Source organism: Trichogramma pretiosum, unplaced genomic scaffold (assembly GCF_000599845.2).
Source record: "Trichogramma pretiosum strain Unisexual culture from Peru unplaced genomic scaffold, Tpre_2.0 scaffold4, whole genome shotgun sequence".
NCBI lineage: Eukaryota > Metazoa > Arthropoda > Insecta > Hymenoptera > Trichogrammatidae > Trichogramma > Trichogramma pretiosum.
In genome coordinates this window covers 144283-257027 of record NW_019641688.1, presented here as the reverse complement: position 1 = coordinate 257027, position 112745 = coordinate 144283, and the positions used below count along the sequence as shown (strand labels likewise).

The window sequence follows — 112745 nt, the reverse complement described above, 5'->3', positions numbered from 1 at the left end:
CCCCCCCCCCCCCCCCCCATCGAGAGGCAATGCCAATCGATCTCGCAATTATAGAGTCACCAAGGTAAAACTAAAATCGCCCTAGAGAGATTGTGGATTCACGTTGCACCACGTCATTGATCTAAACGTGCATATAACAACGTGCATAAGTCAGAAATAATTTTTCTAAATTTTTTTGAAAAAAAAAAAAACACGGTGAGCGAGTTACTTTTTTTTCATTCACAAATTCGTTTTCTCAATGACTCTGTATGACGTACAAGCCATACTAGAATAGGGATGCGAATGTTTCGTCAAACATAAGAAAATAATATTGAAAAAAATTTTTATTTATTATGATAAATATCTTCATTTTATCTTATTGAGTATTCATAAAAATGTATACTGTTCCACGACAAAATGATTGTATCCTAATAAGATATGTGTTTACGTCGATCACCGCGAGATGGCAACGCGAATGTATACAAACGAAATTCTTAATTACCGGTATATAAATGTTCCACTGAAGAAGTATCCCTATATTATTACCCGCCATGGTTATTTGCGGTTGTCTAGCTAAAGTTCGCAACATAAAAGCGAAAAAGACTTTATTTTTCCGATTATCAGTTTTTTCGCATGTTTATGTAAGAAAAAATCGCAGATTCAAATTCCTCGTAATGTATATCATAGGAATGGGGGCATAAGTTCACAAAACTCGCTAAAAAAAAATTCAAAATTTCCTCCGTCTCATTTCCAGAGGACGAGATCGTGGTTATTGAACACTTGCCAGGCCGACGGGTGCACCTGCAGGACTTCTTCTGGACGGGCGCCGAGGACGCACCACCCTGGCTCGATCCGGAGAACACCCTGACGCTGTATCAGACGCACACAGTCCACCACACGGCGACCGTCTACGTGCCCGAGGAGCCGTCGAAAGTCAGCGTCGGTGGTGGTGCCGGCGCTGGAGTCGATCAGCAGGGGGCCACGAGGCCCATCGACTGCGCCTCGTGCATCGACCCGACCCCGACCATATTCAACGAGGTTGATCAAAATGTCGGTGTTCTCGTCAGCGAGGATCCTGGCCAGAGGCGAGTACATATATGAACTCGATATTGTGTTGCACGCGTAAATTTGACCGATGATCGAGATCTCGTTCGCGAGTGCAGGTATTGGCTGTTAACCGTACTGGAGGAAGGCGAGGACGTGCCATCGAAAATCGAGCTGCGGCTCGCTCGACTGTACAAGGCGGCCTTTACGAGACAGCAGCAGAAACACTTGGGTCTGCTGCCCGACAGTCGTAACAGAAAGGCTAATCCCAAGCGTCACATTTTCTTCGACGAATTGCCTACGGTAAGTACATCACTCAGTTGTCAATCACACATTTCGTACGCTCGGATTTTGAGTCCTTGCATTGGCGACTTTTGCAGTTACCACCGCCTACGACGGCGTCTAATGGTGACGAAAATTCGGAAAATGAGACGAACTCGACGACGATGCCGACCACTACGACGACTACGACGACGATTGTAGCGCATCACCAGTGGAAGACTTCGCACCTGTTGCACATGCGCTCGGTGCCGATGCGCAAGAGCAAACGCACCATTCCCATAATCGAGGCGCGAGATTTCGAGGAACTGGCCCTGAATCCCGTCGTCATAATGTCCAACGAGACGGCCTCGAGGCAGATGCGCGCCTCCTCCTCGTCGGCCGTCGACGTCGGCCTCGTGCAGGTGCGCATGCAGAACACGTCGCGCCTGGAGAGCGGCGCGACCAAGCTCATCTACACGGTGCATCTGGGCGGCAAGCCGGTGCCGGCCGAGACAGCGGCCAAGGACATGGCCCTGCTGTCGCCGCAAGAGGTCGCCCTCGAGCTCGGCACTCCGGTGCTCATATCCAGCGAACGTGAGTATTTCGATATGCAAAATCTTTGGCGCAATTTTTTAACCACGATCGTCGCGCGCAGCATTTCTAAAGGAGTCGCGTCCGATGGCCCTGTCGCGTCAACGGGACGTCTGGGTGCTGATCGGGGCCGCGAGCGCCGCCTTCTTCCTGCTGGCCGTGCTCCTCGCGGGCCTGTTCATCTACACGAAGCGCAAACGGACCCAGAGCGCCGTCAACAACGGCAGCAGCCGCAGCAACGGCCGAGCGGCACTGACGCGCTCGCACAAGGACGAGGAGACTTACGCGCCCACGACGTCGGGAATCGACAATACCGCCTACACCTCGGAGACCGACGGCAGGGTAAGAGATGCGTCCTTCTTACGCGTTTGAATGCCTGTTGAATAAATTCAAAATTTTCGACTCGATCGAGAGATCTCTAATACCAGATTTCCCTTCGAGTAGTGGCTTCAAAGTAAATATTTTTCGGATACTCGAATTTTCCTGAGTCGAGTCTAGTAAAACTCATAAAATTTAGGACTCATAGACCCCTACTTATTATTATCATTTCTATCGTACGCGATGGCGTGTTGAAGTCGTTCTGATATTCGCGTGATACAGCCCGACCACGATCGTGAAGCGTGTAGATGCGACACGATAGAATTTTTTTGTCAAACAACGCCGTATTACTTCCATAGACAGACGACTTTTGATTTAAAAAGCTACTCGCGTTCAACTTTTTTTGTCTTGTCTCGACTCGTGGATAAGTGCGGCAAAGTTATTTTAGTTGCAAGTTGACTTTTTTTCATTGTACATAGCATAGCGAGCAAAAATCACCATGAATTTTTCAATAACGTCGGTCACGCATACTAGTGCAGTCGCAGGATTGTATAAAACATTCGTTTCTTGTGATATTATATATCATTTTACAACATAGAAGATGGAGATACTACTCGCGACGTTGCATGCGCGATTATGGCTAAGTCAAAAAGTCTCAGTTATCGATCCTGTCGATGCTATGGAGACGATAACAGAGTGAAATAAAAATTCCTCGCGATGAAATATTTGCAATCGCTCGTGTCGCTCCTCGAGACAAACTTATGCCCATGCACATAATGCAATATTTGCCCTTCCTTCTTTCCTCGTCGTTGTCCTCGTCGTGTACTCTTATCATGTAATATGCAAACATCGACTTGCTGCTGCAGACGGAAGTGACGAGTGTACACGTCAGACGAGCGACGCCCGGCTCGCAGGACACACTCGAGGCCGCGCGCGAGCTCTACAGCGAGAACGAGCTCGAAATCGAACGACTCAGGACGGCATCGACTGCTACCGTCGCTGCTGCTACTGCAACTAGAAGTTACGGCAACGACATCGTGGACGACGGCGGACATCGAGTCACGCACTGGGACTCGGCGAGAGATCGTCAACAAAGATCGGCTACACAGAAGGGGTAGGAGAACTGCGAGGCTTCGCAATTGATCGATTTTATTCGTTGATTTTTACTTTTATTGATTTTCGCTCGCAGTATACAAAGACAAACGAGTCAGACGAAAGAGCGAGAAGGCCCGAAGCTGCAGCAGCGTCCTTTTTCCGCGACGGATTCGATCGATTCGATCGGTGCTCCTCCCGGTCTGGAACGGGTGCAGAGCTTCGAGTCGTTGGAGGGCAAAGGCTTCGGAGAGTCGACCGCAGTGACTGCCGAGGCCACTGGATCGCCGCACTCGTATCTGTCCATGCCGGCCTGCAAACAATTTCCGAATATGCGCAGCGTCGAGCCACTTTCGAAACTCCTCGAGCCAGTTGTTTTGGTAAGTTCCGTCAAACTCCATTACGCGTTATCTTTTCTAATTGTTTTGTTTGCGATGCGAGCAGGCGAAAAATCTGGACGAGATGCATTCGCCCGAGAGGAGGGCGAGCAATTACGAGCCGAACGACGTCGAGGGTTACTTTTCGCGAGCTCAGAGTGAGACGAAAGATCCCGGAGTTCTGGGACCCATCGTTTGGGATTTGAAGAAACGAAGGGCTGCCGTGGACGGTGAGCCTTGACAAATATTTGCACAATGTTCTTTTATCGTTTCACTAGGATAAAAAAGCACAAAGTTTAACGATCCGTTCAAGAGCGAGCACCTTCGAGGTAACGATCGCGTATACAACTTCCAACGTGCTCCCTCTTGAAGCGTATCCTCGAACGCCGACGAGCGGCAAGCCGGACCCTCTTGGTTGATCAGACATTAACAATCGCTTCAAGGCAATGGCGACCACGCAGCAGTCGGGCCATCGTCGCCGCTGTCGTCCGAGGCTCGACGCCCACCTGAGGGAACGCTTGGCCGGACGCGTAGGCGCATCAACGAATTCATCGAGGACTCCATCGGTATCTTTGGCGCTCGAGACTCGAGGCAGCAGCAACAGCAGCCACAGCAACGGCCACAACAGTTTCGGCACGTCCAACAGCAACAGCACCAGCGAGCGATCGTCAACGGGGGACGAGGAGTTGTCCCTCAGTCGACGCGAACCACGACATCATCGCGTACGCATTGTCACGCCGTACAGTACACCGAGAGCCGGGGCAAGTCCGCGCACGTAAAGTGAGTTTCCGACCCATGCTATTACTGTTAAACAAAAAAGTCAAAAAGTTACAGCAACCGATATAAAATGTTATTTTTAAGATACTCTTTTACATGAAATCTTTGTTAAACATTAACGAATAAGTACTTATACTTTTTACTATACGCACTACACAAAAATTGTGGGAAAATTCGGTCACGTGAACATTCATTTTAAAGCAAAATGAACGAAAAAAATTTAATTTTATACTCAAATTAAACACTTTGATTGAAATTGATCAAAAAATACACGAAAATTCAATATCACAACTGAAGCCAACTTTCACCACTAGATGGCGAGTACCTATATTTGTAAATCTGCAAGTGGCAAAGTAAATATAGTTTTATATAAGTAAAGAACGATTGAAATAAAACCTAACCAATTAATGTTTGTTTGATATAAGAAATATTTTATGAATCTACTTTCATGTAAAAGAATTGAAGTTATTTTGATCGGAATCAAATTTACAAAAAAAAGAACTTCCTCTACTTCCACATTAACTAGCCTCCATATGGAAAATACCAAACTCCAGTTATATTTTACATACTAAAACGCCGCACCTTCGTTTCAGTCCAGCAGCTGCAGCAACAGCGGCAGCGGTCGCGAGCAGCAGTCGAGATTCGAGCCGGCCACGTACTTCTTTGCCCCGGCGAGGAGACGCTGTCGTCGTCGGGGCGGTAGGCGGCCGCCATCATCACCAGCAACACCGCAACGCGGGCGCGGGGGCCGCCGCCGCTGCTGCTACTCATCGTCAAGTGGCCGTCGTCGATATCCCGGAGACGGGCCAGCAAGTGGCGCCACACCCGCGAGGCGCCTGGGGCTCAAGACCATTGAGCGCCGGCCCGTTCCATCGGCCAAACGTGCCGGAGGTCGAGGTCGACCGGGTGCTCGCCGCCGACGCTCAGCTGAGAGCCGAGGATCCCGCGATTCCCCTCATCGCCGCCATCAAGAGGGAGCTGGGAAGGTTCTCCTGAGAATGAGGCGGGTACGTTTGGATTGACGCGATGAGATGCCTTTGAGCAGGAATTATAGAGTATACCTTGATAGATTTTATAAGTAACGCGATTCATTTTTTCGGCCATTCGACGATTGTTACTAAATATCGTTTTTCCAGATAGTCAAATTGTAACATGCACGTATAATATAACTCATGATTTTCAATCAGTTCTTCCATTTTAGAAAATACGTTTATCCATACAAAACGTGCTGCGTCGTAAAATCCATGTAAACTGTAAATATTTCATTTAAATGCAAAAGTTACTTATTCATATTCCTTTATAATGTTTTCCAGTGCAATATTCTGCCGTGTTATTTTCTAAGTTATTATAATCGTAGTAATTGTAGCTCATATTTTGCGATAAAATTTTATGAAATTGTTATCAGTTTTTCTGTAAATAATATTGAGACATGAGTTATTCATGAATCAAATTGAATGTTATGCTTAGGATCCAAAACTTTTGGTCAAGTAATTTCAGTTTTACGATTGTGCAAAAAACTTGTAGTCTTCTTGTAAATATGTAAATGTAATATCCCTTTCTCATTCGTCTAGACAGTATAAAACAATTTTTGATGTAATAAAACTAAACATAAAATTTATAGTGATATAACAAACGTCATATTATTTATTTTATTGCAATATTATAGGTAATAATTGTTGTTTTGTATATACTACTTTTTTTCAAATTCTATCAAAATCGTATGAAATTGTTTAAAAAATTACAAGATAAAGTGTTCTTGGTAGTTCGTTTTTTGTACCAATATACTATAATCTTTGAACTTAATAAAAACATGTGAATATATCAGAATGGTATAAACTCTGTTAATAATTGAACCCTTGTATATTATTTGTAATAGAGAATCAGAAATAGTAGAAAATATCATTACGAAATTGTCACCACGATGAGGCGCTTGGAGCTTTATCGAATTCACGCATGCAAAAAAACTTGTTCTCTTTATAAATTTTCTCTTCATTCTTCTGCAATCTGTCTATCTATTTTGCATAATCTCTGCAGTGTCTTCAGTGAGTTATAAGTCATAAGTTCATTCTGTTGAATCGAGAGCTGTTGATACTTTACCTGCGGAGTGAACTATTACAGTAGTTATCTTCATTGTATAGATGGCGCTGTATGGCATTTATCGCAGTAGGACTAGTGTATTGTGTGCTATAATGGCAAATTTACATTGAAAGGAAAGTATACCAGAGGCAGACGTCTGGAAGTTATAGACAAAAAATAGGGAAAATGACAAAAACTCCCTCTTTATAGTATTGTCCACATATTTATTTTGAGTTTCACCACTATCTGCTTTATCCGTGTCAGTGGCGAAGAGCTTCGTTTTATATGCATATTTACATGTTCATTTTTACACCATGCAATCTCATTATTTAATAAACATGAATTGTATATGTTATAAGCCTCAAATAAGGCCTAAACGTATTAAAAATGAATTTTTTGGAACACTTAGAAGTATAACAATATAATGTTCAAAATTTCGAAATGGTATCTTTTACTTCAAGCGAAAGAAAAAATTTTTTTTAACTTGACTCGCTCAGAAAATAGAGTAACCTTAAACATAATTATTAGAGTAACCTTAACATTAATTATTATGAAAGATTTTCTCGAATCTTCGAATTAATTAGATGTAGATAAACATTATTCCTCTCAATATTCACCATTGAAAAATGAGATATTTCCTTAATTAATGATTTCTGTACAAAAAAACTAATTCTTAGATTTATAGAATGTAACGGACAATCGACGATATATTGTTCATTCTCATCCTTTCCCTGATAAAAAAAATTCAACTTTGACATGAAAATGACAATGCGATTGTTCCAAAAAATTTGGACTAGTTTTTAATCACCTTCAATACGATAATACCTTCGCTTTCATCCTTCACCACAAGATGGCGAGCACCTGTATCTTTATAAGCTGCAAGTGGCAAAATAAAATTAATGGTATAAGTCAAAGCACCGTTTTCATCAGACACACTAATTTTCATCAGACTTAGTTGGCGATTTTTCGTGAATAAATAAACCCATAATATTATTAAGTTCAAAATTCAAAATTCATTTATTTTGATAATTGATATTTCAAATGTCTAAAATTAAAAAAAATTATTGGAAAGTGTTTATGTGGTGTTTGCATGAATTTTATACAGACAAAATATGGTCATTTAATAGAAAAAAAATTTCAAGCATAACGAGACGATAAAATGTTAAAACAAGCGTAACACTGTTAATCATGTACAATAGGATGAAGCTAAAAAACACTTATGACGCCGATCGCTTTTTAATAGTAATTACATTTATATAAACTCTTGTGCAAAACAAAACAAAACTGTTTTTTCGCTCCGCCCTACTGTCTATGTACAGCCATGAAACTAATCTATTGAAAACAACAAAATATAAAGCAAGAAAAATCTCGAAAAAATTAAAAAAAAATTTAAGTTCAAGAAAGTCAAAAATTGAGAAAAGTTGAGTGAAATTCCAGAAAAAAAATTCAACCAAGGAAAGGGACTCAGAAGTTTCACTTCCGGTGCTTGTGTATAGTTAAAGTTATGGCCATTCGTAGCGTAATGTGAAATATGAATTTTATACAAAATATCATATACTTTTCCTTTAATTCTCTCTTCTATATTTTCTCGCTCTCCGCGCGCTGCAATTGATAATAGTGTTATACTGTCATGGGTTGTGTGTTTGAATAATTGAAATAATAATTTTTTTTACGTTAAAACGTTCTTTAACATCATAAAAATATCCTGTTAAAATTTTAGAACTAAATTCATAAAGGAAAAAAAGTTATGCCCGATTACACGAAGCGTCTAGCGTGCTCGATATGTACAGAACAAAACTCCGGACGCGTTTTACTCATAACTACTTTCTTTTAGCTCTTGACAGCGATTGCGAAAAAACTACTAGTCATATCTTTACGTTTAACGTCTCGTTTTGATCGTTACAACTTTTTCTAGAAAACAAACCTTTAAAAAGCTGAAAAAATCATCCCCAATTTTTTTCATAGAGGTGAATTCACCCCCATAACCACCGAAAAGAGAATTTTTTAAAGAAAAACTCGTGCCAAAATCGTAAAAATTGAAATTTTCAATTTTTTAGAGGTTTATCTTCTAGAGAAAATTGTAACGATTAAAACGAGACGTTAAACGTAAAGATTGGACCAGTAGTTTTTTCTCAATCGCTGCCAAGAGCCGAAACACGGATTTCAGCAAATTCCGTCTACAGCCAACTAAATGGGTCTTAAGTCCCATAAAAAATTTTTTTTTGTAGTTTAATATGTAAGGAACAATACCCAAATGGTCCGGAATGAATAAAAATTATAGTTTTCAAAAAAATATATTTAAAAAGTGATTTTTTTTACAATTTGCAATGGGAATGTCCTCTTAAATCTTTTTGATAGCTCTGGATGTAAAAATTGTAGAGAAAATTGTATTGATTCGATGAATAATTTGCTACACTTATAGCAAATGTATGCGATGTCACCCATACCAAGCTCATCGAGATATTAAATATCGAATTCAATTCAAATAAATTCTTATCAAATTCATTCCTCTATTTCATGAAACTAATAATATAGTTTATACCGTAAATTGAAAATTAATACGCAGATAAGTAGTTACTGTAGCACTTAAATTTTCAAGATAATCCCTCGTCTGCGCGTCGATCTGATCCGAGCGATCGCGTTTACAAAAAAATTAAATCAGCTCTTTGAGCGACTATTCTGTTGTTTGCATACACCTCATGCGCAAGTGAGCATTCCGCTTAAAAAATCAATCTTCGCGTCAATTAGACGTCGACGAGACGAAATCAATGTCAGTATGTACGCGCGCGCACTTATGCGTATACGTACAAACTCGTTATCAGAGGTGTCAAGCGTGTGCGTGCGCGAGCAAAAATCGCTTAATACATTATAACGTGTAACGCATAAAAATGCGTCGGTCGGAGGAACGAATAAAAAAATAAAACACGTAATAAGTATATAGTGCACGCGCGATATAGATTAAAACTGCTGGAACGCGAATGCTTGTATAGTATATAACATAATATAAACTCGCCTCGCAAAAATGCGGCGACGACTAGATTTCCGCAATGACTACGCATACTTCCAGTTCTTCTTCTTTTTTTCCACTCGTCTAGGCATAAAATAGTTGTGGAATACTCGCGCGCGCGCCGCGCATATATAAATGTACGCAGTACGTACACGCATTTGGACGTATTACGCGCGCGATCCGGTCCGGGGAACGAGCCTCTACGTATGCATATAAGGATACATGCGTACCACATCGAGGCATATGCACATCGCGCGCATATAATAACTCATTGTGCGCGCCGACCATAATACAGACGATATATAGGCGAGCGAGTGAGTGAGCGAGAGAGAAAAGAACGAGGGTAATCGCGCGATCTCGCATTCATTATTATGCCATCGCACACTCACAGACACATACATACACACACACACACACGTATAGGGTCAGGGTTTACAATGTACACATAGCACGAGAGTTGCTACACATGTGTCGGAGAAACGAGAAAGTAAAAGAAAAAAAAGGAGAAGAATTAGAGAAGGGCTCTATCAAACACACGTTGCGCGCGTGCTGCTGCTCTAGCCGTATATATCCCACTCTTCGCATTATGTACATTACAACAGGTCGGCTGCTTATAAATGTGCATTTCCTCGTTCAGGTAGGAAGATTTAATTAAAAGAGAGAGAGAGAGAGAAAGAAAAAAATCTCGGCGTTGCGCAGTTGAGCATTGAAATTTAAGTAATTAGTGTTGATAAATTATATAAAATATAAATATTTAGAGATGCTTATAAAAATCGTATCCCACTTGAAAACTGCTTCCATTCGCCTGTCTTGAAAAGTTGAAGCAGCGCATACATAGCAATAATTAGCTTTGTAGATGCACTCAAAAAAGTCAATTATATGTCTTACTCCGTGTGTCGCATGCCTTGGGGATGATCGTGTTTACACTATATGGATGATTTTTTGAAAAATGACGTTTTTTGTCGTTCAAATTAGTTCGAAAATTAGAAACGGAGTAAGCAATAAGTCACAGTTGTTTTCTGGTTAATTAAAGTATTAGAATATGTACTTTTTGCTGGGATAGTTGTAAAGTCAATATGATGCGCCCAATTAAAATACGTTAAATTGGTTCGTCATTGCGTTTTGCGAGCTTTAAGATCCTGATAGAAATGCTCAATATTTGATGGCTAGTTTTTGGCTAACAAGAAACTTTCATTGGCGGGAAAGATCCATTAGAATTTGAGATCAAGTATCAAAGAATTAAGAAGGTGACGTTCACCAAAAACGTGCTTGGACTTATACAATTATATTTACTTTGCTACTTGCAGATTTATAGAAATAAAGGTCCTCGACATCTAGTGGAGAAAGTTTGAAGTTTTGCTATCGTATTTAAAGAGGTCGATACCTGATCAGAATTTATTGATGCACTTGCAATTCTTTGAAATCAAGCCATTATCAATTTTGATAATTTCTAACCAGGGAGTAAGTTATCTGACGCGCGAATCGAATATATCAGTACGATATTTTTGTGAAAAGATCCGTCATAATGACTTTATCTGTCACCACACGGAGAAAAATACCGATTGTCCAAAAATCGCCCATATACATGATACATACAAGTCTTGTACTCGTAACTGCATCCGTGCAAAAGAGTCGCTGCAGCGAAGAGTCAACTGAGCTGCGCGCCTCAGCAACCGCGCGAGTAACCGAGAGAGCGAGAGAGAGAGAGAGAGAGAGAGAGAGAGAGGAAAAGCACAGGAGAGATGGGAATGCAGGTTGCATCGGAAATTCTCTCGCTCCTTCGCGGTGAGAGAGAGTGAGAGAGTGCACATAGCTTACACAGACACACACAGGTACACTTATATACAGAGGGAACATAAGATGGTGGGAAAGTGCACAAGTGCACATTGGAGTCAGAACCATAAGGCTTTTAAGACTGCGCTCGTGCCGTGGTGGCAGTCGTCTCCGCGAGTGGCCTCGAGAGAGACGCGCTCGCGTGCATTATTTACCTGTGGCATGCCCACAGATTCGCCAATATATATCGCAAATACATGTATAGATTTGTGTGTTAGTGTGCGCGCGTGTGTAAGTGTGTTATATACCTGTGTCTGTGTATCTCTCTCTCTCTCTCTCGACGATAGACTGCACAAGTTTGCGATAATGGCGGTTGCAGTTAAATAGTTGCAATTAGGCTTGCTTTATAATATACTGTGTGACCAAAGCTTCGAATTCCTTTCGACACGACTTGCTCGGGGAGGGAGATAAAAGTGGATTACAGTGATTTTTCTTAGTGTCATCTCGTTTGATCGATCGCCAAACTGGAGTCCAGGTAACGTATTATACGCATATTGACGATTACCGATCTTAGCTTCTATACATTCTTTATATATTTTCTGCTGCCTCGTGCAGATTCGTTCGCACCCATTGTTATAATCGCGTCGACTCGAGTCGTTTCTCTCTCTCTCTCTCTTCTTTTTTTTTTCGCGAGGAATTGCGAGAAAAAAAATGCGCAGCTGCGCTACCATGCCGTTGTGCTCTCTCGTTATAACAACTAAAAGCACTGCGCGCGTTTTACGTATGGTATGACTGGCGATCGCGCCTCCGTATACCCAAGGTATCGTTGCCTACTGTAACATCCTATCGCGCGAGTACATTAGTTCAGGCCTGTGTCAGGCCTGAAAGAAAAATCAGGCGCATGCGCGATCTTCCAAGAATAGCCATAAAAGTTAAAACCTAGCGCTGCTCCGGCTGAACTGCTGAGAGTGCAATCTACCGAACACACGGACGTGTACACGAACGGACGGACACAGCAGCTGTCCTATATGCGTGTGTAGCTTCATGCTGCTCACACATGCACACTCTTTTATATTGCAATATTTTATATATATAGGTATAGGAGCTCGCGATGCCACAGGGATCGCGAGGTCAGCTCGTCTGAAATTATACGTGCATTCGTATCGTCGTACATGTGTATCCTATATAAGGTTAGTGGCATCGCTGCTGCTGCTGCTGCTGCTGCTGCTGCCTTCGCTGCACACCATGTGTATATAATGTACAGCTATACATCATGTATGCGTGTGCGTGAGTAATGCAGTACATATGCGTGAATGTGCGTATAATATATAATGCAACGTGTATAGTTTGGCTCTCGAGGTTGACGGTCTCTAATCGGTCGGTCAATTATGTAGTCGGATGCAGGCCTTATCTTCTGCTGCTCGACGAGCTACGCGATATTATTATTATATTTAGTATAGAGCCTCGACGAACTTCGCGAATACATACAAAAAAGGCCCGAGTCTTTCCCTCTCTCCGTTCCTCCTCTTTCTCGGAATAAGCGGGCTCTCGGGACATTTCGAGAATTCGTCAATAATACACGAAGAGACATTATCAACGCGCAGTCGGTGCTTGTGATTTGAAGAGCGAACGAAAAAAAGAAGTCAAGTTGACAGCTCGGACGGAGCGTTTATTTTAATGAAAGAGTATACAGTAGCATCGATATAATGTATCTTTAATTAATGGGCCACTCACTCTGGCGCGCGCACGAGTGTATTTAATTGTATGTATAATACTATACTACTGCGATTTCTTTACGATCTTTGTTTACATTAGCAATGTGCGACTGCGTATATATTCACGAACCGCAGCGCAGCGCATGGCAATGTTTATTAATATTTACGCGTGCGCAGCCGTTAATCGAGCTCGCTCGCGACTCCATACACTCGTTATTTTCGCCACTCATTTGAATATTAACGTTCGCACAAATGATCGCATGAAAATCGTGTTTATACATATGTGTGTGCGCAGTGTAATATCGATACGATGTGCAATGTGCTGCCAGCCCGCGCTGCTACCGCTGCACGTCGTGACTTGACCGGACAGATTACGGCGGTTTGGCGGACGGTCACTCGCACACACGATTCTCGGCACGTCGAGAAAGTCGGAGTCGAGTAGTCGGTATAAATGTGTGTGCGTGCGCTGTGCATGTTTGTGTGGTAATATACCTACACGGCGCACAAGGGCCATCGACACCGCTGTATATAGCGTGGTATACAAGAGGAGAGCTGCTGCTGCTGTTGCGAGCGTCCACCGGCATTATACGGCGACGAGAGTGGGGGAACACACGACGACGACGACGCGGAGAGAGACTCGCCGCTCGATCCATGTTCTGTTCACTCGACACACACACACACACATAGTACGCAAGTAAACTCTTATGCATGTGTTTGTGTGGCAGTGCCATCTCCCACTGAGCCAATCCTCCACAGGGTGTATATACGCACGCACACATTCGTACAAGCGAGTCTGAAATCTCTCGGTCTCTTTCGCTCTTGCGGTTCGTGCGCCGATTCAACTTTCCCCTCGCTCGCCTCGTCGTCGTATAGTCGTCGTCGTCGCCGTATCTTGTGTGTGTGAGTGTAAACACGACATACATTCGCAAATCTGCGTGTATATACGTGCATTGCAGGAGAAGCGTGTGTCCCGCGCGTGGGGACGCCGCTGGCCTATACGAGAGCCGACTTACACACACACACACAGACGCGACTATATTGGAAATAATATTAGGGGTCTGCGCGAAATTCAGCGGCGTCGAGAGAGACTACGGCGCGGCGACTTCTCAGTGCGTGCTCAGGCAAGATGGCAGACAGTTCGTTGTCGTCGTCGTCGTCTTCGTCGTCGTCGTCGTGTAGCGTCGCCCTCCGCCTAAATAACGATAATAACGCGAGTGCGCAGACCACTGCTGCTGCTTCTTCTTCCTCTTCTTCGTGTAATACAACTGCCGCTGCATCTGCGGCCAACAACAACCCGAGTAACGATCTGACTCGCGCCGCTGCCGTCGTCGTGGCTGGCAAGTCGATTGTTGTATCTCAAAACTTTAGTAGTGGTATTAAGATGCAGCAGCAGCTACAGCACAATCGCATCCAGGACGACGCTAAACTGAGTATCGCGAGTGCCGTGGTGCTCGTCGAGCGCACCGATCGTCAATTGATGATCAAGAATAAGGTGAAAAATATGAGTATCGCGAGTGCAGGTAGTGCAGGTAGTGCTAGTGCTGGTGCCGGTGGTGTTGCCAACAATAATTCTGTGCTTAACAGTAGTGGTGGCAAAATTAATAATGTTAAGAAAGATTTGGTGTTGCTCAAAGATAAGCTCAATTGTAGTGTAGTGATCGCCGACGATCTCAAGCGCATGACGCCGAAGAAGGCCAGCGGCAACAATAACAAGGCCAAGCAGGACGTGGTGGTTGACAACGACGACGACGATAGCGGCTTCGGCAGCAAGCCCGCTACACCTCCTCGCTCGGAAACCGACAGCAACAGTCGAAGCGGCAGCAGCAGCCCCGTCGTGGCATCGCCAGTTGGAGTAGCAGCAGCAGCGAAGAAAAAGTCCGAGCGCGACGATTGCTCCGGAAGTTCTGACAGGTTCGTTTGAAAAAGAAAGAATAAAAAAGAAAGAAAGAAATAAGAAGCGACGACTGCTCGAGGCTCGCTGCTACTTTTTTTTCTTCCTTCTCGTACTTTTTTGTATATTACTCTCTGTCTCGGACGGATATCCATGCGCACGCTGCTGCACGCACAGAGCAAAGTACTGCACACTTGCGGCTGTTGTATATGCAGTCCGAAAATTAGGAAGACCCTGGAAATCGACCATTATATCATGCGCGCCTTACCTATAACCGCACGAAACATCGGGTGATACATAATGAGTTTTTGCGTGCGAGTGTTTGTTTGCCTGTATTACAGTTGTGTACGATTTGTGCCATAGCGCATTGCAGTCGTCATTTCTTTCTCTCTCTCTCTCTCGCGAGTCATTATCATCGTTCTCTCTCGAGGTCTTCTTTTATACACAGCATAAAAAATATTATGCACTCGGGGAGAGCCAAAGCCGCGAACGATGCACATCCTTTGTCGCGCGATCCCAACGCGACTGTATACGTATCGTGCTGTGCACACCTTGTGCGCATCCGTAATATAGACGCGCTGTGTAGTGTGTGCTCTCTTCTTTTGATTATACTTTTCTGCACACATCTCTGCTCTTTTCGGGGGGAGTCAAATTACATCGTTGTCCGTAGTAATAAATAAATGTTCCCGCGAGCGATTATCGAGCCATCAAAGATAATAAATTAATCGAGTTTCAAGTAGCAAAATGTGTATAGATCGGCACACTGAGAGAGTATACACTATTATAATGTGTAAGCTCGCTCCGACGCGCGATCGAAACCTCGTGAATATTAAATAATACATAAATTATGCGCCTCGCGTGAGAGAGAGAGAGAGAAAGAGAGAAGAGTCTCGAGAGATAATAATACGACGACGAGCAGTTGAAAGCATCGATTGTCTATATAGGAAATGTAGTATAAACCGATCGAAATCTTCGCACACGACTGACAATGACTATTACGCTTATTTCTTTTCTCTAAAAATTTAACACACGTAATAACGTAATTTTTTTGAAAAATCATCTTTCACAACGAGCTCAAGGAAGCGTACACCATACAGAAAATCCTAAGGAGTCTTTTATAGCTTCAATATTATAATATTATTATTATATTATATCCGCGCATATAAGAGCAGTAAACACAGATGCCACGATCTCATCTCGCTTTTTTCCCTCTATACTACTTCGCTGTCGTGCTGTATTATGATTCCCGCGATCGACGTGCAGCTGGACGAAGGAGAGTCTATATACATAATATAATATTACACCAACTTTTTCATATAAACACAGCAGTCGCGGCTTTTTCTCATTCATGGATGTATATAATGTAAACCACATTGTGCAGTGTGTGTGTGCCTACGTGCAGTTACGTACGTATACATATAAATTAGCAACGTTACTAAATCCCGACGAAATCTCGCGCAGCGAAAAAAAAATCATGAAATTGGTCGAGAGTAAAAAAAAAGCAGAGGAGGAGAATCGCCGAATTATCGCGCCCGGCTTTATTATTTATAAACAAAATTCGCGGGTGCGCATACCACGATGTCTTATACGATACGCAAGACTTGTCATGTGTGTGAGCAGTGCGATATATATTATGTGTACAATATATACGTATGCGTCTAATTAAGCGCAAGATAAGCGATAATCGCTATCAGTCATTGCGCCTCTCTCGGGGGACTCTCTTTCGTGTTTCGCTCTTTCTCCGGCGAATTCGCGTATTCGCGTTTATCGCACTTTGGGTCGATGATGACATATAATAACATTACACTGTACGAGTTCGCGGATATGTACAATATAATTCGAACGCGATTTTTGCGCTTCTCGCGGTTTACTGTGTACAATCGAATAACAGTAGCGTTAGAGAGCTCCGAATCGCGCGACTCTTTTTTTCCTCTTTTTTTTTACACGAGGCGTACGTGACACAAACTCGCTCTCTCGCTCGTTTCCGAGTAATTATCGCTTTTTTTTTCTCTGCGTCGCGACTCTTCTTCGCCACGGATCAAGCGCGCGATTATCGAGAGAGCGACTGTTACTTATAAGTCGCCAGAATATAATACGAAGACGAAGACGGCGACAACGCGACGTCCGTTCCGGGCGTTTCGCGCGATATTAGGAGCTTGTACTTTATATGTGTGCCAAAATGAGTCCGAGAGTACATAATGTACCACAGGCCAACAACGGTGCCCCGTTTCGTACGTCCGTTTACTCGCGTCGCCTAATGGGTTATTGAACTCCCGCGCTTCGTTTTTCACGCACATAAGATAATAGCTCCTCCTCACATACTCGCATTTGCTGCTTCTTACACTCGCTACACCTCCTGCGAGAGAAGAGACGAACGAAGGAGAGCGCGCACGAGCAGCAGTGTATTCTATTTTATTTTATTTTTACTATGCGCGCGTGTATGTAACACTCGAAGCGTGAGAAACTGTACTATATATAATGTACTACTACTCATGGTAGTGGGCTTCTGTTCACGCGTTTAAAAGTACACGCTTACTCGAACCTGCTGCAGTGTTGTTATGTATACTCATACACATTCCACGAGTGTGTGTTTTTTCGTCGTCGCGGTGGCATCGATTCGTTATGACGAATTTTTCGATGCGCAGCTCCGCGGGCGTGTGTACTTAGAATTGGGAGCGAGAAAGAGATATCGTGAACAAGAACAGAAAAAAATAAACGAGAGAAAAGACAGCTTCGGTCCTTTACTCTCGAAAATCCAAGAGAGTGTGTTTCAGGGCAAAAAATTATATACTCTTCGCTGACGAAGACGCCATGGCATTACCAATTCAAACGACGACGATAAAGTTTCGAGACTCGCACATTTTATACATAGTAGGATTGAAGCAGCGAGGAAGAGCCAAAGAGGAACGAGAGAGAGAGAGAGCGAGAAACAGTGCATACGCGCACGTCGACGACAGATAAAAAAACTCGCTCTCTGTATGAGTCTGTGTGTAATATAAGTTTGCTGCCGCTGCTGCTGCGAGGGTGTCGTCCGAGGAGTACTTTTGGCTACTTGCGTACGCGCGAATCGTTCCTCTCTATGCCCTATTCTTTTTTTTTCATTTTCGTAATGTCATACACTTCGCGCATAGAAAATTGAGCTTTATACGAGTTAAAGAACAAGGGAGTCAACTCTCGTTAGCGCCTTCGTAGTGCATTACAGTCCGTCCCCTTTGATGGAGGCGGTAGTGGCGGCTCAATTTTTCTTTTCCTTCTGCTTCACTTATTACACTCCTTATAGAATCTTTCGGGATTCGCTAATGATTCGCTAAGTGTGCATTTAAATACGATGTGTATACATCAGTGCTTCTGTGTGGCGGCGAGAGTGGCTACGGATAATTGGGTTTATTCAGACGCCGCGTATAGCGCGCAATGACCCTACACACGATATACGTATAAATACATTCAGCAAAACCTCGAGATGTATTCGTCGTACACATATACCCACATAAATGTGTGTTTGTGCGTGTGTTTACAACAAAGAGCTGAAAGATTTTATACATATGCATAGAAGGCACCGATCGCTATACACGATAAGATTTTTCTCTCTTCTCCGTAGTGGTCGTCGTCTGTGTGTAGGATACCCATGTATACATACACGCGTATACATATAAACGACTACGTATGGCTCTCTTTTTTAAAAGAAGGGTGTATGGAGTTTTTTGCTCCGCAAGCGCGCGCGATTGTGTGTGTGTACGTGATGCCGAGCGACGAAGAAAAAGACCCACTCGAGGATGCACAGATTGATTTATTGGGATTGAAGTAGTTTTCTTGGCTGATACACGCACACACACGTATATGTTTTTAAAGCAGCGAATACGAAAACGAGATAAAGATAGAGGATGATACGTTAAAAGAGCGAAACCAACCAAGTTTTGCGAATCAACGTTTTATTGTATTCGATGCTCAGCTGCGAGAGCTAGACAAAACAACAATGATAAAAGGAAAACGAGAGTTAAAAATCATTGCTTCTTTCATCGCGTTCGCCATCACAAACTCACAGCTGTCCGTGTGCCATTACAAAAAGAGACGAACACAACAGAAAACAGCTTAGAGGGCCTTACGCGCGCGCGCGTGCTGTTAAATGCAAGGTGCATTTGCACATCATAAAGCTTATGCCAGGCTTAAAATGAAAACATTAGAGTGATTATATGCAGAGTCGACGCTTTCACTTTGATTCTCTCTCTCTCTCTCTCCCTCTTTCAGTGTGTACGTATGTCTATCTCTCTGCGTCTCTTTATAACGCGCGCGTCTATTCGCGCGTGTATAACGCACTCGTTCTCGTTCTTCTTTTCTTTCTTTCATTCTCTTATACATTTATTTTTTTTTTATTTTCTTTTTCGTAGGTGGATAGCCGCATCCCGAAACGAGAATGATATTCATTGTCGCACACACACGGCGTGCACTCGCCGCTTCTTTTGTATAGTCCGTCAGATGCTCGACTCACGACGATTCTTCGCTCTCTCTCTCTTTTATTCTCTCTCTCTCACTCTACGTTGCACTGTCCTCTTTTATACGTTATATTCTCTCTTTCTGCTCGCTAAACCCTTTCTGCATATTTTGTGCTACGCGAGACTCGATGCCAAATGGTATCGTCGGCAGCTCTTTTTTTTGTTGTACTACTACAACTCTGGTATTTATACGTTTAACTAGGCCTCCTATAGTGTATAGGCTTAAATGTGCGATCGCGGCGAGCTTTCTTCGTTTTCAATCGGAAATTCCACGTACAAACATCTTATCGGCAGCAGGAGTCAACAACTTTTCTCTCCCGATAAATCAGCATCATCTGGATGTTTTATTCCTTGTTTATAACGTGCTTTTTTTGTCTATCTTGACGCGATCCGCCATACGCGTATTATACATTAAATCCATCTGTGTATACGATGCGTGTATCACGATGCGCGCATTTTTCGCTTATATACACGCGATACGAAAAATGCAATGTATAGGCCTTATATGCGCCGAGACACGCTTTACAAAACAGGTTCTTCTCGTTTTTACCTATATAACGCTTATGCGCGTATCGTATGTATACACGTTTACACACTCGCACACGTACGCACTCACACACAAGCACGCATATGAGCGCACTTTTATTTTCTCGGAGCACGTTGGCTTCCAAACGGGCGACGCGCGCAAGGACAAGTAATGAGAGGGCTGTACTTCTGCTGCTGCTACCTGCTGCTCCGCAATGTACAAGCAGGAATTCGACGATGAAACATTTTTTTCCGTTCCTTAATGAGTATGCGCGCGCTCGCGAGTGCTTCGTCAAATTCGAAATGACTTTTAATCCGCGCGTTATGTACGCGTACACTAGCGAGGCGACGAGATATTATATACGGGCTTCGTATCGTACACACGAGGCGGCATGCAAGCACGTGCAGCAGCAATTAATCCATATATATTGGCTGACAATGTTCCTTGTCTCGCTTCATCTTCTTCTTCTTCTTCCTCTTCTGTTTTAAGTGAAACTGTCGCTTTGCGCGCCTGCGCAGACAGATGCGACTACACGACCGAAAGCGAAGGTTTTCTATAATTCGGAATTGGTACATATCGTAGTCTCAGTCGCACCCAAACTCAGTTGGGTGAAAGCAACCTAATGGCAACGTCATTGTAGCGTCGGATATACTCTCCCTCTCTTTTTCTCTCTCTTCCGCTCCCGCTGGCCGCTCATAGTAGTAATCACATGGCCCAGCTGTTTCGTGAGCAGCAGACAGTATACGTGACGTGGTCGCAGTGTGTAGTTCGTGTTATTTAAAATTAAAAAATATCTTCAGTTATAAACGATTGTGCGTTGTGTATTGTAAGTAGGCAAAATGAAGCGCAGATATTGTCCCGAAGAAAACAATTACTATATAAAACAGTTAATAGAGTTACGAGACAGGTTACATATTAATTGGGAAAACGAAAAAGAGCGATACAATGTTGTCGGCCCACTTTATCGCTTGATCATCAACTGGAAGAGCGAACTTCCAAATTTCCGAAGTTATTTTCTAATGGCAGAAATCGATTGGCTTCTCATCGAGTCCGTGCGATACATTAATCGTTGCCCAGAAAATAGTTCGCTGCCAAAACGATTCATCAAGTTCGTGGCTCGCAGCGGCTACAAGGACAGGCCCATTTTCGATTTCGAAAACAAGCACGTGTTAAGTCGCACCACGGCGCTGCATCACGCGCGTGAGTGTGATAATGAGGTTATTGATCAACTGTTCAGTATATACGATAGCTTCGACAAAAACTATACGGACGAGATGGGCCTTACGCATTTCCATGTGGCCTGCCAGTCTAACTGTGTATTTTACGCCAGAAAATTCCTCGAACACGGACAGGACGTCAATTGCGTCGTGCCTAAAACGGGCGATTCGCCGATGCTCTTGGCTCTGGCCCATGGCTGCGAATTAATGGCCCAGTATCTGCTGAGACGCGGCGCCAATACGAATTTAGCCAATGCGGAAGGATCGACACCTCTTCACGTTCTCTGCAGTAGTGTTCGCGACGATGAAACTATGGCGAACAATTTTTTGAAGTACACCCGGACCAAGTTTTTACCGGTTAACGTCAATGCTCAGGACAGCTTAGGCAATACACCATTGCACTTGGCTATGCGTCGCTGCAAGTCGAGGTTGGTCGAGTGGCTGCTGAATAACGGCGCGGATCCGACTTTGACCAATGCAGAGGGATTGACACCTGCTACCTATTGTGATGTCCGCGACAAGTCGGGCAACACACTATTGCTTTTGGCTCTGGAGCACAACTTTAGGAAGACGATGCAATTTCTGCTGCGAGGAGGGGCCAATCCGAATTTGGCTAACCAGGTCGGATTGACACCTCTGCACGTTATTTGCCAGAGACCCAACGATCGAATGGTGCTTACGACAGCCGTCGAAAGGCGATACAGTCCGGACGGGTATGAACTTTATGACGACTTGTTGGAGGTATTCTTCAAAATCTGCGACGACGCGAAGCAGACGGTGCAAGTCAATGCCCAGGACAAATTTGGTAACACGCCGTTGCACTTGCTTCTCCGGCATAACAAAAAGAAAATGGCCGGATTTCTGCAGAGAAGAGGCGCCGATTTGAATTTGGCCAATGAAGATGGATCGACTCCTCTACAAATTATTTGCCAGAGGTTTTACGATGACATTGCTAAGGTATTGTTCGAGATTCGTACGTTTGAGTGGTTAACCGTCCAACCTCTGACGTCACAGCAACTAGATTTTAAAAATCGCTTGCCCGGTGTGATTTGTTCACTCTTGGATCGTGGTGCTGATTTGTCTGGTTTTGTTTTGCCCGATGCGTCAAATTTGCGCTTGGATTATGATCTTGAGCTGTATGCCGCTAAATATTATTTTACGGAAAAACCTTCTCGCTTTCACTCGCCTGCCAAAATGCATAATGACATATTGAGAAAAGTATCTGGCGCTCTGGCTGTCTTTCAAGATCTCAAAGAAAAAGGGAAATGGGACCCAAGCAACGTCCTAAGAATCATGAAATTTTTCATGAACAAGCAATGCTTCCACGAGTCGACGGAGGAATTTCTTCGTTGGCACAAAGACGAGGAGTTTGTGAGAAAAGCGAAAAACATAAAGATACTTCCAAGGCTCTCGCTCTACGACAATCGTGGGGATGACAATGTTGATGATGATAGCGACGATGATGATAAAGACGAGAGTCTGTCGCTCTACGAACTGATCCAGTTGCGACCCGAACAGGCGGCGAGACAACTCGCGTACACGGACTACTTGGAGTTGGCAAACACGAAAAAATTATTTTGGCTGCCCGAGCTGTCACACGTGGCCTGTGTTATGCATCTGTTCGATAAACTATCGAGGGGATTTTTCCGACGATGGGGACTGGATTCTTTTATGAAGCTGATCCACTACAGGCTGCCGATTCTCTGCTGCGAAATGATCATAGATAATTTGTCGAACCAAGACTTGTGTAATATTTTCTTGGCAGTTAACCCAAACTTGCAAAAGTGATAAGCGTATTTGTAATTTTTTATGTCTGCTGAAATTACATTTTAATGATTTTCATGTCATGTACAAAGATTTAAAATAACTTAAATAACTAAAATATAATTTTTATGTCATTCAAATAAATAAAAAAATAAAAATGAATTTAAAAAACAATTGAGATCATTAATTTTCTTAGATTTTAATGAGTACATGCAACTCGAATCCGATTAATTCTTTGCGATGCATCCAACGTCTTAATCATGAATATAGACGGACACCTGCATATAATTATTACTTCAAAAGTCGAACATAAGATTATCGATGTATACAGATTCATCCGTACTCGATGGCATCTTCTTCGCAGTACATTGTGTATCGTAAACACACACATACATTCGAACTCGAGGTAAATTCAGCACACGACCGTGAAAGTGAAACGTCGTCGTCGTCGTCGTTCGGACGATTCCGTTACATACAACACGTTGCACCGCTGCCACGCGCACGAGTACATCGAGCAGCGGCGTAAGCATTACCTCATTTTTCTCTCTTAGGCTCGCTCGGGCGTCATCGGCTCGTTCATTATTAAATACCTTATACCTTTTTTTTCATTTTCACTTTGCGACTGGGCGCGCGAGCCAACTGACAAAAGCGCAAATTTCGCGCTGGCCTGCGCTCAGACGATCGCGAGCGTAATAATTATACACTAGCGGACTCGCGCCTTGAGCTCGTGAACTTGCTCCTTCTTTTCTTTTTTTTTGTGTATATATTACACAGATATAAACGCATACTCACGCACACACGAGGCCCGCGTGCTTATAACGGTAAATATGAAATATTTATCGCTGCATTTGCGCAATGTTTGCTGCTCGAGTTCGGAGATTCGAACCGCGGTGGAATTCACGTTGTGCCATCGTCGCCGGCGTTCGATAGGTGCGCGCGTGCCAGACGCAGACAGATGGGCCGCGGTTATTAGACACTGCGACGAGTGTCGCACGCTTAACGTCCTATCCGCTTAAACTCGAGTTATACAATGAAAATTTTTCGTTAGAAAATCTGAATTTTTTTATATCTTCGATAGTCGAGTAGAATATTTGAACGGATTTTTCGTCTATTAATGGCAATTCGAGGTAAAACTTGATTATGAGGTATGTCCTCGCTTACGCAAACGAGACAACTATTTGTGCTGCGATATCTCCTCTTTGGTAAAAAAAAGTGTTGAGTTGAATAGCGTGAGCCGATTTAACGCGTTTGAGTTTTTGGAAAAAATAATTGAGATTCAAAGGATTTTCAGTTTCTAACGAAACAAATTATTTCTCGGGCCCTGAATAATTGCCTAGCACAATACGTATATCTTCAATAGTATGAAGCGCGACCTCGACTGCTGTTGTTGCACACGCTGACTTGTACGTACATTATTAAAATCTACACTCAGCACACATACCTATAAGGTATGTTCATAGTCGAGTCGGAGCACAGAACTGCGTTACACAGCCAAGCTAGCTCTCGGTTTTATAGCGAGAGCTTTCTAATGTTACCTGCCAATTGCGAAATGTTACTATTGCAGCGTTGCTTGAGTCTCTCTCTCTCTATATAGACATTAGACGCTGTATAAGAACAAACTATATATCGCCAAGGCATTCGCTTTGCTGCCACTGCTGCTGCAGCTGGAAAGTAAAACTCGGCCGCCGCGTAGTTTCGTAAAATGATCGTGTGGCGTAGAGAGGTATATACACGAAATACACAGCGGCACACACAGCGTTTTCTCGACGTCTGTATCTAAGTGTGTGTTCCGCGCAGCGCCTTTCGGTGTACCCGAATCCCTGCGGTCGTCATCTAGCACACACTTACGCACACACACAAAAACGGAGCAGTCGTTTAGCTACTGCCTGTGTAGAGTCATGCCGCTCGCGATCCCTTTTTTTCCCACGAGGAGAGACAAACTACACGGTGCGGAGAGTCAGCTGCTTCGCGTGCTCATACACATTATTACAAATACGACGAGCTCGTGTTCGATTCGGGGGCCCCATTGTCATCGCCGGCGTCGGAACGCGCGGCGGGTCCCGCGAAGGTGTTGAGCTGCTCTTGCTACGGGCGAGCGAGACGCGTGCGAAAACGTTTGAATACAAATGCACGCATACGGGTACATCATCGGCCACGCGCTGTGTATAAACATTCACGAAAACTCCCGTCTCGAAAGATTTGGCATATTATCGGCTCTCGCGGGGTAGCAGCGCAAAGCGCGACAGCGGCAGCAGCAGCAGTAATAGCGACGACGGTGACAAACTCCGCCTACTACTCGGCGCGTATCCTTTCATTATACGCCAAGTGCAGAGCAGCTCATAAGAGTGAAAGAGAAAGAGAAAGAGAGAGAAACATTGGGCAAATGCGCGCGCGCGCGAGACTTGTTGCTCTATTGCTGCCTGCCTGACTGCCTGTGTCCTGCGCGCCGCTGCGCTGTAGAGTCTCCTTTGCTGGAATTGAAATATACATACAGCGCACTATACAGCATGAATTTACTATACACTTTCGTGCAGTCCAGCAGCAGCCGAGTTTATACATACAGATATACCAGACACACACGTGTGCTGTAAGCGTCCGTACTCTTTCTCTCTCTGCTGCTGTTATAAGGCTAAGAGGAGGCACGGCGCACGCAGCGCACAAGAGTAGAGAGAGATAGAGAGACTTTACACGCATACATGTAATGCTTTTGCGTGTGTCGGTGCACACAGACAAGCATAAAACTCCACTCTTGGCAGTAGCGTCGTCGTGTCGCGTGTATGCATGTATATGTACCGTCGGCTTTTATTGATCGACGTTTGCGCTTGCGCCGCGCGCAGGAAGACACACAGGCGCAGCGCAGAGGCACACACAGACACAAGGCCCCGGCCTTATGCACGCGCGCTATATAATATACGCGCATACACCGAGAGCATGGCAGGCATAGAGCAGAGATATATGTATAATAATATACGAAACGCACACTCGCTCGCGCGCGCGCACACACAGACTTGCGCGAATAGTATACACTACTACTACTACTACTAAGGCCGTGCGCCAAAGCGAGAAAGAGAGCGAGAGACTCGTGTATACACATGCACACGGTACACACACAGGCGAGGAGAAAATCGCGACTCCACATTGGCAGAGTAGAATGAGAGAGAGAGAGAGATGACTGCTGCTAGCGAATGTGTGTATACAGATATAGCAGGGATAGGATGTTATACTTTAACACAGACTGTACCTACTACCCATACTAGCCTGGCCGCTGCGCCGCCGCCGACGTTGCGCTGCCGCTGCTGCTCACTGCTGCACAGACCATAATATAGCAGCAGCACATAGCGCAGCAGAGCATATACTGCGCGCGCGACCGGGGCGCGTCTTCTGCGGAGCCTGCGTTCTCTCTTATATATACATATTTATATATATATTATAAAAATATATGTATTTCTCTATGTATATTTTTTACTTTAATCACAATTAATTAAAGTATTATATACGTGTGTGTTGCGTTGTCTCGCATGCTTGGCTCTTGGTTATTTTTACTTGTAAAATAATCCTTACATCGTAGCCTAGCGCAAGAAAATTGTGCCTCGACAGCAGGAGCTAACTCCGCGTATACACACACACACACGTACACACGTACACGTAGAAACTTACATTATACACTCACATTGCCACTCACACCAACGCAGATCATAACACACAGTGCAGCTATGAATCGTTCGTGCATTGTGCTTATATGGTATGTGCAAGTTTCGTCGTTGTGTGTTGTTGCTGCACTTCGTTATAATAAACGTGCTATGGAGTCGACGACGTTGACTGTCTAGTGGCTGCTCGCTTGTGTATACTGCTATATACCGCTTGCTACGCTCGCTCGCGACTCCGATCTGTGCACCGAAGTTTGTTTTCTTTGTTGTTTCTTACTGCACGATGTGTACATCTAATAATATTGTATAAGCTCTCTCTCTCGGTGTGTATCTGCCTGTGGGTCTTGTGCATGGGCTGTTGCATGCGGAGTAGTTCAGTGCAGTGTCTCCGGAGTACAACTGCCTCAGTTGTGTATGTGTATGTGCACGACCGAAGGTTATAATGGATACTACTACCTGTGCCTCGAAGTAGAGCCGAGGTCTTCTCGCGCTCACTTCCTCGGCGAGTGTAATATACCTTGCGTGAGTGTGTCTGTGCGTGAGTGAGTGTGTGGTTGAATTTCCGCGTGTGCTTGTGTGTTCTGCGAGTGTTGCTCTCATCCTCTCTTGGTGTCGCGCGACATTTTCATCGAGAGGGCCAACACAAATACAACGATACATATTTTTTTTCCTACTTAAACACACGCACTACTACGCGCACACATCCGAGTGCGCGACCAGTTTGACGCTTGCGGCTTCACCTTTAGAGGAGGACTGCGTATGGATGTCAAAAGAGTTAGCAGGTTAGTATAATAATCAAACGAAAATTTCCTGCCTCGAGACTCTGCGTGAATTTTTTTTAATAATAACGTGCGCGCGTCTGCTTGTGTGTGTGTTATGCTGTTATAAGCGAGCGGCTGTCTGTGATGTCTACTGCTGCTGCTACTCTGCCGCTCTGCCTTGTGGGGAGGGGTTACTGGCCGGGAAGGCCTTCTTTTCTATAGATATATTATATAGATTCTCTCTCTCGTACTGTACGATTCCTGCGAGTGGTTATAATATTACGTGCCTATGTGTGTGTGTGTGTGTGTGTGTGTGTGTGTGTGTGTGTGTGTATTATACACATAACTAGTCCCACATGTATGTACGTGCAATTATGCTCATGTAACGATCGGATTGTGCTTAATAATGAACCGAACGCGCAATGCGACGTTATGTAAGTTTTATTGAACGGGAATCCTTGATAAGACGCGACGACTCGTCTGATTTGTATCATAGTTACGCGTCCGTTGCATATACCCTATAATCCATCGGAATGTTTTGTCTAGCACCTTTCGGGTCACCAAGAAGTGTCGTTGTGTGTGTGTGTGTGTGTGTGTGTGTGTGTGTGTGTGTGTGTGTGTGTTTGGGTGCGCGCTACGGCACTCTCTCTCGAGCACAGATCGTGGAATAGCTCTCTTGCTGCTGCTACGGCGAGGGCAAAAAAGTGCAACACACCCACACGCAAACTTTCACGCGGCGCACATACACGCATAATAATACGGAATCTCGACAAGTATAGAGAAGAGAACGAGTTTTCGAGCCAAGACAAATTGTTAACACTGCAGTTTGGGAGGTAACAGCAGCAGCAGCAGCAGCAGCAGCGGCAAGCAGTAGAAGGCAGCAATAGCAGCAGCGAGAAAAGCTAGAATGTCACGCGCGCGCGCGCGAGGGTGGCATTCTTTGAGAATTTGGCGAATCGATCCTTTGGTGTATATATCTACGCGGCTATACAGAGGCACCGCACACACTCCTCTCTGCCTCTATGTGCGCGCCTTTCTGCCTCTCTCTCTCCTCTCTTTGCCGTCGAGTAGTCCCTCTCTCGCGCCCTATACAACGTCGGCGCGTACTTTATATCTATAATACTCGTGGCAAAAAAAAAAGGTAAAGGAAAATTTTTTTTCTCGCTGCCACTCTCGCGAACTTTGGTTCGAACTTATATTACGGCACACGACGTGCGTAGACGACGAGAAGATCGTATTGTAATTTGAAAAAAGAAAAATAATAATACCATCGAGCCGCGATTCCCATACCCCGGTAGGCGCACAGGGCGCGCTATTAAATTCGTTCGATCGAACGCGCAGCGGCTCGGCTCGATGATTTTTCTCTCTCTTCTTGTACTTCGGCGCTGGGTGCAGTTAGGTATTTTTTTGCTCGTAATTGTCGATCAATTCGTGAATTGACTGCTCTCTCCTCGGGTGGCAGGCCCAACGAGCTTCGATTTTTTCTCTTGTTCAGCTAAAATCATGTAAAGGTTCTATGGCACATACGTCGAAAATAAAAATAAAGAGCAGTACTGGATAAATCCTTAGTATTTATAAAACATTTAATAATAAACTCGCGTTAGATAATGATGACAAATCTTTTACTAAATAAATACAAAGAAATTCCTTAATATTAAGTTTTTTATTGTTAAGTTTAACATAAAGACTCGAAAACATTTTAGACTGTAAAAAATTTAAAGGGTGCAAGAGAAAATGTAAATAAACTTACTTTTTATTGTATTACCCGATTTAATTAATCCTGTCAAGCTATGTTTGCATTGAAAATTTAGTATAACTTTATACTGTGTTCGTGTATAGGGCAAGAACCTGTGTTTTGTAGATTGTCATTACCTATGCATTCATTTTCCCAGTATGTAATCACTCTCGGTAACTGATAGAAACTGAGAGGAGCTCAGATAAAATTTTCAAGAACGAACTATCAAAGTTCTCGTAAATTTGGTCAATTTTTAACTTTCTTATATTACTTTGAGCACCACCTGAATTTCTTGTACATCCTCTTTCACGTTTTATGAAAGAAAACCCATGAAAAAAGACTACCTGTGAAGAATAGTTCACTAACTGTACACTAACTTCATATTTGAAGAATCTTTTTCGTGATAAATAGATTGATTAGTTAATTGATTAGAAATACTTACAGTAAATTACCTAAAACGTGAGTGTGGCTAATGAAGGGGAAAAAGTACCCATCCTTATACTTGACATCTGCTCACCTGTACAAACTTGAAACTTTCGATATTAATTAATTACATTGCACTGGTACGACGTAATCCACAGACTAAGATTTCGTCAACTTTGTAAACGAAAAGTAATTACTATGCGCTGGTGATAAATTTGAAGCTACACAGTTCATAACTTACTCATTAGTTCACTGTGACACTGACGCCAAGTTAGAGAGAAAGTGAGAGAAAACGATATAAATATCCGTAAATATCCGTAATTCTCTTATTGTACGACGAAAGAATTTAGAATTTATAATTCTTATTAAGATATACGAGTCTGCAATTAAGGACTGTGGTATTCCGTATATCACGCAAACTAATGAAAAATAAATAGATACACTTTATATCTAAAACGTAAGAGACGAAAAAAGAGAAGATTTATCGTTGTTTCAAAGAGGCACATTTTTTTAACGCTCGTACACGTGTGCAGTTATTCCTACTCAGTTTCGACACATGAAAATCATAAAAGCTATATGAAAATCGAGCCCAAGGTGCGAGTGTGTGTGTCACGCGTTGGAAAAAAAATTGTAAAACAATGCAACGACACCGTCTGCGCGCACGAAACTCAGCCAGTGCATTTTTCCCTCTCGCTCGCGCTCTTTCAGCGCGACGATTTTTTCCTTTTTTTTTTTAGTCGTCGTTGTTTTTATTTTTTTGCGTGTATACGCACGCGTTATTGTGCGAAAAAATATCGCCATCAGCGTGCGCAAAAAGTGTTTATATGCACGGAAAGAGGAGAGGAGGGAGAGAGAGAACATACACAAAACATGCAAATTTAATATGTAGTAAACCTATTTGCCTTGGTAAAAGTTAAACCGTTTGCGTTGGGGCATTCATTCTAGCGAGCGCGTCGGCGTTATTGTCCGAGCTAACGTTTGCCGCCGCTGCGTTGCTGGTGCTCGAGAGAGAGAGAGAGAGAGAGAGCAGAGAGACTCATGCCATTTTCCGGCTTTAGATGAAATATTCAAAGGTTAAATTTTCCACGAATTCTCTGCCTCGATAAGGTGGCTTTTCTCTACCTCTATATGTGTATACGTAGTGTACGCACGTCGTACGCACACGCGTCTGAGCGAAAAAGGCCATGATTTTCAATTAAACGCAATTAGCTCTTCGTCCATCAGCGCGAGCTCGTGCGGTAGTGGTCGTCGCTGCTGCACACCGCTGCTATGCTAGCTGCCTCCGTACACCGCGAGACTATGTGCGCGTGCGAGCGCAACAAGGCTAATTAAAATACGCTTTCCACGCAGTAGTAGTCGCAGCAGCAGCAGCAGTGCAGCGTGAGCCAAGCCTCCTCTCTTGCTGCTGCCCGTCACATGCAGTCTATGTGTGTGTATACCTCGATCCATGCGTGTGCATGGTGCTGTGCGTGTGTGCATGTGCATATACGATGCACCTTGCGCAAGTTACATGGCCGCAGAGAAACACACATACACGTATATTCTTCTTCTTCTTCTTCTTCTCTCTTTCGATATACTCCGGCAGAGCTCCGAGTGCAGCCGTCTTTCTTCTCCTTCTGCTGCTGCTGCTTCTTTCCGTGCATGCACGAGCAGCGCTCGAGCTCTCTTGGCTTTTTGTCGATGGATAAATGCATCGAGGCCACAGTGTCTATACGTGCATGCGCGCTCTGCAGCAGTACGCGTTGCCACCGCCACCGTTGCTGCTGCTGCTTCTGCTTTGTTGTTAGGATTTTGCGGAGATGGGCTGCTCTTGTAGCAGTAGTAGTTTTCGCACGAGAAACAGTCACGCATAGAGCTCGGAGATAAGATTTTTTTTGCTCGGCTCGGTGATCGATTATCACTAGTCGCTCGAGGCTCGTTCTAGTATATTATATACTGTATATTGCTGCCGTGTCTGTAAAAAAAGACACCTAAAAAAAAAACCGTCGATAAGATTATCGCTTACGAAAGACAATGTTGTTGGTACAGAGAGAGAAAGAGAGATAACTCGCGCCGAGCTCGAATCGCTTATCTATCAACGTGTTTAAGGTCCACCGAAGCGCTCGCGTATACCGGGCCACACATTACTTGCATATTAGTACACACGCATACGCACGAGCCATTATATATTTGCACTGGCTCGCGAGCGTACGCACACATTTTATTACTCAACCGAGAAATGTTTAATCGTCGCGATGTAGCGTCACGAGAAGGATGTGCATATTACGCTCGCTGTGTATTTGTATGCCGCTGCTGCTGTATATGCAGCTATGCGCTATGTACAGACTTTCCATAACGTCATCGTAATCGCATATTTTCGCCGTCACTCGTGCTCAGCACCGCTCAGCGTACATACGCACACACACAAACACACACGCATAATGTATACACGCTCGAAAGCTCACTGGCAAATTAATAATATATTCTCGTGAACGCTGCTGCTGCTGCTAGTTGCTTACATTAGCCTATGAGAGTTGGCATACGCATATGCATGCACACACACACACCGAGTGAAAAATAAAAAATAAATGAACCATGCGTGAGCGTGTGTGGGTATAATACGATCCGGTTGAAATAACTCGAGTCTCTCTCTCTCTGTCTCTCTCTTTCTGCTATATGTATGTACATTTACGCGTAAGCAGAACACGTGCGTGCTGCGAGCACTACGTTCGCGTTTTGTATATTATTTTGTCTCGACTTTTCTTCTCCTTTTTTACCTCTTTTTCTTTTCTTTCGTACTTCTCGTCGCGCGCAAATTTATACACGGTATACCTATATCGCGGCTAAATATATTCGCCGACGCCGCTCGGTGCGAGTCGTTTGTTTGTGTGTATCGAGAACTGTATATCCGATAAACGTTGCAAAATTATACCAAGTCCCTCGCGTCTATGTTTCTTTTTGTTTTTACGCGTTATATATACCCTACTTCGGAGTCGCACTTTCTAAATCTATTCGCTTATACATATGCACACGGTGCACTGATTTCTCGCTCCAACGGGGGACCCTCCTTGCCCGTAATTGCGTATATATCTCGGTGCAGATATACAAACGTATAATGTAATATATACTCGCGTGCGTGGCACGTAGTATTATCGGAGTCGCGCGAGCTTTTATAATAATTTTCAGTGCCGCAGCGCTTTGAATTCGCACACCGATGCGCAGTTTTTCCGCGAGCGCGCCAGATAGATCTTAAAAACTCTCGCAAACGAGCGGATTACGTTTTCTTTTCTCTCCTTTTTTTCTCGCGAGCGAGCTGCAATGCATAATATGCAGCGCGCAGCACCGGCACCAGCACCAGCAGACTTTATTATTGCTTTGCTCGCGTGCACTGCACACATACACACTCACTTTGTATGTATAAACGCGCGAAGGAGTAAAATTTATTTTCTTTCCGAGTCAGCTAAATCGAGCGGATATGCCCGCGCGTATAATACACACGTATACGTGATTTTTTGCCAATTCTTTTTCAAGAGCGAGCGCAGGCAGTACGTATACGAATGCGCTCGCCTGCAATACCAATGTGTTGGTTTTATTATACATATTTATATACACGTCGAGTTAATAATACTTAAAACGAAAGTAAGATGAAGAAAAAGCAACTTCAATGTTTACACGAACATGTGACCACGAGTAGTATTTACTGTTTTCAGCACCGGTGCAATAATAACGTTACTTAAACTATTGAATTCAGCTACTTCGTAAATGAGCTCATTTTTTCTCCTTTTCTTTTCTTTCGTCGAGTCTTTCTTTCTCTCGTTTCGTCGAGTGCAGTAGCAGCAATAGCACTCGAGTGTTCGTAACTTAGTCTGCGTATACCGATTCATTGTTCTCTTTTTACCTTCTATATACATATATGCGCCACCTATCGATGTGGACGCCAGTGCAATATCGAGCCTGCGCAACGTTATAAGTAGGTAGACGCGCTCTCGAGTACATAATACATGTATATCGGCCTTTTATATGCCCATGTGCGATGTGGCGCACACTGCACACAGCACATGCGCTTGCCAGGCTAAACGTGCATTGTCGGAGCACGAGACGAATTGATTGCGAGCGAGAGGCAATATTTTGACGTACGACTAGATGGAATTCGAGTATTATAACCCCATACATACATTATTATATTACATTGTGCGCGCGCGCTATAGCTCCTCGAGCGCTCGTATATCAGCACAGCAGCAGCGTTTGACTCTCGAGAGAGAAAAGGATTGCGCGCGATTAGGCCTTTGCTCGAACGCGCGCCTGCGATTTCTAACGCAGAATGACGTGTGTAATAAATCAGCCATATACGATATAGTACGTGTGTATACGCGATTGATGATAAAATGAAAAAAAAGCCTCTGCGCGGCGAAGCGATCGAGCGTCAGCATGCGCCATATAATCGTATTCAACATTAAATGCATACATATTTGTGTACGTTCCATTAACCTATCTGCGCGCGCACACACATCTGCGCGTCTATCCGTGCAATTAAAGGCAATATTGACTGGATCCAGAATCTTGAGTTCATCGGAGTGTGCATATGTGCCATTCTCCCACCCATCTACGCGCGCCTGTATCATATTGCAATACTCGCAACTGTTTGAATCGAACGTACCATATTGAACGTCGTGCAATTGTTTACGTTAAGGCTCACCGTGAGAGTCATATATGAATTTTGAGATTTTTAAGCGAGAACATTTGATTCCACCTTGAATTACTCGCGATGCGATATAGCCACTCAAGTAGAGATATCAGAAGAAAGCGAAATATGTCTTATTTTACACTAATTTTGTTACAAGCTCAAATGACAGTAATATAATGTTTATTTTTTTATTTGTTCTAGGTAAGACACGAATCCAGTCTCGCATATACTATACTCATCGATCGATATAGGGATGTATCACGTATACGGATATAACAAAAGGATCATCTTGTCTCGCTCACCGTATGTATATAATGTAAATTAATGTGTATATCGAATGGTCATGCGAGATATGTACTATATCGTATACAATTTAAGCGCGCGTACACACATACACGGCGGTGTCATCGTCTTGCATATAAAGACAAGCGCAGGGCGAGAGAGGCGGACAAATTGTTCGCCATCATACATTTGCATAATTACCGACGCCTGAGTCCTCTTTCATTTCCCCTTCTGCTCGCGGGGCGCGACAATGGTATAATACACGAACGCAAAGCTCTCGGGGCAGCACGCGAGCACATATTCCGCGAGTTAAATTTCCAATAATACCCATTTCCCCGTTTATATTGTTATTAAGTGAAAAATGTGTTCATTACGCGTAACGGTACCTACTCACGCACACACGGGCACACTGTGTGATATTACTAGATGTAAAAAAAATACGAGAAATATCATTTTCGATTCGAATTTATACTTCGTGTCCTGTATCGTGTGTTTGTGTGTATGCGAAGTCAAAGGATCACGTACGCGCGCAATATGAGGAGAACCCGATGCCTGATTACTAAAATGATTAATGACACCGGGTTTAAGTATGTGGCTAATTCGTACCTCTCGTTATATACCGTGTGCCTAGGCAACATAATATAATGAAAATAGCGTCCCGTTAAGATCGAAGCTTGTATATGGATTTAATGATTTTATGAAGTAAATTCCTTATAGGTGTGCGCATGCAACACACATGTACTGTGCTTGTATTTATTACACGAACAAGTTTTTCGAGAGTTTCCGTAGGCGCTCGTAATGCGCGTATGTACGCGTTAGTATCTCCTCGTTATCTAGATTAATGAAAGTGTTGAGGCAATGAGTCATCATTATTTAACGAGTGCAAATATTAAAGCGGCATTGTAATATACTGTACGGGTTTACTTATTACGCGTAGACGAGATGCATTCATTTAACATGTCGAGAATACTATCTATTGTGCAGCAGCAGGGACAGCAGCAGGCCCCGTATATAATACAAAATCTTGCCTGCGAGCTGTGAATTTTAGGCGCAGACGCCCGTATGGGATAGAATTTGTGGAATGCCCCCTCTCTTTTTCTCGGCTCTTGTGGGCGCGCACGCGGGCACGTATACCATACATGCATATACGTACTGCTGGCCCAGGACTAAAAAACTCGTTCGGCCGGTTTTTTAATTGCCGAAGAGAGACGAGCCCAACGCGCGTACACACAGACATAGACACGGTATATATAATTCTTCGTCTGCCTGCCTGTATAAATACAGCTACTTAGAGATTGTGCCGTGCGCGCGCGTGTGTGTGTGTGTGTACAAATATAAAGCCAAAAAAGCACGTGTGCCATACAGCGAGAGAAGCGAAGAAAATTTTTGTTTTGCCGAAATTTTTGTTTACAAATGCAGTAGTCAGTCTGACATTGAGCGCGCAAAGATCGGGTTAACGACCCTATCATCGCGAGCGCGTGTATTTCGCGAAACTACTCTTCGTTATCGCGCGCTGCACGTTTTTACACAAACACTCTCTCTTCCCATTCTTCCTCTTTTCGAAAATATACTTTATTTTTAACGCGGACTCACACCGGTGTGTCTTACGCAGACGTGCATTTTATTTATTCGATGGTTCGAGAGACAAAAGATCGCCGCTGCGCCGTCCGAAAATCGTGAGTCCGCCGACGCTCCTCTCCTCCCACTCTCTCTGCAGGCAAATTTACGAAAATGCGCACACTGCAGCATGAAACGTGCGTTGTGTATTATACATACGTACACTACACCGGGTCTCGAGAGATATAATACGGGGCCGCGTCTATCTATAGCCGCGCGCGCGCATGCACCGAAAATCTCATAAATAATAACACCCTCCGTTGCTGCTGCTGCTGCAGTGTTCTGCAGACTTCTTCCGCGATATATGCTGTTTATATATAAACGTATAGCGTGTACGAAACAGCTGCCACATATGCTGCTGCTGCAAATTGCGTAACTATACTATGTGTTGGTGCCGCAGCGCGCGATGGCCTACGCGGAGTAGTGTCGTCTTCATCATCAAAAGGCGAAAAAAGAAGAAAAAGAGTCGCGATGAGTAGTGGTAGTAGTAGTAGTAGCGGTAGTAGATAGCGCATCGCTACTGCACTAGGCTAAATCGGACGTTAAAGCGCGCACAAAAGTGGCTTTAAAAATAATAAATAAACGCGCGCGCCCGCGTTGGCCTCTTCGGACGAAGCTGCATGCGCGACTGCATTTAGATGAAATATATCGTGTATACATTATACTTTATGTGCAATGCAAGCGAGCGCCGCTGCCGAGCTCTATAGCCGAGAGAGATAGCCCTCGTATCGTTGAACGAAGTGTGTTCTACATCATGCGCGGCTACTATTGCTGCTGCCTTTGTACTCGGAAACCAGAGAAGACGATCGTGAATTACATTATATTATCGTTCGAGGGATTTTTGTCGCGCTCGATTTTCAGAGCTCGCCTATCTCGAGCTAGCTCCAAGCGATTACAAGCATGTAATCTCGATCTCACGCGCGGCTAAGAATGGGGGAGTAGAAGAGAAGTATAAAAAACAAGAGTGTACTTTCGAGTACGCAACGACGAGTGATCGTTTGGGACCGAGCGTGTTAAAATTTTATGAATACTTAAATTCGACGAGACGTTTATAACGTAGGCGTCGCTGTAGAGTTGCATAAATCGTAAAAATTTTGATCCGCTCGTACTTGTAATCTTTGACGCTGTCTTGGTACACCAGTTAGTGGATCTCCCTTTTCGCGCCGAGTAAAAGGAATCGCGCGTTTATTACGCGCGTCCGAACGGTTTAATTTACAAGCAAAAGTTGAAAGCTACGTCGATAGAAAATTTGATATTTTTCACAGGTACACTCTTTCGTCGGCGTCGGTGTCGGTGGCGTGCACCAGGCAGTAAAATCAGAGAGGAATACGTTTTTCACGAGGGTGTAAATATCTTACCTACTACTTTTGTGCGAGCTGCCTTCTCTCCTCTCTCCTCTCTCTCTCTCTTCTCTTTCGCGCGAAAAAAGCACCGGTTGAAAGAGCTCGAACAGAGGCAAAAAGAAGGAGGTTTCGCCGAAGTAAGGCTGGCACCTTATAGGAATCAGAGAGAGAGAAAGAGAGGCCAGGAGAGATCGAAGAACAGGTTCCACGCAGAAAAGAACGAGAAGCTCTCCTTTTATTATCTTAACGCGATGTACGCATTCTTTCCCATTCGTTTCGGCCATTCTTACGAATTTTTCTAATACACCTTTTTATTATTCAATATTCAAGGGATTCTCTGCGCGTTAGCGCGTGTGTGCGGACTTTTTTATGCATAATGATCTTGGCGTACTCTGCTTTCTCCCTTGATTCTCCTCTCTCGCTCTCGTTCTCCCTCGTTTCAGGGTTGATTTGTGCCCGATCTTCTCCAGATCTGCGCCTAAATCGTTTCCTCTCCGTGCCACTCGCGGTGATTGAGAAAAATTCTCAAAACTTCTGGCCCAACTAATTACGCTCTTCGCTTCCGTTACCAATTTCATACGCATAAACCTCTTGGCAAACGAATGCAAATCTCGCTTGTATTATACGCCAGCCCGGCTCCTTTTTGCTTCTTCGTACGGGCGCGCGCACCTGCGATCTCTTCAAGCGCGCGCGCGGCCTCTTTTGTGTATATCCTGGCCATCGTCGATATATATTGAAAGGCTGTCGTGGCCGGCACCGAGCGCGCACACACAAACTCACATACACGAACGTGCGTATACGCAGCAGTTCTGCGAGCAAATGTCGAAAGCGAAAATCGATTTATCTCGAGCGACGAGCGAGAGAGAGAGAGAGAGCTTCTGCCCGTTCGGCTTGGCCTCGGCTCTGCTGCTTCTCGCTCCCTTTTTGCATTATGTGCACAGCTGTGCGTGCGCGCCTTACTTACATTAAGGTATATAGTAGTATAGTAGCGACGGGCGACATCATATAAGGGAGGAGAAGAATAACAAACCTGAGCTTTGCTCGTTTACAGAGGACTATAAGTGAGCACAACTACTGGGACGAATGAGCGAACCATTTTTTTTTATTTTTCGGAAATCGTTAGGACAGAGAGGGTCGCAAGCGAGGCATGTGTATTTCTGCTGCGTACACAGTACACACACGCGACGTAAAGCATGTATTTCGGACTGATAATCATTCGACGTTTCGTGAGACGATCCATTCGTATGTGTACACGTTCGACTGAAATTTCGGGGCCATTATGCGTGTGCTCTGGTGGTGGTGCTGCTGCTGCTCGGTTCAACGAGTGTCATTCGCTTTATAAACCAGCACTATGCAGGTATATATATGTTATGTGTGAATCGAGTCGTTCGAGCTCAAAAGACTCTCTTTTATCGCGTTCGCACAGAGATTCGATGCTCTCTGACGCGTGTATCATGCGCGCGCGCGGGGTTCTTCGCGCGAGCGTCGAGCATGAGCTGAGCTGTGTTGCTCTCGATATCGCTCAACACCTTTGTGCGTTATATCACGCACACGCACACTTGTGTCTCATCTCGCGCGCGTGCGAACATAACACGAGCTTTTTTTTTGGTGTTGTAATGTAAATTCGGAGCAGCATCGCTTTTCAATTACGCCTCATTTATCCGCGAAGGGATAAATCGGCTTGGGTACACGGGCAACGTAGTTTTCGTACTTTTGCACTCTCATCGATTGACTGCACGCGCGGGCTTAACAAAGAGAAGAAAACTACACGAGCTTTTCGTGTAATATACACGCGCAGCGCCAGTTATTCTCTATGTCTTTCTCATTCGCTTATCTTTCCTTTTGCTCTTTGACGCATGATGTATAATAAACACACTGCAGCAGCAGCATACAGAGTGCACAGTGCAGTACGCGCGTTACTAGCGGCAAAGTTCGCGCAGTCTCGTTTTAGAGTTAGGTTCTAGGCGTAGGCCTCGCTTGCATTACATCTATATAATGTACGTGTGTGTGCCGGGTATATATAAGCAGCTACACGTACAGGCATACACACATGGTGGTGTTGTACATGGTCTCTCTCTCTCGGGCGCGCGCGCGCACACACACCACATCGTATAACAGTGCACAAGCGGAACTGGCAATTGACGTTTTCAGGTCGGCTAGTAGTAACTATGTGTACCATTAGTACTAGAGAGAACCATAGGCGGACAGGCATGAGCTCGGTCGAGCAATACGGCGTAGCCGTTGCTACGCGAGGCAGCCTTCTTCCCTATTCTTATTCGGCCAGAGAGAGCCCTTTTTTGCTGCTGCTGTTGCTGCTGCTGCTGCTGCTGCTGCGTACATCCCATACACACACATGTTGTGTTGTATAATGCGCTTCATATAATATTGTAGTACCTTTGCTGCTTCTTCTGCTCATGCGTTTAAAGTTCATAAACGAGTCATGTACGACGACGAGCGAAGAGCGAAACTTCTTGCGGTCGTCGTCGATGCACAAGTTACGACGACGACGACCTCCGCCACGTTGTTGTAATAAACGCTGTTGTTCGTGCATATCGTATAATAATGTACTATCAGCTCGAGCGAAATAACACGAAAAGCTGCTTCTGCTGCTGCTGTTGCTATTCAAACTATTGCGCTGTAAAATTCGATACGCTCGTCGTCGTCGTCGTTCGGCAAACGAAGCGTCTATTCAGCTATGGGCTCTTTAGCGCTTGTCTGCCTGACTGCCTTAAACGCGCGCGTGTGTGTGAGTGTGTGAATGTATTTAGTTGTGGGAGGTTTTTATTGTACGTTTAAGTAGCTGTGCAAATACAAAGCCGAGCCTCCTTCGTTGCCGTTGTTTATTTCTTATATTATATTTTTAGAGCTCTCGCGCGAGTACACGAGCACGATAGAGCCGAGAATAATTTCGATCACCATCGCGCGCCCTAGAGGGGCTCTCAGCAGGGCTGCTGAGATCTTTTTTTTTCTATATAACTCGTGCGTGCGTACATTTTTACAAAAGCGCCCGTATTGCTGCTCGACACCTTTATAACACGACGGATTTTCAATGCGCCTATATCCAAACTCGTGTAACTCCATGTATCCCGGAAAAATAATCCATCTCAATCATTCGTTGGTGCGTGTGTGATCACGAGCCGAATCAATCTTTTTTTTTCTGTATCGGCTGGCGCTGCTCCTGGTCCTGAACTTTCCGCTCACACGCGAGTAGCATAGCTACTGACGAATCCTTTGGAACGAGATTTTTCATTCGAACGCGTGTGTATACTTCAAAATATATTACGCACAATGCGAGAACTCGTGCGCGCGGACGCGAGCACGAGAAGAGAAGAGCGAACGGGAGAAAAATTCTTCCCCCGCGGTACACGGCGTAATACGAGCATCTTTATACGTGTAATGCGTACCATTATCATCCGAGCTGGTGTGCAGGACGAGTTAGTTGCATACACACACGCAGATGCGATGCGCGCAAACTGCAGAGCCCAGAAAGAGTAATATATAAAAGTATACATACGTCCGGTTGAATCATAATCTCGCGCTGAGAAGCTTCGGAAAGGGAATCCCTTCTCTTTGGTTAAATTTAATGCAGTGCCCGCAAACTGTGTATAGCGTATAACAACAAGAACATGCACACATCATTTCATATAGTGTACCAGAGAGTAAGTGCGTCTTGGTCTCGTTTCACGACTACTACTGCTCGTATTGCTCGGGCCGTGGGTGATGCTGCTACAACTCTTCTCTCTCTTGCCTCTTTGCTCTTTCACTATAGCGCTCGTTCGAGGGACTTTTATTTTCAACCCGAGAGAATGGATATATAGCTCCGAGAATTACATTTATCGTTTCTTATATATTATGACGACGACAGAGTAGAAGTAGAAAAAGAGCGAAGTTATACGACGTACACGTAATATTATCGGGCTAAGTTCGTGCACTTTCAGTGCACCATTACAGATGTTTTGAAGTTTTTTGAGATGTCATTCGATAGAAATCAGTCAAAATGATCGCAAGAGAGCTTCGATTCTTTCTTGATGGTACAGCGAATGCAACTCACCGACTCATGTGTTCGTCCGTATATATTACGTAATAAGAATCCAGCCGTTATATGTATACCTGCGAGGTGAAGGACATTTCCTGAATATTCTTTTGCTCTCTTGGTTTCTCTTTAGCTGTATGTATATATGCGCGTATTTGAGAGGATTTCCTGATTCCTGATTCCTCTTGTACAAATACTGAATTAGCATTGTCTTTTCCAAACGTTATTACAAGACGTTAACAAAAGAAAATTATTCCACAGTTCGTTCGAATTATAAGCAACTAATGTAATACGATGCGCGCTCGTATTACCTGTTCAATTAACATTCACCGCAATGTGTGCAGGCGATCATAGTGATTTCATATGTTATCAATTAGAAATGTAATAACACAATAGCGGCATTTATACAATCCGGATGTATGTAAAACGAGAACTTATGTATAAGCGACACAGGCGAGAAAATCATTGGACATATCGTGTGATGTATCGAGATACGCACATATTTTTTTTTTTTTGGTTTTTCCATATTTCTACTCTTTCGTCTTCTGTTTCGACTCTCTTTTTGATCAATTGAACTTCACGGTGTAATTCGGTGCATTGCGTGCAGTTATATAAATAGCCCGATGCTGCCGTGTTGAACACATTCGAGCTCAGATCTTAGTATGAGTTACATCTCTCATAGCGCGACTTGTTTCCTATCGAAAATTGAATCGACTGCTGTACACGATTGCCGTAAAAAAATATATATACTCTGAATTTATAAGTGACATTGTTCGTTTGTGTGTGTGTTAGTGCGTAAAAATGGATCCTTCCATACAGGATCTCGACAGCTCGTCGCAAATCATATTCATTTCGAAATCTCGTCGCGTATCAATGTACGAATTCAAGGAGTATAAAAAAAGTGTTGACTGGTGTTGTGAAGGCCGGCGACATGAATGTCTCCATAACTTTCGTAGCATAATCCACGTTTGGAGAGGTCAGTATCCTAACATCTTAGAGATTTTTGAAAACAAAGAAGTCAAGTTGCTACTGTTGGATTCCATAAAATTCCCAGATGGAAATATCTTTATTGATTTCGTGGCTCGCTGCGGTTATAAAGACGAACCCGAAAGGGACGAAAACGGCAAGCCACTATTACGTCGAACCACGGCAGTACACCATGCAACTAAACGTTGTTTCAGTAACAGTGACATGAGTATACCAGATCAGTTGTTTACGATTTTTAACAATTTCCACGTAAACTATTCGGACGAGACGGGCTTGACGCATTTCCATGCTGCTTGTACGGGTGGCTTTGTTCATGTTGTAAGGGCATTTCTCGAGTTTGGCCAGGATCCCAATTGCGTTTGGTCAGAAACAGGCGATTCACCGCTGCACTTGGCTGTGTTTAGAGAACACCTCGAGGTGGTACAATTACTACTGATATACGGCGCAGACCCAAATTTAACCAATGCAGAGAGATTGACCCCTCTGCATATTATTTGTAAGTCAGAGTTGGTGGATCGCAACTTAATGATTATGATATTCTGGTACAGCATTAAGCCAGTGCAAGTTAACATCCTGGATATAGACGGTAACACGCCGTTGCACTTGGCGTTCAAGTACAATTCGAAGGACGCAGCCGAATTTTTGCTGAGAACAGGTGCCGATGCAACTGCGAAAAACGTGGATGGATTGACACCGCTCCACAATATTTGTTTGAACAGCGACAATGAAGAATGCGCAAAGATGTTATTCGATATCAGCGAGGCTAATCATCAAACAGTGCAGATCGATGCTCGCGACAATTCGGGAAATACACCATTGCACATGGCCGCGCAGACAGGCAGAAAGAAGTTGGTTGAGTATTTGTTAAAAAAAGGCGCAAACCCAAATTTATGCAACGACGACAAAAAAGATATACGACGTATGGTACATAATAATTAAGTTTCTAAAGAACAAAGATTTGATGAATTTTTTCTTGTCGGAGTTACTATAAATACTAAAAAACACATTTTGTACGGCAAAATTTGCTACCAACTCTTATAAATTTGATGTAAAATTAGAAAAAAATTTTGTAATTGAATCAATCATTAAAATAAAGTAAAAACTACAAAACATCTAAAATTTCAGACAATCAATTCAACCAAAACTTAAAAGGTACCTTCCATTTCCCTTATCCATCGATATTTTTTACTTTCGCAGCGAATGGAGTACAAAACCCCTAGGGTACATTGCACCAATGGTAAACATTTTTCAGAAAATTTATTGCTACCTGCACCGAACTCGCTAAAAATAATCCGGTATCGAGTGGACTTTGCGTACAATACACTCGCGGACCAGGTATGCACATAATGCATAGGAAAAATCTATAACACCGTTACTCTAGCTCTTTGTTAAATCCGCGAACGATGCGACGGAATGAAGCAAAAACAAAATAAAAACAATAAAAATAAATAATCGTTGTGAAATTTAATAATCGACGATCAAAGTAATCGTCAGTTGTTACGTATGTCGCATATAGAGATGTTTTATAAACAAGCCGCGTATCGAATGACGCGTTCGCGAAAACACATAATATGTCGTCCGCGCGCGCGACTGTAATACACTACTGCCTCGTATTATTAAATAACTGTGCCACCGCCGTCGCATATAATATGCTCTTCCGTTTCTCTCGCGCGTACAAAATTTCGTCCTCTGTTATATTTCAAAGCACATATCGTGATATTCGTGTGCCACGAGCTTGCACGAGGCTAATTTTAAAGCGAGATGAAATTTATTATCGTTCTCTCGGTGTGTGTGTGTGTGTGTGTATAATATGTTTGCAATTATAACTGCGAGCGAGATCTGCGTTAATTTTTTTTCTTTTACTCGCGACGAGAGCTTGCATCGAATTAACGTATCGTTGCGTTGAGTGATCTTGCGAGCACGCGGATTTCTCTCGATGATTATAGTAGTGCGGCTTATATAGCGCAGGAGTTTGTGAGAAAGAAAAAAATTATCGATTTGTTCGGCTCCGAAGGGGCGAGTACGAGATCGGAATGATTTGAAAATTATAGCTGCGCACGTACACATGCGCGCGCGCGGTTGCAGAGCAACAATATTCACTCAGGCACGGGAAACTTTTCTGTACATATAGACTTCCTTTTCACACTTTTGCTAGCACACACACACACACACGCACGTAATCATCGTAGAGTTCCTCGCCTTTTTTCGCATTTTGCACGTAGGCGCACCGCCACTGCCGCGGCTTACTGGTATATACGTATTATTTACTGCTTGCCAGATAGTTGTGTACGCGAAGGCTCTTTCACACCCTTACCCGAAAAAGAGAGAAAAAAAAGTGAAGGAAAAAGAAGAGAAAGAAAGAAAGAAGCGGTCGCCCCCCTCTTATGCGTCTGTTACATGGCTTTTCGACCCTCGACGCGCACTTCGCGCTAATCGATACGTCGTTTGACTATATAGCTTCTTTTCTCTCGCTCTCTCTCTCTCTCTCTCTCTCTCTCTCTCTCTCTCTCTTTTTCTCCTTGTATATAAAGTGCATATTATGATGTTCCTTTGAGATTGAAATTGATTTTTCTTTATTTGATCCCGATGATTTGTAAAGTGTCGAAATTAACGATCGACGTTTCTCACGATGAAAATACCCTCTAATTAGTTTGCATTTTTCATGAGGCTTTATTCGTGTAAAAATAATAATATCGATTTGGTCTTTTGTCGCCGTTGAAAAAAAGTACCTTTCTCAAATCTCATTATTTTTCCTCTCTCAACTAAATGTATACTCTTAACATAGCTCAATCAAAAATTGAGTAGAAACTATTGAAGGCTTTATTATATTTCGCGTATAAACATCGCCCTGCCCCCGTACTTCCCGTATAAAAGCTACCGTTGAAAAGTCGACTTATATTGCTTTTGAAAAAGCAACCGCAAGGAATGAGTTTTCTAAAGTAGTGCGGAGTATCGTTTTGCCTTATAACTCGAAGCAGTGAAAAAGTGTCTCTTTGATGTCTCTCTCTTTCGCTCTTTTTCCGCGTGTTTGCCTAAGTAAAATAAAAAGAAGAAAATTCAATAAACTTCGCTTTGGTATATACCAACTGCTTATTCAACGATTTGATTAGTTTCTTACTTCTTTTCCTTTCAATTTGGCACACTAAAAACATCAATACGCTCGGCAAGTGAAAAAACTAATGAGATACGATTTCGTCAAGAAATTGTCGTGTACACTCGACAAGAGAGCGAGAGAAAAAAAAGCGGAAGTGTTAGCTAGTACAGAGTAAGTGGACGCACACACACACGTGTGATTTTATGATACTCGAGACGAGCGAATAGCAAACACACGCATACTGTACACATTGTACGCGTGCATACAAATACACTGACATCCGAGGGAATGGGTGATAAAAATCCGGTATTTTTCCGGTTTCATTTCGAGTCCCACTTCTTTCTTTCTTCTTTTTGCCTTTCGTCGAGTCGCGCGCGCGTGCGTATCGCTTGCCAATTCTTCGGACTTATCATTCCTGGAAAAAAGACTGCATACACGTACATCTTCCTCCCTTTTTAGCGCGCGCGCACGCACGTCATTATTCCTCGTCGTCTCTAAATATTCAAAATCCTACGCGCAAATCCTTTCCTACGACCACCACCGCTACCACTATCGCTCTCACTAACTCGCCAATTTCTTATCGGAAGAAAATCGGTGTTATACGTACACACGGATTTGCATGCTCTGTGTGCGGTGTATACGAGTCCGAGCACGAGCACACGAGAGCCCAGCAAAGAGCATTGCCGCATCATCCATTCGGCTGTGGCGGTAAATTTAGTGCTCGATCTTCGGTAAAAGGCTCGACAAGGCCATCGTACACGCAGGAGATCGCGTCTTCGAGCGGCAGCGGCAGCAGCAGACACGGGGTCTCTAATCGAGTATGCAGAGATATTTACCCTCTTTCCCACTTTGCGGGGTGGGGCCGCAGCGCTTCTAGTGGTTTGGTGACTCCTTCCACGCTCCTTCCCTTTGACTCTCTGTCTCTCTCGGCTCCTTGCACCCCATACAATGCGGCTATGGCACGACAACACACATCGGGCAAGGCGGCAGCGGCATTTATATCACGTGAATGTACGATGCCGAGTCGGTGGCGAGAAGCTTGTCGGTGGTGGCGCGCACGCGATACTTAACCCTCTCTATCTCGTCTTTTTTAAGATTAACAATGGGCTACGTAGAGACCCGATACAAGGGATGTAACGCGCCAAGATGAATACCCAAGTCAAGTGGCTGTATATATGTATAGGGAATTTCGTACTCTCTCTCCCTCTCTCTCCCCATAGATTGTATACATGATGAGCTCATGATTGCTCCATAAGTACAGTTAGATTGGGATGTTTTGAACACGAGGAGGGGTACATAGCCGATGACTGCGAATGCGACGGTATACTTAATTTAATTACTAGTGTACTCTGACAAATCGTTCGTCTATCTTCTTCGCGTGCCCTCGTATAACAACAGCGATGATGCCACCGCGTTTCTGTTTGCGCTCCACCGAGATTATTTTAGTAGCGCACCAAACGCCGCAGCACGAAATATGGCATTTTCATATTTTTTCCCGCGCGATCGCTTCGTGCACAAAGCACCACGCTAATTTAATCTCGGCAAATAATTAAATAGCCGCGCAGAGGCCGCGCATATATATGTATATATCCACGCGGGATGAAGATCAATAGCCAGCCAGAGTTTAATGGGTTTTCCTTGAGTCCCGAGGCGCGCGCGAGCCAGATCGGATATTGCCCGCGAGCAAATTGACAAGCATGGGCCATATTTTTCATTTAAATATAATATATTATGCTAATGCGATTCCAATCAACGGTATAGAGAACTCAATTAGCATGCGTAATTTTTCGGCTACTGGATATTATATTTTATAATAGCCGATCGTATTGCGCGACGTATATATATTGACACGAACGATGGCGCCTGCCTCTCTGTCGAAACATTATTGACATTAAAACGAGCTACTCTTCGGTAATATAATAGGCTAATCAGCTTCGTTCGGCTTCGTAATTTTTTTTTTCTCTCGGACTCGAGTCAAAACAAATATAAGTTGAAAATGATTCGCACTCCAAGTACGTTTTCGAGTTGTCACGAGTATAGCATGATTTATAAATAGAAAAGTTGGAGTTTAAAGAAGCGACGTTGAATCTATGAACAATCGACATGGCAGAGCAGCTTTTTTTGTTTATTTTGGCTCTCGTTCTCTTTGAAACAAGTAAAAACAACAATACACACCCACACACAAACACGTGAATTCAAAAGTGAATATTGGCTGTCAAAACGAACGTATTCATAAACGTTAACACTAATTGGCTGTTATATGCTTGACAAACACACGGCGCAATCGATAACTGCTCAATTCGGACGGCAGCGCTTCGGTGTTTATTCACAAAGTTTTCCCTCCCCAAATCGATGCTACTGTATGTCAAAGAAAAGATTCATCGGGCTGTTTTAGTTAATCAATTATTAAAAAAAAGAAACGATTATCGAGCGCGCGAGGATTTTTATATTCCATCAAAGGAAGCGTCTATAAATATGGCAATATATTGACACTTTGCACGCGCCGATCCTTTGATTCTTTTCTCTCTCTCACCCCTATATATTATAATACTCGAGCGAGATATTACGATACTTGGGATCGACCTAAGACTCAAATGTCCACCTCATATCGAAAGGCTTTGTAACGTCGATCTCGCTTGTCTGCTGCATAATCTTCTCGCTTGTGCACAGTATATCGCTGTAGGTACTACGAGCTCCACTGTAATCGTTCCTCTTCTCGGCGCGGCACCTGCAGGCTCTCATACGTACACGTTATACGTACTCTCGTATACATATACCTGTCTCGGTCGCGTGCGCTCCACATACATTTACAGCACATGTATGTATATGCGCCCAGCGTGTCCTGTTTGGCACGCGACTCACTTTTGTCCGGCTGTATCTTTGATGTTACATGTTATATGTATAAACGCTTGCGACACACAAAGTCACGAGAGGCTTGGCGTATTATACGACAACGCGCCCGGCACAGACACACGCAGACTCTCTGCGCGCACAAGCTATTCTTTGGCGCACATCTCTCTGTCTTTCTCTCTCCCTATTCCTGGCAGGTATACAGTATTATACACAGGCTAGACTATTGACTTTTACGTTATTGGAGTATGTTATACTCGATATATATATATGGGTCAAAATAATACTTTTTTACAAAACCGTGCGCACTAGGGTGTCCCTTAGTTCCCGAATTTCAGAAAATCGATTTCAAAAAGAAGAGGAAAAATTCTTTCGAATGCACAAATAAAATTTGTTCGTTTTTTTTTCACCGATATAAATCTAAAAATCCTAAATGCGATTACAGGCACTATATAGAAGTATTCTATATGGCCCAAAACTATTGGAAACTTATTTTTTCATGGTTACCTAACAAAAAAAGTCCAGGGAAATCGATTTTCTGAAATTCGGGAACTAAGGGAGACCCTATTGAACACGTCTTTAAAAGACGAAGAAATTGGTTACTTGTTCGTTTTAATAGCAGCAAAATGACATTAATTAGAAAATGAAGTTTTTACTTGATCTGAATTTGAAGTTTAATCGGGGCTTTATTTGAGCTTGTAGCGCCCTTGAAATGACTTTGAAAAAAACCGAAGTACATGTTTCAACGTACAATTTTCCGCTCTTTTCAAATTTGCAATAAAAAATAGGGGACTCCATTTGAAAAATCGATTATTGGGTCGCTGTAGCTTTGAGGTTAGGTTCAAGGTCAAATCCAAGATCACCATTAGATTCCCCATTAATAAAATGCGTCGGATATGAGGTTTTAGATTTTTTTCCTCCACGTCCTTGACCCGCTTTTAGGAGGTTTTCGTATTTTTGTGACACCCTGTATAATATTCAAAAATATTATAGTACTTCTTTTCTTTTAAATCAAAGTCAGACATTTCTCAAGAAAAGTCTAAAGTACCGAGCGAGCGTAACGAGGTTAAAGCACTAGTGTTAATTAAATTTTGTTATTTTATAGTTGAATATCTGCTTTATTTAATAATTATTATTATGAACAATAAGTATTTATAACTAGGTCTCTTATTTAATTAAAACTATTTCGTCTAATTTTGAAAAAAGGCATTGACATCATCAGAAGTAGAGGATGGATGAGCTTCTCTACTTTGGCATCAATATTTCTGAAGTCTTCTTCAGTGCGTCTACTGATGTATCTTTAAAATGTCCTTTGCCTATTGCTTGGGTTACCAAATCTAACAAATCTTTCATATCTAAATAATTGGCTGCTAAAGTAAGTTCAAAAAGAGTGTTCAAATCAACCTGTAACATTATTCAAAAATATTATAAGAATTTTGCTGATTTGTTAAGTAGTACATATAATTTTTGTTAACAATTGAGATTTTAAGCTTGCACTACTAACTTTACGGGATAAGTAGGTATAAATATTGTATTGATGACAGTATTCAGTAAAGCAAACATAAATATCATTTTTACTCGTTAGATTGTAAATTCAAATTTTACGTTTAAATTTTCAATATAAATTGCACTAAAAAGAATGTTCAAACTTAATATTGTTCAAATACCTTTAGAAATTGTTTGTCCCATTCTGTCATTTGAGTTTTTTCATCCGTGCCATCTTCTTTTGGCATGGGATCATTTTTATGATGAGTAGCGAATTCAATAACCTTTTCCAGAGTATCAGACTTTATATTTTTTAGAGTAAGAACTTCATCCAATTCTTCTTCGCCTAAACTTTCAATCATTGTTTTTACCATATATGAGCGCTTAGCGATTGCTAACTCCACGTCAAAAACGACTCCGTCAGAACTTTGCAAATGCATGATTTTCACCTGCAATAAAATTGAAAAAGATATTAGTCAAATGGTTTACATTTATTTCATTGATTGTAGCTTCGCCTCGGTCGCTTATTTCGCGTGCCCTGGGACTTTCCTATTTTTCCCGGCATAGGCCAGTATACGATTTTACATATCCCGGGCCCGAAAATAGCAATATTCCGTTTAGTGCAGTGGCCGGGAAATGTTACTTTCGGGCCGCTGGTATGTAAAAGATTTTTCACCGTATTTAATCGGCTTCTAAGCCCTTGGTATATAAAATTTTTTTCTGCCTTAGCGCACGTTTTGAGCGCTCCTCCCTCCTCGACCTGTATTCAATGATTTCGGTACGAGGAGAAGTCCGAATCTTCCCGTCTATACTCGCATTCATTACACGGCAAAACTGGCGCCGAGCTGTGAGCCGTTCTCGCTGAGAGCATGAGTTTTAGGTTCATGTTCAAGAAAAAGAAAAAGCGCTGCGTTGCTCATGCCCGGCTTTTTTCTGTGCATGCACAGCTATTTCATGAGCATGCACGGCTACACGAGGTGCGTGAATATTTTGTACGGCTTACAGCCGTGCGCCAGTTTTTCCGTGTACTCATTGAGCACGCTCAGCGCGTAATCAGCCCCGAGCGAGCGCGTAGGCTGAAAACAATGTCTTAGCGCGGAAGCAGTAGCGATGGCCTTTTAATTTCATGGGTATAGTCCGTGAGTATTCACTGCGAGGCTACAAGAGTAGAGTCAGGCAGCCCATCTGTGAGATCAACGGTCGGCGCACCGGACTCACGGCGCATATGCGTGTTACTGTAGTAGCCAGTGCCTGAACGCGTGTAGTATCCGAGCCGTGTCGTTTCACGGCGCTGGGGCTAGAAAGGTCTATCAGTGTGGGACTTTCTTTTTTCATGGCTCAGACCTCTATTCTATTTTATTTCGAAATAATGCTCTATACGCGTTACTACATATATACACGCACGTGTTGGGAATTTAACCCGTTTCGGGCCAAACGGACGAAATTTTAGTTATTTTTTCACAGAGTCTACAGCGAATGAAAAAATAACTAAAATTTCGTCCTTTTGGCCCAAAACGGGTTAAATTAGTTGAAAAATATATTGACCTAATGTCCTGAATTAAAAACTTACCTGGCTAGAGTTTTCTTGATTTGAAGCCATATTGTCAATGATATATTTTAAGCTGCCTTGTTGCTACGTTGAAAGATTCAAGCACTGTGAGACTACCGTTCATATTTTGAATCTTTTATACTCGAAAGCGTAGGTGGTCAAGCCATCTGGCGTTGTATAGTGGGGAGAGGCAAAGAGTCATTCGTACAGCGAGACGCTCCACATGTTAATTTTCATAATTAAGAAGAAGATCGATCTACAGATTATTTTAATGTTCGTGGACTAGGAGTCCGACATTTCAGATTTTTCGAGGCTCCGTTTCGCTCTAAAAAAATTATTTTCGTTAAAAAAAGCGTATATATATTTTATCATTTTTTCTTGAGTCAAGCCGAAATTCGTGTACGACCGGGATAGTTTCGATATAAACAAGACTCTTGGTGTATCATTTGAGGTAGGAGGGGGGGAGGGAGGATCCTACAATGGCTATGATTAGCCTCATTAATTCATCTCACAAACTTCTTAAAGCTAAAAAAAAGATTTTTGCTTTCGAGTTTTCAAAACACCATCGGTTGATAAAATCTAAAAGCTAATGATCAAATATGACACCTTAGATTTCGATAAATCTCGTTTCAACACGAAAAACTGTAAAATAAATAGAAGAATAGATAATAGGGAACGGTTTAACCGCATAAATAAACAACATGCCTACACGTAGCACGATGGACAACGATTTAAAAACATTGTACACGCTCAATATCAGTGTTTTGATTGACGAAGCTTCTCTCTCGGTAAGCAATATATATGTACGACTTGTAAACGCAAGAAGAAGTTGCTGCACGCAGCATTGTTTGTATTAATGATTTGTATTTAATTTTGTCAACACTCGTACGAAATGAGTCGCTGTACATTGTCATTTGTTCTGGTGTACATGCATCAACAACATTGACGTACTGACAGCTTTGTAAGTAGCCGTCGATGTCACAATTAGCCACGAGTCGATTGAATATACATTATGAGAAGAAAAACGCGACACGACAAAATGACTGTGCATTTACAATATATAACATGTAGCAGCGTCCGCGTGAGAATGCACTGTTACACGACTTCGCATACAGCTCGCAATATTCACAGCCATCGCAGCTTCAAAGATGATCCTCGCTCTCTCTGTCTGCTGTATACTTATAATCTCTCTGAGCTGCATACGACGCGAGTCAAGAACTGGGGTTCAGTGCTCCCTCTCGCTCTCTGCCTCTTTTGCGCGTGTTTTGCTCGTTTAGTTGCATTGTGTCGGTCGAGTCTAGTGCACTGCTGCGGCTCTCGCGCTCATCAAAACTAAGCCTGCGCCTCCGTCGCGGCCGTCGTCGTCGCTTTTATAAATAATACCGTGATGCTTACCATCCGATGCGGTTTGATCTGAGCTAGACTGCATAACTATCGATCCCTGGCTATGCGTCATGCTTTTCTCACGAAATTTGATTGATCGAGATAAACCGATGTATGTAATTTTTCTTTCATCGTTAGCTTTAAATTTTTATGAAGATTTTCGAGAAAAAAATAGGTCGTAATGACTCGGATTACACGAAACCGTTTCAGTCCATTGAAATTACTCCATAAAATTGTATTTGTATTCACGATCGCAGCATACAATCGGTCGTTCAGTCGGAAGAATTCGTCAAATCGGAATTCACTGCGGAGCCCTCGGCCAAACGCTCGGGGTGGCTTATCAAATCCAAATCATTAGTATTATCCGTACACAGACACACGCACATGTATTTGTGTGCCTTCGGCTCGGTTCGACCGATGACGACCGGAGTTACGTGACGTTACTGGTGGCGTTGTGTCGATTCAGCATGTCTATCTCGCTCGCATCGCACACACGCATATCAAACGCCTGTATGAACATTTGCGGTACTTTGCTGAGGTACTTTTGACGTGAATTACAAATTACAATTTGTTTGATTGTATAGTTGAAGGACTTTTTAGGATTAATCGGTGGTACAATTAAACTGGCACTGATTTGCTCGATTTTGTAGCAATACAAATTGAATTCTCTGCGTCGGCAGTTTACTCAAAATTTCCGAAAATATATTTCAAAGCCTCTAGATTGTTTTACCTCGGGTGTGTAACGATATGTACAGTGTGAAACATGATTAAATGATCGTATGGACATCTATGAAAGAGGCGCACTTCAGCAATTTTCAGGGTATATTATAAATACTCGATAAACTGTCAATTTACTCCGAAATTTGAACGGAAAACGAAAATTGAAAATTCATCGGATTACTTTAGCCTTTGAAGAATAAATTTTTGCACATCTGTGCACGCACATTATGTTATAAGCGTGCCGTAGCGTCCGTCGTCGCCGTTGACGTACAATGACTCATATGTATAATACGCCGAGATCATCCGTGTACTGCACTTCACTTCAGCGTGAAACAATGCATTTCCACGTGTATGGCCATAAAGACGTAAAAAGGCTGAATTTAAATGTAAATTGGATTAACGCTCCTGCCCTCAACACACACTGCGACCCATTATATACATATCTCCCCCCGTACATACGATCGTGTGTGTATTAATGTGCCACGCGCCCTTTTGCCTATAGATACACTCACACACATACACGCACAAATCATATTATGTGCGTACGCTGCAGACATCTTCCACAGATGCATATCTTATTTTTCTTTATTTTTCGCTGTTGTTATCATTATTATTTTCATTCTGTTATCGTCACGGGTCTCGAGTTCAAAGGACAAAATTCACGGTCGAAGGGATCTCTCGACCGCACATGCGACGATGTACGTATATAATATAGGCACAATAATTGCTCCTTTGCTCGGCGTTAATCACGTACAATGCATGCAAGCGCGCGTTCCAGAGAGGGCGAGGGATTAGACTGGCTCGTGTACTGGATATAAGGTGTTGTAAAAAAAAAAAAAAGAAGAATCAAAAGTATGAGGTATAGAGTAGCGGGTTTCACAATATACATACAGATGTTCTACCCGAGCTTCACAGAGGGTATACTCTGCTACGCTAGAGAGAAAAACTGCGGTATAGCGAAAAGAAGGGGGGTGGCCCTTTTTTTTAATTGCCCTTTGGTGGCGCGCGCGCTCGTTTCAGATGATTCCCAGGGTTAATCTTCGTCTGGTCTCTTTAAAAAACCGCGCACGAAGATGATTAGCTATAGGCTTTATATCCTTACCACCCCCGTGTAGCTTCAACTGTTTCATAGTCGAGGAAGAATACGCATATAGATGAAAACAAAAAAAGAAGAAATAATACGAGTTCGTGAGCAGCATGTAGTACATAATAGTGAGAGATAGAGCTCTAGAGAGAGAGAGAGAGAGAGAGAGAGAATTCCAGAATGATTATTCGAGAGAGAGCTGTAACCCCGCGTTAAACTGCAGCCAAGACCTCTCGGCGCAATTGGCGAGTTTCGATACATTCACGTTCGGCCACATACACATCGTGCACTATACTACACACGTGAGCTAAAATTACCCGAACGCATTCCGAATATATACCGTGTATATAAAGTCTCTCTCTCTCTCTCGTTATGCAATTTCATCGGGTCTACATACGCGTGCGTGCTTATTACCCATGCACATTCACACACATTCATCCATCGTACGGTGCATTTGTTGTTAATGTACATTCACAACTATAATAACCACCAACAGTCGAGAGAGGGAGCGAGCACAAGCCTCGGCTATACGATTATTTCGTGCACCGCCACCAAATCGCCAGGCACAGAGCATCCCTGTGGAATAGTTCACGATTTGGAAACTCTATACTTTTGCGTATAAGATTCGGCTATATCACTGCGCTCATAATATTGCGAGTTAGCTGCCTGCTGCACACGGTTGCTCTTTGCTGCCGTGAAAGCAAGCGAGAGAGAAAAGTGCCAGGCGCCTCGTTATGTACATTAATAATAAAAAAAAAGCCCAGGGGATGCGGCTCGTCGTCGCGTCGGGTCGGATTTTGGGTCCTGCTCTCTCGGCAGGAGGTCGCTTTGCTCTGCTCTGTTCCATCGTTAGCCTGCTGCCAGAACGGCAGCCGCACACACGTACACGACGGCTAAAAGATAAATGTAAATATGACTCATACTGAGCGCACTACATGAAGTCGATCCCTTACAAATACATAAGGCATATACGAATAGTAAGCTCCAATCTCGTATGCCTGTGTGTGTACGTGATCACACGCGTAATAATAAAGTTCACGTTTTTGCCTTTATCAGTATTTTCATACGGAATAATAATCTCACCCTCGCGCGCATCGGTGGCGACGACGGCGGCGATAGTCAGATGTTGTCGATTTATACGTACTCGTACGCGTACATTTATTCAGCTACGTTACAAACCCGTGACAGTTCACACAGTCGAATAGTCGCCGATTTTCTAATAACCTCGCGCACAATAATTTTTCAACGCGCCTCGTAATAATAATTTTGCGAAAGTTTCAAAGGAAACTCATATCGGGTTTTTAGTCGCTTTGTACGCTCGCCGCAGGATTAGAAGCTCTCCGCATACACACGCCATTATGCAACGCGTGTGTGCGCGCGTGCTCTTTTTTATCTGCACGTCGCTGCGGAAAATGAGTATTCGAAATGACGCGTGTGTTATTGCGATTCTCGCTATGCACGTGCGTCTGCTTCGGCGTGCATATTTGTAAGAGCCTTGGTCAATCTCGGGAATAACGAAGCGCCATGAAAGACCGCGCGACCATTATGCTTTGACGGTGTTCGTGCACAGAAGCCTATGTTATTATTATAATATTATAGTGTTCACCATATAGTTTTGATATTTTTTCAACATATGAATCTTTATTTCTGATTCAACTTTTATTTGTACAATCTGATACATCGTTTGATTCTTTTTGTGCTCTAAGTGTAACAGCTATTATTGTAAAGAGCAAGTGGAGGAAGATTTAACTTTTAATTAAATTATTTAATGTACAAAGTTTCACTTGTCTCTGTCTCTTAGTGTGCTTTCATAACTCTCGAGTAAATACAATAAGGATTCGAGCTAGATTTGAGTAAGCATTAACTGGAAAGACAAAGTTATAATATGAAATCAGATTGATTAAACAAATTTAACAAATAATAAATGCAGTCTTAAAAATTTATTTTTTTTATCTAGTAACCTAGATCAGCAATTAGCTATCCTTGAAAGTTTGTTTCTACCCACATCTCTTTTTCCATCTCTCTCTCGCTCTCTTTTAGTATCTTTCCTTTCTTTTGACTCGGAGCTGTGCCCGACCAACTTGGCTCATAAAAACCAGTTATCGGTGTTTCGCTCAAACGTATCCTTCCATGAGATTGTATCACTTCCTGTCTAGCAGCCAGTCAGCTGTCATTAAATTAGCGCCGATGAGCACACACACACACGCGCGCTGTAGTGTAGCAGCAGCACCAACCCTAAACTTCGAGACGTCATTTTGCACTGTAGCGCACGATATCGTGTGATCGCAGCAGCAGCTTCCCTTCCAAGTACGCGCGACACGTCCGCCCTCGTTGCCGAACTATACGAACCCCTTCATCTTTGCCCCGAAGGAGAGAAAACCATGTGTTTGTGACGTATTCTTTTTTTCGTTCCTCCTTCTCTTTCTGCATGTATGTATAGCCGATCAAAAGTGATGCGTTATTTGCATGTGAATGAGATGAAAGGACCCAAAACGGCGGGGTTGAAGCGCGTCACATACGTATATTGCCTCGCGGAGGCCATATATACCCCCGCTGAACGGATCGATCTAGATTTGCATAGATTTCGGTTGCTAAGAATTAGCTGACAATCAGTGCTTTATAGCCAGGCGAATCGGCTGCTGCCGCCGCCGCCACCGCTTGCTTGACGACCGTGACAAATTGGGAATTGGCAGGCACTTTTCACGGCAGCGCGCAGAAATCTTTTCTAATAAATGGAGGATAAGCTTTTATTGTACTTTCGCTGTACTCCGAACAACTTCTAAACTCACTTAAACTGAAATGGATATGGAATTTTTCATATTAGATTTATACTTATATATATGGATTTCGGACTTTCGGGTAGGAGGGTCCGAAAGAAACTTTGACAATTTATTCCAACGCGCTGTGTTGTACACAGCACCCATGCTACCATGTACGCGCTCGTTTTACGGTATAGGAAGAGGGGGGGTCTTCTGATTCCGACTGCGCCGTGTATAGGAAACTTTGGGCGCGCCGCGCCGCCGCGTACCATAGCGGAGAAGTTTCCGCGAGTGCGCAAAGTATGAAAGGGATCTTTCCCAAAGTAGTTGGTTTGCTATAAAATGTCTCGAGGTGAAACTTCGTCGTCGTCGTCGTTTTCTCGAAGTGTCCATATAATAACAAATTTCAGGAACACCTTGCAGCACTCGACAAGACAGAGCGAGAGAGAGAAAGGCTCGACTCGACTTATCTAACCCCTTTTAAATTTTATGACTCGAAACCCGAAACGCTATTTAGATTAGTTTCTCGACTCTATATAGACTTTTTTTTGTCTGGCTCGCTGCTACTGCTGCTGCTGCTATCCAATAAATTACACACACCCACTATACGCCATAGTGTGCTCGCTCAAAGGCGCGATCGTAATATCTAAAAGCCTCGAAGAGCAATAAAATAAAATTGCCCGCAACCTAATTTTTTTTCCGTTCACCCTTACGTATAAACACACACAATGTGAGAGAGAGATACGAACCTCTCGAGCGAGAGTCGGAGCTATAGAGCTCACAACCCCTTCCTTTAGCTAGCTCGGCCACGCGCGCGCTTACAGTAATTTCAAACACATCGAATTAAATACGCGCGCGCGCAACCCCGTGTACCGAGAAAAGAGTACGTACGTGAAAGAAAAGAAGCATCGACCGACGACCACCGATTCGAATAAAACGTTGCACGGTGTGCGCCGTGCGCGCTTCTGCATGTATCAGTGCTGCATCGCAGTTATCGTGCACAGTGTGCGATGTTATAGGTACGCGAGCACGCGCTCTACCCCAATGGCTCGTCTTCTTTCTCTTCTCCGATGCGCGTCTAACCCTTTTTAGTCGAGCGTGTCGATGGTATACATACGCACGTGCGCTACTTTTATCGTATAATAATAATGATAGTAATGAAGCTGCATCGTGCATGCACGTACAATATATAATACGCGCATGCATACACACGCAAGAACGACCCAATGTTCCGACTAGCTCTCGGCCTGTAAGTATCGATTATTTCGTCTCTCTCTCTCTCTCTCTCTCTCTCTCTCTCTCTCTCTCGAATAGAGTCGCGTCGCTGCTACTACTACTACTATACCTATTATGTGAACTTGGAGCGAGCTGTATAAGCTGATGCGCCTCCTCACAAATCGCCTCGTCGCGCGCCATTATATATTATTCTCATTTGCGAAGCATCAGCAGCTGATATTTTGGTTGAAATTTTACGAAGGGTAATCGCGCGTGAAGCGTTGTACGCGACGATTGAAACGAGAGGATTTTCGGTGGAAATAAAGATCCTGCGAGTCCGTGTGATCGGATTAAAAGAGGTAGAAAAAGAATGAACGGCGATTAATTCGAATAAATATATGACGCCGAGCGCGGCAGTTTCTTTGCGCGTACATATACAACACTTGTTCTTAAGGGATTTAATGCTGAGTGAGACAGAGAGCTTTGAACGCGCTGAATGAATATTAATTGGCTCAAAAATTCATCCGCATATTGAGCAGTGCCAGAGAGCGGCGTCTCGCGGCCCTTCAAACATATTAAATCAATCCCCGACTGAGACCGAGTACTACTGCGCTCTGCACTCGCGTGACTTTCTGTGTATATACTCAAACTTTGCACATTTCTCCGAGAAAAGCACATGATCCACGAGAGAGCGAGAGAGGGAGTGAGTGGAAGAGAGTCCTCTTGTCTTTTGGCATTTACATATTTTAGAGCTAGAGCTCTGCGCGCGTCTGCGACGAGAGAGGTCAAATGCCCCGAGAGCGAAAGAGGCGGCACGGAGGAGAAAGAGAAAACGGAGGGACGACAAAACGACAGGAGTGAAAAAGGACGTTTTCTGCCATTGTAATTCTCTGTCGCACGTATAAAGCAGGCCGTAGCGGCGGCGCGTCGTATAATGGTATGATATATAATTTAGAGATTCGCTCGCATAGAGCTGAGCTGTTAGAGTAGCAAAGCTAGTGATTATATTATTTTTCAACGCCACCGTAGTTAGGATGAAACTTTCGATTACGCAATTGAAACCGTTACGACGTGCCGAGAGTAATCGATGCCGTAACTTATTCCCTATGATACCATTTATCGGAATAATTTTTAATCTTTCGTCCTCTGTTTGTCGCTCTTCGCTGCTGCTGCATCCCCTCGTGTATAAAACGCGGCGCAGTGCGAATGCGGCTCGAACGAATTTATATATAAAAAAAGAAGAAGAGAAAGAGAGGAAACAGCTCGGGCACACACAATTTTGTAACGCCATAAATTACAGCGAAACAACGGCGGGCGAGAGAGGGACGAAAACGAGGATTCGTACAGTGCAAGTAAAATGAAAAAAAAAAACAAAAAACAGTCCGACGACTCGTTCGCGTGTGTGTATATAATTCAATTGAATTTCCGCGTGCGCTGTCGCACGCAAATGTTATCCATTTTATATATGTAGTATATGTTTGAATGTTATACGTTTATGTACTACTGCTGGGCCGTCAGAGAACGCGCAGCAACAAATATTCACAATTACGACGGATATATGATTACAAATATCGCGCTCGCGCGCGCGAGAGCCTGCTGTGCGTGAGCGTATTTGTTTTTAACGTGACTATTTTTTCCACTCGTTGTTTTTTTTCGCTTCTTTCTTCTTTTTTTTTGTGTGTGTATTTTCGCAGAATGTAAATCTCTCGGATGCGTAAGTGCAGGGTCATAGTTATTACCGAGAGCGGATTTAGTATTTATGTGATAAAAAGCGATTGGAGTCTTGTGCTTTTTAAATTATTCAGTCGGCACTCTGCCTTTTCGCGGCGAATCAATGCTAAAAGTTTGAATAAAAAAATACGCATTTAGACACAAACACACATCGACGCGCTTATAATATACACAAATACGGGAGATAGACGCACGTGCCGGAGATTATCATATTATACTCCTTCAGGACAACAATACGTCGATCCGAGCACTTAAATCCTTGTGCGCGCGTAGACAGACACACACACACACACGAACACAAATAATATATCTATTCATTTTGGGCGCAAACTTCGCGTGTAACACTTCATCCCTCATCCTTACATTATACTCTCTCTATGTGTCTCTCTCTCTCTCATTCACCCCGTCTCGCTGCTGCTTCTATCTCTTATTTCTGCACGATCAAGTATTCTTTCTGGGTCATCTTCGGCCCCCTTTAACCATCGAGCGCTTGTCCGTATACGTCTGTCGTCCCTTTGGCAGCTTCGTCGCTGGCTGGCTTTCTCTCTCACGCTTAGCTCGAGCTCGCTCGCACGTACGACACGCACCCGAGCTGCCGCTACTGCACGAGCGCCAAGAGATGAAAGCAAAGTGTTGCTCGTGCGCGTCACATTTTACAGGGGGTACGGTCTTGGTCGTCGGCTTATAATACGTATATGTATGAAACGAAACGCGGAGAGAGAGAGAGGAAAGTGGTATGAGAGCAAGATTGACGCTTTACTACCGGATCGAGTAGTGTGCGCGTTTCATAACTTCCGTACTTTTGTGTTATTGTACTTTTGTTGCAGATGCGGCCCATAGTCACAGATGTTCAGGTGCATCTGGTCTTGGTTTCGAAAGTTTCCTTACCTTTACCTGAATGTAAAACTATATGGTGTATTGTTTCTATATACAGTCATTACAGCGGCAATTTTTTCTCATTTAAAACGTTTGAGACGATCGATGAACGAGCAAAAGATGAGCTACCATTATGTAGTTTCTACATTATGTAGTTTCTGCTTAACAAGATCGAAATAGTGTCCAGAAAAAGTAAAGGAAGGAAAAGCGATGATTTCTACGTGATTCGACGAACGAAAAGCTCTGGCGCGCGGATCAAATATCGGAACGAGATTAGATTTAACGCTGACCCCCTCGAGTATACACGTCGAGGCTAACAATGAATGCAAGTAGAGACAGACAGAGAGAGACGTGGAGTGGGTCGAAAAAAGTTCACTCGCATAGACTTTAGTCTCGCTTAGAAGTCAAAACGTCGAGAGGAAAATATCTCTCTCTCCTTTCGTAGTTCGGCCGTTCAGAGCGGAACTAACGAAGCGTGAAATCGCCTTAGTGCCCTCATTAAATGAAAAAAAAAGAGAAGAAGAATACACCTTTGCTATCGGGGGCCCGGCACGGGTCGCGTTACGTTCAACCTTGAAAGAGTTATATTGTTGTTGTATACCCATATACCTACCCTGACCGGTCCGTCTTCCTCTCCGCTTCTCTTTTCCATTATCCGCAATGGCCTGTGCGTGGATCTAGTCGAATTGAAAAAAAGGGGGGAAAGAATCTTATATTAGGGGAGAATTATATAATGAAATAGGTATAAGGGAACGTTTTAGAAAAAGTATTTTCTCGAAGCCATAGATCGAGTTTATTATTTCCAGTCCTTGCTAATAGAAAATCAAACCTCCCTGACTCTTGTCCCCAGTATATAACAGTCGGAAAGCGAGAGCGAGTACACCCGGCTAATTCGATTTCTGCAGTACAATGAATTTTCATATTTCATTATATCAGCGCGCGATAAGATTCGGTGGTAATAAGAGATTTGGTGTGCCGCGCGCGCGCGCAGTAGTTCGTATAAATAGCCCATTTCTCGAGGCGACTGTCACGCGCACACGCGACGGCATACACATCTATACAGCAACGCTATGTGTACTAATGTAATTCAATTTACCATATTGAATTTACTGTGCGAACTGTGAGCTCTCTCTCTCTCTCTTCTGCATCGCACGCGCAGAGGCCACCCCAAAGATTCGAGCTAAAATGTGAATTCTAGATTTTCGCCCTATACAACGCGATTTCGTGCGCTTCTACATATACATGGAGCAGCTGCAATTTTCATGGAGAGACGAGCTGATTTTCTCCAAGTTCGTGCAAGATAAAAAGTATAGAGTTCCCTATGCTCGACGCAATCTGCTCGAAATGTATGACGGTGGGATATAGACGTCAGTTTCCTTTGAAGTTTGATGACGCGCCTGAGACGTGTAACTTGAGAAAAAGTATAATGCTTGACTCAACATTACGTGTGAAATTGCGGTTTATTTCAAAGTTGACCTTTGTCAGTTAAATTAAAATAGAAAATTGTGATTTAACGAAAAAAAGTATCAATGTTATTTTTGTGGTTAACTTTAAGCCCGTAGACACACAGTTGGCCCATCATTTCCAGCTCGTATTTGCGCGCTCGATAGACTTAACATACCTATACGCGGCACATAACTTGTTATAATAAAGCCAGTTTGTGCACGTATGTATATTTGGTTTCGCCGGAGCAGCAGCGGCAGCAGTGGTTTGGGCGCTAAAATTCAATTTGTTCTTCTCTTTGAAGCCATACCCCGAACATACGTATGCATATGATGTACATCGCGCGGGGTGCGCGCTTACGTGTGTACACAAGCGGCGCGGATCTGCCTCCACGCACCGCTCCGAGTCGCGCGCGCGCTACACACACGAATTACTCCTTTATATGCAGTCATGTAATTTTGAATATTTTTTTGCTTCAATGTGTTCGGCGTGAAGCGCTACCACCCCGTACTATAAGCTAGCGAAATTTTGAATATTTTTTTAGTAAATATCGTGCGCGGCGGCGCGCCACAGGCACGCACGGGGCTTCGTCGTGCCATGTTTACACGGAGCTAGACGACGTCAAAAAATTGAACTCGGGACAACGTATGTGTATAGCTTATCCGCTACCCTCTTCCTTTTTTGCTTGCGCGCGAGCGCCACTTCGACTCTCCGAAGTATTAGCGAATTTTTTTCCCGACAGTTTTGCATTTTAAAACGCTATTTTGAAGTATGCTCGCACGATGGTACGATCGCGGAAGGGCTCCTGGGTGTAACATCTATTATCGCGAGCAGCGCGTTCGGGTGAAATTGTTTTTCCAAGTGTGCTATTAACGATTCAAATAGTTTTAAACGTATTCAAAGAAAAATTTGCATCCATATAACAATTTTTCATGAATATTTACCGCTTCGCGTGGAGTGTATGATAAACCGTGTGTGGTAGTTCGAGAATCAACCTCATGCTCTCACCGAGTGTAATATTTCACTTTTTTCGTGCGTGAAAATACGTTACTCATTTTATATTTCATATATATTTTAAAAATATATTTCTCAAACTCGTTTGTGTCAATCATAAGAAAATACCTAACGAAATCAATCATTTTATTGTTTCAGGTGAGCAACATTAAACAGTTTGACTGGGAATATAGTTGATATGCTATTTTACAACCTAAATATCCGTCCCCCGAGTTCTGAGTAAGTAAAGAGGCTTGTGTAGTCTGATTTAATTAAGTGGGTAGTTTGCCTGCCCTCGCAAATTCTATAGGCATACGAAATTCAGACGTCTTAGTGGTTGCTTTAATCAGCCCAGACGTCTGCCTGCTGTCTGTTGCGTTACACTGCAATACCTCTGAGATCCATTCGATCTCTCGGGTCATTTATTCAATGCATATAAACACGGCGCGCGGCGCGTGCGTAAATATATATTATAAGCTGTCATCTCAAAACGGAAAGAAATTTATTTCGCATAAAGTCGAGCGCACGAGCGTGAATCGAGTACGGTGTAAAGATGGTTTAGTAATGGTTTTTCAACGCGCCGCGCCAAAAGGTGAGAGATCAATAATGACGCGCCGCTTGCCTGTTTGCCTGCTGGCGCGGAGTAGTCGAGCTTTCAATCAGGGCTAAAGTCCTTGGGCGCGCGCACGCCTTGCACCGCGTGCCAGAGAGGAGCAATTTCTCAGCTGATTATTCCGTAATTCAATATTTGTCGTTTCTACGCTAGAAGAAATAAGCTCGCGCGAGCAGCAGCAGCAGCAGCAATATACGTATATAACGCGATGGAAGGAGGATGGTACTGCGCGCTACTTTTTTTATTTTGCTTCGTTCTGCCGCCCTCTTAGTAGTCGCGCGCCTCGAGACGTGTGAAACGTGATTACAGCTTGGGCTCGAAGTAAATTAAAAGGAAATGATTTGATCGCGTTCAATTATGAAAGTTGCAGGCAAATAAAGTAAATAAACGATGAAGCGCGCGTGGCGAGTTTATGTTAAAACCACGTTGGAAAATAATTTATTTACTCATGCGCAGTTTGGAAATCGATAGCTCCTATACATATCCAATGGATTTCTCTTTAATCAACGAAAAGTCGACGAGTTTGCTGCTGCTGTTGCTGCTGCTGCATTCGACGTGGCCGTGGACGCGCGCGCTATTTATTCGGCGCGAGGGAAAATTTAATTTAAAATTTTCTATTCCCAACCTCGTGTGTTTCTTCGTCGTTGCGCGCGCCTGGTGTAAAAACGCGTAAATCAAGTGCGACTAATTTTAATCAAGGGCGGCGCCGCTGGCGAGCAGCGAGCGATATAGAAATTTCCGGACGTTAAAGAACAAATCCTAAAGGGATAAAGGGGTAATTATAAAAGGTTTTGCGGGTGCAGAAGGGCGTGAGAGACTGGCTCTCGCGCGCGCGTTATACACTTACTTAGTTACTTACACCACTGCGCTGTGTGTGCGTGGCGCGGCACGCACTGCAGCACAACTCTACGCGGAAGACCGGCCGCGCGAAGGAAGAAAGTGTTTCTGAACGTATAATAGTAATTAGCTTTTAGCGAAAATTTATACGAGGGTGCGGTTCTCTCTCGGCTCTCTCTCTCTCTCTCTCTCTCGTGTTGTAATACAGATGGACGCCGCGAAGAAATTTATATCTCGTCCTCGGGAATTTCAAGATGTACCGTGTGCAGTGCGGAAGACGAAAGAGCAGAAGTGGTGGTGCCATCCCTTTCCGCGCGCTCGCGCCCACGTAGTTTTAATGGACTTTGTGTTTTTTGCCTTGTTAAGGACTCTTCTTCTTCGGCCGTAATTCCTTCGGAAGGCTGCAAGAGAGCAGAAGGTAAATTTCGCGAGTTATTGGGATGGTTGCAAGCGCGTTAACTCAAAGCCGCAAGTACAAAAGATTGTGCATCGTACGTCTACGCGCACCTACAAAGAATATCGGTACAAGTAAATTCGATGTTCTCGAACGCGAGCACCCGTAAAGGTGTTTATATCATATGCACACTGTCGATACGCAATTTAGAAACGGAGACACCATCGACGACGCCTGCCTGCCTGTTTGTATACACAGTGCGTAAGTCATATACTCATCCTTCGGAGCGATGTATCCATAGTATAGAGGCTATTAAAACCCAAGCTGCTGTATCGATCGGGACGCGTGCGTGCAGTGTGCGCTCGCTCGAGAGTGTACTCTACTACGTACGCGTGCATGTAACCGTATATCTCTGTGCAGCTGCATCGGCGATATATATAAAAAAAACATTATATATCGCCGCAAGGATAAAGTATCGCGCGCCGAGCGTATATTGTTCGTTGTGTATATATTTACGCCTCGGTACCTTGTACACTTATACGGCGATGTTTATAATGACGCTCTCTCTTTACGAGTCAAAACTTCGTGATTGGTTTGCTTGGTCGACTTCTTGCTCGGGATTCGATTCTCTTCCTACTACTGGCGAAATATAAATTTAGAAAAGTTTACTGAAATTTCGCTGTACGTAACGCCGGCTGCTCGCTGCAGCGAAACACTCAATGGAGCTTCTCGAATTAGAAGTTGGCACTGTGCAGCACGTAGACGACGCAGCAGCAGCAGCAGCAGCAGCAGCAGCGCAGGGACTCTCAGTACAACCAGCATACACGTATACTCTCGGGCGAGCGGCTATATAACCTCCAGTCCTTTTTCTCTCGTTTCATACTCTCTTATGTGTCTGCGCGCGTCTCGTGCAGTTTGCTGTTTTTTTTTTGCCTCCGCTTCCTCGTGTCCCTACTCTCCTCCAAGAAATTATATTTAGACTCCGCGGCGCAGCGACGCGAAACAACATAGAAACGTATAGCGAGAAGTCATCGCGAAGTTACACGATGGATATTACGTAACTCCAAACGCGCTTGCTGCATTTCGTACGATTGCAATTTCTTCGCGTACTTTTTTCCAGTTTATTATTTATTACGCTTAATTCGAATGTCACGAGAATGGAAAATATTATTAGTACACGCGCTCATTTTTATCTCTCTCCGAGTGGAAGTACTCGATTCTGCTACGAATCAATTTACAATGGTAGCAGTTGCAGAAGCACTCGAACGAGTGTAAACCAAGAAAAGTATACGTTATACAGAGAGAGGGGGGATTTGCTTTGAGGGCAGACGCGGACAAATCGTTTTCGCACGAAATTGCGAACTGCTGCTGCTACCTACTACTGCGCGCGGTGAATTTATGTATCTATGTAAATTGTGTATAAAATAAAGGGGTAAGAGATGTATTCTCTCCCCGCGTAATTGCCTCGTGTGGATGAGAGACGAATGCTCGTCAAATCAAGACAAACTTACGGACAAAGTTTTAGTCTCGACTTGAATTAAAGCCGAAATCTACTCACTTAGTCCGATGAAAATAAAAGAAAAGAAAGCAATCTCGTGTTCGTCTAATTCCATGAAGTATGAATATTTAATCTGAATAGTAATGACACACCCAAACGCATTTGATGCGCCACTTGAAATTTCCACTTCCGGTATAAGCTCGTGTTTTTAATCACGCCTATAATAGTAATTTATACCTGTACCTATAAAATAGAATAATAAACTTTCATACATGATTAATCAAGTGCATTGAAACGTCTTTGCTTATATCGGTCTCCCTCTCTTTCTCTCTCCGCAGCGGGGTCGCGTCGTCCTGCCACTCCGATTGTCTCAGTCGGAGAAACAGCAGCAGCAGCAGTAGCGGCATCAGCCTCAGCGTGAGCGGCGCCTCCAGCAGCAGCGGCAGCAGCGACATCACGGAGCCGGGCTCGCCCTGCGGCAGCACCGGCAGCATCGACGAGGGCGTGCACTCGTCGCGTTCGTCGCGCTCGTCGTCCTCGACGAGCTGGCACAATCAACAACGGAGCACCAGCAACACCGCCAAGAGTCCACGGAAATCCAGTGCCAACAGCAATAACAATAACAAATCAACGGAATCGCAGCAGCAGCAGCAGCAGCAGCAGCAGCAGTGGCCCTGGACGCCGCCGCTCGCCGTGACCGCCTCCAGCAACGAGGCTTACAAGAACAAAAATCAGAAGACCGAGCCGAGGCACGGTCAGCTGCCGAGACAGCCCGACGACAGTCCCACGACGACCACAGGTAGAAAGACCAAGCGACAGTCCGCCATCGGTGCGTCGAGCGCGGGAGTCGTCGTTCTTGCCCGAGCACAGGACAGCAGCAACACTGCCAGTATCGTAATCGCCAACAAGAAGTCGGCGCAGTCCGAAGAGGAGACGCGAAAAATTACACAATTTTTCAAAGCCAAGGTCAAGCGAAGACGAGTAGCGACTAAGGTAAGCTTTTGTCGAATTACTCGCGCGTTGATGCGCATAAATATGAGACTAATTTCACTTTTGTTTTTTCATTCGTTGCAGCAGCCGTATTATCGTTGCGTGCTCAACAAGCAGGGTGGCCAGCTAGCCGTCGACAAAAATCTTAAAATGACGATCGGCAGCGAGGACAACGAGTCCGAGACACTGGTAACCGACACGAGCGACAACTCCGGCAATTCGGAAAAAGGAATGCTTCCGCCTTCACTGCCCACGGATCATCTTAGCATGGAAAAGGCACGAGTGGTACTTGTATACGAAATGCACGATCTCTCCCACCCGACGTATTACGAGGATGCAGAGATGGATACTTCTCTCGAAAAGCTCGTGATCGATGAGGTAATTGTTGACAAACACGCGATGAATGACTAAAGACAATAGCAGTTATAATTGAGCTTGATCGATCGAGACAGCTCGTGATAATTTTGACGCGCGTTCATCCGAAGGCGCCCATTAATAATAATGGACTCGAAATTTTTGCAGGATTATCGACAGGACGATGAGGGCAACGCGGATAAGATATCCGGGGACACGAAAAAAGCCGCCGACGCGAGCTCGACGTCGTCGTGCAGCGTCGACACGACGAGCAGCGTATCGTCGACCGATCTCGACGCGTCGACGACATCGATGTCGATGGACGTCGACCAGACGAAGCTCGAGGCCGCGAGGCGGCAAGAGGTCGACGACATACTGACGCCGCCGCCGAGCGATCTCAACATCAGCGACGAGTCGCTGCCCGACGCGCTGCTCATGCCGATCGAGTGCTCCACGCCCGAGGTGGACGTCGCCAAGAAGCTGAGATTCCCGCCGCGCAAGTCGCACTCGCCCAAGGACGAGAACAAGATCTGCAGCTGGGAGAGCTGCGAGGGCGCCTTCGACAGTTCCGCCAAGCTGCTCGAGCACTTACAAGTAAGGCATTGAAATTTCCCGCTTGGAGCGTCCAAAGATTCCTTTGTCTTACGAGTTAGTGATTGTAATGTTTACTTTTTCCACTCTAGACGGCGCACATATTTTCACAGCCAATGAACGATCGATACACGTGTATGTGGACTTCGTGCAAGGTGTACGGAAAGGTGTCCTGTTCAAGAAAGTGGCTCGAGGGACACGTCATCACGCACGCCGGCAACAAACCGTTCTCGTGTATAGTCGAGGGCTGCGGTGCCAAATTTGCATCTCAGGTAAATTATTCACTCGAGACTTTTCTTGAATTGATGATGCATCCGTAGTAAGTTCAATATTGCAATAGCGATAATTCATACATTACAAGCTCAACACAAATCAAATTGAATTTGTCTCGTTTACACGCATAATTTATCTGTTAACCACCAATAACAATTATTCATAGATATGTCGATAAAATTTAACTATATTCAAATTAATTAAAATTATAATTTATAAACTACAATCATACTCACGATAATTACTTTCAATGTTAATAAAAAATATTGCTTACACTTTTATTCGGAAACATAATTAGAGTCTAATAGTGCTTTTAATTGTAAATAATACGAATTTATACTTTTGAGACTTCAATAATACAAGTTTTGTACACTGATGTCTATTTGGTTCATGTAATTAATCCCGTTGATATATTTGAATAGATTAATGAGGTATCATCGAAAACAATTACGTATAGTCCTTGAGGCTGAAGTGATTTTCTTAATACCTATCTACAAAATAGAAAGTAACACCATGGGGATGTAAAAAAAGGAAAAGATAGACTTAATACTCTGGGAAGTAAAAATGAATGCTTAAGATCACATGTTTGTCAATCCGAAATTCCCTTCGACCAATACTTGTGATCTTATACATTCTCTTACTTCTCTGCCTACGCAATGTACTCAATTGTATTTTTACTTTTAATTGCAGAGTATGCTAAATAAGCATGTAAATGGGCACTTTGATGATAACATGGCGCAAAACACATCTACAGGAAAAAAGTCGACCGAGAGTACTGCAAAAATGATGAAAAAGAATGGGAAGAAGATGAGACTGCGAAAAACTCCTTATTCTGCACGAGTCACTGATCATTTTGACCCTGCAGCAATGGAATGTCTGAAATACGATTTAATAAAAATGGATAAGTCTAGAACTCAAGGGTTTTTAGCTGAGACGCCCGGAAATGCAATCACTCTTACAAGCAAAGTATGTACTGAAATAATTTCAAAATAAGCTCGTATTCTTTTCTCAAATGCATCATTTCTAATACTTTATTATTGTTTAGGTTATTGGAAAACGCACACGAAAAACCGGGGAATCTGAAGTATTAGTACAATGGTACCCAAGAAATATGTGAGTTGAATGTTTCATTGAGTGAATAATTTTTTTGGGATGCACAAATAACTAATTTATTGATTTATTTTTAAATAGCGAATCAGACGAATGGATATTAGAATGTGACTTGAGTACAATAAAACACGTACCCATCAGAAAAGCCGCACAAGAAAATGAAGAAGAACTTATTAGCTTATTATTCAAAAGTGCAAGTGAAACGTCAAAATCGGAACCAAGAGCGAGACAAAATCGCAGGAAACCTGTGCGATTCGGATTGTGATTAGTGACTAAAACGTATGCTTAAAAATTAACTTGTAAGATATAGCTACGTTCTAATTTCCTAGTCCAAGCTCTGGCGATTATTTAAAATTAATTTAAATAAATCATCACGCTCAACAGACTTTAAGTTTAAACACTCGTCTCACAGAACACGTAAGTGCATGAATGTACAAATGAAATCGTAGTATTACATGGAATATATAATCCTTCAACGATATGTATTGAACAAAAAGAGAATTTTGTTCGGTACTGTTCATGAAGATGATTCGTGACGTAATTGTAAGAATATTAGTTAGCGCTTGCAACAAGTGCTGCCACTAGAAAAAAAATAAAAACTGCCACTACAGACTTAACGAAGAATCCAATCCTTCAAAGTAAATACAATGGAATGATTATAGATAGCCTCAAAAGTGCCTCTGGTCATGCGTGATTTTTTTGATTGTATGATACTTACGAGCAAATGCAAGGCATGACCTTAAAATTTTCTGCAAAAGAGTTTTTACTAAAGCAGAAAAATCCGCAGCATTTTCCATTTCGAAAAGGAAAAAAAACATTGCACGAGGCGTTAAAATTAAGATTCAAACAAAATAATCAAAAGTAATAAATTAATAATCACTCCAGTGGCCTTAAGGATTTATATACTGCCAACTGACCATCAGTAAATTTCCTTTAAATCAAGAATACGAAAATTATCATTGAAGCTATTATTCATGACTTCTGAGAGACTGGACGAGAAAAGATTAATTTATTCTTTTTCAAATATAGTGGTTATATCGTAAAAAAGTGTTACGGGAATTTCACTAACTGTTATCACATGGCAGGGTATTGAGTTAGTTGAGTTTAAACTCAAATATTATGCGATCAGTATCGTTCGACTATTTCGTATTACAAACGCTTAGAAAATATAAATATATCCGGCTACGATTATTTATTTTTGAGCATGACAGTCATCACGTATAAAGCTTTTTGTAGTTAATTTTTTTTATAATTTTTGAATATTAATAATATTCTCAAAACATTTGAATTAGCTGAATATCAGCTGTGATGATGTATAATATAAAGTATACAAAGTCTCCTTTTAAGAAACTGTATGAACGAAATATTTTGATAATAATTAAATAAAATATTTTTTATGATTAAACTGTTGCTCTCATAAAGATAAAAATGCGGAGGCTGTGTTATATATATTTTCTATGCTAAAAGTATTACAAATAATTAAAAATGGAGGCAAAAACTTATGAAATTAAAAACCACAGAGCGAAATTAATATTTTGATTCAACGTAAATGTACAATCGTTGCATAAATAATATGCGCTGTACAGTTGTTGAAAGATGATGGATAGTTTTCACTTTTGATCAATCTAAATTGATTTGTACACTGCTTCTTTCATGACCAGTGATACAAACTCTAGATGATCTGAGAGAAATAAATGTAAATATATCGATAAATGTCAAAAGTGGCAGATGTTTCGACAACTTCTCGATTATTGTGATAAATTAATAAATATGTAAACTCGCTAAAACCATAGGGTAATTTGTAAAATAAACAAAAAATGTAAAGTTTATTTAAATCCAAGTTCGTGATGCTACGTAGTTTCATGAGATTGCCAGTTGTAAATAATTACACAGTAATGCGCATATATAAGATGATTCAAAGGAAAATTTGAAAATAAAAAAAAGAATGAAATTATCTAATATGTGTCGAATATTATTCATAATAATTTATGATATAAGCTTAGACGATTTGTCAAGAAAATTCGTGAGATATATCACACTAGCTAAGAAATACTGCCAATAAAAAGATATATCTGTGAATGTAAAATAATTTCACGATATACATAATATTTACATATGATCTAGAGACTGCAGAAGTTAAACTTTTTAGCTATTTTTATCATTATTATAACGATTATCAAATGGTTACTCTAATCGTAGATCGTGTATAACTGTTACATTAAAGAACTTGTATATGTATTTACTGCTGGAGAAAATGAAACCATCAAAAAATTAAAATGAACCACATAGTATGAAAAAAAGTTAATTTGTATTATCGAGGATTGAAACAAATGAATGTGAAAATTTTCATTTATCCAAACGAAAAATATAATCCCAATCTGGATCTCTTTAGCAACCTCGTATTAATCAAATATTTTATGGGGTAGCAATTTTTGTATATAGTTTAGAAAAATTAATATACGAATAGAAGAAAAAAAAATAAAGCAAACAAATGAATAAATATATAAATATATATATTATATAAACGAAGAAATGTCGGATGAAACTGAGTTTATTAGGTGATAGCAAGAGATTAATATTTTTCGTGAACTGTGTTGAATATTTGATGGATTGTCATAGATATTTTTTTCATCATTTGATGAAGATATAATTGATCCTATTATAATTCATAGTTGAATTTTTTGAAGATGGTGTTCAGACTTGACATGTGATTGTTTTTATAAAAAAGAAAAAACGTGTTCATGACTTAATGTATATGATTTTCTTTGCCGTTTACATCACCATAAATTTACTTCATCATAATATTTCAAAATTACATCACTGCCTGTAAAAATGAGTGCTTTTATATGCTAGTTAATACAATATATTCTAGCAGTATGAACGAAATTGTTTCCTTTAGCGATTTGTTTAAAATGTACATAACTATTATTTATATATTAATGAATGATAAATAAATCATATCACTTACACAAAGACACAAAAAAGCAAAATTATTGCAAAGAGGGAAAAAATATATAACGATATAAAATTACATCACTGCCATAAATGCACAACTGCTCTCAAATAGCAAATAGATATCTTTCTCTCTACAATAGTGGCTTCTTTTGTCTCTCGGCATGTAATATAACTGTTTTTTTTCGAGTCAGACGTATTTTGTATTTCTATTATTCAGTGATTGTTTAGAGAAATATTTGTACTATGAATCAATCGTTTAATTGGTCTGAATTAATCAATAAATGCGATCAAAAATTGAATGCCGAAGCGGCGTAAAACGATGTTCCGGCCTTTTTTAACTTCCAGTCGGTTTCAGTGTGTGCAAACGAGCGCCTAAGTTGTAAATTAGTGCGTAATTTTTTATACGCTTAACATCTGTATAACATTTATCTAAGAGCTGCATGAAATAAACATGGGACCAAATTCAGGCTTAAGAATAATGAGAGGTAGCGTTATCTAAAAACATGCGTTTTATCGTCCATAGAATGAAAATTTGATACTTTTTAAATAGTATTTGATCTCGTGTACAAATAGCAAACTTTTTAGTCATAAGTTACGTACAATTTTTGTTTTTTTCATTAACACGATGTGACCAGTTAAACGATGGATCATGCACGAATGAGCGAAATATAAGCTTCGTTGAGAAAATGAGAGAATGTTTTGCTCATATAATGTTCCCACCTTCAGTACTTGTATAATCTTTACATAATAATAAAAGAAATTTTATAAAATATTACATTTCATTTTTTCCCATAATTTTCCCATAGTTTTATTTCCACGCGAGTTGTGAAAATATGGTCACTTTTCATTTGTCATTTGTCATTCGTCATTTCTCGCCCACCTCGCTCTCTCGAACTGTGATTAAAACAAATAATAAATATTAATAACATAAGGGTCATTACAAAGTTTTTTTTATTTCAATAATTAAATATCTGCTTTATTTCGCAATTTTCATCATGAATAATAAGTAAATTATTATTTTATAATTTTATTTCGTAATTCATAATTCTATTTCGTTATTTATAATTTCATTTCGTAATTTATAATAAATATTTACTTATAATAATAACTCATTTATAATAACCCATTACTTCAGTGAGAGCAGATGCTCAACTGATAAAGTCACGTGGTCGGTTACCTGATTTTGACAGTTGTAAAAAAACCAAGTTATCATCACATGATCAGCTGTTAAAAAAACACTGTCAATACTTGGGCAAAGAACTTTCTCTTGAAAATGTGATTTTTGCTACTTTTATATAATAAAAGATATATTAAGAGATAACCCAATTTCAAAAATGATAAATTCTACCAAAAAAATGAAATAAAAGTTTTTTTTCAACGACTCACTCAAAAGTTTCTTTGCTTACAAATGAGTGTAACAATCGGAATAGACATCCCACGGTGAAGTCATTAGCATTAGAATATTACTGTACTAGGCCGTAAAACACAAAAAAAGTAGTAGAGTACGTGTAATAAGCGGCCGAGGCTGAAAAATACGGGCTTTTGGGCTTCCCTTTTCATGGCTTAGATCTTTAAGCTATCTAATTTCCAAATAATGCTCTACACACGTTACAATACATAGACGCACGTGTTGGAATTTAGTCGACAAATATGTTAATCTGATTTTTAAACGACGTTTGGATTAAAAATTTACCTCGTTAGAGTTTTCTTGATTTAAAGTCATATTGTAAACGAGGTATTCAAGCTACCTTATTGCTATACATCGAAAGATCCAAGCGCAGTGATACTGTTGTCATTTTCCGAATCTACTATACCCGAAACTTGAGTGGCGCCGCAGCGCTTGCGCGTGTTACATTGAATACATAAAGGCACTGCCCACCTGTATTTCAAAAATTTCTAGCGATATTCTTGTTCACGATGAAAACGACATCATCTTATACTTTTAGATCGGGACTTGTAGTTTGTCACTAAAATTATTATTCATTGATTATTAAAAAATTATTTTTATAAATTTCTTGGAAGCTTTATTAGTAATTTCATACATTTTTACATTTACAATATGCTATTCGCGTATGATCGCATCGACCGCAGCAAGTGATTTTCGTGAAGAAAAAGTATCAATTTTTATGAGTAAATTAAGACAAATTATGATGGATATGTATATAAACTAAATTCCGTCATCCCAATACTCCCCAGTACATCTATGATAATGTTATAAGGCTTTCCGTTGCATTATAGTGAATTCACTTTTTTCACGAAAATCACTTGCTGCGGTCAATTCGATCACATGCGGGCTTGACTGGAATTTTAACTATTTATTAATTTTCACAATTTTTTCATATTCACTCTTGGGAAGCATAATGAAATATGAAAAATCAAATTCCAACTTTGATCCAAGAGAGGGGGACAGTTGACGCGACATAGCTCATATACAATTTTTGACATTTTTTAAATCTGAACCATGACCTAGCCCCACCTACATCATTTTACCATAGTTAGAGATATGTGATTAGACAATTTAAATATATGGAATATTTTTAAATCAATAGAATATTTGCAAAACATTTGACTTATATCGTTTTTAATTTTATTACAGATGACTATCGTTTAGTTAAAAAGCGAAGACGATGTGGTTTTTGAAGCGGAGTTAGCAATTGTTAAGCGCTCAGAAGTGATACGATCACTGATTGAAATGGACGAGGATGTCTTGGATGAACCTATTCCTTTATCCAATATTAAGTCTGATTTTTTAAGAAAGATAATTGAATTCGCCACTCATCATAAAGATGATCCGATAATAAAAAATGTCAATGAGGACGTTCAAATGACGGAGTGGGACCGAGAATTTCTGCAGGTATATTTGAGTAATATTAAGTTTGAATATTTTTACTATCGAAATATAAGTTTAAAATTTTAAGTGAAATTTCAAATTTTAAATCTAACAAGTAAAAATGATATTTATAATGTTTCAGGTTGATGCTGACATACTTGCGAAGCTTTTGGAATCAGCTTACCGTTTAGGTGTAGATGATTTGACACACCTCATATGTAAGCAAATAGCAGACATCATTAAAGAATTATCTGTGGAAGAACTTAAAGTATTTTGGAAAAATTTCCATCAAAATGAGTTACATACTATAGAAGTTTATGTTAGAATAGCTCCACGACGATTTTCGACGATTATTTTGTCTTCTTTTAACAATTAGATTAAATGTTTGTGATTAAATTTATGATCTAGTTATAAATACTTATTATCATGATAAACATTGTGAAATAAAGATGATATTCAATTACTAAAATAAAAAAACTTGATTAACTTATATCGAACCATTGACATATAAATATCAGCGATCACTATAATATTTAATGTGCGCACCCCTCGACATCAGCCTGGAGGTCTAGTGCAAGCTGCAAGAGCGAAGGCAAATGGCAAATTTTAGCGGGCACAGTACCATAGCAGTGATCCATGGCTACTTAATGCAGCCTTGTGACTTCCTGTCGACGTAAATTTATATAAATCTGCATATACACAAACGCGAATCCGGCTCTCTTCGTTCCTCTACCGAAGAATATTACCGTTAGTACTTGTTTCTCTACCTGCAGATACACACACACATACACACGCGCGCGCGCATACACATGTACTTTCGCAGAAAAGCCAAGGACCTTTGCGCCAGCAGCAGTACATCTTCTCTCACTCTAATTAGAGTCCCGGATAAAAAGTCCTTTACATGTCGTACGTAGACGCGCGTATGCAAAGCACACCTATTGCGCCGAATAGACACGCTGGATACGATTAAAAATACGAACAAATTATACGAACCGCGCGCGAATGCATCATTTTTACGTAAATTATCAATCGATTTCCTACTATGCGTGACTGTAAATAAGACGCACAATGCCACAATTTTAATGAAGAAGTGAGCGTGTAACTATAGAATATATATGTATACGTGCCTCTGCACAAACGATTATTATGCTATTGACGAGAGATGAAGAGCGAGCCTTGAAAACAAAGAAGTAAATTTACGCGGTAATTATAATGGCCTCCGTTGCTTTTGCTCTTCGGATATACATTTTATTGGCTTCGATTTGCAGCGGAACTTGATATGTAGACTTTTTTGTACCCACAAAGATTATGGCGCAAGAGAGATTTAAATAACATTAATTGGGTATGAGTTAAATATATAATTAACTTGTATAGATTTTTTTTAATGATAAATAGTGCCAGACGATTGATCGTGATGCTGGAAGTCAAAGTGCGAGTCTCAATTGATTATATTAATTTTCGTAGTTCTTTTATCTGAAATAAGTGTACGATATTGACAACTTAATCGCGAAGACGAAATATGCAATGGAAGTTGTGCGTGCGCGTGCGTAGGTGTACGGCTCGCGCAAAAGGACAAAAAAGAACATTTTGAGATCTTCCTGAGTTTGCACGTACGCGCGTTCGCACGAGAGCCGCGATAAAACGTCGCTAAAAGTAAAAGTAAAAAGTAAAAATAAATAGGAAAGAAATGCACATACACACAACAAATTATCATCGCGTGCTTGGACTATATAAACTGCAGTGCGCGCCCCGAACAAAACCGGATTCTCCTTTCTTCTTTTAGTTCGATATATAGTCCGGGGGTTTATAAGAGTCCCAGGCAGCAGCAGCTTGAGAAAGATCGTTTTAATTTATTTTTAAAAGGCTCGCCACGGTGTGCACTGGGCACAACAGCACGACGGCACATGCAAACCTTCGTCATAATGTAAAGTGTCGTTAATACGTACTTGGGGATATCTCTTTCGGGATTGTTTGATTTTCTTTTGCTCTTTTCGCTTCGCCTTTCATCCAAGATAAATTGCAATGAATATCGAGCGCGCACAATACGCGGGCAATTTTTATCGAAATTTACACCGCATTTAATGTGCATAGCTCGCGCGCGCGCGTGTTACATTCGTATGTATAATCGTAGCCGCTGAAATTATATTGGAAAATCATTAATCTCTGATCGACCGTTCTGTACGAGCGCGGCTTGTCCTTTTTTTCCGTATGCAGTTCGTGTAAGCATTAAGCGCACCGCCGATCAAAAACTGTACGTCACATATGTACGTATTCGCGGTAAGTATTACAATCGTGCACAAAATCAGCAGTAGAAAATTGTAGGAGTTCGGTCAAAAAAAAAATTGAACCGTCTCTTTTTCCGAGGTGCAAGCGCGCGAACAGCAGCGTGACTCGCTGACGCCGATGGGCGCACTATATACAGTGGCCGCGTGCGCTCGGCCGCATCCGTAATTGAATGTGACGGCAAAGCCGTAAAGTTTAAAGGGGCCTCGCCCCTTCTTCACAGCGTGTTTGTGATTTTTTTCCACCTTTAAGAAACATTAAGTTTAGATGCTTATCTTCGCGAAATTTAGTACTGCTGCGATCGTTTTTAATTAAGCTCGCCGTCTACGTGTATACACATTCACAAGCCCACGTGTGCATTAAGCTTTTAAAGGGGGAAAAAGCTTGAGCAATTTGACCATGAATTTTTCCGGAGGATAATAATGATCGGTCGCTAGCTCGGATGCTGCTCTAGTTGCCTTGATCCACGATGATTTTTTTTCATTATTTTTACTCGTTGCCGTTGATTATGTTAACCGTGATGAAAAACGAGGTCGTTTTTATTTTTACTCGTTAATGTCATACATCCAGATGTTTGTTAAGCACAGTGTACTCATATCTAAAAGTTAAATTGGAAAGTGCGAAAGAGAATGGGGTTTTGTGCGATTTTTCCTTCGTCTATAATCAAAAACAGTAAAATGAAAACTAAACGGGACTCATTGAAAAAACGTCCCGTATGACTCTATTTCCCGCGTTATTGTGTACAATATACTCTATTTTATTTTATATTCAGGACAGGAACTTTAGAGGTGATCTGTATAGATCGGTGGCATCAGTCGATCGCACAGATCGAGGCCCTGCGATACATTTAATGCTATAACCTTCGATCGAACTTGCAAGTCGATCGATACATGTCGTTGACCAAGGCTACTCTCTCGATTCATTGAAAGGGATCGATTATATTTACGTACAGGTACACGTGTATATTCGTGTACACTGGTGCACGACGATTGCTTTACATAAATTGTCCCGACTCTCAAATTGATGAGCGAAATTATTCATTCGCAACGATTTGCCTTCAGATATCCGCATGCCAAAAAGGATAAAATGAAGCGAATCATAAGACTCGAGTGCGATACGTATATATATGTTTGAGCGAGCCGGTGCGCGGCACACGGGGCTTTCGTACATCACCGCACGCGCTACGCTATACGTTTGACAAGTATATCAGCAGAACTATACAGCGATACGGTCTCCTTGTAAGATACGCTCTCCTTGTTTCTTCAAAACGTGGCAGCTTTGGGTATTGTGTCGAAAAAAAAAAATAGAAAATAAATACATTTCTGGGAAACTTTTATTACGCAATTTATATACAAAAAGCTAGTCAGGTTCTATTTATAAAATTAAAACATGTAATGTTTATCAATTTTATGTTACTTACATAGAAAGTAGCAGCATTTTATCAATAAGACTAGCGCTTGACTCTATTACTCAGTGAAAAGTTTTTATTACATGATGTTCACTTTGAATGCCTATTTGGCTATTTTTTATTTTGATTAATATGATAAAATTTTTTAGTTGATATAATACATTCATTATTATTTACTAATTTAATATTTACATATATTATATATAAAAGAAGGCTCCCTTCTTCATTCATTGCCGCCGACCGGTGTCAGTTGCTTCTGATAATGCATCCTGTAGTTCTACGTATTGGGCTGCGAGCCATATCCTTGTGAGGGGTTTTAACACCTCGAAGGGTGATATATTGAAGAGATGCTTCGCCTCCTCGTAGACTGCTGTTAAATTGCGGGGTTGCTGCATCTCTTCTTCCGCTGCTGTATCTGTACCACTGTCATCGTCTTTTTTCGCCTCACCTTCCGAAGCTGTATCCGTCTCGGAATCGGTCTTTTCCTTGGGACTGGCTTGCGCCTTTTTGGCCTCCTAACACAAAAAAAATCATATATACATAAAACACCTTATTTTTCAACGCCTATTGTTATATTTTGTCAAGTTTGAAAAAATAATTTATTAGAACATAGAATATAATTCAAAAGAACATAAATGGAAGAAAGTTTATGGAGCTTTTGAAATACAGGGATCAAAATTGGTCAAAAAGTAATCAGAACTAGCGTCGTTCCTCGCTCGCTCACGCTCGCTCAGTCTCAGATTGTTTCAAAGAAATTTTAAGAAATATTGGAGGAGTAAGAACATTATAAGACATATTTATGAAATATTTAAATTTTGAACAATTTTAAATGTTGAGACATAATAGAATATAATAGAATTATGTTTATCGATATACTATGTGATTGGTCATGGTTCATTGAATACAAAATAACCCAAGAACTTGATAGATTTAACTTAACGAAACATCATCTCTCCTTTTCGTCTTAAATATAGTACAGTGACTTTCTAAAAGGGCATTAATTTGTACGTCGAAATAGGTCTATGAGAAATTTGGAGATTAGTAGATTAAAAAATTAACTAAATAAAAAATCTGCTATACTTGAGTGGATAAGAATTTGATTATAAAAATTATCAAAATTATTAAATATTATCAAAATCACGTTGACAAGGACTTAAAAATTACCAGTCAATATATATGTATCCTGGATGAATTTTGATAATAATAGAAACCCCAAACATATTTTTTTTGTTGTAAAAAAAACCTGCAAAAACATATTTTATGATCCGAAACAAAAAATGTTAATATTAATCCTTAATTTTGCATTTATAGGCATAAAGACAGGTGTGTTTCCTTAAAGAAAGCAATCGTTTACGATATAGTCGAGCTAATAAAGATTTCTGATAAAAAATTTCCATGGCCTGAGAACAACAATATTTATACTTTAATTTTCGATTCTTTTTTTTGATGTTATTATAATTTTTTTAATTTTCATTTTAGCGACGAAAATCTTTTACAGAATACAGACAAATACTAAAGATGATTGTATCCGTTCACTTGACTTATCTGTAATTATATACTTAAATAACTAACTTGTCTGCTTTTAATTCATAAACATTAATTTCTTTTTCTTTTACATTACTTTAAGATGAATAATAATTTTCAAATGTAAATTTTTTTCTTGTGCGAAAGTCTAGTTTGATATATTGTTTTCGAATATGGGATTAATGAATTTTTATTAGAATCAACAAATAAAAGAAAGAAAAAAGTTATAATGAAAGAAAGCCCTTTGGTCAGTAATATTAAAATGAATAATTTTGATAAAATAATAGATAATATATGGGTCAAAATAATACTTTTTTAAATTTTCGTCCGCACGTATGTCACCAATCTTGACGCGTTTTTGGTATGTTATAGAATACATCACAAAAAAGTGCCACGCATCACAAAAGTGGACGGGTCGAAGCGTTCCCCAAATGAACTCATCCACGAGAACACGAAAACAAAAAAATTCCCCGAAGATGTTTCAACAGGGGCCAAAACGGGCACTTAGTGCACCAGGTCGGCACGTTCAAGTTCTTCGCCACAAACTCATCCGCGAGAACACGAGAACAAAAAAATTCCCCGAAGAAGTCTCAACAGGGGCCAGAACGGGTACTCGGCGCACCACGTCGACGCGGTCAAGTTCTTCGCCACAAACTCATGCGCGAGAACACGAGAACAAATAAACATAACATAAATGACAACATACAATGAGAGCAAAGATTACCCTTCGTTCAAGAAGACTAGTTTTGTTTTGACAGTAGCAGAAACGAGTTTACTTGAGACAAGGGGAATTTTTCCTTGTGACAAGAAGAATCTCCACTTGCCTACTACGCCGGTGATACTACTGTTTCGACGTCTGCATTTGCAGAGACCGATTTTTTTTAAAGCAAATGAATCCGAATGTATTAGCTAACGATGAGTTATAAGCTCATAAAATTGTCAAAACTGTTCTTCGGCACGTAGAGTTTGTCACAAGGAGAAATCTAAAGTGAACTCTTTTCCATTACTCTTTTCCATTTCCAATAACCAATAATCAAAGAATTTTTAATAAAAAACAGTGCATAAACAATAAATTTTACTTACTTTAGAGATACTTTTTTTATTAACTCTCTTCATCGGTTTCTTGGCTTTTGGGGTGGTGATGGCGTTTGAATCCATTTTAAAGTAAACTTCAGCTGGGTTAAAAAAGATCGATCTACACTCATCAGCTCTTGATCGGAGAATGCTTCTTAATTTTTTTGAAGACAGCATCAGGCCGAAATAGGTGATTCTAACGCAGCCCCCCCACCCTTAAGTCCCAGTTAACAATCGTAGGCGGGGACTCATTAGAAAATGAAATCTTTTTAGCCTTATATCCATTAAGAATCCATTTATTCATATTACTTCATTAATCATCATCCTTTTCAATTCGACTCTTCGAATGTCAATTAAGTGACATATGATATGACATTTAAATCATTTTGATGGAGGCTCTATGACTCTGCAATTCAAAACGAATATTTTAATTTCGTTTACTTCATTTTGAAAAATTTTCCGAAGAATGTATAAAAATGTATAACCAGCGCACACGGGCGCATCATTGGCCATTACAAACCACGACAGTTCGCGATTCGTATGTATATAATGCACGCGTGATATATATCCGCACGAGGAGAGAAGGAGACGGAGTGATTGCACTTGTAAAGTTGCATCGCGGGCTGTACCGCGAGGATCATTCATTTTTCAACGACGAGTGGAGTTTCAATGGCTCGCGATCGTGAACGAACGAACGAGAGAAAGAGAGAGAGAGAGAGAGAGAGAACGAGAAAGAGAGAGAGAGAAAGGAATAGATGAGTCGTATTCGTGAATAGAGAGAAACAAGCTGTGTGCGCGCACCAGCACTCGTCGACGCGAATCCTGCGCGTCTCTGCGCGTATATATAATACATCCATCTTCCTGCGCGAGTGGTGCACTTCACGAAGCTCAATTGTGCAAACGGATATGGGACCTTATCTATCAGCGGCGAATCGATCTCTGTTTACGCTTACGTATAGATATATAGTTTATAGTAGCACGGTGGTGCACATAGCCAAGCGCGACTTCCACGTAGGGCTATTACATATTTATCGATTGTTCCGAGATTGATTTTTTTCTGCCTCGTCTCGCGTAGTACACGCGCGGCTCGATAATTGAGTTTTAGAAAATTAAGCTCGGCAGCTATGTAGCTAGCGCGCAGAGCAGAGAGCGCCCATATATATATTATACATACTCGGCAAATGCGCGCGCGAGGGTCGATGAAAAATTTCGATGTACCAGATCGAGCTATGCGCGCGAGCTGAGCACCCGAGAGGGCAAATCTCTCGGCATGATCGAACGAAGATGTCGATGCAACCGATGCATATTGCGCATATGTATATATAATGCCGTACTTACGTATACGTATACGCGATGATCATGTCTCGATAAAGTCCGTACAGATGCAGGTGCGCACGCAGGTACACGTGTACGCGACTACACAAGCATACAAGAAGTTTTGTAGACCTTTTTTTACTCGGACGGGTAATTTTTCAACTCGAGGAAAATATGATTATACACACTATGGGCCAGGGAGCTCTTCTAGTGCGCTTTTATGAAATATAATACGCTTGTATATAAGCGTTTTCTTTCGTTCTCTCATTCACACGGGGCTTCCTAATATAAGCACGAACTCGGCTCTCGTGCGTGCTGCGTCAATGGCTTTTTAACGATCGTTGCTTCAGGGTAATTAAAGGAATGCTAGCGAGTTTTCCATCATAGTGGCCACTACTTAGAAATTCAAATAGATCGAGAGAGAAAGAAAAGGCGAATAATAAGGCACTTCTGGTTCATTGAAAGAAAAGTTTCAGGTTCATCTCGTATTGTAGACGTCTTGAAAATCATTCGACAAAGTAAAGTCAGAAATTGATTAAGATTTTTTAGGTGATACGCGTACACTAAAGGTCATTGAAATTATTTTGAAATAATTATAAATCGTAAATCAAACGCTCAGAGCGCAGCACATGGGTGCATACTTGCACGTGCATGGATGAGACTCGGTATGGCATATAGAAATTGACTCTATTGTACAGAATTTACGTTTGTTTATTGTTACTGTAGAGTAAAATTCTGACTGTGCTTACAAATACATTCGTCTATATCATATACGTAAACACACATACAAAAATATTGAAAACGGGGCGATCGGGATAATAATATGAAATTGAGCTGTGAAGCGTCGGTCAGCCTTAGCACTTCGTAGTCGAGCAATTAATCTCTCCTTTGGATTTATATACTCGGCCGATCTTCAGGATCGTATTATGCACAACTACTCCCGCGAAAATGCACACACTCAAATGCACATGTCTGTGTGATATGTATGCATATTATGGTTTATTTATCACAAGTGCCTGTACATACGAGTCGCTTTCACGGAACGCCCACAGGATGTCGAAAGATGTTGTACTCGCCGACACGTATAGCCGGACTGCAACGAGGCTGCCACGCACTGCGCTTTTCTCCAGACCCGGCTGCCGGCTTATGAAAAAAATTTTTTTCGTCCCTCTCTCCGGCCGCAGCTCCGATCTCTTTCTGTCTCTGTGTTGTACGTACTTGCCGCGCTGATTACAATATATATTACATCTGCGAGTGCGAATCGCGGTCATAACTCGATATACATATTACACGGGCCTATCAATGAAAATTTTTTCATTGTAAAACGCGCGCGAGTATAAACTCGTGTTATAATGCCTACGCCCCGCTCAAGCCGTTTCGAGCTCGTGATCTTGAAAGAAAAGGTCGATCGATGCTGCGATCATCTCTCGAGTTGTTTTATATGAATATATTGACGGAAGCGATGGCACATTGACTATACCACCGGCAACCATTTATTTATTCTTTTTTTTTTTTTACAGCTTTACGCCACGAACCGCGACGTGGTATATGTATAAAGCACCTCGAATGTTACGATGTATCGCTTTTCAAGTACTTTTCAAGGAAATCTCGGGGCCAGTGCACGAGAGCTTTTTCCCTCAACTCGATCGCCATATAATATAGGTATATAAAGTAGCAGCGGACATCGAGTCACGCGCTCGCTTGATTTTCGGAATTTTTTCGCAGTGTCGTATCGCTGCTCGCGCGTACATATAACATGTATCGAGCGAGACTCTCCACGTGCACAGCGCGATCCGACTCGAAAACGAGGTGTTACATATACGCGCCGCGCCACACGAGCTCGAGAGCTTTACGTTCAAACGAAAGTGCTACAATTTATTTATTTTTTTCTCTCTCTCTTTCGTTTTATATCGCTCGCGCGCTGCGGCTCATGGGTGCACACGCGCGCCGAATGCGAACAAAAGTTCGAAGGCAGATCGGCGCGCGGTGTAGTGCCGACGCCGCCACCGCCGCGTGCGCTCAAGCCCAAGAGAGCTCCGAGAGGGCAGAGCGAGAGAGAAGAGATAAGAACAATATCCGGCCTGATCTCCGAGAAACCTATGTATACATAATGGATCGAGTTACCTGCTGCGCGCCGGGCTCTCTCGCTCGCGAGCGAGCAAGCCAGCAAGCAGCCCCGCGTGCGCTGCTGCTGCTGCTCTGGCTTTTATGACCGTTAGAGCTCTCGCAATTTCTTTTGCACCGGCTAGATAAGCTCTCGCAGCGGCAGCAGCAGCAGCAGCAGCGCGCCAACGAGATTATTCGACGTAGATTCCATTCCAGCATTTATATGTGTGTGTGTGTGTGTCTGTGTCTGTGTGTGTATGTGTATAAGCATGTGCGAGCCGAGAGAGCTTGTGCTGAATGCCAATACGTTGCATGTATACGTAAACACACAAAAATTTATACTTTTTTTTAGGCAATTCCTGCACACGAATGGAAAAATAAAATGGCGCAACGGTCTCGAATCTTTCTTCCTCTTTTTTTTTCATTCTCGCTCTGTAGCTGTTGTATCTAATCGAGCATATACACGCGCTACGCAAGCTATACGCGAGCGACAATTTTTTCAAACGCATTTTATTAGTTTTCGGCGCACCGATAATGTGCGGGGAGAAAAGAGCCGTGTATTCTCGGAAGCACTCGATGAAACAGAGAAAAGTACCACTAATATTTTTGTAATAAAAAGCACGGGTAAATAAATGAAAATAAAAGAACGTCGCGATTCGTTGAATTCCGATTCTCCTGGCCCAATGCGCGCATAAAGCTCGTGGCTTGCGATGAATAACTTATACCTCCTTCTAAGGTTACGCACTTCGACGCGGTACGGTGGTGGTCGCCAGCGACACTTTATATATCATAAGCGTCGTATTAAGAAGAAACGAACGTCGTCAGCAATAAAAATTTGCCGCCACTGCCGCTATCGTCGAGGCAGCCCGGCAACATTATGTGTATATACAATATACTCGAGACTCGCTTGCGGTTTGGATCATAATACATATCGCGAGCTCGTTTCATTCATTCATATTCGGGCTTCGATGGTGACACGACGTGGAACGCGAACGCCAATTTTGCAAGGGCCTATTAGAATCTCGCGCAGTCGTACCGCCTTTTGGGCTTCTCACTTTGAAGCCAAGTGCTTCGTTGCTTAGTAACGAGAGTGTTCATTACTTATCGAGTGCATATCTTCGAGCTATTGCGCGATTTTTATCTTTAATTCACTAGTGATCGCGAGTGACATTATTCGATTCGACTTTCGAGTCATGGGAGTAACAACGAAAATTTAACAAACCATCGCACGACTGGAATTCACGCTGGATAAGTTTTTTTTTCATGATATACTTCTTCTTCAAATTATTATTAATCATTCATGTCGCTGTTATACATTGCATTCGAGAGCTTACACCCACATCGTTGTAACGATTTAACAAAAGAAACATTCCTGCTTAATTTCTGTACATTTCTGCATCAGAATTTCATTCGAACGTGATATTTTCTCGGCTAAATAGCTCGACGGCCGACAAATATTTTCTCGACCATACGCGAGCTCGTACATAATAGTATGTATTTTATTGCTTACGGAAATACCAAAGTGACCCATCGCTGGGTAATCGGCACTTTTCAATGGTAAAACACTGCCGCCGCTATCCATGGGCGTTACACATTTGCTCGCGAGTCTCTTTACATTTATATACGTGAGTAGTGTATTGTTCGCGTGTTGCAATTCTTTAGCATCGATATACGGGAAACGAGCAACAATTAGTTCGTTCATTGACTCGACATAAATCACCGCGTCGCACTGCGCCCTGCCGACATAGCTATACATACAATACGAAAAATCAGCGAGCTCAAAAGCTTCTGCTTTTTCAAGCTTTAATTCGACAGAATTTAAATTTACCCAACTTTCATTAACTTACAAATATACGCTTGAAAACCTTTTTTCCGAGTGGTGAAAAATTTGTTGGCGAATCGCGCGAATTCGCTTTGATTTTTTTTTTTTTTTTTTACTCTGCACCGAGCTTTTATTTCGACTCCGCTTGGCATACTTTTTTTCATTCAATTGTTTCCGCTGCAGATATAAACCGTACGGTATACAGCGCGTAGTACGCGGCGCAACTCGCGAGTATATATACTCCGTATCTTTTGTAGGCAAAGTTATGCACGCGTAACGCGTTTTTCGTAAATGTACACTGCATTTGTTTATGCTGCGTACTCGACGCGTATACGCGTGTACACCGCGTACCGCGAGTACAGTAATATAAATGAAAAAAGCGTATACGTATAGCGTTGAAAAATTTTCGTACGAATTAGCTCGCGTTTCGTTCCGTTTGAAATTTCGCGAAACAAAAATTTCACCTCGCTCGAACGTTCGTGGACCTTTTTTTTATTTTTTTTTAATACGATTCAACAAATTGCCATGAGATTTCAGTTTTTTTGTGGACTTTTTTAGTTATTATACACTGATTGAGTGCGGATTTCATCAAAGTTGCAATTTACTCATTAGCACAAACGTTTACAAAAACGAAACAGATCGGGTTAATAACGTTTAGCCGTGTTCGATGGTTTATACGGAATATAGTCTATCATTAAATTTTCTTAATTAGCTGGCAACACACAACACGACACACAAGTCGGCGGCGGCGGTGCGCCGTTTGGCAGTTAGTGGGATAGCTTTCGGTTTACTGAATTATTTATCGTTTCTCGGCAAAATCGAGTATAAATTCAATTTACTCTCCCGAGTACTATAACGTTTTGTGGATCAACTATCATATAATAAATGAAAACGTTTTAAGGAAATAAGTTGAATTTATTCGTATCGTCGGAGTGCCTTATAAAATTTTGAAAGCAAGATAAGTTTTTCAATCAAGCGCAGCGTGCACTTGATAAGCCAGACATCTTATCCTTGGCGCGTGGATAATCTAAACCCGCGCAGCAATAAACGTCGAACGCGCCACCGGGTAGCGGTAAAATCTTCTTGTGTGCACTTCGTAAATCTGTGTAACAATGCTTAAAGCTCGCGAGGTCTCTCTCTCTCTCTCTCTCTCCCTATTCCTCTAGCGCATTTTCTTTTTTGGCGCGTGTTGTAGGTATAATTCCGTTACAGGAATTATACATCCACTCGCGTTAGATGATAATTTATTACAGAAGTACATTTTGCAGCGAGCGACCTTGCTAAATACTGATTTACAAGCGTTTGAGTTATATATCCACAAACTTCTGCTCGGGTTTATAAACTTTCTCTAGCGTTCAATTTTTCGCCTTAGAAAATTCCTGTTGAAAAAAATTGCGTGCTTCAAAGTTTGCCAACTGGCATTAACGTCGACGCACGTATAAGTTTTTTTGTGGGCACGAGCAATATCGACTACGGATGGTTTTTCATATTTCGGCGTCGAAAATCGTTTCGAACATTTTTGTATTATATATTGTTGTTGAAGCGCAACGAGTGCGCGCGCGATAATCGCTCATTGTTTCGCGCGCGCTAAAACTAATTGCTTATACGCTTTCACTTTCACTCTCGATATTTATCGGCGCGACGTTTTATAATTATTTTTGGCGTCAGATGGGCGCTTCGAAAAAATGCTTGCACTTTTACGCAGCTGGACTGAAAAAAATGTCAAACTAGAGCCCCGGAGAAACGGTACTGTCTCGTCGAATAATTGTTGTGTCATTTCACACGCAGTGAGTGCAGCAGCATCAGCAGCCTCGACTAGTTACTCTCTCGCTCTCACTCGCAAGCGCGGCGTTTCAATGTTTACCGTTCGACCAATAATTCAAAATTGTCATACGTGCGCGCTTGCACGGGTCGCCGTCGTTGCTCTTCGCATTGCTCCTGCAGCTGTTGACGATGATTCGAGCAAAGAGCTCGAGATGCATTAAACGGGCCACTGGGTGATTTTTCCTCGCTCAGGGGGCTCTCTCTCTCTCTCGTTCGCAGTTGAGTAACGGTCGTGGTGACTTTTTTACCCTTCCTCTCTCTCTTGATCGCAGTCATGCAGCTATAACGACGCGCAAGCGCATACCTACGAGTCAATTGCGTTTCGCACGATGAACTTGAAAATTTTTATCGCATACAAAGTAGATCTTAATTTTTTTCTCTCAAAAGCTCGGAATCACCATCTTACTCGTGATTGTTTATTTCTCTAATTAAAAACGTTAAACGTGCCCAGACTTCACCGCAAGATGTTTTCATTAGCAATTGCGCGATGCATCCTATCCCATAAGACAGTAAACTATGTATGCACACACCGCACGTATAATGCAGCATCGCGTCGATCCGCGTAGTTCCGCTTTTTCTAAGACGAGATTCTGCATAATTGCAAACAATCGACGTAGGTAGCTGTGTGGCGGCGGCGGCGGTGGCAACAAACTACTGCCGTTGCTGCTGTTGCTGCCTCGTCGTCTATAAGCGCAGTAGCGCAAACCACTACCTCTCACGCTCTTTATGCTATACCTACGGTCTCGGCCTCTCAACCTTATGGGAAAAGTATGCCTAGTTGAAGTTTCAAGGGGGTTATATCGATACAGACACACACACACGTACCACACATCTAAGCGAGGCCTATTAATTTGTGATTTTAGACCATGTTGCGAGAATACTTGCTGAGAAAGTGATACTGCGCAGTATTACGCCTTATTGCACATTTACACACACACACACACACGCTCAGTAGTTAGGCAGTAGTTTTTTCCGAAAAACAATTTAGCACTATTAGAAGAATGGATATAAATACAAGGCGTCGTTAACGCTCGAGTAATTTGGTGGCATTTTTCAGAGCATAACTTTATTTCTTTATTATTATCGATTTTCTTTGTTTATTTTTTTCGTAGATCGTAGCCGATCGTGCTGTATACATATAATTATCGTATTTTGTACATCGAAAAACGTGAAAGTGACAAGTTTATTATCCTTTTGAAATGATAAAATTATATCTCGAATGCAGTATTACTGACAGACGATTGACGAATGAATTATTATAACACATTCGGTGTAGCGCACATACGCATAGTCAAGCGCTCATTATTTACTTGCTTATAAAAAAAATAAACGTTAATTTGTTCACAGATCCACGATTCGGATTTCTCGTGACTCTTCTCGACACTTCTGCTGCTGCTGTTGCTGTTGCTGCTGCTATAGGCGTGCATTTTACGAAGACGATATATCGGCACAGAAGCTACTATTGCAGCGCAGCACGTCATTTCATTCGCAATCATGGTTTTAAGTAGCGAGAAATAAAATGTGATGTGCTGTAATGGTACTTGCTGTGTCGAGCATTACAACGCAGAAACTCGACGATGTATCCCGGGCCATACTCGGCGTAAATAGCTGACGGAAAAGAAAAGAAACGCCGCATGCAGCTGAGCGATATTGCGTCTGGAAAATTCTAACTTTACGTGGATTTTTTATCTACATAGCTAGTTAAAGAAATAGTATTTTTGTTTTGTATTATCCACTTTAATTTTTACCGCACAATATTTTTAGTTGCTGTAACTAAACATTTACAAAATGATTTTCGGCTAACTCTACGAGTTTTGTAGTGTGCCGTACCACAATATTTTTTTCCTAGTATTAAGAAATTAAGATATCATGTAATCTTTGAACTTAAAAAACTTCACTGATGTAGCGCCTGATTAAATTTGTATTCCATGTTAAATTCCTCAATTATATTAAGATAATATTATAGCTAGTATCTATAATATTAATCCTAATAACTCAATATGCGTATGATTGAAGTAATTTTAATTACATATAAATTAACTGGGATATGATAAACAAGTGGTGCAGGAGTTGATTGATGTCACTTGATCCTGTCTCTCAAGTCCTTTTCATTTTATAATTTCAAGATATTACATAGGTAAGTTGATTTTGGGAAAACGAATTATAGGTACAACTGGGAGTGAGAGGTTATTAAAATAAAATTAGTTATATAAATGAATCAAGTTTTTTTCTTGTCTATTCTTGTCATTTACATTTGATTCTAATACTATTTTTTTCGTGACTTTCTCTCCACAGAGAGAACTGCAGTCTTCGGCCACCCGTATAATTTAAACGTCTTGATCACCATGTGTTTCATCATTTTATATATTTCCACATGGCTATCGGAGACCTTTATTCAATTGATCTATTCGATTATATTCGACTGATCTATTTAATAGAAATAAAAATGCTATTCGAGCTTCCGTTGTTACGCGTCAATGAAAACCATTACCAAATAAAACGATTACTTGAAATCGATGCGTATATCATCTTTTACGCTAGACAAAAAAAGTGTTGGACAGAACTAACAGTTACATATATTAATAACCCGCTTCATGTAGGAGCAAGTGGAAAGCTATCCATCTTGTATTTGAATTTGTTGATTTATTGCAAAAATGAGTTATTAAGTAATTCATAATATCCTAGTCAGTAAAGACCGGCGGTTAATGAGGTGTGAAAAAAACGATTAATATACTTTCTATTCAATAAAAAAAGTCTAACAATGTATATAACATAAATTTCTAATGATTTCAGTTTAGATCGTATTAACCCGTTTCGGGCCAAACGGACGAAATTTTAGTTATTTTTTCATTCGCTGTAAACTCTGTGAAAAAATTATGTCAGAAATGTCAGAATAGTCATAACCGACGTAAAATTTTATGAACTTTTCGAATCCGGCGTCAGAATTGTCAAAAAAGTTGATGTGTAAAAGTTATGAACAATTAAACAATAAAAAACACGATTTTTTTGAAAAAAAATTAGATTTGATCCGAATTTTCGAGTCGAAACAGACTTGCTCTATAGGTCTAACATGTTTTTTTAGCGTCCATGGGGTGTAGACTTAAAAGTCCAATAGTTACGATATCGAAATTTAACATGGCGGACACGAAAATGGAGATTCGTAGAAAAAAACCGTATATGAACGTAGTCAATTTTTTTATATGTCAACCAAGCGCCTAGGAACAAAACGTTATAGAGAAAATGTTGAATTTCGATATCGTAACTATTGGACTTTTAAGTCTACACCCCATGGACGCAAAAAAAACGTGTTAGACCTATAGAGCAAGTCTGTTTCGACTCGAAAATTCGGATCAAATCAAATTTTTTTTCAAAAAAATCGTGTTTTTTATTGTTTAATTGTTCATAACTTTTACACATCAACTTTTTTGACAATTCTGACGCCGGATTCGAAAAGTTCATAAAATTTTACGTCGGTTATGACTACTCTGACATTTCTGACATAATTTTTTCACAGAGTTTACAGCGAATGAAAAAATAACTAAAATTTCGTCTGTTTGGCCCGAAACGGGTTAATTGGGTCAAGTTCAGCTCGCATTACTCGAGTTGCTACTCGGTAGTTCAACAATAGGCGTGAAAAAATAGTTAATTAATTTTATTTCATACACGCATTAGTGAAAGGTTGAATGACCAAAAACTAATAACCTAACACCCGCGAGATCACTTGTTACGCTGCATCATAATAAGCTTATTCTTTTCGTTTTCGTCGATCTCTCGTTAATCACGCCTGTTACCATATTTAGTCATGACGTTCAGTTTCTGGTATAGAATATATTAACCATTTGCGGAACATTTGATTTGAAACTTCTGTTTTTCTCGATATTGAATGACGAACTCTTGATCTCTTGTAACAATTACTGTACTCGTTTTACTCGGATCTATAAAAATTTATGAAAAGAAATGTAAACCCAGATGGAATTGGACTCGGGCACATTACGAACGCGTGGAGTAAAAAAGATACGAGCAGTTCAGGAAAAGTAAGAAGGCTTCTTTTTATAATACACACACACGTTTTTATGGCAGCGAGCAAGTCCTCGAGGCGCATTTATGGGCCTACAACACGACGAGAATATGATTTTTCTATTTGATACATCCTTCGCTGCGCCGCGCTCGTTGCTCTTTTTAATTATATACTCGGTGCGTGTGTTTGTGCGCGTGCATTATGCGCAGCTGAACTTCCTCAATCCGCTGTTTGTTTGTCTTTTTTTTTTTAGCCCTACGTTATGCACATAAACACGTGCTCGCGCGCATGCACACGAGTCTCACTCCGATAAAAATCTGCGATAATTGTCCTAATTAATCGCGTAAATATATGGAAGCGCGTATAGGTGTACGTACGTCGATCCGAGACATTCGCGCAATTTCGACCTTATTTATGCACGCTGTGCTTTACGGTGTACCCGAGTAAAAGGTCACGCAGGAGACACGCAGGGGTTGCAGTAGCATCGTCGTCGTATTTTTTTTTTTTTTTTGTGCGTCTGGTACGAGTCGAGTAATTAGACAATATAAGTGCGCTCGGCAGTACGCGCGCGCGCGACGGCTTAATGATACGTTGAGTTACTATCAGCTCGAGAGGCGTACGCACGGTAGCTACTCTACACACCGATGAGATAATACCACTTTTTTTTACTTCGGCTTTTTCTTCCATTTCGTTGTGCAGCTGTCTTGCGGCGCGCATCTATACTATTTCTTACGTAATTTTGCTCTGTAGCTCCGAGAGAGATCTCATCGTCGAATTCAAGTCTAGTCTCGAGTACGTAGTACGTACGAAATGCCAATTTCGAGGAGAGCGATTAAACGCATATCTTACGGTGAATTTCTTCATTGCGTTGGCGTATATACCTCGAGTTGGCAGATGCGTGTGTGCGTGTATATCACAATAATATCGCGTACGGGCTACGGATGCCTCATACCATTTCTTCCTCTTCTTCTCTTCTCTTCTCCTTCAATTCGAGTTCGGTATACAGAGACTGCTCCGCGCGCGCACAAAGCATTCATAGAGCACATATTCGAAGCTGCAGTTTCTCTCGCGCGTGCACGGCGGCGGCCGCGCGACCACCCACGAGATATATACCTCGTATTTTCCTTCGAGATCCTCGCGGAGGCTCAGCTGCTTAAACGTATATGCAGACACACGCTGAATATGAATGTGTGTACAAAGTCGAGAGGAGAGGATTCAACGCATTAACATTTAAGTAGCCGAGATGTTGCGCTAGTGTTTCTCTGCGCCGCCGATAGAAACGTCATATAGCGGCCGCACGGTGCACGCGTACGCTCCGCGGTCTCTTCTCTGCACATATATTTATCCCCCGAGTGAGAGAAAGGATAGAAAGATAAAGAGAGAATAAAAATGAGACGCTGCCCCGCAACCGTCGGAAGAATGCCTCGTACATGAATCATGCAGTTTGTATGTACTGTAATGCGTTCTAAGGATGAACGCCACGTGAGGGTGTCGAAGAGAGAAATGCAGCGAGAAGTATTCAATTTTTTTCAGGGCGTCTTCTTTCTACCGTTTCCGGCTAAACGACCACTAATCGTCTAATTTTTCTCTTGTTCTCAAAATCAGACTGTCACTCGTTCGATATCTTATATATTACTCCTGTCCATCAATTTTCATTTACGCATGCAGTTTCATTAAAAATAATTTCAGGTTTAATTCCTGATAAATAATTCTCGCACGGATATTATATGCGATCGTTTCCTAGGAAATCTTCTTTCATGCCGGTACACATACGTGCAACGATGATACGCGAACTACTAATAACTGATCAATTTCATTTACGCAGTTGTTCCGTGCACTTCTAATCTCTCTCTCTCTCTCTCTCTCTCTCTCTCTCGTAGGGCTGTAATTTTTCCGCGCGCAGCGAAAAGATTTCCTTTACAATCAATAATAATAACTTCCTGCGCGTATCTCTCTCTCGTCTCTCGTGCGCTCTCCTCTTATTGCGATTTTTTTTTGTTTTGTTTAAAGTTCATTGGCAAGCCAGCGAGCGAGCTAGCGATCGCGATGCATCGCCGAGCAATCGATCTCTGCTCGTTGAACTTTGCAAATCATCGTCCTGGGCGCCTCGTGTGCATTGGTATATATACAGCATAACTGACGGCTCTCGAGGATCCTCGATGTGCACCGGCACAAACATACGCTGCTCGCTCGTCCGTCACGATTTTCCGTACGCCGCCGAATCGAAATGCAAACAAGATGTGAATAATTCTTGAGTATGTTGAGCCTGGATATAATCAGAGGGAAAAAATGAGGAAAGATAATTGTATTGCATATCGGCTTGCTATATATTGATCAATCTGTCTTTCAATTCGTATTACTTTTGATTTGCGTTTTTGTGCGTTAATAATTATTACTCGTAAAGAAAACAGAAAGTAAGCGCGCGCCAATGTGATCTAGAATTTAATTTACAATATTTGCTTCCAATGATTTCTGTGATGCTATTGTGGTAATGCGTCAATTCGTTTTGCGAGAAATAACAAATAATAGAATAAATTCGAGAGAACTTTTAGACCAATTTTTATTGACATTTTAGAAAATTATATATACAAGTATCTGTACATATTTACAATTGTCAATCATCTTTTCACAATTGTTTCAAGCGTAATATTTTGCGATCTTCGTGGACTCTCTTCCGGTGCAAAAGCCAATGTGATTTGTGTCCAAAAGTTTTCTTGCACTTATCACATTTGTAATCTATTCAACCTTCATGAACTGTTTTTTGATGGCTAAATGAATTCGATTTTTTCCCAGATGGATTCTGGCATTTCTCGAATGCATAATTGTTGCCGCATTTGTGTACTGATATTTGGTGTTTACACAAATGACTTCGGAACTCAAATTTTTCCTCGCACATGTTGCATTCGTAATCCTTTTGTTCATTGTGAATTGTGTTTCGGTGGGTTATCATGGAAATTACAAGATTTTTGGTAAAAAAAATTTGGGGTTTCCATGCAAACTTGGGAAATAATGAAATTCAAAGTTTTGACCATTTATCATTGAATTGTATGGGAAGTGGCAGTTTTTAGTGTACTGTGAGCTCAAATCACTTTAGAAGTTAATAAAATTAATAGATATATATATAGGAAATGTCATTAGCTTTCGAATGATATAATTATAAATGGGTGTTTTTAATCATTTTCAAAAGATATCAAGACGATGCCTTGGCCACAATTTTTATCGACCGAGCACAGAAAATGTATATTTAAATAATTTTTTTTCTAGACCAACTTTCGAAAAACTGCTCTGTGGAGCTCTTCGTATTATAGCTGTTAATAACTTCACCAAATTTCAGCCAATTTCATCGGGTAGTTTTTCCGGAAAACAGGATCGAAATTTTTGATTACTGTTTGTAGGATAAAAAATTTTGATCCTGATTTCCGGGAAAACTATCCGATGAAATTGTCTGAAATTTGTCGCAGTTGTTCACAGCAACAATACGGAGGGCTTTACAGAGCCGTTTTCCGAAAATCAGCTTGGAAAAAAAGTTACGAAAATATACATTTTTTGTGCTCGGTCGGTAAAAATTGTGGCCAAGGCATCGTTTGAAGATGATGCAGAAGACCCGATTTTGACCAACCGAGCATTAAAAGTGTAAATTTAAATAACTTTTTTACTAGACCGATTTTCGAAAAACGGCTCTGTGGAGCCCTTCGTATTGATGCTGTGAACAACTGTATCAAATTTCATCCCATTTCATTCAATAGTTTTTCCGGAAAACGGGATCGAAATTTTTGATGAAGGTTTTCAGACTTAAAAATTTCGATCCCGTTTTCCGGAAAAACTATTGAATGAAATGGGACGAACTTTGATACAGTTGTTCACATCATCAATACGAAGGGCTCCACAGAGCCGTTTTTCGAAAATCGGTCTAGTAAAAAAGTTATTTAAATTTACACTTTAAATGCTCGGTTGGTCAAAATTGGGTCTTCTGCATCATCTTCAGACGATGCCTTGTTTTTACCGACCGAGCACAAAAAATGTAAATTTAAATAACTCTTTGAACGTTCTCAGCCGAAATCAAAAATCAAAAATGAAACCTATTGTTCAAGAATTTTCAACTTGATAATCATCATTTTTACGAGAAAAAGTTATAGAACAAAAAGGGTTTAGAAATGATCAAAGAACACGCCTGATTTTTTTGAGAATTTTTTGGAACGATTTTTGAATTTTTGAAAAAATGGTGTTATCCAGAAATCCAAAAATTGCTCCAAAAATTCTGAAAAAAATCAGGCGTGTTCTATGATCCATTCTAAACACGTTTTATTCTACAACTTTTTCTTGTAAAGTTTATGGTTATCGAGATAAAAATTGTCGAAATCATTTTATGACATACAGGTCTTCGGGAGTCAAATTTATGACCGCCATTTTGAATTTCGTTATTATAACTATTTTACAATAAAGTATAAATGCCATTGACCAAATTTATATGCGTGAGACGCACGAGCGAACCTTTTTTCCGTGTTGAAATTTGAGTTAAACGAGATTTTTTTCTCGAAATTTCATGTTTTTTTTACATAATTGTTTATAACTTTTTATTTAAGAATTTTTTTTAAATTCTGATCCCGGATTCGAAAAGTACATTAAATTTTACGTGAGAAATGATGTCTGTAAAGTTTTTAAACAATTTCTAGTCTGTGTAATTTATCGATATAAATGTTATCCAAAAGTGGGCATTTCAGGCGTTAAAGGGTTAACTTGAACTTTTCAGTTGAACAAACTCTTTAAGATCTAGTGTTATCAACCGAAAATTTGAGTAAAAGCTACATAATTTGAGTTTTCTACAACGTTCTACTTATTACATACGCCGATACATGTTCCACCATTCTAATGCTTATAATACGATATTCCCGCGTTCTAATACTTATAATAGGAAAGCCCGGCGTTCTTGAAGTTTTACTGAAGATGATGGGTGGGGGACATTGGAGCGCCAGGGGCCAGCAGCTGATCGGTGGATATAAGCCTCGAAAAGTGAGAAGTAGCCTCACTGTGCCCGGAGCCAAAGACCAAGCATCATCTAAAGAGCAAACAGCCGCTTCTGAAATCCATCGACCAAGCATCACGGACGATTGAATATTTCGTTAAATTTATCAACAACCAACATAATCACAGTAAGTTCAAAGTAAATATACTTCATTTATAGTTTAAGGGTAAGTTTGTGCAACTAGTTTAGATTACCTTTGAGAAAAGTTCAGATATTTTGCCCACACCATCGTTATAATTAATTTTAACTTCGATGATACTTTGTAAATTTTTTTTTCATACGTCTTACATTATAACCTTCCTTTACCCCCAAGTAGCTCAGTCGTTCACGTGCTCGTTGTAATTAACTTTATGCAACAACTTCGATGAGTAATTAATTATTAAAAATATAATAATTTCATTCAAAATCGGGATCGTACGAATGACCAGGCGCGACGTCTTGAAATTTCGGAATACGATTTAATTTAAACATTCTAAATTTTTTTGTTATTGATTCAAAACTTTTGTTGAATAAAGACAACGCGTTAAAGAATATTGTAAAAGAAAATAACCCGGTCAAATGAAAGTATTTTAAAAACTACCGTAAAGTTATCATGGATTTTGACATCATAATGTGACGATTTTTTCGAGCCCGTGTTTAAACGCGTACATCTAGCGTTCACGCGCACGTGGCTTCGATGACATTCGAGCTACTCACTCTGGGACTTGTATTCGATAGACCACATGATTATGTTCACACACATCCACTTGAAAAGTTTGATAGCTTGCCCCGCCCATGTGTCTGTCGTTGCGCACACAAATCGATCGTTCTATGTGTGCGCACCCACGCTCCTGCGAGATCATCCGCCGATGTGTCACCTAAACCTGTACCTACACAGCTGTCTGTACGGGCGTTACGCGAGATACCCGGCTTGTATAGTAGACCGAGCCGTTTTGAAAAAATATTTAATCAATACATTTTCTTAGATACTTTTGGTCGTAGAATCGATTGGTAATACCTGAATAGCGATTACACTGCATTTTAGTAGTGAAAATCGACCTTTTCCCTGCTTTTTCGGATAAAATTTTAGAAAAATTCCATTTTAACCGATGAGGAAACGCATAAAAAAAATCTAGGAAATTCTCTAAACATTTTGAGATGAAGGATTTTTTCCGCACAATCCAATGAAAGTATTGGTTTTGTCTGAGAAATTATTTTCAGTGGTAAAATTGCACTTTTCCGATATTTTTTCACTCAAAATCACCCAAAATCGTCGAATAGTTGCTCGCAAACGAGCTAATAATATAGTTTTTTTTTCTAAGAAAAAAACCAGAAAATTTTTTGACATTGCTAAAATTTAGGATTTTTTTGTGACAAATCAAAAGGTATATATTATGATCGTCAAAAAATTTTCTGGTATTTTTCTGTTTATTTTTAAACGTTTACAAGACAATTTTTTGTTTTTTAAGCATAATAAAAATATCGAAAAAGTGAATGTTTGCAATGAAATCGTTCTTCTAGATCAAAACTGATTACGGAATTGGATTTTACACATAAAATTACGTAAGACAACGTCTTGTCCAAATAAATTTTACCCTCAGAGCAATGTTAGCAATCTATAATATGATTGCCATTTTGAGAGCGATTTTGCTAAATTTTCGAAGCACGTTTTTAAACTTCAAGAGCCTATCGACACCGGTTTCCGTCACTTTTTGGACTTCTTGAGCCCGGCTTTTTTTATTTGAAACTTTGAACTTGCAGCTCCATGGGCCCAGGCGATACAAAAATTTTTTGCAAAAACGGCCCGGTTTAATAGGCATGCGCTTATAAAATTAAAAATTATGAAATCTTTTTGAATCAATGGAATAAATGTAAAACAATTGACTAATATCGTTTTTAATTTTATTACAGATGACTATCCTTCAGTTAAAAAGCAACGACAATGTGGTTTATAATGTGGAGTTAGAAATCGCTAAGCGCTCAGTAGTGATACAAACAATGATTGCAAGTTTAGGCGATGGCAACTTGGATGAAGCTCTTCCTTTAACCAATATTAAGTCTGATATTTTAGAAAAGGTCATTGAATTCGCTACTCATCACAAAGATGACCCAATGCCGAGTGAAGAAGACACAAAAGAAGACCTAGAAAAGATTACACCGACAGAATGGGACAAACAATTTCTAAAGGTATTTGAACAATATTAAGTTTGAACATTCTTTTTAGTGCAATTTATATTGAAAATTTAAACGTAAAATTTGAATTTACAATCTAACGAGTAAAAATGATATTTATGTTTGCTTTACTGAATAAAGTCGTCAACACAATAACCACACTTATTTATGCTGTAAAGTTGTAAGTGTATACATGTGGACTAAATCTGATATTCAATAACTCGAATTATTGAAGATATTTACTTTTAATTGCAGAAATAAGCTTAAAATTTCAATCAATATTACAAAAATGATGTATGCTATTTGAGATATCACTAACATTTTAATTTTTTTATAATGTTGCAGGTTGAAATGAACACTTTGTGTGAGTATATTTTGGCAGCCAATTATTTAGATATGAAGGATTTGTTGACCCTTGCGAGCACAGAAGTAGCAGGTCGCATGAAAGGACAAAGTCCAGATGGAATCAGGAAAATTTGTAAGGGCTGTTGGGGCCCAGAAGGAGAAGTCCAAGAAGGCGCAGTCAAAGAAGGCGAAGTTAAAGTAGGCGAATTCAAAAAACTTGCAGTCAAAGAAGACGATGCCGTAGAAGGCGATGCCAAAGAAGGCGATGCCAAAGAAGTTGATGACAAAGAAGGTGATGCCAAAGAAGGTGATGTTAAAGAATCTGAACTAAGCTTAGAGCAGATTTCGCTTGTGGAAAGCGAGATTGAAGAAGCTGAAATAAATGTACAGAAATTGTCGGTACAGGAAAGCGATATTAAAGAAGCTGGACCAAGTGTTAATTAAATTTCGATTTGAATAATTGACCTAGTTAATTAAGAAACTGTAATTAAAACAAAAATATGTTTAAATTTAATGTGTAAATTTAATAAGTAATCAAATGTCATTTAGATATTTTTATTAAATAAAGACCAATTCTATTACTAATGTAATTCAAAATATTATGCAACAAAGTAATTTAAATCGATACCTTGTATACTTTAACAAAAGTATCGAGTGTAGAGAATCGAACGATGTTTGTTTCATCGACGCCAACACTCGATACTTTTAACAAGTATCACCAATCCTTCACAACGAAACAAACAATGACGAGTCGCATCTGAGCCCTGGGTGATAGAACGCGGCTTGGCTCCCGTTTTGCCTTTGAACCAATTGGTTCGGTGTTGTTGCAAGGACCAGTTGTAGCCGAGGCGACCACCGAACCAAAAAACATGTACTTTTTAACATGCAAGGTCCGTGAACAAAAGTATATTGATGCACCCAACTGCAGTAGCAAAAAGCCGGAAAAACGAGGAGGTAACATGAAATGCGTGCTAGTAGAGAAACAGAGAGAGTCGAAAGAGCTATACGTACAATCTCGCGCCTCTACAAGGTGTGGTGTCTCGGGATAAATTATCTCGCCTCTTAACTTGGCTACGGCTTAGCACGATATAACGCGAGCGCGCGCGAGCTGAATGATAAAAAAAGGGCAGTACACGCGAAGCTCTCCGGTAGTTCTTCTATATACCTATACACATATATCGATGCTGGAGAAGACTTGGGATAGGTCAGTCTAATACTGTTACAGTTTACTGTTACCATAAGACGCGACTGTTCTTTCCTTATACGTCTATTACCGGCGCTTATCGGCAGCACTGGCACCACTATATATATACCATACAGTCGCAGCATCGGTCTAGGAGTGCACCAGCTCAGCAGCTGCATGCAGCTTCGACGTTTCTGATGATGATGATGCTGCTGCTGCTGCTGCTGTTGGGAGTAATAGCAGTATAGTATATAGTAGTAGTTGGGCACGCCAATGCAACGGTATTCAATATAATATTATGATTCATCGTATTAAATGTAGACACACAAAAGCTCGAGAGAGAGAGAGAGAGAGAGAGAGAGAGACAGAGAGAGAGAGAGAGATAAAGCGAAGGAAGAGATGAGCATCAACATTGGATCGGAACGAGTGCACGGGGGCATACGCTGATATTTTTTTTTTTCGCGACGCTCGCCTAGGAAATGAAATTCACGCGCTAATGCGCCGCTCCGCGTGCCCTCCTGCATAAACATACATATACGTACATACAGAATATAAATACATTACGAGGCGGCAACTACGAATCGCCCCAAGGCCAAGCGAGGCAGCAGCAGCAGCAGCAGCAGCAGCTATTCACCGTACGGTAAATTTCTAGGAAAGCAGCTGAGGTGCTCGGTGCATGCGGCGCGCGCGGTGCATTGTCTAAAGGTCGCGACTTTCCTAATGCGCTCGGCTTTTCTTGCGCTGTCGCGCACGCGCGTACTGAATTTCTCGCAGTGTCTGCGCCAAGACTGCGACTTTTCTACGATCGCTCGCGGAGAAAGAAAGAGGTAGAGAGAGAGAGAGAGAGAGAAGCGCAGAGATTACTGTCCGATTAATTGCCCTTACTTAACTCGTCGCAATTGTTAAATGAGCATTGTTTCAGTGGTGGCGGCTACGTGTATAGCGGAATCGCAACACATGAAACCTGTTAAGTAATTAAGAAGAACAAATAAGCAGCGACGTTTAAGCTGCCATAAAATGTATATAAACGTGTACGCACATGCACAGAGCTATAATGTGTGCTTAAAATTTCAACTCAGCGCAAAAAAATCCATTACACGCACGAGCTCGTGAACAAGTAGCCTCGAGTTCGCCCCCAACAGGTCGTTCATTTTGAATGCTCTTTTAGAAAAAAAAAATAATAATAATAAAGCAAAAGGTGTCGACAATTTATAATCGATTCGATTGTATAATTCTTTTTTAGTAAATAGATTAGCAAAAAGTGTCGATTATAGTTGATAATCGTTCTGATTGTTTGCTTAATGGGGGCTTGAGTTATTCTAGCTTGTGTGAAGTGTGAAAAACTGAAAAAAAGAACAAGAAATAATTTGGAGCGTAATAAAAGCGGATGTACATTTTTTATTGTAGTTTGAACATACCCCAAATTTTATCATTAAAAACGTCTTCATAAGATACAACATTTTTCCCCTTAGACTTCTTACTAGCTGCAAAATTACGCCACGTCATACGACGATATGACAAAAACGAAAAAATGGCTAAAATTAATCTTACTCTATTTAGATCGTCAATTGTTTGATTCGATATGGATTTCGTTATCGAAGTATCGAATTCGTTTTGAACAGTTTACAGATTCGATACTGAATTTTTTAATCAAACTTTAAACGTCTGTAATTTTGGTTCTAATGAACGTATATAGTTTTTAGTACTATCCTCACTTAAAATAATGATCATATTAAAGGTCATATTAAAGATCTCAACTTTGACAATAACATGATAACGCTTATCTTTGCTGTAAAATATCGAAAAACAATGCTAATATGCGTTTTTAGCATTACGTTTCCGTAAGTATTGGTTACTCATAATGGGTGTATCAGGAAGTGAAAACCATCGCCTAATCCAAAGTTTAGCGATTTTAGGTTGTTTAAAAGTCGAATTCACATTTTTTTAAATTTTCTCATGTTATTTTTAAATGGGGAAAAAACTGACGCGTTTGACACTATCTAGAGTTAACTTATTGAGGTCAGACAGTGATTTTCTATTATTGTAACCCAAAAGATGAGCTTTCAAGCGGTAAGAGCGAGGATCCAAGCAATTCGGAAAATAACGGTCAAACAAGGTCTAACAAGGAGACCACTCCACCTGCTGGTCATAGATTTGCTCCAAAATTTTTATGGGGTTTCCTGGTACCCAACACTGAAGCTCGCTGTGCTTGGTTTGATCTCATGGACCTAGGGCCTATTTTTAGAGGATTTTCCACATTATAAAAAAATCTTTGTTATTTTCTATATCGATATAGAAGTACTTAAACGAAAAAATGCAACGATCAAAAGTTTTAAAATTTTTTAAAGAATCTGCTGGAATTTTTTCAAAAATTTGGAGCGAATCCGTGACCCAGACCAGGGTGGTCTCCTTGTCAACTCGCGTATAGACCCATCGAAACGCGATCTCGTAATCCAGGCGTGTATTATATGCAAGATGATAAAACTTGCGACGATGGTGAGTCTGAAACGATCGCTCTTGAAACGGGTTCAATAATGCCAAAGCCAACCACGGGGATGTTCAACGACCGTGACCTTTTTACATCGTTCACTTGTATGCGTACCACGACGTGCGTATTATATACTACACATATCGTTTACGAGCTATGTGCGCCACGCGCGCTTGCTGCATACAAGTCAGCACCGCATTATGTACGCGCTGCATACGAGAAGATCAAGGCCGATCAGAGAGCGAGCGAGATAGATCTTCATCGCGTATTATGGGTGACCTTTGACCCCTTTTACGCTCAATAGATGGGTAATTAATTTTCATTTTTTACTCATCTTTGTTTTATTTTATGTTTTTTTTTTTTTTTCGTGCGATTATATAACGTCAGGAATCGATATCGTGGGAATTATTGACACTTGATGAAGCGCGGCGATTTATGATAAATCGAGATTTTAACTGACCTCTCTCTCTCTCTCTCTCCCGCGAGTTTTAGTGTATCATTATAACGTGTTATAACGACGATCCGCGGGTGCGCTCGTTATATACGCGAGCCTCGAAAACTTCCCCCCTGCGCCGTTCAAAATTGGAAGATCACGGATAAGAATTCGATCAACGAGCTCGTGCTCGTATATACATTGCACTTGCAACGTAGAGTGTGCTGAGCAGCAGCGGCTAAGCTCTCCGAAAGATAGAGAGATTTATATAAGAGAAAACTTTTGATTTTCATCGGCTGATATATATGCTCGAGTTCTGCGTGCACCTTTATTTATATATAACACATTTTATAGACCCGAGTGCTGCTGCCGCAGTCTCGAACTTTTAATACACAATGGGTATTAGAAAAACTTTCCTCTACTTCCAGACGGGCTTTTATAAGGATCAAAGAGTAAATTGGCAGTTTGGACATCGAACTTTGGGAATCGATACACCGACGCGTATCACACACACACACGGCCGGGACGATCGGCTCATAAGAAATTTCCGTCCACGCGCGCGCGACTTTCGCGGCGATATGAAAATCAGCCGTTCGCGTCGGTAGGGCCTCGACTGGTTTTAACGTATAAATAAAAATATCGCACACGATCGCGGGGCCGGAGTCGAGCCGAGAGTCGAGAAATCTCGTGTGTGTAAAGGAGACCCGGTGCGCGAGGACAAAAGAAACATCTCGAGCTTGCGCGACACATGCCAATCAATTGCCTTAAAACCGTCAACTCCGAGAGAGATATATGGTACGTGTGTGTGTGAGTGTGTACGTGGATTATATGCACCGCGCACCAGGCACATGCCTCGCAAAACGTATAGATCTCTCTTTCTTTATACTCTCGCTGCCCACGATCTACCCGACGACGACGACGAAAGTCAATGGCGCGCCAAGAGAGAGAGAGAGATCGCAAATGGGCTGAACGTTCGGGTTATAATATCTATTCTCTTGGGCCTTCGGCCTCGAGGAGTGTGTGCAGTGATATAACCCCCCGCCTCGCCTCGCTTTTTATTCTCTCTCTCTCTCTCTCTCTCTCTCGCTCTTCACATACACCACGCGAGAAAATCAGTCGAATGCATATAATCGTGATACCTGCGCATGTGTCCGTGTCTGCACTGTGCATACTGTATACGTATACAGGTATTATGTAAAGCCGCGCGCGCCGTCGTACACAAACGTGCGGAATTCAACTCGATCGGAGCGCGCGCAAAAGAGCCGCATATATACTCGACTATACTTACTGCATGTGTATATGCACGCGCGAGCGAGCCCTGAGCCGTGAGAATTATTTTCGTGAGAGGTGCACAAACTCGCGGCTATTATATTCTATTCTCTATACATATGTTTGTGTGTGTGTGTGTGTACTTTATAAGGCGGTCGCAAAATTTTCGTCTATTACTCGAGTCAGCTGCTTTAGCTGGTATATGCACATTTGTCTGGGTAAAAAATTATTTATGACTCGGATAGTGTAATGTATATCATGCAACCGTGCGCTGGTACAACAGTTTCGGTAATGCTTACGATGTGTCAGATTTTTGACGCTTTTATGAATGTGTATCATATCCTTTCTCGTCATCCAGCCGAGCTCCCTCGCTGAGAGCTATCATATAGAAAACTCGATCGTGAAAAAAAAGTAAGTAATCGACTTTCGAGTTCACCACGTGAGCGAGAGAACAATATACGCGATGATATATGAAAAGAACACGAGCGTATACAATATAATGAAAGTGATTCTACCCGGCCACTCTAATAAAAGAACCAAATTGCTATACGAGATGCGTCCATATGGGTATTATGATTTGGTTTTAGGCCTTCGTTTCGGTTGAGATTTCATTTTGGATGTCGGAACTCGAGATCGACCCGCGTGTTTTATAATCGTGTATTATAGAGGACGCATGCCGTGCACGCCGCGTGCAGTGTTACGCGCACAGGTAGCGCGGCATCGAGGCTAATAATCAAAGCCCCCCGCGCGTTATTACATTAAGAGCGTGATAAATTTGAAAAATTGGCGCACTTATGTATCAACGTAAGAGAAAGACAGAGACCGAGCGCAGAGTAGATTATTCGGGAGTCAGGCGCAACTGTGTGTGCGGCCCCTGTGTACGGGTACGCCGATCGTTTTGGAAATCCCCGAGATTTAGTTGACTATATTGCCCTCGCCCTTAACGTGAATAAATTCATAATTTTTAACTCGAAAAACAGAAGAAAAAAAACGGCTGATTGCGCTCAAAAAAATCGCATTTCTGATACGTAAAAATTCTCTTCACGAAGTACAAGCCTCGATCATCATCGAAAAATCATCGCACGTGCGCGCCTTCATGGATACTGCCAATTTTTCGTTAAGTTTCGTCGTTATCACGGATCAGCTTCGTGAGAGTACATCGACCTGTTTGTCCTCTCTCTCTCTCTCTCTTACTCTTTCTCACTGGTTAACAAAAATTATTATTACGCGATAATACCGCCTACTTGAGTGGTTTAAAAAAACAGCTCGCATACTTCAAATATTTTAGATAAAAATCAGCCGGACAATTTTTCTCTTTACCGTAAGCATGTAGTACTTACCTCGCTTGAAGGGATAAAAAGTTTAAACTTTATCATACCACAAATGTTAGCTAAGGGAAAAAAAGAAAGACCAGCCGAGCTCGGAACTGACGTTCGGGTCACACGAGCGATTTTTATTATAACTATTATATTATTCTCGCGTACACGAGATATCGATCGAGACAAAGAAGAAGAAACGAAAGAAATGGTCGATGACATCCTGCGAGTATAAGCTCCTCTTCCACTCCGTGCGTGTGTGTGTGCATTTATCCGCACATTTATGTGGAGTATATAAAACTAGACAATGAGGAAAAATGAAGAGGATCTCTCTCTCTCCTTCTCGCGGTAGCTTCTTCTCTACTGAATTCCGCGCTCCAAAGCCAACGTAAAGTATATACAGTGGTATATAACGTAGCACACACACATATACAGACATGTGCACTATACACACCACCGGTCCGACGAGCTTATGCATTATGTATGCATTTCGCGCTCGCTGCCGCCGCCACCAGTCCGCAGCGCTCGTTGTTCTATGCGCGCGGAGCACTATAAGACCGCAAGTCCAAGGTCCAAGTGAGTGAGAAAGTATATAATATACACGCGTGTATATATATTTCTGCGGGGCTGTGTATGTGAGAGTGTGAGTACAGCGATGCGTCGGAGTCACGTTGCACTGTAACAGCTCTCCTCTGCAGCCTTAGCACAGGCCACAGCCATAAAGATGGTCGAAATAATTATCTGATTCTAGGGAAAACGATCGACTCGAGTCACGATGTCCGAGCTTTTTTTTTCATCCTTCCTTCTTGTTTTTTAATTATAGACATTTTCGTCGGATGTATATTGCGTTACATTGACAAATTTTTGTTCTAAGAAATCATCAAAAAACTTTACAAGGGACCCAGGACCCACAAAAAATTCGATCGCTGCTCGGGTTCTTCTTCCGTGTTTTGGGATTTTAAAGTTTGTACGGGGCAGTGCCGGTGGTGGCGTAGGGCCGCGATAAACAAGGCTCGAGCGCGTCGGTGTATTTTCGTTTTTGTTTGTTATTTTTTTTCCGTGTACCAGGAGGTGGATAATATCGTCGGCGAAATTTAAGGCAGGTACCAACAACACGATGATTATCCTCGTGATGCGTAACTCCTCCCGAATCATCGTCGTTGTCATGTTTTTTTCCGTAGCTTATGCACACTGCTCGCCCAAAAAAAAGGAGAGGATGATGCTCAGAGCTTCGACGATGATAATGATGATGGGCATTAAAGACAAGGAGATTGATCGTACCGTATTATACACGTGTATGCATGGTGTATACGTACGCGCGCTAAGGTTCGATGTACTTTGCCTTCGTACTTTATTGCCTTTACTTCGTGCTGTTTTGTTGTTCTTCTCTCTCTCCACCCATTTTTACTCCTGCGCATCAGAGATTTCTCCATTATAAGCACGGGTCAATTAAATATATCGTTCGCCTACGCTTAAAAAATTCGGTCGATCTAATATTCCGCGCATAATTTTCAAAAATTCCGCTCCAAAACTTATTCCGCATTTGTTATAAAGCTGAGAAAAGTTCTTCTTCTGCCCACGCGCTCGTGATCGTGATCGTCAAAAATAAGCAAAAAAGAAGTGCATTTCCCGCGTTCCGTTTGGCTTACTCTCGCGTACATACACTTAAAAACTAGTTGTAGTACGCCGTGCTGCAACGCGCGCGTGTGTGTGTATGTGTGCCTAACGAAGCGATCTGCATGAAGTCCGACGTTATTACTCGCTTATTTTCTTGTGCGTTTATATAGCCGCGATGATTTCATTTTTAAAAAGAGACGCGCGCACGCGTGCGTGCGCTGAGGGCGAAAAAGGAGCGAGAGGAAAGAAAGGAGTAACAAATAAAAAGCAAATGACAACGGAGAAAAAGGACGATGAAGAAACACCAAGAACAAATGACGACGACGACGATGTATTATATATATCGCCTCGCGCTTTCGGTAGCCACGCTCCAGGTACTCGATAATATGCGTGAAACTTCGTCTCGGGTGGTCGCCGCCGCTGCCGCTTCTGCTGCTGCTGCTGCTGCTGCTGAGGTACACGATGTATACACCACGCATACATACATATAATACAGCACACGTATACGCATTACACACTCGTACACATACATCACCGACCCTGCAATTATGCGAAGCTGACCGGTTTTTTAAATTTCTTTTTGATTATATATACGCGAGTCCGCTAGCAGTGTGTGTGTGTGTGTGTGCACTGCGCGCTGCCGTCCCGCGTTTATACGTTTTAACTTACTACGGCGCGTTATACGACGAGCGACCCTGTGTCAACTCTGCGCACTAAGCTCATTTTTTTACTCTCCCTTTTTTCGGTTTTTTTTTTCATTTTTTCGTTCCAACGACGAGCCGAAAAATAAAAACAATTGTGGTTCTTTCGAGGATTCTCTATGGCATTCTTAATATTATGAACCATGAGACGAGACGAGAGAGAGAGAGAGAGAGAGAGAGAGAGAGAGAGACGCACCCGCGGCGCACACGGGGTAGCGGTGTTATTTAGCAATCGTAAATATTTTACAGTGCAGGCGGCAACTCGTGCGGTTCTGCGGTTCTCCGCGCCTATATATGTGTGTGTGTGCAAGCGTAATGATGTTTTTTCTCGGTAAAAATAGCGCGACGAAGGATGATGATGCTGCTGCTGCTGCTGCTGCTGCGGAGCGGGCGAGCGCTAGAATGACTAAATTGTGGGCAATCAATGGGTGGTTGCGGGTGATAATGTAGGCCAGCGCGAAACGTGTGCCCGTGAACTAGGTATGGCTTTTTTTCGCACAATAACGTCTTTCGACGCTTTTGAAACGACGTACCGCGCGTCATTGCGAGGATTCCCAAGATATGCGTCGCCTACCTCTGCTCTTTAACAGCTCTTTAAAAAATTCGCGTATTAGTCGGAAATTTCTGCAACGTACGGTACGACTACCTACTACTGCTGCTAAAGGCAAAAGGGCTGTAGCGTACACCTTTTTTTGCTCGTGGCCTGCGTGCCATTATACGCGCGCCGAGCGCGATAAAGAAAACCGAAACAGCCGCGATGAAAAGCAAAATTGTACACAGGCGCATTTACGCGCGGGCAGGCCGCAGCCGCGTTGGAATATCCACAAATAGAAGATACAGTAATATACGGCGGTATAATTGCAAAAATGAAGCTCTTAAAGGAAGCGAGACAAAATATTAAGTGCAAGCGTTAAATCCTTATCTCGCCGAGTAAATATTCTCTTTTAACGTATACATTCAATTTACTCTATCTCTCTCTTTCTCTCTGTCTCTTGCGCTGAGAACATATCTATATACGCGTATAAGCTATAACGTGGACTGCGTTTAGTCAAGAGAAAGAGAGAGAGAGAGAAAAGGAGCGAATTAAAAAAATAAACAAGACAGTGCACTGCAGCCCTGAGAGAGAGAGACCAAGCGAGAGCATAGGCCAACGAGAGAAGCGAAGAATTCATTATCGAGCTCATTATTCCAGCAAGTAGTTGAATCCTCGCGATGTGCGCGCTGCTGCACTGCACTGCACAGCTCTATACGGCAGCATAGCTGCAGTCACGGTATCTTCTTCGATTTTCAGCGTTTCCTCCAGCGGCTGCTGCAGCAGCTGCTGCTGCTTGTTGGCCAGTCTACATATACACACATACATAAATATATATCTGTATATGGGCGCAAAAGAGAGAACAACGAGAAAAAGACTTTATGAACCCTCGGCCATCGCGTAGCTGCGACGGCGGCCGCGAGTCTCCAGCATATATATGCAGTGAGGCGCGCGCGATTCGTTAGGAATTCGTGTCCGGGGGCAGTTGCAATTTGCATTGCGCCTCTCTCTCTCTCTCTCTCTCTCTCTCTCACTTTATGCATACGCTATATATAAAGGAGCTCTATCTCTTGGCTCTCTCTCTCTCGTAGAACGCGGTAATGCTTTTAGACTGCATTAGATGCAATAGTCTCCAGGCCGTTCAGGTGTATATGTGCCCTGTGCCAGCGCATATGCTTCCTTTTACTTTCTTAGATCGCAGCATTTCGCGCGCGAACACACTCAAACACGCACACACGTATACACAATATGCCGAGCGCGCGTCTATGATATAAACGGATATTTCAAGATTTTCTCGCAAAACTGCGGCTTTGGTTGACTCGATGTATGTATAATGCCTGAGACTGTTTATTGTTCACATTTGATGACGCCGGTGCTTATGAAAATAAAAACACATCTCACCATACGCTCAGCATAATAGGGTATTTGCATGAAAAAAAAATCATTGAAATAATTATGTTCAAAACAATAAGTGTTGAAAAACGTGCAAAAAAGATAAAAAATGACTGTTTTGGGCGATTTTACCTATTTTTGGCTTTTTTTGACGTTTTTGCACGTTTTTCGACACATATTGTTGTTTACAATGTGTTATACTTTAAGTTACACTTGAGTTACATTTGAAGTACGTAGAATGCCTCGTTTAGCTGAAAATGACCCGATTTGAGGCATTTTGCTTACACAAATGGTACCTTTACAAGGCTTTTACCTATTTAAATTACTCGTTAAACCTACTTCGCGGTGGTGTAAGTTTGATTTAACGCGTATCATTTATATGGATAATTGGTTACGGTGATGATGTCACGTCAATTGTTAAATCAGTTAAAGCACGTGTGCATGCAGTCCACTTGAATACGTCACAGTTTTGAGTGACTTTATTTATAACGATAGCAGCTGCAATCTGTAGACAAGGTATGTATCGCTTAACATTACAGTGATCTAAAATTGATTTTTTTTAAACAATGTGACGTTGAATTATTATTTCTCATGTATATTCTCGATTGGAAACTGACTCGAAACTGACTTCTATAAACAGATAAACAAATAAATAACGAAACTTAAGTGTTAAATTTACTATTGTCCACAGACCAATTATGAAACAATCATGATAATTATTTTTTTGTTTTAACTGAATAGCGCGACAATAATATTTTTATCTTCAAGACCTCAAAGTAAAGAAATTTTAATTCAACAAAATTTTTTACAATAAATATTAAAATTTTTTATTTTTGCACGAATTTTAATTTCACGCTTATCTTTGGGTCTTGATTTTGAAAGTAAGTTCACGCGTACGATTCACGG

The 112745-nt window shown here is 41.6% G+C and overlaps 7 protein-coding genes across 9 annotated transcripts in view; 5 read left to right on the top strand and 2 right to left on the bottom strand.

Annotated features, from left to right (window-relative positions):
* Positions 1-5999, top strand: part of LOC106655986 — a 10840-nt gene extending 4841 nt beyond the window's left edge. The window contains exons 2-10 of the mRNA XM_014376596.2: positions 734-1064; positions 1143-1326; positions 1404-1878; positions 1940-2217; positions 3060-3307; positions 3383-3659; positions 3727-3892; positions 4106-4442; positions 5033-5999. Of these exons, the coding sequence (XP_014232082.1) occupies positions 734-1064; positions 1143-1326; positions 1404-1878; positions 1940-2217; positions 3060-3307; positions 3383-3659; positions 3727-3892; positions 4106-4442; positions 5033-5435 (2699 nt within the window). The 3' untranslated portion in view covers positions 5436-5999. The remainder of the gene's footprint in view (positions 1-733; positions 1065-1142; positions 1327-1403; positions 1879-1939; positions 2218-3059; positions 3308-3382; positions 3660-3726; positions 3893-4105; positions 4443-5032) is intronic.
* Positions 6000-14113: 8114 nt separating this feature from the next.
* LOC106656072 (zinc finger protein jing) lies at positions 14114-71667 on the top strand. 2 transcript variants are annotated; one of them, XM_014376719.2, is made up of 8 exons: positions 14114-14921; positions 67252-67906; positions 67991-68281; positions 68426-68851; positions 68941-69120; positions 69812-70087; positions 70167-70234; positions 70313-71667. In XM_014376719.2, exons 1-8 carry the CDS (start codon positions 14137-14139, stop codon positions 70494-70496), a joined length of 2865 nt encoding a protein of 954 aa, XP_014232205.2. In that variant the 5' UTR covers positions 14114-14136; the 3' UTR covers positions 70497-71667. The 2 variants fall into 2 exon arrangements, with proteins under 2 accessions (XP_014232205.2, XP_014232204.2); XM_014376718.2 differs by having other exon boundaries at positions 67988-68281.
* LOC106656073 (S-phase kinase-associated protein 1-like) lies at positions 49437-51462 on the bottom strand. Its single transcript, XM_014376720.2, has 3 exons — positions 51389-51462; positions 50001-50267; positions 49437-49737 (listed from the first exon to the last, which is right to left on the bottom strand). The coding sequence occupies exons 1-3, from the start codon at positions 51416-51418 to the stop codon at positions 49579-49581; spliced, it is 456 nt and encodes a 151-aa protein (XP_014232206.2). The 5' UTR covers positions 51419-51462; the 3' UTR covers positions 49437-49578.
* A 4121-nt stretch (positions 71668-75788) lies between the features above and the next one.
* LOC106655985 (E3 ubiquitin ligase complex SCF subunit sconC-like) lies at positions 75789-76392 on the top strand. Its single transcript, XM_014376595.2, has 2 exons — positions 75789-76040; positions 76159-76392. The coding sequence occupies exons 1-2, from the start codon at positions 75879-75881 to the stop codon at positions 76390-76392; spliced, it is 396 nt and encodes a 131-aa protein (XP_014232081.1). The 5' UTR covers positions 75789-75878.
* A 3476-nt stretch (positions 76393-79868) lies between these two features.
* Positions 79869-82425, bottom strand: LOC106656167. 2 transcript variants are annotated; one of them, XR_001339473.1, is made up of 2 exons: positions 81543-81906; positions 79869-80222 (listed from the first exon to the last, which is right to left on the bottom strand). XR_001339473.1 is itself a non-coding variant. In XM_014376864.2 (2 exons), exons 1-2 carry the CDS (start codon positions 82387-82389, stop codon positions 79935-79937), a joined length of 363 nt encoding a protein of 120 aa, XP_014232350.1. In that variant the 5' UTR covers positions 82390-82425; the 3' UTR covers positions 79869-79934. The 2 variants fall into 2 exon arrangements, 1 of the variants encoding a protein (XP_014232350.1); XM_014376864.2 differs by lacking the exon at positions 81543-81906 and adding an exon at positions 82315-82425.
* A 15991-nt stretch (positions 82426-98416) lies between these two features.
* LOC106656153 (S-phase kinase-associated protein 1-like) lies at positions 98417-101510 on the top strand. Its single transcript, XM_014376846.2, has 3 exons — positions 98417-98539; positions 100303-100578; positions 100909-101510. The coding sequence occupies exons 2-3, from the start codon at positions 100303-100305 to the stop codon at positions 101350-101352; spliced, it is 720 nt and encodes a 239-aa protein (XP_014232332.1). The 5' UTR covers positions 98417-98539; the 3' UTR covers positions 101353-101510.
* Positions 101511-112742: 11232 nt separating this feature from the next.
* Positions 112743-112745, top strand: part of LOC106656340 (S-phase kinase-associated protein 1-like) — a 4329-nt gene continuing 4326 nt past the window's right edge. The window contains exon 1 of the mRNA XM_014377285.2: positions 112743-112745. This exon is cut by the window's right edge and continues 125 nt beyond it. The gene's annotated coding sequence lies outside the window, so the exon portion shown is untranslated.

Coding starts and splice junctions, on each gene's coding strand:
- LOC106656072 (XM_014376718.2), top strand. CDS start 14,137: ATGGCAGACAGTTCGTTGTCGTCGTCGTCGTCTTCGTCGTCGTCGTCG. Junction 14,922..67,251: donor TGCTCCGGAAGTTCTGACAG/GTTCGTTTGAAA, acceptor CTCTCTCCGCAG/CGGGGTCGCGTCGTCCTGCC. Junction 69,121..69,811: donor GTGCCAAATTTGCATCTCAG/GTAAATTATTCA, acceptor TTTTAATTGCAG/AGTATGCTAAATAAGCATGT.
- LOC106656073 (XM_014376720.2), bottom strand. CDS start 51,418: ATGGCTTCAAATCAAGAAAACTCTAGCCAG. Junction 50,268..51,388: donor ATCAAGAAAACTCTAGCCAG/GTAAGTTTTTAA, acceptor ATTTTATTGCAG/GTGAAAATCATGCATTTGCA. Junction 49,738..50,000: donor GGGACAAACAATTTCTAAAG/GTATTTGAACAA, acceptor ATAATGTTACAG/GTTGATTTGAACACTCTTTT.
- LOC106655985 (XM_014376595.2), top strand. CDS start 75,879: ATGGACGAGGATGTCTTGGATGAACCTATTCCTTTATCCAATATTAAG. Junction 76,041..76,158: donor GGGACCGAGAATTTCTGCAG/GTATATTTGAGT, acceptor ATAATGTTTCAG/GTTGATGCTGACATACTTGC.
- LOC106656167 (XM_014376864.2), bottom strand. CDS start 82,389: ATGGATTCAAACGCCATCACCACCCCAAAAGCCAAGAAACCGATGAAG. Junction 80,223..82,314: donor ATAAAAAAAGTATCTCTAAA/GTAAGTAAAATT, acceptor TTTTTGTGTTAG/GAGGCCAAAAAGGCGCAAGC.
- LOC106656153 (XM_014376846.2), top strand. CDS start 100,303: ATGACTATCCTTCAGTTAAAAAGCAACGACAATGTGGTTTATAATGTG. Junction 100,579..100,908: donor GGGACAAACAATTTCTAAAG/GTATTTGAACAA, acceptor ATAATGTTGCAG/GTTGAAATGAACACTTTGTG.